At 31.6% G+C, this 144,179-nt stretch overlaps 8 protein-coding genes and 1 long non-coding RNA gene across 9 annotated transcripts in view; 8 read left to right on the top strand and 1 right to left on the bottom strand.

Annotated features, from left to right (window-relative positions):
- LOC134680895 (isochorismatase domain-containing protein 1-like) overlaps nt 1–2,491 on the bottom strand; it is an 8,364-nt gene extending 5,873 nt beyond the window's left edge. The window contains exons 1-3 of the mRNA XM_063540177.1: nt 2,345–2,491; nt 1,682–1,729; nt 212–373 (exon numbers count right to left, since the gene is read on the bottom strand). Coding sequence (XP_063396247.1) covers nt 212–373; nt 1,682–1,729; nt 2,345–2,470 — 336 coding nt within the window. The 5' untranslated portion in view covers nt 2,471–2,491. The remainder of the gene's footprint in view (nt 1–211; nt 374–1,681; nt 1,730–2,344) is intronic.
- Nucleotides 2,492–20,260: 17,769 nt separating this feature from the next.
- On the top strand, nt 20,261–26,457 carry LOC134681867 (protein N-terminal glutamine amidohydrolase-like). Its single transcript, XM_063541510.1, has 6 exons — nt 20,261–20,392; nt 21,640–21,739; nt 22,234–22,287; nt 23,127–23,275; nt 25,134–25,258; nt 26,133–26,457. Exons 1-6 carry the CDS (start codon nt 20,310–20,312, stop codon nt 26,234–26,236), a joined length of 615 nt encoding a protein of 204 aa, XP_063397580.1. The 5' UTR covers nt 20,261–20,309; the 3' UTR covers nt 26,237–26,457.
- A 4,390-nt stretch (nt 26,458–30,847) lies between these two features.
- Nucleotides 30,848–39,758, top strand: LOC134681866 (transforming growth factor-beta-induced protein ig-h3-like). Its single transcript, XM_063541508.1, has 6 exons — nt 30,848–31,136; nt 32,743–32,975; nt 34,530–34,719; nt 38,046–38,147; nt 38,686–38,796; nt 39,640–39,758. Exons 1-6 carry the CDS (start codon nt 30,935–30,937, stop codon nt 39,756–39,758), a joined length of 957 nt encoding a protein of 318 aa, XP_063397578.1. The 5' UTR covers nt 30,848–30,934.
- An 8,851-nt stretch (nt 39,759–48,609) lies between these two features.
- LOC134681865 (low-density lipoprotein receptor-like) lies at nt 48,610–55,113 on the top strand. Its single transcript, XM_063541507.1, has 5 exons — nt 48,610–48,715; nt 49,923–50,015; nt 50,832–50,949; nt 53,132–53,446; nt 55,009–55,113. Exons 2-5 carry the CDS (start codon nt 49,956–49,958, stop codon nt 55,098–55,100), a joined length of 585 nt encoding a protein of 194 aa, XP_063397577.1. The 5' UTR covers nt 48,610–48,715; nt 49,923–49,955; the 3' UTR covers nt 55,101–55,113.
- Nucleotides 55,114–78,824: 23,711 nt separating this feature from the next.
- On the top strand, nt 78,825–83,667 carry LOC134727605 (uncharacterized). Its single transcript, XM_063591986.1, has 3 exons — nt 78,825–78,882; nt 81,280–83,150; nt 83,599–83,667. Exons 1-3 carry the CDS (start codon nt 78,825–78,827, stop codon nt 83,665–83,667), a joined length of 1,998 nt encoding a protein of 665 aa, XP_063448056.1.
- Nucleotides 83,570–86,353, top strand: LOC134681864 (uncharacterized). The gene is made up of 4 exons (XM_063541506.1): nt 83,570–83,817; nt 84,341–84,431; nt 85,108–85,235; nt 86,008–86,353. The coding sequence occupies exons 1-4, from the start codon at nt 83,673–83,675 to the stop codon at nt 86,082–86,084; spliced, it is 441 nt and encodes a 146-aa protein (XP_063397576.1). The 5' UTR covers nt 83,570–83,672; the 3' UTR covers nt 86,085–86,353.
- A 5,113-nt stretch (nt 86,354–91,466) lies between these two features.
- On the top strand, nt 91,467–102,946 carry LOC134681862 (uncharacterized). The gene is made up of 7 exons (XM_063541505.1): nt 91,467–91,531; nt 91,768–91,839; nt 95,397–95,522; nt 96,314–97,549; nt 98,593–98,689; nt 100,767–100,894; nt 102,286–102,946. The coding sequence occupies exons 2-7, from the start codon at nt 91,788–91,790 to the stop codon at nt 102,348–102,350; spliced, it is 1,704 nt and encodes a 567-aa protein (XP_063397575.1). The 5' UTR covers nt 91,467–91,531; nt 91,768–91,787; the 3' UTR covers nt 102,351–102,946.
- Nucleotides 102,947–107,342: 4,396 nt separating this feature from the next.
- LOC134727604 (mucin-2-like) lies at nt 107,343–111,967 on the top strand. Its single transcript, XM_063591984.1, has 3 exons — nt 107,343–107,442; nt 108,254–108,364; nt 109,056–111,967. Exons 1-3 carry the CDS (start codon nt 107,379–107,381, stop codon nt 111,965–111,967), a joined length of 3,087 nt encoding a protein of 1,028 aa, XP_063448054.1. The 5' UTR covers nt 107,343–107,378.
- A 652-nt stretch (nt 111,968–112,619) lies between these two features.
- On the top strand, nt 112,620–115,494 carry LOC134681861 (uncharacterized). The gene is made up of 3 exons (XR_010100705.1): nt 112,620–112,710; nt 113,637–113,812; nt 114,571–115,494. It is a non-coding gene; the product is annotated as an uncharacterized LOC134681861 (long non-coding RNA).
- Nucleotides 115,495–144,179: the final 28,685 nt, after the last annotated feature.

Below are 144,179 nucleotides of genomic sequence, written 5' to 3'. Positions count from 1 at the left end.
TGGGGTTCTTGTTGCTTATTTTAGAGTTTTCTATGTTGTGTCATGTGTTCTACTGTTTGTCTGTTTGTCTTTTTCATTTTTAGCCAGGTGTTCAGTTTATTTTCGATTTATGAGCTTGACTGTCCCTCTGGTATCTTTCGTCCCTCTTTTATGAAGAAAGTTCATAGAATGTGATGAAAAGTAACTTATGGAAAGATTTAATAAAAGTTACCTCAATACCAAACAGTACAATATGTTGAACATCGTTAGAACATAAGCTCTGTAGTTGGGTCTCTACCTCTGGTAAAACCATACTAAACTTGGTTTTTGGAAATGTTCCTGCCGCATGTGAAATATCTAATTCTGTTACAGTGCTTCCTAGTCCTTTTGGATACTGAAATGTGCATTATATTTACAATTTTACAAATTTAAGTGATTCTTAAACAATAGGCTGCGTACAATGATTAATGCTCTTTAACACTGATCTAAGATTTTTGCTGATGAAATTCAAAATAACAGCTTTAATCTAAATTTAAATAATGTTTTCCCACTTTTGTTATTCAAAGAAACTGGATTATCGAAGGAGAACTATGATAACCAGGGGGAAAACTGGGAGTCATTCATAATCAAGATATTTAAATTGGAGTTGAAAACACACATGCTGTGAATAGACTCTGTTTAAGTTGAAATGCCTAGGAAATCTGTAAATCAACTTCTTTGACCAATAATAATTTTCTAAATAAAGTGTATAGATGCTCCACCAAATAACAAGAAAAACCTGTCAACTTAGTACGAAAAAATTACGTTTCATTTTCAACATTACTTGTGTAACTTTATTTTTTGTCTTAATTTTCTTGTTCTTTTTTTTTATTACCAGTACTCTTTATATTATAGTGTTAAATCAAACTTTTGCTATGTTCAAATATTATCACATAACATATTATATTTACATAATAGTTCTTGAATAACTGGTCATTTATATCATGATATACATGTATGGACTGCCCACAGGACAGTGGTCATGGTCATGATGGTGGTATTGACTAAGATAGTGATAATGACTGAGCCCAAGGTTCAAGAACTATTATAAATATTTCATTGACAGGCTATGTTTTTGTTTACACGCTGGATACAGGGCCACCTCAAAAGTTTTAGATTATGTCCCCTTTCCCCCGGAACTACCAGAAGTAGCTCTTCAATGTCACTGGCTTTCAAACTGTGAGGAGCCATGTTTTTGAAAATTCTCAAAAATTAAAAATTTCCAAAGCAATTCTAGAAGTTGTACGATTTCTATGGCAAAGAGTGAAGAACAATCGTTAAGTAACACTGCTATTCATTTTAGTTCAATTTTTTCAGTATTACTATATGAATACTAAATCAAGTTCTATATAATTTACCAAAACATATATGGCAAACAATTCAACAACTTAAATATACATTTGTAATATTAAGAACGGGGAAAAGTTTTATTGAAAGAATATATCTCCAAACAGAGAAACCACGCCCCAGCGGTCATTAACAGACTGAAAACACGCCCCATCGGTCATTATCATGGAGAAAGCCATTAACATTTTCCAGTCCATTATGTTCTGTTAATGACTGATGGAATTTATTACTGAGGAATAATGAATATCATGTGACCCCTATTTATCCAATAAGAGAAGCTAATTCTCAACTGATATGAAATAAATGTGTATTATACCTGTTCAGTCACTATCAAAGGAATATTTAGGAGCTTTGAAGCTTGTACCTGAAATAAATAGTAAAAAATAAGTTACAAGTGCCTACAACATATATAATAGATGCATAACTAAGGGAGAATGTACTGTACGTAACAACTGATTTAATCTTCAGATAATATCAGCAGTAATGGTTTTCTTGTGCATGCATGTTAATGAAATTAATGAGTTCATGTTGTTATACAGTTCGTAATTTGCATCTAACATGTCTAACATGTCTAATGTAGAAACTTCTTTGATTTCTTTGTCATATATTTTGTTAAATTTTGTTATTGGTAAGTTCTTTTTCAGCTGAATGATACCCAATTAAGGGAGTAAGTTTTGTAAGGGCCATATTTGGCACTGATTATTAAGTTCTATGTTTCAAGATATAAAATGTTTTAAATTGATAAAAAGACATGTGAACATGGTGAACATGTTGAATACCGGAAGATATATATATAATAAAAGAAGATGTGGTATGATTGCCAATGAGACAACTGTCCACTAGAGACCAAAATGACACAGAAATATATGTTGTCAATCAAGAAAGCAAGCATCTTGATCATGTCAGATTTAGAGAATTTTTTGTTTGAATCAGAGTGATCCTGGGTATATCTTGGTTTTTTTTTTTTAGAAACACTTACAAGCCTTGATGCTACTTCTGTTATTTCTGGAAAATATTTGATGGCATTACGAAATCGCTCTTGCATGTCACATAAGAAAAATACAGTTTTATCAGCACACAAATTCCCAAGGCGTCGGGTTGCCATTTTGTACGAATCAGTTGTCACATGACCATAATACATCTAAAATAATTTAGTAACTTTAAAACGGTTGATAACACAAAGGACGAAAATCTTTTTTTGAAAAACTTGACTTTCGCTTAAAATCAGAGAATATGATTACATATATCATGTATATATAAGAATATTTATTTACAAACACATGGTACTAAGAAAATTAAATGAAATACTCCCAAACGAATGGATAAATAATGATAATTGAACAAGCTACTGTAAACATAAAAAAAATTCTTTTGAAATAAAAAATAAATAAAAAAGCCTGAGAGGTCTTAGATTCATCTTTGAAGATTATTACGGATAGTTCATATGAAAAACTGCTAGAAAAATCAAAATTACCTTCTTTAAAAATAAGAAGAGTACCCACTATTGCAACAGTTACTTTTAATCTAGTTCAACTTGACAAAAAGTCCAAGCTAACTATGGCCTTCAACACGGAGCCTTGTTTCACACCGAACAACAAGCTATCATTGAAAGGGCCCCAAAATTACAAGACGGATAAAACCATTCAAACGGGAAAACCAACGTTCTAATTTGATTTAAGATGACAGCAAACAGCAGTACTACCGAAAGTCAGAACTACTAGGTACGGTTTAAATCGTTTCGCTATATAATACTGCACTGACAAAAATGATCTGGAATGAGCTGCCCAACCCGGCATTGTCGAACGGAAACATCTTTTGACCAATTCAAAAAATTGGTACACACATGGAATCCAAATAATAACTTATGAAAGTGCACTGCATGCATATAGTGTTTTATGCCTGTTTATGCTGATTTCATAAAGGAACTTCTCAGGAAGAAAGATAAGAAGTTATTAATATCCTTAAACTTTGCTTTCCGCTATATAGATAATGTTTTCTCACTATAAAATAATTAAAAATTTGATGACTATTTTGAACGCATCTATCCAATCGAACTAAAGATAAAGGATACAAAAACACAGTTAAGTCTGCCTCCTATCTTGACTTACATCTCGAAATTAACAAAAAGTTGAAAACAAAACATTAAGACAAAAGAGATAATTTCAGCATCCCAACTGTGACCTTTTCCGTTTCTATAAATGTATCACCATCCCAATAGCGCCTGTATGCGGAATATATATCTCCCAACTGATATGATATTCCCGGGCTTGGGTTTTCTATCACGATTTTATTGATAGGAAGCTATTAAACCAAGAGTTCCAAAATGGTGAAGTTGAGATCGTCCCTTTGTATATTTGACGGACATTACTAATTGGTTGACCGTTGTGGCATACCGTTTCACGAAGGGTTACAATTGGTCCTAAAAAGTAAAACCACATAAATACTGAACTCCGAGCAAAATTCAAAAAGGAAAGTCCAAATCAAAAAGCAAAATCAGAAGTCCAAACACATCAAACGAACGGATAACAACTGTCATATTCCTGACTTGGTACAGGCATTTTCTAATGTAGAAAATGGTGGATTGAACCTTGTTTTATAGCTAGCTAAACCTCTCACTTGTGTGATAGTCGCATCAAATTCTAAGTTTTGACCCATTGGGTATGTATTGTTTGAGTTGTAACGTCAGCTTTGGTCATTTCTTTTTAATAATTCTAACCATGTTTAAGCATAATTTACTTTTGAAGCCATCCTAGATACAGAAAGATTTAAGTACAGGGATTTAGTATCATCATTGGTAACTCGTGGTTACCGTGAGAACATTTTGGATCCTATGTTGCGGAAAATAGTTTTCTCGAGCTTATAGGTCCGAAAAATTCACAAAACCATCGTATTTTGATAAAATATATAAAAAATGTGATGATTTTGATTCTTATGAACAGATTACTTTTTACCAAAAAAGGAAATCTTTCAAAAAAGATCCATATATATGAAACAAATTCTGGCGATATAAAATTTTACGATAAAGCTGAACTTAAGGGCCCTACATATATGGCCTTTAAAGTGAACGTTGTCCTATATACATGTCCCCAATATTGGCGCTTTTCTATGAAAGTTACAAGAAAACAAAAATGGTCAACCCATTTTTTATTTTGTATTTTTTTGCAACTCGTGTAATATATATAGGGGGTTGAATCCGCGTTTCCGGAAATACTGTTCAGTCCGTATATGATTTTGATATATACATGTATGTAATCGTAACCACATGTACTGTCTCTTTTTCATTTTGCAAGTGCCATTAAAGGACGTAATTTTATTAGCTGTTAATGTTTTGCCTCTCGCACCCCCATTCAGGATCATTACATGGTGTAGGACCCATTGTTTTTCCCATAATTTTCACTGAAGTGAGAAAACCACGTGGGTGGTCAAATTTTTATAATGATTTTCTTCAAGTTGCCTTATGAATCGCAGTTTTCTGTACGTGAGATTTATCTCATTACAGGCGTATTATTTAACATGCACATTTAATTTTTGATCTGTACGTGAGATTTATCTCATTACAGTGTTGGTTTTTTTCTTCGTTGATGTCGGCGCCGAAATATAGCAATTTAAATGATATGAGCGATGGTGAGTCTACTTTAAGTTTACACTCATTAGTTGAAACGGACGACGAATTTACCGACGATTCACTTTTAAGTTCATATTTATTGGCACCGACTAGGCCTTCTCAAAACCAAGAATTAGATCAAAGTTTACATTTATTAGCCCCGACTAGGCCCTCTCAAACCAACATATTAGATCGTTCTATGCCAATTTTAACACCACAAATAAGTTTGGTTAACAGATTGCATCAAAATAATTTGACTTATAACACAAGTGCATGTTACACTACAAGTACGCCTAGATTAGAACATACAAGTATACCTAGAATAGTGCATACAGCTGTCATGGAAAAATTAGCTCCGTGTAGGAAATTCGGGGGATATCCCCATGAAAATGGACTTGTTTTCTTGCGCGAATTTGACTCTTTCGCTACACTACATAATATCATGCCTTATGAATACCAAAGGCGAATAGCAGCTTTTCACCTCCAGTTAACGGGCCCGGCCCTCACGTGGTTTAACTCGTTAACATTCAATGACAAAAGCTCCTGGGAAAAACTTATTGAACTGCTTAAGAGAAAATATGTAAATCTCGATTGGCAAAGTCCAACAATCATGCTAGAAAATGAGGTTTTTGAACACATATTTAAAGTTGTCACCGGGTCAAGCACTCGAAGATTTTTACTGCCAGCTTGTAGAAAAAGCTCAATTATTACACAAAGCTGATCATGAAATTCTCACCAAATTCATCAAGGGTCTTCCCGAAAAGTTAGCTTTCTTTGTAAGGGCCGGTAACCACAAAGACAGTAATGGTGCACTATCATCTGCCAAAATGGGCGAAGCATACGGGTACAGGTTACATGATGAGATATCTGTTTCTGCCATCAAACAACAAAATACACCCAAAGCTGTTGCCGAACAAAACCCGTCAGTCGTACATGAACTGAAATCTCAAATTCAAGATTTGACAAGTGCAATACAAAAACTTTCAGCTCAATCAGAACAGCCCAGACAGCAATCTTAAAATCGCAGGCAAAATTATCAAAATTTCCGTCAGTCTGATTACCCTAAAGAACAGCGGGATTACAATTTGAACAGGCGGTCCGAAGATCGTCCACCCTTTTATTGTCACGCTTGTAAAGGGCCACAACATTTTAAGCGCGATTGTATGTGGGATGGTGAAGGTCAGGCGAACCCAAGCTCACAATGTCAGCTCTGTAGTCAGTATGGGCATTCAGCATCACACTGTTTACGTTTTTCAAGACAACAGGGAAACTGTCCGAACCCGGGGGACACTGGGCACGTTCCCTCGGGCGACCACCGATAAGTGCCAGAAGGCGTAGTCGCTCTCCTAGTAGACAACATAACGTACATGTACAATCTTGTAATTATACTTGTGACAATTTATTAATCTGTGTACAGCGATGTTTTTCTTGAACTTATTGTCCGTGAGATTTATCTCATGACAATGCCCTTTGATGATGGTACAACGACTTTTTCTGGCGAACTTTTCATGTTTTTGTCCGTGGGATTTATCTCATGACAAATCGTTACTATGATGTCAGATGAAATTCAGTACAGAGCGGAGCCCTATTTCAATGTTATTCAATAAGAACTTTTTTTTTTAAATATACGGACATTAGTTTGTTTGCATATATAATATACATGTACATGGAAACTGATTATTAACTGCTTAAGATTTTTTTTGCATATGTTGATATTACTTATCTTTTTGAAATACTTGAACAATTCGTATTATATATGTTTAATTTGCTTGATTTTTTCTATTATTCTGAGGAAAATAATGAACGATTGTTGATATTGCGTATACATGACATTATGCTAAATACATTTTTATACATGTAGATTTTTATTTCAATTTCATTCACATGAGTATCAAGTTTGAATTATCTAGTCATTAATATTTGATTTATTTAATTTTGTAACATAATAGCAGAAAGTTGGTACTGCGTTTTCAGATTTGTAATTCAATAATTATTTTCTATGAGAAATGCCGATTTTTGTATGTTTATATTGAACATCGATCTTTACTATTTTTGAAATATGTTGATGAGATCGTATGAATATGGTTCATTTTGTATTTAGTGGATTTTTAAGGAAACACGATAGTGATATACAGTTTCATTAGCAAACACATTAAGGGAAATGTAGAGAGAATGTTTTTTTTGTTGTGTTTTTTTTTTTTTTTTTTTTTTGCATGGTATAAAGACGGAAATCTGTATTTGGAACTTTTATGAGGAGTGTATTATCTAGGGTCTATGTTAGTGATATCGAGATAATTTCATAAATAAACCCCGTGAATTGTATCTTTCTGATATGTTTTATCTGTTAGCAATTTTATATGTCTTATGAGAGTGTGTGTGCGTAAATGGGTTTGGTGCACCATGATTCTGTGAGAGATTGTTGATATATTTTTTTGAAACTTGCAACTTATGAAATGGGATCATTATAGGACATTTTCACAACATTGTAAGAGTTAGGGGCTCTGTTGAATTTATTACTCAATGATACATGTATCACGAAACAATTTCGGATCTGTAAAAATATATAACTACTAACTTTCAAAAGTTGAGATTTCGCAACGTCAGATAATTGTAATTTTTCATGCTGTGTTTTGAGATGGTATATGAGTTGGTGCATATATATTGTAAAGCGAATTCAACCCTGAGCAAAATTTACATTTTTCTTTTGTCGGGGGGATGTAATATATATAGGGGGTTGAATCCGCGTTTCCGGAAATACTGTTCAGTCCGTATATGATTTTGATATATACATGTATGTAATCGTAACCACATGTACTGTCTCTTTTTCATTTTGCAAGTGCCATTAAAGGACGTAATTTTATTAGCTGTTAATGTTTTGCCTCTCGAACCCCCATACAGGATCATTACACTCGATTTAAAAGTGCAATTGTGCAAAATATTTTAGACATCGGGAGATATATCATTCGGTATCGTATTACCTTTGCCATAAAATGTATTGTAAACTCCCGTATGACATTACATGAATCTGTCTTATTACTAGCCAATGGTATTTTGTTTTATAACATATCTGAACAATTTCCAAAGACAAGTTTTATTTTAATAATCTTCTAAAACCTTTTTGTATGAATAATAAGAGACAGTGATATACGTCATTTAGACAACAATCCAACGACATGAACATGATCAATAGCTATAAGACTCTGTTAAAACAAAAAACACTTAAAAATTCAAGTGATATAAACTCAAGAAAAAAGCTATTCAGAAATATCTTTAAAATGTTTTCTAGTTTAACCCCACCACAATATGTGTCTGCGTTCCCAAGTCAGGAGCCTATATTTATTCAGTGTTTGTCGTTTGTGCAGTGCTGTGTTACATATTTGTTTTGTTTTTTGTTCAATATTTTATGCATAAATTATACCATTTTTTTTCTCGTTTGAATTTTTTTCTCTTGTAATTTCGAGCCCTTTCATAGCTAACTATGTACTAGTATGGGTTTTTCTCGTTGTTGAAGGGCGTACGGTGACTTATAGTTGTAAACAAGATGGATGCAAATTGAAATCAAATCGTTTGATTTATCTCGCCAAAAGCTTTTGCAAATAATAAATTATAATCGCCATAATAATTTTCCCGCAACATGCGAAAATGCACCAACAAAACCCACCACTATCATCCACCCACTCTCATTCACCCACTTTCATTCCCACTGTCACCCTCCACCACACCTCTCATTCACCCCCTTCTTATTCACCCACTCTCATTCACACTTTCACATTTACCCTTTCACATTTATCCTTTCACATTCACCCACCCTCATCCACCTTCTCACCCTCCACCACGCCCTCTCAGCCACTCATCACTCACTCTCATTCCCACTCTCACCATCCACCACCCATCTCATTCACCGCACTCTCATTCACCCACTCTCATTCACCTACTCTCATTCACCTTCTCACCCTCCAACACGCCCTCTCATTCACTCATCACTCACTCTCATTCACCCTCTCACCCTCCACCACCCCTCTCATTCACCGCCACCACCAACTCTTATTCACCCTTCCACATTCACCCACTATGATATGCCATCTTACCATTCATGAGTATCCCAATATTTTCTCTTTTACCCAACCTCTTTCATTCATGCACTCTCACCCACTAGTCCACCCTCATTCACCCACCCACTCATTCTCATTCAACGACCCACTTTCAACCACCTACTCTCAATTATCCCCCCACTCATTCACCCACTACCCTCGTTCATCCACCACTTAATCATCCACCCATCCCCATTCAACCACCCACTCTCAATCATCTCCCCACTCACTGTCATTCGACCACTTATCTTGTTCAACCACCACTCAATCGTCTACCCATCCCCCACTCACACATCACCCCCCCCCCCCCCCCCCCCCAACCCCATTCCTCACCACACTCGTTCACTCACCACACTCGTTCACCACACTCGTTCACCCACAACTCTCATTCTCATTCACCGACTATTTTCGTTCTCGTTCACCTCTCTCTTTCACTCACCACCATCCCCTTCAATCACCATCCCTTTCACTCACCACTATCCCCTTTCACTCACCTGTCACTCACACCACCATCCCCTTTCATTCACCTTCCACTCACCACTCTCCCCTTTCACCGACCACCCAGTCCTATTCACACACCACCAAGTCCCATTTATCCACACAGTCCCATTCACCCACCCAGTCCCATTCACCCACCACCAAGTCCCATTTATCTACCCAGTCCCATTCACCCACAATCCCCGTCACCCACCACCCAGTCCCATTCAACTGGATGAAATAAAGGGTGGTAACTACGATCTCCTTCTATATACATATATGATATAACTCTACAACATAACAAAAATATAGCTTCTGGCATATTAATTTGGTATATAAACTGAGTTCACTTGTAATAAGTGAAGTGTTAAAATGTCAACATAAGGCATGCCGACATTTTATTTAACTGATAGAATTGGGATTTTTTTTCATGGATTTTACAAGGAAATAATTTAATCTTCCTTTTGAGATATCCCTCGGTTTACGGCAAGACTTAAAGTCCTAGACTTACAGGATTTTTTCTTATTCAGAATTGTTTTCTCGCGAATATTTTCATTTATTTTTTTAAACGCTATCAATCAAATTTTGTTTTCAATATTTAACACTATAAGGTGTGTGGAAAATCTGAAATCAGAATATTTTTTTGAGTTAGCTGCAGTTTTTCATCAAATTTGGAATCAGAATATTTTTTTTCGAAAAAAAAATACCCCCTTCCCCACACACACACTTGAAATTGTCGTTCTCTTATTCTCTATTATTTCTGTAAATGTTCTCTTTGCCATAACCATATGGCGTATCGTATCAGTACATAACATTAATCATTATGTAGATATGCACAAACTTTCGGAAACAGCGGAATGTTATCTTCTTTAATCTTTAAAGATACTAAAGGGGGTTGGGTGGCGGGTGGATAGGAGCGAAAGTGTTCAGATTGCTTCAGTCGACCATGCTTCATCTGTACATTGAACAATGGCTTGCTATTCCATATTCAGGGAGCAACCATTTGTCTTTTGGTTGAGGGCTTCTGTTTTTTGTTTGATGCATTTTATTTTTTTCACCGCTATCAATCAATTAAATTTTTTTTCAGGAAAAACAATATGGATTTAAAATTTATTTTTGCATCGCATTGGGGATCACAATATGATCCTTTTGGTAAAAACATAACACCCCCTGCTCCCCCTTGGAGTTAGATGGTCGTTCCTTAATCTATTGATATGATACCAGGAAGGTTTTAAGCCGTTTTACATTTATTTCCAAAGTTGATCCGATACCGTGACCTTCCTGGTTGGATGGTGTACTGCAACTTTCAGTGTAATCCTTCAAAATAATGACTTTATGTCATGATACTCCATACAAAGGTCTGAATGCGGGGGTCTTTCTGTTCTGCATTTATAATTTTGTAGATGGACCCAATATCTCTTCCTTATCTATATCCCGCTTCACCTCTAGGCTCTACATATTTTCGAAAAAATATCTTTTTTTTCATAATTTATAACCCTTTTATTATATTTGCCCGTTAATCTTTATTCTGTCAACCCAATCCAGATTATACTGAATATATAGGTCCTTTACTTGTAAGATTTATTAATTCAAATTTTTTAAGTTATTAAATTTTAGTTTTTGGAATTTTGATCAAAGTTTCAGACGGTTTCAGAATTTCAAACTTCCAATTTATAAAAGTTTAGAAATTTAGAAATTTTTACCAAATAATTGAAATTTTAAAATTCAAAATATCGTTTAATTTTAGATTTGATAGTTTAAATATTTTGGCCATACACTGACCAATGCTGCTCTTGAAAAAACAGTTAAATTTAAGTAAAGCAAAAGCCATTTTACCTAGACTTTGTAAATTTTGTTCCTTAAATAGTGTTGAATCTGAAAAACATTTTCTTTTGCAATGTTCCTTATATGATGACATTAGGTTTGAATTGTTGTTCGAATGTTCAAAATATATTGACAATTTCTCAATGTTAAATGATGATGTCAAACTTGTTGAAATAATGAAATGTTCTGATAGTCAAAAATGTTTAAGCAAATGTTTACATACGAGTTTTATGAGACGAAAATTATTTTCTTAATTATTACTTATAACATACTAGTTGTAAAAATCTATTTTATGATTTTAAAGTCACTGCGATTAATTTTTTATAAGATAATTAAATATGTAATCGTTAATCTTTAGATGAAATTATTTAAAAACTTAGAATAAATATTTTATTCTTTTTAACTTATTTCCATACTTTTTTAACAACATTCATTTCGGATTTTATTTTTTCCTCAAGTATATATGCTTTTAAACGCATAAACACGTTTTAACTTATTTGATGATAATTTTATGATTTTTACCGTTAAACTATATTAATAATGTATATAGCATGTGTTAAGTGTCTCATAAGTCAAATTTATGACTGGGTATTGATTGTTTTATTGTATACTGTGATTTGTAAATATTGTCAATCAATATGTGACACTATAATAAAATATATATTTATTATTATTATTATACAGAACGCTGAAAATTATCAAATATTTGAAAGTCAAGTAAATATAAGAAGAGGTGTTTGGTCAAAAGGAATTTGAAAGTTAAAATATCAAATTTCATCTAAGATATAAGAAGATGTGGTATAAGTGCTAATGAGACAACTGCCAATCCAAGTCAAAATTTGTAACAGTAAACTAGTATATATATGTCAAAGTACGGTCTTTAAACAACCCAGAGCTTTGCCTTGCACACCGAAAAGGGCTACTTATCCTGAAGAAGTTGGAACTTAAGTTTCTTTGTAAAACGACCTATATAATAATTGATTGTTGGTTGCCAGTGGCAAATATATCAGGGGGATATCTGAGCCAGATTTTTTTATTCAATTTTTAACACAATGAGGTAAGAAGAAAATATGAAGTTAGAATATTTCATTTGTCATGCATCTACGGGGCGCCGAATGGGACTCTTGTGGTTTTGTACTCAAAATTCAATTTGTACGGACAAAAGTGACTTTTGTTCAACAAAAATGAGTTCAATTTAACAAAATTTGTATCATACTACAAATTTAAAATTTTGTCATACAAAATTATCTGTCAGCGGACAAAATTCATTTTTGTCATGACAAAATTCATTTTTGTTACACAGACTTTACTTTTGTTACCTAATTTGAAAATTGGGCGACAAAAGTCAATTTTGTATTCAAATTAGTTGAGTTTGGTTTCTGTGAACTAATTTGCATACAAAATCGACTTTTGTTACACAAAATTGACTTTTGTGAGATAAAATTGACAAAATAGACTTTTGTCTCAACAAAATTGACAAAATTGACTTTTGTGAGACAAAATAGACTTTTGTCTCAACAAAATTGACAAAATTGACTTTTGTGAGACAAAATTGACCAATGTGAGACAAAATTGACAAAATTAAATCTTGTCTCAACAAAATTGAACAAAATTGACAAAATTGAATTTTGTCTCAACAAACAAAATTGAATATTTTGTCTCAACAAAATTGATTTTTGTCTCACGAAAGTCAGTTTTGTCTCACGAAAGTCAGATGTTACAAAATTGAATTTTGTCATCACAAAATTGACTTTTGTCTCAACAAAATTGACAAAATTGACAAAATTGACTTTTGTCTCAACAAAATTGACAAAATTGACTTTTGTCTCAACAAAATTAACAAAATTGATTTTTGTCTCAACAAAATTGACAAAATTGATTTTTGTCTCAACAAAATTGACAAAATTGATTTTTGTCTCAACAAAATTGACTTTTGTCTCAACAAAATTGACAAAATTGAACAAAATTAACAAAATTTACTTTTGTCTCGCAAAATATGTTTATATTTGCATACCTTTTAGACAAAATTGACTTTTGTCATGACAGATATAAATTTTGTCATGACAAAAATGAATTTTGTTTTACACAAATGAATTTTGTCTACACAAATGAATTTTGTCTACACAAATGAATTTTGTCTACACAAATGAATTTTGTCATCACAAAATTGAAGTTCTCACAAAACAAGTCTGTAGCACATAGTACGGGGCGCCGAATGGGACTCTTGTGGTTTTGTACTCAAAATTCAATTTTGTACGAACAAAAGTTAGTTCAGTTTAACAAAATTTGTATCATACTACAAATTTAAAATTTTGTCATACAAAATTATCTATCAGCGGACAAAAGTCACTTTTGTCATGACAAAATTCATTTTTGTTACACAAACTTGACTTTTGTTACCTAATTTGAAAATTAGACGACAAAAGTCAATTTTGTTTTCAGATTAGTTTAGTTTGGTTTCTGTGAACTAATTTACATACAAAATCGACTTTTGTTACACAAAATTGACTTTTGTTACACAAAATTGACTTTTGTTACACAAAATTGACTTTTGTTACACAAAATTGACTTTTGTTACACAAAATTGACTTTTGTGAGACAAAATTGACTTTTGTGAGACAAAATTGACTTTTGTCTCAACAAAATTGACAAAATTGACTTTTGTGAGACAAAATTGACCAATGTGATCAACAAAATAGACAAAATTGACTTTTGTGAGACAAAATTGAGACAAAATTGACCTTTGTCTCAACAAATTTGACAAAATTGAAATATGTCTCAACAAAATTGACAAAATTGACTTTTGTCTCAACAAAATTGACATTATTGAATTTTGTCTGAACAAAATTGATTTTTGTCTCACGAAAGTCAATTTTGTCTTTCGAAAGTCAATTTTGTCTCATAAAAGTCAATTTTGTTGTTACAAAATTGAATTTTGACGTCACAAAAATGAATTTTGTTGTCACAAAATTGACTTTTGTCTCAACAAAATTGACAAAATTGACATTTGTCTCAACAAAATTGACAAAATTGACTTTTGTCTCAACAAAATTGACTTTTGTCTCAACAAAATTGACTTTTGTCTCAACAAAATTGACAAAATTGACTTTTGTCTCAACAAAATTGACAAAATTGATTTTTGTCTCAACAAAATTGACAAAATTGACTTTTGTCTCAACAAAATTAACAAAATTGACTTTTGTCTCAACAAAATTGACAAATCTCACAAAAGTCAATTTTGTCTCACAAAAGTTAATTTTGTCTAACAAAAGTCAATTTTGTCTTACAAAATTGAATCTTACCTCACACAATTGACTTTTGTGATTTAATTTCCATATCAGGTAACAAAAGTCAATTTTGTATGCAAATATAAACCTTTTAGACAAAATTGACTTTTGTCATGACAAATATGAATTTTGTCTACACAAATGAATTTTGTCTACACAAATGAATTTTGTCATGACAAAAATGAATTTTGTCTACACAAATGAATTTTGTCATCACAAAACTGAAGTTCTCACAAAACAAGTCTGTAGCACATAGTTTTGTAAGACAAAAATGATTTTGTTATGACAGAATTGAATTTTGTACAAAACCATAAGAGTCCCATTCGGCGCCCCGTACATAGGTTTGTAAAGACAAAAATGATTTTGTTATGACAGAATTGAATTTTGTACAAAACCACAAGAGTCCCATTCGGCGCCCCGTAGCATCTGCCTCATCAGATTATCTTTTTCTAAATTTAATTGGGTATCAGAATATTCGTTTAGAAGTAAGACACACCTTTTTTATTGTCGTTCCCGTAACATGTTAGTATCTTACTACATCAATTACTGAATACTATAAGAAATAGCACAGTGACAATGTGTTCTGCATGAGGATTGAACAATTATAAATCTTTGTGGGCTAAGGTTTAAAAGTTGTTCTCGTCTGAGTTTCTCGTGTCGAGGCTATCATATTTGATGACGTATTATTGCTTTTAGTTCAACTTAGATGTCATACAATTGTAACGCACATTTTTTTGTTATTTACAATACATATTTCCGAATGAACAAAATTCGTTTTTCAAAATAGCTTTTACTTTCACATGTGAATTTTTATGCGTTATAATAAATAAATAATCCACCGAGAATGTTCTGGGGATGATAAATTTCCCAAAATACTCTCTTTATTATAAGCATCAAGGGAGGTTACTCCTTCCCAGGTTAAAAGCCATCATGATATTTATGCTTTTAACCCCAAAAAGGTCTAACATAAACTTAGCAAGTGTCTAGAGTGTCCATGAATCTGACACAATACAGTAGTCAACACTGAATAAACCTGTTAATGGTTTTATAGCTCTATTAAGAATTATTACTGTATGCCCGGCCACGTCCACTTTTATTTTTTGTCTATCTGATGAGTAAAGCCTTTTTCAACTGATTTTTATAGTTCGTTCTTATGTTGTACTGTTATACCACTGTCCCAGGTTAGGGGGAGGGTTGGGGTCCCGCTAACATGTTTAACCCCGCCACATTATTTATGTATGTGCCTGTCCCAAATCAGGAGCCTGTAATTCAGTGGTTGTCGTTTGTTTATGGATTACATATTTGTTTTTACATAAATAAGGCCGTTAGTTTTCTCGCTTGAATTGTTTTACATTGTCTTATCGGGACCTTTTATAGCTGACTAAATGCGGTATGGGCTTTGCTATATATATAGCAAATTGTTGAAGGCCGTACGGTGACCTAAAATTGTTAATGTTTGTGTCATTTTTGTCTTTTGTGGATAGTTGTCTCATTGGCAATCATATCACATCTTCTTTTTTTATTTATATATTTAGTTACCAGTTAAAGTGGAATTTCCGTTTTTCTAAAATCATTTGACAGAGTACTGCATCTTTTAATCTTGTGTTTCACATCTGAATTGTCTTACCCAGTTCATTTTCAGTTTGAAACTTATTTTATTAACCTGAATAAATAAGTTTATTTCTCCTAAGTCATACGATGTTGTTGAGATCAGTTTCGTTGCTTTTGTTTCTTTAGTAACCACTTGTTTCCCTTGTTATAATAATTTGAAAAAATATGTCTAGGATGTGCACTTGTAATTGGAAGCTAAGGTGCTGATAAGACATGCAACCTGAAATGAAACGTCACTCGATTTAAAACGCGTCCCTTTGTACACCTGAAATTTTACGTAAATTAATAAATTAATTGTGCTTTGGTCTATGACAAACCCTTTTAAAGATTGAGAGGTGAAACAGAAATAAAGAAAATTGCCGTTCAAGCAACTGGACGCTTTTCTGTTTTAAAAGTGTGGGTTTTTTATGTTCCTTACCTCGAATAAAGTTCCATAGAAATAAAGTTACAGCTTGACTTGTCGAAACCAGATAAATGCTAGAGAAAACCAAAAATGCCAAATCACCGAGTAAAGATCGGCAAAATGAAGTTTCTCTTCTGCATTTTCTGTTTTGGCAAAAAAGGGCATATAATTATTTAAAGCCAATAATTTCTTAATTACAGCCTCAAAGATTTGGAATGTCCACTGAAAGGATTTTATTGTTTATGTAACTAGATTAATTAAGACAGATTGATGTGTTCTATATCACGTACCTGTTCAGCCTATGTCAGTTTGAACTTTTATTACTTTAACTTCACTAGGATCAATGTTTAGAACTATTATTAGCAATTAAGCAGTATCAGTGTATGTAAAGTGCGGATCCTAAAATATCATTTTTACTGTATATGCCATAAATGTCTACTGTAGAATGATAAATAAACAGACGAACTTTTTTTAATTTTTGAAGAAAATCAAGAAAATAAGTTAAAATGTATATGTTCAGAAATACATAATACTAATAAAACAAAGTAAGAGATGCGAGCGGGGTTTTATCGCGCCTAAAGTCATCCAGCTGTGAAATATATACCAAAATAGGTGAATATTTAGGACATTTCACGAACAGATCGTGCAGGTGCTTTATAACTAACAGGTTAGATGTTGTTGCAGTAAAACATATTCATTTTAATACAATTATTAAAGTTGTATAACGTAGAATATGTTTTGTCATTCAGTTTCTTCATATTTAACTTAATTCCACTATGATGATTTCGTAATGCTAGTCATGTTGACTGTCGAATAATGATACTATTCTTTCATTTTCACTGTGGAGCGAATCATTATTATTGTATATGCGGTGCATTTTCACTGTATAATTTTATTTTATTTTATCTATTACAGCTCATTTCTTTAAGCATGTAGAGCAAGACTTTAGTTGATTTGCTTGGTTTTTTTTATTGGATAATCATTATGATAACACCCAATTTAATTCAAATATTAAAAATACAGGTTAAACTATGCCTATTCATATTGTTTAAAAATGTCAATCTTATTTACAAAGTTTGTATAAACAATTATACACACAAAGCAAGCCAACCAAAGTTTTGCTTTACATGCATTAGGAAATTAGCTGTAAAACCTTAATTTAGCCGACTTGCTCAAACAATAGATAAAGTAAGAGAAAGATTTGATAAAAATTAACTTACGGAGGAAAGTTTGGTTTTAAAACACTCTAATAAATTCAATAGAAATAACATTAATTTCAAATGTATTCCATTTAGTTTCTTATAAAGCGTATAGGGATCTTTATCCTTATTTTTTTTATCCATTTCCATGACACTTCACCACTAATTACGTACATCTTGATATAGATTGCACCTTTGTTTTCCCGTTTAAAAGATTTTACACTGGAGCCCTTTATAACTTGCTGTTCGGTGTGAGCCAAGACTCCATGTTGAAGACCGTATTTTGACGTATAATGGTCTACTTTTATAAATTGTGACTCGGATGGAGAGTTGTCTCATTGTCACATACGACATCTATATATGGCTCAAAAACGAAACGAGACGGGATAAAAAGGGATAAAAAAATCTACGCTACTTTTTTAATATATTTATAATGGGCTTAATATGAGTCAAAATAGAGTAAAATAGTGGGTCGCATTTGGGTATAAGCGTCACGCCGGATTGCCGAGTTTTTGCAAGCGAGACAGGTGAAAGTCAAATGATTGTGTAGTGAAAAACGGGAAATGAAGTCTAGCGGGACACGGATAAAAATTAGAACTGCATAGTATAAGCGGGATACGGGAATCTGACAAAACAATAAGCTGAATACGGAATCTGACAAAACAGTAAGCGGGATCCGGGATCAGAACCCCCCAATGAGACCCAAGAATAAGATATTTTTGTATATTCATCCTATTGTTGCAGTCATGCCTTCAAGAACAAATGTATCCGATGCATGCATTTTTTTTTTATATTTTTGGTCCCTTTTTCAATTTTGTGGGGTCCAAATTTATAGACAAAAGTCCTTTAATATAGATATTTGGAATTCGTTGACATGCTGAATCTAACCGTGTATCTAGTTTGGGGATTTTTTTGCCTAGTTGATGAAATAGCCCACATAGAGTTCCAAAGGGTGTAAGATCAACAAAAATTAACTGTAGCATGCATTTCGCGTACAATAAACCAAATGTGCATGGTTTTACCTCTGCGGTAGTATCCATTCGCGGATCTAGAATTTTTCATAAGTAGGGGCCCACTGACTGCCTAAGAGGGCCCGCTGCTGTCACCTTCCAGTGATTCCCTATATAAGTTAAAATCAAGGAGAACGTAACCAGAAGAATACAATATGACATTTTGAGAATCGCTTTTGTTACAAGTTTGAAAAGCTATAATATATATATTTGATGAAGAATGAATGATGAGTTTGTATTTCAATTTGAAAATACATGTTTCATAAATCCTAAAGTCATCAACTAAGTTTTTTTTTCATTTGTTGCAAGTGCATTTATCACATAATTCAACAATAAAAATTCCTCGCATCTTTGAAAATTCTACATTAATAATGACTGCACTAACAGTGATAATTCATCGCATCTATAGTTAAAATGGATCGCTTTCAATAATCGATATGCTATATTACGATGCTTTCATAACACTTATTTGAACTTTAATGCTATGTTTGTATCTTATAAAGACATATCACAATGAAAATATGTTAAAACTTAACTTAAAATCCTTTAACTTGATATTTTCAAAACGTAAACAAATACAGTTTTCCCATGATCCTTTATTCTACAATAAACATACCCGCATATAACAGTAAAAATGAACTAGCTGGATTCGCACTTTATATACACTGAGTATGATAAGCATAAAAAGATGGTTACATGGATATGTATTAATGTTATGATATTAGCATTTGAAGAGTAAAAATTAAATTGTTAAATAAGTTAAATTGAATGACAAAATTGGATACTGACAAAATACTTCAACCCTACAGTATATGTGCTGTTAGAAATAAATTGTAAATTTATCAGTCATGGGGGGGGGGGGGGGGGGTTATATGTATTAACTCTCCTAATGTGACCTTTTTACATATACTATTTATATATGTGACCTCGGCAACCTGCAACCTGCGACCCGCAATCTGCAACCTGCAAAACTACATGATAGCACTTCCAACAGGTTTTGTGTGAACAGTATGTTGGAAGGATTAAAAAAATCATTTGCGATAATGCACCAAGTCAATTAATGGAACTAAAAGAACTGTGATAGTTTTTACTTTAAAGTTTCAGTCTAAGTAATTATAAGAACTTTGAATTATAAGAAGATTGATGGTGACCATAGCGATCATTGGTTTAATAACACTATGTATTATGATTGTTTTATCATTAAAAAGTACATATTAATAGCAAAAGTGATTGCCTTATATAATGCAGAGTCTTTAGCAAAAAAAGTAATTCGAATTCTGCCGGGATCTCATAAAAAAAATTACGTTGTTGTTCTATCTTGTAGTCTATATATTTGGGGATTTTGGTAAAACCAAATATTTTCAATTTAACGCTTCTTTTCTAGATCATTTGAACGCTTTCTCTTTGGAAAGTGAAAGTAGAAAAGGAAATCGAAAGTATGACTGACAACGAACATGAATTAGTGAAAAACCCAGAATTACCATTATTGAAAGAAGAATGCGTATACACAAAGTGTTATTGGTACTTTACAACTATGTTTTATGCCAAGGGAAAATATGTTTACTTTCTGTTTTCCTTCTTATTTGCAAAATAGTGACAAGAAAAAGATTCTGCATGATGAAATAGGCAAATTATATTTTACATTTACAAAAGTTCATTCTTGCTAACCTATTTCTTCCTGATAAAAATAATTCAGCATATCCCAGTGCACGTGCATTATACAAAAAATACATTAAAAATGGCCTGTCTTCCTCACAAGCAATACACCTTAATATAGCTATTTAGAAATCTCCGATGGTTGACCTGTGAATCTGCTCAGCTTAAGCTTTTGACGTCGTTCCACAATCTCTTTTCCATTGTGGCGTCAGATATTTTATAGCGATAAGGTGTATGTTCTGTACATCAGCCAAAATAAAGATCCATTCCTGTACATAATGACTACTTAAACATGCTAAAAGAGATACCTAGGTGTGACATTTCAATCAGACCTATTATGTCATAGTCATATTGTAGTCTCAATGATTATGACGTCTTGGAGGCTAATTTAAATTTTTGCTTTGATGCCTTCCTGCGTTGATGTAAGGTGTCAAAGAAAAATAATACAATAGATGTCATAATTGTTTGGACTAAGTCATATAATGAGGAAAACAGCGCACTTAGTTTTCTTCGAAGTATAATTTTAATGACAGTTTTATCTCGCTCACCATGCTCAAAAAAAGGACAAGTATATCATCTTAAGTCAAATCAACACTAGAATATATAATAATAACTTGTCATCCTAAAAATATATAAATACAAATGATTGAACAGTCTACAACATGTATCCACTCACATTATTGTGACATACCAAATTTATACCATCCTTCAGCATGAACAAAAATAAATAAAAATTAGTACATACATAATAAGTGACATAAACTGCAATGTGTTGAAGGCAGTCAGTATAAAGTAGAAATAGATTGAAGAAAAAGGATAATAGTTGTATGAATTAAAATTTACGCTTATGGACTTTTATCATGTTTATATGAGGGTCTGGATGGAGAGGGGGCGGGGGTTTGTTGTTCTGTAAACAGTGTCACTTAATTTTCACTCCTTTTTTCTCTTATCTTCATTTTGTTAACCCCTTTTTTCTCTAATCTTCATTTGCAGCGAGATTAAACATTTTAGTTGTACCAAACCTTCTCCCTTTTCTGAAACAATAGTATAAAATCACAACATATAAAATATATATTGGAAGTCTTATTTATAATCAATTAATCTTTTTTTAGTGAAGAAAATGTTTGGAAGGTTTGTGAATATGTGAAGAATCACCATCCTGCTTTACTTGATAACTGTTACTGTGTATTCATATCAAACAAAGACAAAGTGGTAGGTACTAAAATTGATTTAATGGTTAAAGAAAAATAAATAATTTTTATGTAAATGATCATGATGATCCGAAATTTTCATAAGAGGGGCCCACTGACTGCCTAAGAGGGGGGCCTGCTTTATTCTTGCTTTAGTGATTCCCTATATAAACGACCAAATTTTTCCCACAAAAGGGGAGAGGGGCCCCCTTCAAAACTATCTAAATCTGCTTCTTACAATACAGTTTTATAGATTATCATTTTTATTGATCAAATTGTAAAGAAAACTAAATGAGGTAAAAACATGCTTTTAATACTGTTTAACTTTTCACAGAAAATTAAATTGCTTACACAACCAATGTTCATATATTGTAGAGAAAATTTAACACTTCAGATACTAATCTGTGTGAAGAACAGATCCAAATGAAAATTTATTAGTAATAATTATATAGCACTATATATAAGATATTGGAAGCTTACATTTTTTAATGCTACATTTTTATTATTATTTTACAGATACCATTATGGCAGCAGAAGTCAAGTCAAAGAGAAGATACTCTTGTGATATGGGTGAGGCAGATATCATTTCATACCACCATTTAAAAATTGTCATTTTTTTATTTTATTTCAATTTATATCACCTGGTAATGAGTTTTTTCTTGTCTAATAATACTGATTTTTGGAAAGGTCACATTAAGGTTTAAAGGTATCCACTGCTTCTGGGCTAAACGCAATATATTATTAGCATTTAAGGAAGAAAGAGCTATCTTAAGAATGGTCAGTTCTAAGTCAAAATAGCATTTCTAGGTATACAAAAGTTACATATCTTCCTGCGAACTGTACATTGTAAACAAGCATGTTAAAAATCTGGCTCAGCATGTTGGTTTTAAATATAAAGTACAGAGCAAGGTTAATTTTTCATATCACAAAATGGCACATAACCATGTTTTCATCCTGAATATGCCTTTAATCTGCCACTAGACATTAAGGTGGTACCTAACACTACAGGGAGATAACTGTGTAAAATCAGCTAAATGTTTTAATCACTTTGTATTGTTATGGAAATATTAAGCTTCTCAATGATCAAAATTAGTGTGTCAAACTGCTATATATCTAACCATTTTTTTCTGAGAAAGTGATTGGTTCAAGTTTTTTAATTTTTTTATATTTTTTTTAAAGGGTCAAAGTAAATATTTTGTCAAAGTTTTATGAAAATTTAACGAGCCAAATTAATTTTAGTCAAGATGTTGGGTACAACCTTAAACAGCCATCTAATTGTCATCCACCAATCACCTTATTAACAGTGAATCACTTAACACTAATCAGAATATTTGTCTGTTTTAAAATTGCATTACCTCCCTTTGGATATAAGATTGAATACTTTATTTAGAATGTCTTTATCATTGTAGGATTACCATGTGATATTTATATATAAGCAGTCTGAGAAAGAATCCTTAGTATATGACCTTGACACGTCCTTACCCTTCCCATGTGACTTCAAAACCTACTTTTTAGAGGGAATAAGATCCAATCAAACATTACAACCACAATATCATAGGTATGTACAATATAAGACAATAAGATAATTTCGTAATTTTAGGTTAGAACACTGCAGATACTGTATAGCAGGTTATTTTCACGGGGTGTAAATTTTTTGCTTTTTTTCGTGGATAGAACAAAATCGCCAAAATAATAACCGCCAAAATAATAACCGCCAAAATATTTTAAGTACTTTATTCAGGTTAAATCACCAAATTTTACACGTGCGAAAATAACCCTCTATACAGTAGAGTGGGGCGCCCATATTCGCCGGGGACACAATTTCGCCGTTTTATGATTTTGAGGTGTAAAAACTTCAAAGGATGGCTGAAATGGAAGACATATACTGGTAAATGGTATTATATAACAAATTTGATTATTTTTTAAAACTGAGACAAAATTGTGGCACCTACTGAAAATCATCTTAAAACAGACGATTTTCAGCCAATTTCCTGAAGAAAAAACGCAAATTCAAAAAAGTCTTTGTAAGTAATTCTTTGACTGAATGCCCTAGATTTCAATTCTTAACACCTTTGAAATGTCTGTTATTCATCTATAATGAAAATGATTTGATCAATGTCGTTTAAAGCTGCGGTTATTTGGTTTTAAATAGATGTGTAAAAACGGCGAATATGTGTCCCCCATTGACAAAAAATCAGGAAATTTCAAACACCCTTTAATCTAACTTTTCAGATGATTGTATTCAAATAAGTACGTTTTCAAGCTTAAGAATATTTTGCCTTTAAGTTATCGTCAGTATTCTTCAAAAACATTTAGACCTGAACATAAACTAGAAACACGAAAAGATGTGGCTAAAATGAGATCCCCACTCTATCAAAGATGTATATCTGTAGTTTTATGGATGAAAAGTTAATTCCAAGACTACAAAAAGAAAAAAAATGGACAGAAAAAATCAGAAAGAGAGAGCAAAATTACGTGATGGGGTTTCAACATAAACAAGTTGCATTGCACTGTCATACTAGGTATAGAACCACCATTATGGCCGTGTCAGAAAGAACATAACAAGAAAGTAGTACATATTTAAAAAAAAATAGTTTTACGTATTCATATTTAGCTGTATCAAATTTTTTTATATTGATTTGTATAAGGTACATTTCTAACTGATAGAGCTAATATGTAAGGACATGTTAGATAACCTTAGCCGTATTTGGCACCATTTTTTGGAATTTTGGATCCTCAATGCTCTTCAACTTTGTTCTTGTTTGGCTTTATAAATATTTTGATATAAGTGTTACTGATGAGTCTTATGTAGATGAAAAATGCGCATCTGGCGTACTAAATTATAATCCTGGTACCTTTGATAACTATTCACTGTATCATCATAAGATTGTTATTGAGTATTGTACAATATTTATAATTGACTTGTAAAGTGCATTTATGTGAAGTTTGATTTTAATTTTTTTTTGGGGCCAAAAAATATATCAAGTGCTATAATGCAAGCCACAAGAATAAAAAGCACTTTCCATTATATTATATTTATTGTGTAAACAAAAATGAAATCACACTGCAAGTGTGCAAGACTTTTTCAATGCAATAAAAGAATTGCGAAATTAACAGATGTGGATACTTAAATACTGTAAATTTAGAAACTATTGCTATGATTTTTGTTATTGCGAAAAATGCGACAGGATTATTATCGCAATAATTTAATAGGCATTTAAAATTTTTGTATATGAATTAATAGGATTTTTATCAATATCGCAAATATTTAAATCAAGTTTTAGTCTATGAGTCAAAATTGCAATTATAATAAATGCATGCAATAAATTCTGATTTTACAGTATTTTATTACTTCATCTCTACCTGATATTTCTTGTCAGAAAACTTAAGCAGAAGAAACATCTTTTTGATTTTAGATTTTTTCGAGTAATCTCAGCACCAATATTTCTGCAGAATTTTGCTTCAGATAGGAGTCACATGTTAAATGAAGATGGAAATTACCTACATCCCCCACCAACATATCAGTGTATTAAAACCAAAGGTACTGTGGATTTTACAATTAAAATTTGAATGACTGAAATTCAGCGTAAATAATTTAAACCACAGTTAATGATTTGCTAATATTATAGAATTAAATGCCTTTTTAAAGTGTATAAACTCCACCTGTTTACTCACGAACATATAAAAATCCTAAGGACTTTTATAATATGTTTATGAGTGACTTAGTCCAGTTAATATACTGATAAATTCCTTTAAAAAGGAGTTTAATCCTTATAATTCTTTAAAACTGGAGATAAGGGATATATTTGCCACACTTGTTACCCCTATCACACATAAATTGTATATTTATGTCATTGCATTGGCCTTGCGCATGAATATATTTGTTGGTTAATGCAAAAATATGTACTCAATGAAATTTGCTATCTGATAAAAAGTAAACTGCAAAATTATCATTCAAACTAATGTTTTTGTGTATTATTTTATTAATGAAAAAAGTGCAGTGAAAATAAATTTTGTTAATGTTGGTGTTTTTATCGCTGCTATCTTGTTTACATTGGTTAGGAAAAGAAGTTTGGTCAAGGTTGTCTATCGAGAAATAACTAACGTCAAGATCAACTACCGGAAGTCCTCTCGACCAATCATATCAAAGTATTCCTTAATATACAAATCATATAAGAATTATTGTTTAATAATTATATTAAAAATAAGGAATATATCTCCTTCATGTAAAGCACATTTTGCAATTGGTACAATGTGGGCCCTTTACTGTTAAATGTATCAGGTTTTGGAGTAACAAATATTTTGGCCTCAAGCATTACTGAAGAGACTTTTAAAATTGTTGATAAGTCTATCTGATACTTTTCATGTTTACACATAATTTGAATTATTTTTTTTGGTTATTTTTCTAATTTCAGAATGTGACAATAATATAAGTGATTTTATCAGTATGGACCCAGATGTTGGAGTTGGAACAGTAAAACCTTTAAATGACTTTGTTAGTTTCTTTCATCATTCATAAACTACATTTCTCCAAATCTGCCAATAGATTTCAGACTGTGTAACATGTTTGTAAAGGAAAACATAGTACTCACTTAATCTGAAGCAGCTACAATAACATTCAAGATGTCTTCTTTTATAAACTAGGTAATTTTTAGCTGAAATTAACAAGACCAGCAGACATACATGTTATGTTGTTTATGAATTGTATCAACCTGAACTGTGATATTATTTTTTTTACTATATTTTGTATATGATATTCGATTCTTTATGATTTTTTTTTATTAAAATTGAAACGTTTATATTCAATTTAATCAATAACATGCCAGAAATTCAACCATTATGATGTTTCACTCCCTAAAGGAAGGAGAATGTGTTTCCCCAGTATTTATGACTGGCCAATGATAAAGAAATGGCATAAATATTTCCCTGTCTATATATCTCTCAGTCAGTCTGTCTATTTAGTAAGTCCATCCTGTATGATAAAGTTTAAATTTACAGTAAGTACTATTTTGGTTTAATGTAGTTTGATGTCACAGATATGAAACTTATAATGATCGACTGTCTATGTTTGCATCCATCAGTTTATTCAGCCTTGTTGATTTTCTCATTGTACAATTCTTGTCAGATTTTTATCAAACTTGTATCAGAGATTTATGTCAGGAATTTCTCAGAGGAGTATAGAAATCAGTACCGGTCAAATATTTTAAAAGAGGTATGTCCCTTGGAAATATTGATTATGTTGAAAAGAGGCAAAAGATATTCAAACTCATAAGTCGAAAATAAACTGGCAATGCAATAGCTAAAAATGAAAAAGACCAACAGGCAAACAAATGTACACGAAACACAACATAGAAACTAAAGACTGGGTAAAAACAAACCTAACCAAAAACTGGGGTAATTTCTGGTGCTCCTGAAAGGTAAGCAGATCCTGCTCCATATGGAGAACCCTTTGTGTTTCTAATCTTAGTACAAACCATGTTATAAGTCTAATTCAGTCAGTACCATTCGGGGAAAAGGGAAAGGGATTGTATATGTAGCTCAAGGATTGTAGTTAAAACATTTGGAACATATCATTTTCCATCTGTGAAATGAATATTCCTTAGCGTTTAACAAAATTGTGATGGCATCTGCAAAATTGTTTTATTGTTAGTGCATTCAAGTGTACAATTTTTATCAGAGTTTTTCGAATCTTACTATTTTTAAAAGAGTTATATGCCTTGGAAATATTTATTATATGAAAATTTTATTGTAAGTACTTTTCAGCACAATACTTTTTAAAAATCTTTATGAAAGAAAAACAAAATGTGGTTTAGTAATTGCCCTTAGATATGTTAAATATGTGTTAAGTGTGAAAACTGTCGTAATCTCCAACAAAGAGTCACAGATTGGGATTCTTCTTCTTTTGTCAGTAATAGCATAATCAGTTTTGTTGTATAGAACCAAAGACACCGGATTACCGCTCAATTGACCTTGACCTCATTTTCATGGATTATTAGCCAATGTAAAGTTTTCGCAATTTGGTCTATTTGTTCAGATACTATAAGCAAAATGTCAACTGTATATGGTGTATTTAATGCAGGTGTTATATTGTGTTGGACAATTGAAACAAAAAAGAAGGTTACCGGTATCAATCGCCGACTGGTCTTACACTAAACAAAAGCTGTCATTCACGGGATGTCGTTTGTCGCTGTGATTTGGTTCATTGTTTAGTACATTAGTTAGGCTGTTAGTTTTCTCCTTTGAATTATTTTACATTTGTTATTCACTCGGGGCCTTTTATAGCTGACTATGCGGTATGAGCTTTGTTCTGTGATGAAGGTCATACGGTGACCTACAGTTGGTAATTTCTGTGTCCCTTTGTCATTTTTGAAGAGTTGTCTCATTGGCAATCATAATGCATCTTCTTGTTTTATATTGGTTACTGTAGCTCTTAAGACTATCTACTGTCTGTTCACCCCAAAACTCACAGACACTGTCGTGTAGCCTTAGTACCAATTATTGCGTGTTTGCCTATTGTGTTAAAAACTTTAATAGTGAAAGAGGAATGTAAAAGTAAAAATGATTGGGAAGACAACATCTACAAGTCAATGGCAAAAATCGCTTTTTTACCAAACTATAAATTATTCGAAATACAAAGGATTTTCTTAGCCGCGGTTTTGAGTCTATTGTAGACAAAACGCGCATCTGGCGTAATAAATTATAAGCCTGGTCACTTTGATAACTATTTACTGAGTGAATATTGCTGTTGTCGCCGGTCGACTCGGGGATTTATATGAATTTGGTATTTATCTTCAGTCTTATAGCATTTATGCACGTAAATGAAGATTTTTTGTTTTGGAATGACTCCCACTTTAATGCAAATTTTAATTGACCTTAGTTCATATCTGTTATAATTAAACTCATCATAGATACAAGGATTAGAATTTTATATTTATACACCAGACATGCGTTTTATCTACATAAGACTCATCAGTGACGCTCGAATCAAAAAACGTTTGAAAGGCATATTATGTTGTTTTTATTCACCATTATATTCAATTTGCAGTGTTAGGTGTTTTGTGTTTATGGCAATTAATGGAACATCAATTTATATATTAAACACAATAACATTAATTGAAAGAAGAAAATCATAAAGATAACTCCTTCTAAAATTTCAGAATGTGTATCAATTTTGAACATTTTCCATCTTTGTGTAATTTTGTACAATTTTGTTTTTGAATATTATCATGATTATGGAAATGACTTAAAAATGTTCATCTTCAGTGTCATATTTTTTTTTTTTAAATCGAACATGATCCTAAGATGTTTTAGATAGATTACGTACCTATGTTTTTACATAGAAGTACTCCCAAAAAACAATAAGTGAATTTAGGGAGGTAAGCGTATTATATCAACTGAAAAATACCAATTATATCTCGAATTAAAAAAAGAGTGATATAGCAGTTATTTCAAATTAGTTTGTTTCTATGTATGTTGCATTGTCGTTTTATTTTTTACACATCGATCAGTGTTGTGTTGTTTCGTTGTTTTCCTCTTATAGTTCATGTGTTTCCTTTGGGTTTAGTTTGTAACCTGGATTTGGTTTTTTTTCTCAATAAACAGCGGTATACTACTGTTGCTTTTACATGTCAATCTTTTTTTGTTGTTCGCCTTGATCCCTGGGAATATGACTTAAGATTACTCTAGGCACTCAACTCTTCCAGTCTTTTGCTTGGTGATTTCGATTCCTGTTATTGCTAGAAGTACTTTAGAAGAATTACACTTTTCCTCTGATAGTTTCATTAACTGAAAGGGGTAAATTTAAAAATGAAAAAAAGATCACTCTTGTAATTTTTTAGTGAAATAATATTCAAATTGATGACGTGTTACATTTTAATCCCTGTGATTTTAGATATAGAAACTTTCCTTATTGACAATGCATAAGTCACCTGTTTTAGATGAAAATATATTTGCTATTATAGACGTTCCTGACGGTGAATCATGAAAAGCGCTTCAGATGCGCCCAATCTAGTGTTATTATCATTTTTCTAAGCTTCAGAAAATTGATACATTTAGATAGATACCATGTCTTTCCGTTGAATGAAACACGCACTTTTGTGCATTTTGTCCTAACACCTGACATGTGAAACTGTTTCATTAATGCGAGATAATGGACACATTGGCGAACATGTTTTGTTCATGCTACATATGTGTGTGGTAATATGAATATGTAATGTATATACATGTGACGAAAGATTATGGTTTCCCTACAATACCTAAACTCTATAAATAGTGGGAATGAAAACTTCGCATTATTTCTACATAGAAGTTCAAGTTATATACTAGTCAACTTAAGAAACAATACACAAGATTGAACCTAAATTTATCATAATGAATACGACAAACTGTTCCAATGAAAAATTTCAAGGTCAAATTTGTTTTGATGAAAACGATGGCAGTCGTCTGCACGTTCTTTCGAATATGAGAATTAAGTATTCAAATATCTGCAACAAATGAATTCAAAATCTTAAGCAGACCATGTTAAAGATAAATGTTTTAGGTCTAATATTTTGATGAAAAAAAATATTTCTAAAAAAAACAAATTCGCGTATTTGCCTTAAATCAATGGTTTTGATAATAAAATAACACTCTGTAAATATTAGACCAATTGGGCAATTATTTACTTTTGCACACTGTATCCAATTTCATTATAATATGAAAATAAACTCATCATAGACATGATAGATACAAGGACTAAATTTAGTATTACGCCAGACGCGCGTTTCGTCTACAAAAGACTCATCAGTGACGCTCGAATCCAAAAATGCTAAAAAGGAGAAAAAAAAAGTACGCAGTTGAAGAAAATTGAGAACCAAAATTCCTAAAGTTTTGCCAAATACAGCTAAGGTAATCTATGCCTGAGGTAGAAAAGCCTTAGTATTTCAAAACATTCCAAAACTTGTAAGCAGTAAATTAATAAATACAACCATATCAATGACAATTCATGTCGGCAAATACATTGCCTTGCATGATTGTATCGTTTCTTTTGTTGACTAGTTTATTATAAGTCCCACTTCTGCTTTATCTCCACTCAATCTTAGTGACCTTGCTATGTACTCAATGACTTACTAGGAAGATTGGTCTCGTTGGTGATCATACCACATCTTATATAAATATTTCGTATGCTTATATAAATAATTCGTATGCTTATATAACATTAATATAATGAAGTACATCGATGTCTGGAAACATGGAATTTAAATGTCAATTATTTATAATTATTTTAGGTGTTCTGTACCTGAACAATGTTGATGCAGAAAGTCAAAATTTTAAGTCAGCAGGGAAAAGCAATTTGCTTGATGTTGCACATAATCTTGGAGCTACTACTTTTCTTTCACTTGTAATTAAAACTAATCTTACTGCAATGTTAAATCAAACAGGTAAGCTAATATAAATATAAGCATTTTCAAAATCTCAGCTACGGTTTTTCAAATGCATAGATTTATTAACACACGCGCTTGTTTTATTTTTTCTTCTTCATTTAATTCAATATGTTTTGTGAAGGTGCAAAGCAGGAGAGAGATATGCCTATCTTCCTCGTTTATAATTTGAAAATATGACTGGAAATTAATTTGTAAATAATTTCTTACACATGTATGTATTTATATTCAATGTGAAGGACGTAAAACTATTATGCAAAATGATGAACAGCCGTATTCAAATAGAGTACTGATAAATGCATGAACTTAAATTCGAATTAAAAAATGTAAATTAGAACAGAGATTTCACTTCATAATGATGTTAACTTCATGGAGCTGGACAGCTTTTGTTTCTAAACTCAAGTTAAGTGCACTATGTAACACTTTCCTTAGGTTTAGTATGTTTGGCGGTTATGCGGAGTTTTGGTAGATATTTTTTGTTCAATTAAACGAAATATAGGTGAAGAGACTTTTATCGAAAGGGTTCGTTGAAGTCAGTGTTAGAGATTGTGCCAGAAAAATATAGTTTCTCCAATGTTAAATAAAGTTAGCTATGAGAAGCATGATACAGTAAAAATTATAAATCTATATTAATTTTAAAACGGGGTTAAGAAGATGTTTAGTTCCTGTCGTATGTTTTTTTTTTATTAAATAAAGCTCAAATGAATTGTATTCAGTAAGTATGAATATTATTGCGTATTACGAGAATATATTTTGCGAAAATAAATAAATTCGTTCTACTCTACAACCGTATTTCTATTGTACAAAATGAGGATACCAGGGTCAATTTTGCTTGATATATATATAAAACAAGCTAGTTTTTAATAAAAATATAATTACAGCATTCATATTTTGTAAGCTTGTTGCTGTATTTGATTTTATCTGTAATTTGAATTAGAAATCACAAATATTTGTGTCATGAAACGATTTTCCCCCCAGTTTAGAATACAATCTTATTTAAAGGCCCCCGACCTCTCACATATCACAAGGCATGCTTAGTCGGGGAAACATTTTTGTCAATTTAATTTGGATTCTATCTGCATAACGAATATCAAAATACAGTCCCCAATTTCGGTAGAAAAAGCAATAATTGTTTTTTTTAAATCGGGAAAATTTCCCGAATTTTTCATTCTACTAATGAACTCAAAATAGTTAACTTTTTTTCAGATCTACTTCCTGTTCCGGTTTTCCCCGCATTTGCGCAGATATCTGTCTTGTTTGCATGAGACTTTGATTTTTTTTTTAGATTTATCAGTCTAGTAAAATATAAGATTAGATCTCAATACAAATTTAAATTTAATAATTGTATGATATGAAAAAACGTTACCTGATGAAAGCGTTTCTTTTGGTTACATCGAATATGACGTCATAACTTAAAGAACTTCACATCTAATTCCCTTACAACAGAACCAAAATCGGGAACTTAACGTACGGTATTTCGGTTTCTTTTATCAACTTGATTGAATTAAAAAAAATAATACATACAGACTTCGTCCCCATTCACAGGTTATGCCTGCCTCATATTATTGTAAAATTAAGTAATATATGATATTTGTTTTTGTTGCAGGACACGTGACAGTATTCATCCCATCTAATAAAGCCTTCATTGATCTACCAGATGAACAGAAAGAAAATCTCAAGGACTTGTCATACGCAAAGGAAATTTTGCTGTACCATTTAGTTGATGGGCGCCATGATAAGAAGAGTTTTAGAAACGAGGCTCTGTACAAATCAAAGTCAAAAATGGATGATGAAGATACATTTTTAAAAGTCCGTGTTAATATTTACCATGGAGGCGAGGTAAGAGAAATTTGGGATAAATTTGTATGTCTGTTTTGGATTTTTAAGATTTAATGCCAAGTCTATCATTTTGGAAATTGAATACTGGGGATTAATAATTATTCTTTGGACATAATTTTCGTGGATTTCGTTGGAATAGGTGAACTACGAAATTAAATGTTCAACGAATAACAATTTTTTCTATAGGCTTTTATACAGACAGCAAAACTACGAAATTTAAAATACACGAACATGTAAACTTTCCTTAATCCATGTAAATTGGTACTCAAGAAAATAAATAAATACACGATATAATATAAAGGTACCAATTTTTCTGTACCAAATGTCTCTTTAGTGATGCTCGAGGGCAAAATCTTTGGAAATCCAAAAAGTTTTCAAAACATTAAAAAAACCCATGATAAAGCCAAAAATCACCAAAGTTGTAGATAAATCCGTGACATGAAATCAAATCATTGCATGGGAATAATACCTTTAACTTTTATAGCAGATAGGTCCAAAGTTTCAGAAATAAGAAGATACTTAAAATGATAGAACTAGTTACTATACTAAGAAAGTCATCAAATACATTCTATAAATACCTATTGGGAACCGAGAAAAAAAAATTGATTTCTGGGGATTCGGATGAAATTGCTTTTTTTTTAATTCTGGAGGACACAACCTTCACCCTCTTCATGATGAGCAAGAACGGCCTATCTTCATAGTGAATATGAATCCTCTTTCGGGTTTTAAGGGTTCGTATGGACCGTTTTGTGTATTGATTTCTTAATTGATTGATTATCTTTATTTCTTCTGTATAAACCATATGAATCTTTACAATTTATATTATACGATCAGCTTCAAAAACATAACGCAAACATATTTGAATATTATAAACAACATTTAAGTATAACAAAAATCAAAAAAGGATCTACATAGTTTAAAATTATAGGAAATACAATCGAAAAAAGTTCTTTCATGTGTCGACTGGCATTCTTTGGCTGCAATTAAAATTGAACCCTTGTGATTGTCCTTAATTTTTCAATTAGAAGTTTTAATTTAATATGATTTAATTTTGGATTTCACGCGTCTTGTGATTGGCTGACGTTATTTTGTTATAAGCCCATAGACATAATTTAGTCATGTGACCGTGACGTCATCAACGTTTTTTCATGGGTTTCCACGGTTTAAAATGGAATTTATAAATAAATTATAAGACATGACTGTGATATTTTTTATGTCTATTCGAAATAACATAAAACATGTGGTGCACACTGTTAAATAACCCGCTACGCGCGTTATTCAGTGTGCACCAAATTTATATGTTATTTCTTCATAGACAGAAAAAATATTACAGTCATTCCTTAAATAATAAATCCATATTCATAGAGAAAGTAACATTTTGACTATACAATGTATCCCTAATTGTTTTAAGGGGACCAATACACACTGTAAAATGTGTTTATAACTTCATTGTTTATACTTGGAGATTAAAAGTTTTCTAAATTTACATATACATTAGAATATGGAAAAAAACATGTTACCACGTAGACAAATATTTTATACTTTTAAAAATAGATAGTAACTGCAGGAGGAAGTCCCATTGTGAGTTTTGATAATGAGGCATCTAATGGTATTGTGCACATTATGTCCCGTGTCATGTACTGGCCACCACGATATGGATCCGTAGCTCAGATCGTCAATATACCAATCACTACATTTATGGCTTATGGGTTGTTGGATGGTGGATTATCTGAGCAGTTGAACAGTAGGCAATTATATATGAATTTTCTTATTTTTCATTGAAGGAAAAGGTAGCCTCAAATGGATACACCTAGACTTTGGAATGTGCTTAAATATACCAGAGACGCATGATTTGACAGAGATATTCATTTCTTCAAATCCTCGAACAAATTTTATTAATAAGCTTCCGGATGGCGGCTTCTATGGAAAGCATCAGAATACTTTGATAGGCTGATAAAATAGAAATAAAAACATCTTTGTGATACAAGGGATAGAAGGCGAGTGACGCTTTTTTTTTTTTAAATGAACTGACGGAAATGGACATGACGATAAATGGCGTATTTATAAATTCCTTACATGAAACCTGTCGATGTCAAAATGTACATCGCATGACACAGTGTGGTTAAAGCAAACCAAATACTATAACAAGCTTGCCTGGTTTACAACGTTACTTTGTATTTTTATACAGACGGAAAAGTGCCAATCATGTTTTACATACGTAAAACATGCGTTTTGAAACGCATGTGAAACGTCTTTTTCCTACCATGCACGTATAATGCATGTTTTTTTTTAACATGCGTTATTCATGCGGTTAACTTATTTAAAAATACATGTGTTGTAAAACGCGTTAAAACATACGTTATTCGTGCGTTTTACACATAAAAAATATATGTAATGTTAAACACATGTTTCAAAACCATGCGTTAAACATGTGTTGTAAGAAACATGTGACTGTATAATATGCGTTTTACATGATGCGTATATATATATATTTTTATATGGCCTTCCAAATACCGTTTCGATCCCTAACATCACTGAAGAGACATTTATTGTCGAAATCCGGATATGGTGTACTAAAGAAATATTGACACCGAATGTTTGTGGCACAACATCCTGTCCACAAGTTAACAATTGTTTTTTTCTGTGACGTATTAAATTTATATTAAGATCCAGTTTGTTACATCTTGTGGTCATTTTTATTTGGCAATCGTCAATGGCAGTCAGCAGGGTTAAAGAACATCAGTTGTTCGACCTGTTATTCAAGTGCGTTTTGTTTAAATATACTTTTTCACTCTTTTGGTCTTTTGGAAAATGTTGTTTGTGCTGTTTTTAGACCCTTCTACAACGAAATTTGTTTGACATGCACACGTATAAAAATTGCGGTTTTTATCCAACGCAGTCATAGGTTTGAACGTAGTTTTCAATTTAGACTCGTTTATATTTTTTGTTTGGGCATGTATCATATTTTCCCTCCGGTTTATATGATCCGTTCATCCTATATATTGACTCTTAAAATTCAAGAGTCAATCTAAAAATGAGGGTACTTTCTCTAAAAAATGAGGGTACTTTTTATATGGCCTTCCAAATACCGTTTCGATCCCTAACATCACTGAAGAGACATTTATTGTCGAAATCCGGATATGGTGTACTAAAGAAATATTGACACCGAATGTTTGTGGCACAACATCCTGTCCACAAGTTAACATTTTTTTTTTCCTGTGACGTATTAAATTTATATTAAGATCCAGTTTGTTACATCTTGTGGTCAATTTTATTTGGCAATCGTCAATGGCAGTCAGCAGGGTTAAAGAACATCAGTTGTTCGACCTGTTAGTCAAATGCGTTTTGTTTAAATATACTTTTTCACTCTTTTGGTCTTTTGGAAAATGTTGTTTGTGCTGTTTTTAGACCCTTCTACAACGAAATTTGTTTGACATGCACACGTATAAAATTGCGGTTTTTATCCAACGCAGTCATAGGTTTGAACGTAGTTTTCAATTTAGACTCGTTTATATTTTTTGTTTGGGCATGTATCATATTTTCCCTCCGGTTTATATGATCCGTTCATCCTATATATTGACTCTTAAAATTCAAGAGTCAATCTAAAAATGAGGGTACTTTCTCTAAAAAATGAGGGTACTTTTTATATGGCCTTCCAAATACCGTTTCGATCCCTAACATCACTGAAGAGACATTTATTGTCGAAATCCGGATATGGTGTACTAAAGAAATATTGACACCGAATGTTTGTGGCACAACATACTGTCCACAAGTTAACAATTTTTTTTTCCTGTGACGAATTAAATTTATATTAAGATCCAGTTTGTTACATCTTGTGGTCAATTTTATTTGGCAATCGTCAATGGCAGTCAGCAGGGTTAAAGAACATCAGTTGTTCGACCTGTTAGTCAAATGCGTTTTGTTTAAATATACTTTTTCACTCTTTTGGTCTTTTGGAAAATGTTGTTTGTGCTGTTTTTAGACCCTTCTACAACGAAATTTGTTTGACATGCACACGTATAAAAATTGCGGTTTTTATCCAACGCAGTCATAGGTTTGAACGTAGTTTTCAATTTAGACTCGTTTATATATATATATATATATATATATACAACTCGTCTAAACATCAACCCAACAATGTTAGATCTGTAAATTTGCTTTCGCAAATTTTTGGTTCTTCCCTCGCCGGGATTCGAACCCATGCTACTGTGATATCGTGACACCAAATCGCCTGCACTGTAGCCGTCCCGCTAGACCACACGACCACCTGGGCTCTCAAAAAAAGAGCTCTCGGTGGCCATATGTTACCTTTCCACGTCAGTTTTAATCTAGCGGCGTACTACAGTACATGATATATAAGGCATGAAGATGTTATTGTTACAGATCAGCTAAATTATCTATAGTAAAGGATCCTTCAAATTAATGTAAGATACAGTCACAGAAAATAATTATATTCATAAGTACGTCTGAGTCAGTGACAACCCTACAACAGATGTATCCATCGGATCGCCATCAATGATGGTGATACATGGCTGTGTACATAATGTATATACAACTCGTCTAAACATCAACCCAACAATGTTAGATCTGTAAATTTGCTTTCGCAAATTTTTGGTTCTTCCCTCGCCGGGATTCGAACCCATGCTACTGTGATATCGTGACACCAAATCGCCTGCACTGCAGCCGTCCCGCTAGACCACACGACCACCTGGGCTCTCAAAAAAAGAGCTTTCGGTGGCCATATGTTACCTTTCCACGTCAGTTTTAATCTAGCGGCGTACTACAGTACATGATATATAAGGCATGAAGATGTTATTGTTACAGATCAGCTAAATTATCTATAGTAAAGGATCCTTCAAATTAATGTAAGATACAGTCACAGAAAATAATTATATTCATAAGTACGTCTGAGTCAGTGACAACCCTACAACAGATGTATCCATTGGATCGCCATCAATGATGGTGATACATGGCTGTGTATATATATATATATATATATAGTGTTGTTTATTGCATCATCTAGTATATAGGGTAGCCTTGTTTTAATTCCTTTCTTCTTTTTTTTTACAGAAAAAGAACCATATACATTATTTGCTCCAACGGACCTGCCGTGGGAAGCACTGCCAAACAAAACTATGAACAAACTTAGAGGGAACAAAACAGCAATTCGCCGTATGTATCAGACCTGATATAGTTAACCTTAGCTGTATTTGTCAAAACATTTAGGAATTCTTGGTCTTCAATACACTTCAACTATGTACTTTATTAGGCCTTCTTTTTTTATTTAATCGAGCGTCACTAATGAGTCTTTTGTAGTTGAAACGAGCGTCTGGGGCAAACACGGAGAGAAGTCGTATTTAAAAAACACATTTCAAATTATCAAATTTTTTTTTTTCAACTAAGATTGATTAATTATATGCTACATATGAAAAACAAATATGTAAAAAACGACAAAAATCATCCAATATAATAAAAATCAAAGTCAATGAGGAAGAGACGTTGGGACATAAATCTAAAATATTTCATTCAAAATCAAGTTTAAATTATTTAAGAAATTACCAATGATCTGTTCACCAAGACATGATACGATGTTTTAAATATTGTTATGGACCGTTGAAAATCATTTTTTTTTTAATTTTATTCGAAATGTATATTTGTTTTACTTTAAAACCGTGCAGCATAATTTCTAAAGTTTCAATTTTTTTGACAGGCGTCATGGAAAATCACATAGTCTCAGGAACATATTTTACTAATGGATTTAAAGCTAATGACACTCTTACAACAATGCTGGGAGAAGAATTGAGAGTGGACTCTATAATAGGTTCGTCAAACAATATTTAAATTAGTTGTTCATATACAAAAGGAAGTTGTGGTAAAAAAAGGCAACTGCATCGGTGTTCTATTATAGCATGTTTTTAAAATCAATATAAACATACAATAATTTGATATGTATACAAATATATAATTATCTTAAATCATAATGATTAATTCAAAGTTCGTGTAAAAAGAAAATAAAGTACATTTAAATGCATCATACTATGATCATGCCAGTCGCCATTGTCTTTCGTAGCACATTTAATTGTTCGCTGACCCAATTTGGAATAGGGCAAAAGGCATACATACACCAACCTGTCGTTTGGTTGTGATAACCATTTCACAAATTATCACTAGGTTATCTAAGATAATTCAAAGAACGGAAACCCGTATATAATCCATGTGAACGATTATTCGTAGTTATTGTAGTGAATATGTTACAATATTGGGTCAATGTCAGAAAAAACATAAAAACTGAGTCCTTCCCCAGTTTGGGCCAAATACAAAAAAGTTTATATTTCTGACATTGACCTAAAATATTTTTTTTTATATTGCAACTTAAATTCATGCATTGATAGCTATTTGAATTGTTAAACTAATTTCAAACTAATTTTCATTCTTTAAGGAACCCCTGATTGTGGAAATAGTGTTTCATGATGAAATTGACATAGTACAAGATATAGCTATATTTAGGAAATAAACACAACTGGTTGCAGTGAAAATTAAAGCACATGTCTTGCACATGCAATGTCTACTCATTATATCTAAATTTAAACAGGGTTTGGTATTCTGTCTTTTTTATTAAGACAGAAAGACCGAAAAATTCATTACTTATTTATTTGTTCTACAGGTATAAATGTGACTGTAAATGGATCCTTTCTAGGATTTCCGGATATTGCTGCCACAAACGGAGTTGTGCATATTACGACAAAGATTTTTTGGCCGACAGATTTTGACTGGGAACATTAATTAGTGCTGATGAAAAACTAGATGCAGTGTCTGTCGGAGTGAACACTTTTGGAAGAATTGAATATATTTTAATGTGTTTAGTACTAACAAATGATATTAACAGATGATTAATGTATGCTTATTATTTTTTTTTTTTACAAGACTGGTTAACTATTCTTTTGTTTTCTTCATTTGAACGTTTGTAATGTATGTATGCGATTGGTGTCAATTACATCATGGTCCGATATATAATGTTTAGTATCAAAGTTAATGATATACACCAAAATAAAAATTAAAAAAGGACGTATATATTTTTACCTTACCTACACGAATTGAAAGCTGTAGCGTATCAGTTTCTTATTATACTATAATACGTGATACTTTTTAAGGGAAAGTATTTTTATTTTATCGTCTTCCTTTTCACTTTTCTGCTATGAATCGCCCCGAAAAGTGTTGAATATATTTTGACGACACTATTAAAGAAATGACCATTAAAACTATTCCCAAAATGAATTAAAGAAGCGATTCACAGATATATGACAGAAGGAATACTGACTTGAATGGGTCCCTACTTTCATCGTCCTCTTGCGCTGGTTATTATCTACAATTTAAATCAATCTCTTGTGCCAGTATATTTTCTCTCTCCTTTTATGTAAACATTGGTTAAAGAGAGTGTTTATTCTATGTTTATTCAGTTTCAAGTTTTATTCTAGTTTTTCTTTTATATATGTCACAGTAAATAGGTGAAATTAGGTATTACATGTAATTACTAAAATTTAGGAATTACAGGTAATTCCCGATGCACTTAGTTAATACAAGTAATTCATGAAACGGCCCAGTTATTACCAGTAATTACTAATTTTAAAATGAATTTTTACACCTATTTACTGACTGCTAAAACAATGTTGTATTATGGTCAGATGATCAAAAGTTATCGTATTACTCACTAGAAGATCAGTTAGTACTCTTAAAATATTGAATGATTGATTTGTATTCAAAATATCTTGAATAAATATGGACTTTCAAATATTTGGTTAAATCAGAGTAACTTTAGTTTTAATCCAAAATGGTTAAAATTGAGCATTATTCAGATAATTTTTGACCAATTTCAGCAGACATGGAAATCAGAAATGGAAAATTCTCCCAAAGCATTATGTTTTAACTTTATTCCAAAAAACTTTGAGTTTGAAGAATATTTAGACTTATTACCTTATAAAGGAAGATCAGATAACGTTGTGAAGGTTAAGAACTGGAATGAACTGTTATGTGCATTAGCTTCGAAATATAAAAAAAAAATGAAATATATGTTTTTTTGTTTGTTAAATCATTAATAAAAATCATACAGTGAAATTGTAATTCACTGTTAGAAGCCAATCAGGTTCTATTTTGTTAAATAAGCTGAGAAACAAGGTTGATGAGTTGTGCACTTGCGAGTGAATATTTGGACCTCATTGAATACGTATTCATGTTACCTTCAATTTAACCCCCTGCTGAAGATGGGTTATCAATGTATTAAGCTATTAAAATTGTAAGGATTTTGCAGAACAAATAGTCTCGCCTACTTTTGCTGTTAATCGCAGGCTCAACAAAAATGAGGAAAAAATATTAAAATTTTCCTCTAGATATTATCTTTTGACTAGTACTATAAGAAGCTTCTGTCAAAAGTGGGTAAACATCCAGGATGGTTTATAAAAGCTAATGTTTTAAAATCTTTAACTGCAGTAATGTTAACTGGGGAAAAAACTAGTTTAACCCCGCCACATTATGTATGTATGTGTCTGTCCCAAGTCAGGAGCCTGTAATTCAATGGTTGTCGTTTGTTTATATGATACATATTTGTCTTTTGTTAATTTTTTTTTACATAAGTAAGGCTGTTAGTTTTCTCGTTTGAATTGTTTTACATTGTCTTATTGGGGCCTTTTATAGCTGACTATGCGGTATGTGCTTTGCTCATTGTTGAAGGCCGTACGGTGACCTATAGTTGTTAATGTTTGTGTTATTTTTGTCTTTTGTGGATAGTTGTCTCATTGGCAATCATACCACAACTTCTTTTTTATATAGTCCATTTATCATGTTTATAAGTAATATAGGGAAAAAATTTTTTTTACAATCTTTACTTTTGGATATTATCTTATGATCATAAATGTTAGCTTCTGTCCAAGTTTGATAGAAATCCAAGATATTTGGAGAAAGTTATTTTAAAGTTTTAAACCACAGTACATGATTGAGATTTTAGTTTAACAAAATTATGATAATCAAGTTTGGATTGATATCATTGTCTTGCATGCATATATTTACGGAGTTTTAAGACCTATAAAACAACCATTTTCCAGTTTCAATTCACAAACACTAAAGAGTATGCACTTTTGATGTGCCTTACATTCCTACATCCTCAAGTAAGCTCCCCTAAAATCCCTACCTCTTTACTTTCTTATTTGGTATCTTGAGTTATGTTTTTAATTTTACAACAAAAACATCAAGTTAGTAAATAGCTGTAAAAATGACCAAAAAAATCAGTAATTACCAGTAATCACTGAAACAACTAGTAAATACATGTAATTACTAAATTGGCTAGTAATTACAGGTATTTACTGAAATGTTTAGTAATTACGAGTAATTCCTAATTTCACCTATTTACTGTAACATATACAGTTCTTTACAGTACATATGCTTATTCCTTTACATATTGATCCCATATCCTGTTAAATATCTTTTTTTCTCCTTCTGTTTCAGAAAATATGTTTCTCAAAAAGTTAATGGTTTTAAAATAAAGACTGATATGGAAGTCAATGGGACGTGATTATACAGTTTATCAATCAAACATGGGATTTGGCTTATTGTTAAGCAGCTACAAAAAATGACTCTTATTTCTTTTTATAATGATCTTAAATTATCATCTTTTTAATTTTTACGGCAATGGCTTGCATTATTATCCCTGTCCTTTTCAGGAATGAAAGTTGAGCGATGGAAATCGCTTGATCTTTAACGTTAGTCGCTCTTTTAAACTCTTTGTGATTAGTAATATATAATTAATGTACTGTTATCAATCCGTTGATAAGAATACAATAAAAAGTATATATGTAAGCCTCAAATCTATGTCCGGCCTCAAATCTATGTCCTTTCCCCAAATCTATGTCCTTTTTATATTGCGTCATAGATGTTCCAAATCTATGTCATGTATTGTCTCAAATCTATGTCCTTTATTTACTCAAATCTATGGCCATTTTTTGCTCCAATCTGAGTCCTTTTGTTCGACGTCAAACATAACAAAACGTCATCAAGTATATGACGTCATAGCAAAAAGGAATGATGGCGGAGCAGGACACTATTCCAAATGAAGGATACACTATATCAAACAAGCGCAAAAAAGGTATTTCAAAAGATCCACATCCAGAATCGTTTTGGGCGGATATGCAGTACATTGTACAGATTGCAAATGCCAAAGAAGAACATCAAAATTGGGGAGCAAAAAAAATGTTGACGAATTGAGAGTGCCGTTTTCGGACAGAATGGTAAAAAAGTTTTTATCGCTTTACTTTTATGATCAAGAATCTAAATGTATCTACAAAAAATCTCAAGACTTAAATTGCAATCATAGAAAATGTTTAGACAAAGAGCAATTAATTCACCTGATTTACAAAAACCACTCGAAAGACCATAGAAAATATGAGGCAATTTATGACTGTTTAAGAAGTACAGTTTTTCCTGTTGTTAGAGAAAGCATCAAGGTACTATCTAAATTAAACGTAAACTGCCAGGGCTGTAACAATGCAGTAGAAATTCCCAAAACAACAGTTTTAAGGCGCCCAATTCCTGCAACTTATGCTAACAGTCGTTGGCAAATAGACTTGAAGAAAATGCCACCAGTCAGAGGTTACAACTACATTTGCAACATAGTAGATTGCTTTTCTCGCTTGGCATTTGGTGGCCCATTAAAAGGAAAATTTGCAAAAGATGTAGCGGATCTAACTTTAAGAATATTACAGAGTGACAACGGCAAAGAATTTACAAATGTAAATTTGGCTGAAGTTTAAAATTTTAAGACCAGGCAAATACATGGACGTCCCTATCATCCACAAAGCCAAGGACGCGTAGAACGCTTTAATAGAACACTTACTGAATATTTTAGAAAAGAGATGTCGTTAGAAAAAGACTGGCCTTCAAAATTTCCAGAATTTTATTACAACTACAACAACAGGGTACATAAATGTACAAAGCTTTCTACACCATATCAACTTTACTTTAAAAGACCTAAATTTGCACCACCTATTGATGAACAGGTAACTATAAACTTAGCTTAATGCTTTATTTAAAGATATATGGCGAATAAAACAGCTGAAATGTATAAAAAAAAACCAACAACAACATAACACAAACAAACAAAGTAACAAACACACACACACACACCCACACATCTTGTGAAACTATATGAAAGTTTAACGCTAAATTCATTCTATTCTATTCATAAATTATTCTAAAATATTATAAAATGCCAAAGTAATACATGTACTGTATTAAAATATAACGTATTTATCTATTGTAGTAAAGGTGAAAATATTACGTGCAATAAAGCCGTTTCTATTTTTATAGCTTCCATTTGTGCTCCTAACTGAAGATGAAAGAAAGATCCTAGCACAGGCACACTTAGATGGAGAGAATGAAGAAGAAGAGATTGGTGAAATATTATCTGAAAGTAACATAAATGAAGATGAAAATGGAAATTTGGAGATGTTAAGAAACATAAATGACAGAGATGTAACGTTTGAAGGTAATAATATAAGTCTTTATTTACTCTAATAGTAATCTGAAAGGTTTTACTTTTTAAGGCTCTGATGTTAGTTAAACAAAGTTATTTTTAAAATACAATTTTATGAGCAAAATAAATGTAAATAGATATAGGAAGATGTGGTGTGAGTGCCAATGAGGCAACTCTCCCTCCAAATAACAATTAAAAAAAAAAGTAAACCATTATAGGTCAATGTACGGCCTTCAACACGGAGCATTGCCTCACACTGAACAACAAGCTATAATGGGCCCCTAAATAACTAGTGTAAAACTATTCAAACGGGAAAACCAACGGTCTTATCTATATAAAAAAAAGCATATTTTAAATTTACTGTGTTATCATGTTAATATTCTATATGTTTGCGTTAAATTTGCCACTGGACGTAACACAACCATCGACTGTACTATTTAAATTGTTTGTTTAAACTTATTTCTATTAAAGAAGCCATGGATAGTGTGTCGGAACCTAATGAAGAACACCAAGAAGTTCAGGAGACAAACAAAGGGAGGCAGTTGGAAAATGATCATATAGTTACAGAAACCAGGGATACATTCTTTACTACGGAAACAAATGATATTGCACCTTTAGAAGTCGTAAGTAATGTTTTAGTATGATAGAATATTTCTGTTACTATGCACATGTGTACATAGTCTATGTGTGTTTTGAAAAAAAAGTTATGCGCTAATTTAAAAAAAAAACCATTAGGTTGACCCGTCTTTCATGTTTTCACCTTTAAATGAATTAAAACAAATCGAAATGAAAAAAATCATGTAAAATTAATGATGTTCTTTTTAAATTAAATTTTTTCTCCACATATTTTACTTAATATACTTTCAGATGCAAAATAATCTCGATCCCATGGAAGGTGCTAATCCGTATTACAAGGAACTTTACAAAAGGCGTTTTGTAAATGATAGCAACGATAAAGAAAATGCTATTCCCGTAAGTCATACATGTAGATATGTAAATAGAAATATCAAATGTTCATTTAAATAATGTTTTTCTTCTTATCCTTTTACTTTTTATGTATCTATTCATTATCAGTGTCAATGTGGTTTATACGAAAAAAGTTAATGTCGATATTTTATTTATTAATACAAATGGTTTAAAATTGCTTTATGATTTGTTTATTTAGACTGGAGGAAAATCTGTTATAAATAGTGGGCTGATGGACTATTTTCAAAAACGTCAACTAGAGATATATCCTCTTAATAGTTATCAAAGGTACCAGGATTATAAACTGTTTTCTGACAATTATCAGGATATCTTCACTCCTACTATTGGGAAGTATTTGCAATTCAAAACAAATCCAGCTATGAACAAAGGGACGGCAGTGTTTACATCCGGTTTCTGGAGAGAAGGAATATGCCAAAACATAAAGAATGATCCTTCTCGGGGAAAGATTTTTGTGATTAAAGACATAATTACAAGTTTCACATTTGAACTTAAATATATATCAGCTAAGACCAAACAATTGATATATGCCCTATTGTGATTCACGCATAATTTTAACCACAAACATGGAAAAATTACTTTATAAAACAAAAATCATACAAAACCGTACTTAAATAAAAAAAATCACACCACATCTTCTTTTTTATATTAAAAAACAATATTTTAAATCAGGGACTTTTTTAGACCCTCTTTAAATACAAGCAAAATAATCTATCTAGTATAAAAAAAAAAGAAGATGTGGTATTATTGCCAATGAGACAACTGTCCACAAAAGACCAAAATGACACAAACATTAACAACTACAGGTAACCGTACAGCCTTCAACAATAAGCAAAGCCCATACCGCAAAATCAGATATAAAAGGCCCGATAAGACAATGTAAAACAACTCAAACGAGAAAACTAACGGCCTCATTTATGTAAAATAAATGAACAAAACTGTAACACATGAACAAACAACAACCACTGAATTACAGGCTCCTAACTTGGGACATGCACATACATAAATAATGTGGCGGTGTTAAACATGTTAGCGGGATCCCAACCCTCCCCCTAACCTGGGACAGTGGTATAGCAACATAAGAATGAAAGATTAACTGATACTTAAGCTCTTGTACACACATGGAAAACAAATAGATCTACCACCAAATTAATATTGAACTATGGGAATGACAAAAACCTATAAGGCCGAAATTATAAGACGGGCATAAATTTGCGCATGGCTAAAAAAGAATTAAACATTACACAGTTTTAAAGCCTTTTCTTTTATAACGGACATAGAATTGAGAAAAACGTCACAATTAAAAATCGGCCACAGATTTGAGGCCGAATTATTTTTTTAAGGACATAGATTTGCGAATGACGTCATGATTAAAAATCGGCCACAGATTTGAGGTCGAACAATTTTGTATGGACATAGATTAGCGATTGACGTCACGATTGGGCATAGATTTGATAAACGGACACATATTTGAGGTCGTACATAGATCTGAGGTTTACATATAGTTTCATTCAAGAAAAAACTATGTACGCCTATGGTCATAGTACATGAAGTATGCAAAAACTTAAACAAAATTGGAATACATGTAGAGAGCATTGCACGTAACAAATTGATCGATTTAAGGTTATCGCAAATGCTGTTTCGGATTGCATTGCCTGATAAAAAAAATGGTTAAAAGAAGTGATGCAAATAATGGAAACTAAAGCGATATCCAAATATATCAAGTATGAACTTTTACGTCAAATGTTTTATTTGCAAAATGATTTTGACTGAACATGTACATGCTTAATATGAATTACTTCTTAAATAGTTATCAAAACACCAGGATTGTAATTAAGTACGCCAGACGCACGTTTCGTCTACATACGACTCATTAGTGACGCTCAAATTAGAATATTTAAAAAGCCAAACAGCAACAAAGTGGAAGAGCATTGACGATCTAAAATTCGAAAAGTTTTATCAGATACGGCTAAGGTAATATATGCCTGGGATAAGAAAATCCTTAGTTTTTCGAAAAATTCAAAGTTTTGTAAACAGGTTTTCTTTGAAATGACCACATACTTGATATTCATCTCAGCACAGAAGTGTTGACAATTGGGCTGGTGATACCCTCGGGGACAAAACGTCCACCAGCAGTGGCATCGAACCAATGATGTTAATATTTATCAAAGCACCAGGATTATAATTTAGTACGCCAGAGGCGCGTTTCTTGTACATAAGACAGCAGTGACGCTCAAATCAAAATATTTAAAAAGCCAAACAATTATAAAGTGGAAGAGCATTCAAGATCCAAAATTTCAAAAGTTTTACCAAATACGGCTAAGGAAATCTATGCCTGGGATAAGAACATTCTTAGGCTTTTCAAAAAGAGAGAGTTATTTTAAGATGACAAACAACGTCAGCAGGCCACTCATAAAAAGGCCAATGAGCAATATCAAGAGGTTCTGATCTATGCATGATTTATTACAGTAATGTTGTAAATTACGAAATAAAAGATAAACCCTCAACAAAAAGAAACATTTCCAATGCACTTGATTTAAACAATTTATTAAAATATGGTATCTGACAGAATTGGCATGTACGTCTAGATAGTTAATCGGTTATCATAATTATTATTTAAACGGAAGTTTCATTTATCTACTTACATTGTGGATAAATGAAAAATAAATCAATAAATTGCATACATTATACTTATGATTCTAAAATTGTTTTAAATGCTATCTGAGAGGATTTATGCCGTGAAATTGTTTGTCTTCCATTATTTTGTATCTGAATTAGACCATCCCACCCTCTATTTTCGATATCTGCTTGACATTTCATACCATCGTCGGATATATTTGACATTGAAAATCAAAGATCTAACCAGATGATTGATATTTAAGTAAATCCTGGGTTTCAAAATCGTCGTTTTACTTATTTATGCTTAACATTGTACCAAATATGAGGATTTACCTGTTTAAGTTGTGCAAAATGTCTTGTACCGTGTGACCGGTATTTTAAAAGATCAATCAGTAAAAGCACAAAAGATATAAAGATATTTTTGTTAAACAAAAATTACCTGTAAACTATGTTTATTTACGGCGGATTTTCCATACCTATTTATAATTTTCTATTAACAACAATGATGCCCCATGCAAATTATATCATAGTGTGCGTAACGTGATAACTGTACAGTAGTCAAGTGTGCCAATATATTGTTGTGCTACATAAGGAAGTACCAACGGATCATAACACTCAGGTAAAGCATATGACATTGTCATTATCTTTGTTTGCCTAATTTAATGTTTTTTTTGTGATCAAGTTATGTTTTAATAGTAATCCGCATATGTTGTAACGTATTCTTGAAACGATACTGATTACTTAAGGTTCCTCTAAAGTCAAAATATAGGACACTACTGAAACATCTTAACTCTGCCTGTATTTCAAAACTTAAAATGAATAAAGTCCTAAACTATGGGAACTTGCAATTTGGGTGTTGTGGCCAAATCGGTTTTAGCCGAAAAATATGGAAGCCTGCTACATGTGTTAAAAGACTTTTAAAATTTGTTCAAAATTGATGTGGACGAATCCTGTTACATGTAATGCAGTACACGCTAATGTATATTTGTCACATAAATATGTTTCAATAACATGTTTTGTCCAATTTCTGAATTGTACCTTAAATATTCGTTCTCTTGGATACATAAATAAACTGAAATTCGAAAATAAATACATTTTCTTAAAAATCAACATTTGCTTGCACTTCATTACATGTAACAAATTTAAACAAATAAAGTCATCTCACAGGCCTGTCGATTTTTTGGAAAATTAAGTTTTAACCCCTAAAACCGGTTTGGCCATAACATAACAATGTACACAGTACATATATGTTAAGTATGTTTAAACGAACCAATGTTCCCATAGTTCAGGACTTTATTCATTTTAGGTTGAAAAATACAGGCAAAGTTTTGATGTTCGTGCAGTGTACTATATTTTAGTTTTAGTGGAACCTTAAGTATGCTACATGCACATTAAGTTTGGTGTAATAGTTCTTTAGTTTAAATATGTTAGGGATGATCAATATTGTTATTTTATGAAAACATTTCGTAAATATCAGCTTGAAATCTTATGAGCTGCATCGGATAGAAATCGACCTAATGCAAATGGATTACAATTACAACTGTTTCACAAATCTATACGGAAAGTATGTAAACTGAAAATTAAGTTTTGATAAGAACCATAACAGACAGACTATCATTCTTTTAATATTAATTTTTTGATAGTTCAAAACAAATCAAAGTATTATACGTGTACATGTATACCATGTTTACGTGCAATTGCATAATGTCGATTTCAATACGACGAAATAGAGGACTATTTCAATCCTGGTATCTATGATAAGTTTGTTTACACAATCTTATATAACATGCGTGATAATATAAACTCGTTTTTTAATTTTTAAATAGATTAAAGCTTTTGTTATCACATGTGAGAAGACAATGGAGCGATTACAAAGAAACCTTATGACAAGCTTTATATTTACAACATTGTATCTAGTTGTAAGTATTACTTATATGTTGTTGATAGAATTCTGGAATAGTCAAAGGTAGCCAGAAATTAACTTGGAATATTAAGAAATTTCAATTACAGTAATGAGAGGTTTAGCGCTATAAACCAAGGTTCAATCCACTATTTTCTACATTCGAAAATGCCTGTCCCAAGTGAGGAATATGACAGTTAGTGTTCATTCGCTTGATGTGATTTATCCTTTGATTTTGCCATTTGATATGGAATTTTCCGTTTTGAATTTTTACTCGGACTTCAGTTTTTATGTGATTTTACTTCTTACAGTAGAATAAACTAGACATAAAAAAAATATTTGCACTAGACTGAACCAACACCCATCTTTACAGTAAGGGTAACACATTTTGTTCCATTTCAATTCAAAAACGTTTTTGGCCTTTGAATAATTTAAATGAGTCTATCATACATCTGTAAATGTTAAACCATGTACAATATGTTTTAGGTTATTTTCATCCATAGTGGGTTTTTTTCTTTCATATTATGACTAAAATTGCAAGTTGTCTTATTATAACTCATACCACGTCTTCTTATTTTTACGTAAACCATTGTGTTGGAATAGAAAACATATCAATGTACTACATTGTACAACTCATAACATATTTGAGATATGTTTAGTTTTATTCTTTGTGATAATTCTTAAAATAAGGCAAACAAGGACAATTATTTCCTTATCTAATCACTTATCGAATGAATTCATATTGAAATGAATCTGAAACATTCTTCAACAAACAATGAGAATATTTATTTGTAAATAAATGCATTAACCTGTTTGTTTTTCAATGTTTAATCAGACAACAGAGGCATGTAACGCAAGTGAGTTTCAGTGTATAAGTGGGCAATGCATTCCAATTGCATTACAATGTGAGGGCAGCAGTTTTGATTGTGACGACCGTTCAGACGAGGTGAATTGTAAGTAAATGTCAATGATAAGATATGTGATAATTATCCCATGATGACGTGGTGTGTCAGTGTCAGATCAACCCAATGACCGGAGGCCAGAGGTTGATCTGACACTGACACACCAAGTCCGAATGGGATAACTGTTCTACATCCCGGCTCTTTTAGATTAGAAGACAAAAACATTTACAATTCATAAAATCTAGTTAAGAACGGCACACAACCATTGAAATATACTTTGTATATTACTATGTAATATATACCCTTTATGACCACCGAACACGATGTTTAGATATGAAAACATGTCAACTCGCCCCACTGATCAATCGACTCAAACTAAATCGATACTTTCCAAAAAATTGCCCAACTTATGAAAAGGGTGAACTGAAATTGAACAATCAGTCTGACAACTCGCTTTATTTATGAAAAAGGTTAACATCCAACTAAATAAAGTGTCTACCCCTCCCATTTAATATCTTGCTTCCTTTAAATATGTTAGATTACTAAGAATTTGGATTCCGTCTTCCTGGTATAGGGATATGTGTCGTTGGCTGATATGTTAAAGGTCTTGAGTTTAAATCTAAGTGTAGACAGTGGACTTTTCTACTTAGATTTTGAAAGTGTGTCTTTTCTCAATAAATATTTCTAAGTTTTATTGTCGATTAAGCATTCTCGCTAAAATGTTACAAAAAAAGGAAAGCATGCAAAACAAAGACATTCAAGATATGGTAGGAATGATCCGGCTCATATCACCCCTGTTAAAACAAAGGAGCTGGGATCTAACATGGAGGTTTATTTGACCATTCATTTGATTGCACACATTGTTTTGATGAAAACAAATTTAGTTCAAATAAAAAAAATGCAACAGTAGTATAACGTGTTAAAAAGTCATAAATCGATCATAAAACAACTCCGGTCTATAAACCATTTTTTTGGGAAAGATCACTGTGATAGTTATATGTCTCTCGTGAATGCATTATTTGTATTCGTTCATACTTGATATTTAGGTCTGTTATAGTAAACTATACTTCAGTGTTTATGTTTTTTTGTTTAGGTTCTACTTTATGAATTTCACTGATTCTGTTTATAACTTCCCTTTCAAGTTGTAAATGACAAGATGTGTAATTGTACGTAATTCATAAAATACAAAATTCATCGAAAACTAAAGAGTCATCTTATTACCACACTACAAAAAGATGCTATAAATATATTGAGTAACGACTATAATACGGAAAACCAGAAGGATGATAACGAATAATCCACTACAAAAGACCTGGTTGCAGTCATGATGTGAAATCAGATACTTTAGATATAGGAAGATGTGGTGTGAGTGCCAATGAGATAACAATTTAAAAATTAAACCATTATAGGTTAAAGTACGGCCTTCAACACGGAGCCTTGGCTCACACCGAACAACAAGCTATAACGGGCCCCAAAATTACTAGTGTAAAACCATTCAAACGGGAAAACCAACGGTCTAATCTATATAAACAAAACGAGAAACGAGAAACACGTATATATTACATTAACAAACGGCAACTACTGTACATCAGATTCATGACTTAGGACAGGTACAAACATTTGCAGCGGGATTAAACGTTTTAATGGATCCAAACCTTCTCCCTTTTTCTGAAACAATAGCATAACATCACTACATAGAAAAACATACGATAAAATATCAATTGGCAGACTTTGTTCATTAAGATATTAGTCAGTTGACAAACTTGAAATCGTCTAGACATTATGTCTTGCTTAAACTTATAACTAGTCATAGGTAGACACAATAGTTCATCTACGGTGTCATGGGTTTAATATTGATATGTTTAGTTGACTTTTTATTGTCTGTCCGTCTACCATATTTCCTTATTAATCGTAATAATTTTCTTTCTTTTGGATGGGCTCTTCTTTTTTTATAAAAAAATTGTTCTTTTTTTTTTATAATTTCTACTTCATTATTTTCTATATTTAATCAAAAGGCCAAGGAGAGACGACATAGGTGCGACACCGGAGCATGTGTCACAATCAGAAATGAATGACCTTCACTAACGACAATGATGGAGTTATCGACGGCCATTGTAAACTCATCAATTCAAAGTATATAAGAGACAACACTAATACACACATTTCAGAAACAATCGTATACATCATCTAAATTTGCTACTGCAATGCTTTCTATATATAATCTTAATTTTAGGCACAGTTGGTGTTCAACCTTGTCCTGAGGGAAGACATAGGTGCGACAATGGAGAATGCGTTACAAATAGAAACGAATGTCCAGTACAAACAACTTTAACAGAATTATCCACATCCATTGTAGAAACATCAACTCAAAATATGAAAGAAACAACGCCAACAAACACATTTCAGAAACAATCGTTTACATCATCTAAGTATGACATTCAACCAACGGCAACACGTTCCATACTTGATAGTTCAACGCCATTAGTTAAAAACGTTACAACTCCAGCTGATGGCCACGATCCTGATAGCAAAAATAACAGTCTTTATTGTAAGTACAATTTAGTAAAATTACCGTTAATAAATCCAACTGTTTTATTACAAATTCAGCTATTGAACATAGAGCGGGCAATAATAGACAAATAAGCGAACTAAATATCATGGAAATTTGTGAGGGAAAAGATTTTAAATATTTTTAACTGCATGTTTTGTTATACACAATGTACTTGAACAGATAGAGGTGTTCTGTGAATATTTTTAATCAGATACACACTTTCATAATCACACTAGCAAGTATAATAAAAAAAATTGTCTGTACAAGATGTTTATATATTTGTTCAACCAGACAGTGCAGACATCTGTTTTTTCCAGAGCCTATATAATATGGTTTTTCGCCTGACAACTATTGTTATAGTTTTGTGTGATAGCGTAAATGAAACTAGTTTGAAATCTATTTTTTTTTGTAAACGGTTTTAATAACTGTTAAAACTGCTAGCGAATCAGAATTTTATCTTGAAAAAAAACCCATAAAAAACGTGAATATCCTGCTTTCATTTACCAATATTATACAATATAGCCTTTGCATGAGGTCGATACAAGGATATATTGACCTGAAAGAAGTATATTGACTGAGGACGAAGTCCGGGGTCGATATACCTCTTTGGGTCGATATATCCTGTATTGACCTCATACAAAGGCTATATTTGTTATATTATTAATTTCCGACCATATTTGTATCAAAATCGTCATTTAGGTTTGTTGGAATTTTAAGGATATTACATTGTCTCCTGGACAATAACAACATATTAGTTGTTATTTTATTTACTTTTTATTTTTAACACACTATTAAGATTGTTTTTCGTCAAATAATTGATCACAGATATCATGTGTTTCAAAACATTAAACAATATCCTGAAATTCATAGCATGACGTCACAAAGTATATCGGTTTTTAGATATTCTAAAAATAACCGTGCGATATGCTTTTTGCCGGTCAATATGCATTTTGCTATCCGCCGTTTTCTCTCTACCTTCGAAAATATAGTTTAACATGTGACTATCCCTAAACGAATCAAATTTGTTAAAATATACGAATTAATAATGTAAGTTTGATATACATGATATAAAAAGTAAATAGTTTAAGTCATGAATATAACAGTTATTGTCCATTTGTTTGATATGTTGTAGTTTTTTTTCCACTTTGATTTTTTAATTTTATCTATTTTACTTTTAATGATACGATTGTATGGTGCATAACACGTATCCCTGAATCAACCTTAAATTGTTGACATATGCATATGAAAATAACCCAGTACACAAAACAGATAATTGTTAATCATGATTACTCTTTGTCAAATATGGAAAATTGTTTACAACTGTACAGGTTTTTGTGAAAATGAAAGGCTAACAGTTGTGAAAATAGTTGCACAGATACCTCATTGAAGCAAATGCATTCTGGTGAATGACTGATTTCAATGGGCACAGATATCGGCAAATTTACGACAATCGTTGACATAGGAATATCGTCATTGATATGAACACAATACAAACGTAGCATGTAGTATTCTATGTCTTTATGTTCTGGATAATACATCCTTGATTTCATTGTTTTCAGACTGGCTATTTCTACTGTTGCTGATACCGATATGTGGTTTTGGATGCTATCGATGGAAGCGGCAAAGAACAAAACAAAATGAAATTGTATAGACATGAATATAGGTAATAACTTAACGTAGTTATTCTCTTTATTATGCAATCACACATCAATTAAAAAACACAAACGAACAAAAGAATATATTTGCCATTGATACAACCTTTCACCAGAGACCAAATGACGTGGTTATAGGCAAATTAATGTCACCGTTTGGCCTTCAACAAAATCACTATCTACTCTATAGATATAATAAGCTCTAAGACTTGTGATACAAAGGTATTCGATTCAAAAGATAAAACCAGCAAAATAAAAGAACAATTAGTTTGACACCACGTCATGACTAACACTGAACTTCATGCGCATGACTATAAAGTTTGCATGATCAGACATGTTTTAGAGCGGTCAAACCTTCCGTCATCTGGGACAGGTGTGTAATTACAAAGTTGATCGCCACTAAGCAGAAAAAACTTAACAAAAAGACAAAAGGCCCAAGGTATTGATCTAAGTTCATTCGTAGTTTCTACGAGCTTCTTTGAAACCAATTAAAAAACCTTACAAGATAAAATAATAGTTACTGCATAACTTATGGAATAAATGGAAGGACGTTAACCTCAAATGCATCTAAATATTTTAAACTATCTTGATCACATGCTAAAAAAAACCTGACATCTCAATTTTGCATTTATCTGCTTGTTTAAGGTGGCTCATGGGTACAAAAATTTTAGCAAAAAATTAAACCTTTATTTTTTCATTACAAATTTATTTTTTATACACTATTAGTTGTTACTTTATAATATGGTACAAAAAACAAACCCAAAAAATTGATTTGGTTTGGCCCCAGATGACTTTAACAATTGAAAAAGCTCCAAATTATCTCCCTTTGGTGCAAAAATGCCATTTGTTTGCCTTAAATTTGAAATATCTCTTTTAAGTCATCGGTGACCTATATTTTTTATTATTGTTTTCAAATAAGCTGTACATAAACTAAATAATTGTAAAATTTAAGCGATTTCTTATATTAGGTTCTTTTTTTATTTCGATATTTCCTCTTTTTCTCCTATTAGTTCAACAGAAAAAAAGGACATTAACAAAAATGTATGCTTCTTCCAGAGGCAGATTTTAGCTTAACTGAACGGTGACCCCATTTTTTTATTTCATTTTTCTTTTAATATAGTAAAGTTCATTTATGAACAAATATAGGGAAATCCTATATTAGGAAAAAAAATCATTTATACCCAGGAGCCCCCTTAACTTGTTTTTATTTGGTCAGGTAAGATGTTGGAATGAGATTTTGGTTTTTACTGTTTTATTCTGTTTCGGTAAATGATATTCATACACTTATTTTTAAAACTAATTACGAATATAAAAAAGCGTATTACATAAAACAATTAAAAAACATCACTTAATAAGCGCCATGCCTTCAAATCACTTTTAAGAATTTACCTTCTTTGACTTCATCGAAAACTCTCAAACATGAATATTTGAATACGATGGATTTATTAATATTCGTTGGATACCAAATGTCGTGGTTTCCTTTGGTACAGTTAAAACACGAGTTATAATGATCAACGATTACATATTTTCTATAGGATGTGTATGTAAAATTAAGTAAAACCACGAAACCCAATACCCTAGAAAATACACATTACCATTGATGTAAAACAACCAAAAACAGTTCATGTGTATGTATATATGACCAAACAGAACAACAACAAACAAAAACTCGTTGTAAATACATCTACTTTCAAATTTGTCTAAGGGAGTTGATACCCTAGTGCCGATTGACATTTGATGTGCGTCTACAAAATTTTGATAGAGATTAAAACATTGTTGCACTTGACGGAAAACAAAACCGGAAATGCTACTGTTTCCAGGATATTAACAACAAATTATCAAACACTTGATTAAGAAACATACAAAAAGGTGGACAAATGTGCTTTTTTGATATTTATTCATATTTTATTTTCTTTTTAAAACAAATTTGCTCATTATTTAAAGTGACAATCCCTTCAAAAAGAAATTATCTTCTAACCGGAACATACAATATTGATAATTTTGTTAAAATATTGCATAGGTTATATATTACTATAAGTAGAGTGCTTTAAACTTGTATCTGATGCATGACCGATAACCTCGAATTTAAATATATGTCATTTTGTATTTAAATGCGTACATGGAGGTCACTGTTAGCAAATATGTTAATTCAATTAAAATTAAAAAAGAATAGTCAACATTTTTATAAGTAATTTTTTTTATATATAAAAATGCCTACACGGAAGTTACATTTTTTAAGTGAATATGTTTATTTAATTGTATTTTCAATTACACATTTTACGTGTACCACTTTCAAATAATCTTCAATTACACGAATAAGCATAGCTCATTTGTTTTAACTGAAAGGATGTGTTTTGAAATTATCTCCAACCACACGAATAAACATTGTACAATTTTTCAAATCTTTTTTGTTTTCGATTCTTATTGGAAATGAAATAGTTCATTTTGTTATATCTAATGTACTTTTTCTGATTGAAATGAGACATGCATGTATTTTTATGCGTTAAATTGCATTATGTAATTATGTACTAACGGGTCGTATTATTTGTGCGATGATATTCATAAATACAAGAAAATGAGGGGAGACCAAAATAAAAACACAAACAAAATTAATCAAATCCATATAAAAAATTTTTATTTGAGTTGTAACCTTAGCTGAGCGCCAATAAATTATAATAAAGATTATAACATTGTTGACGAATAATTCATAAGCTTATAAAACGCATTTCTTGCATAATTGTGACTCGACGTATGAGACCACATACTTACAAACTTATGGTAATGAGGATACGAAAACAGGTTACTGCTGAAATAATCTTTGGGATAATAGGTTTCGTACACAAATAAGTTAATAATTTTTTCAAATGTTAACATTCTTTCCTGAATCAATTTTTCTAAAACGATATTAACATGACCATATAAATAGTAAAAACCGAACAGGCTACTGTAACACATTCACCCCTAATTTTCGAACACTTTAGTTTCTGATCGATTTAAAAAGTAACAGGAATGTGGACAAATATGCGTGTATTTGTATACATTCATATTTTATATTACCTTTTAAAAGAAATTTGCTAATTCAGTGAAGTGACAATCCCTTCAAATATCTTCAAACCGGAACTTGAAGATATTTGTTAAGGCAATGAATAGATTATATTTTATTATAGGTCTGGAACACTTTAAATTAATTAGTATCTGATTCATGTCTGATAACATTGTAATGAAGCATTTGTCAATTAATTTTTAAATGCTTTCAAGGAAGACACTTAATGAATATGTGAATCCAATTTTAATTCATGACTACTAACTACCTGAGTTTTTGTCATTTTGTCATTTCGTGTAAAAAAAATCACAAGAAAGATACATTTTTTAGTGAATATATTGATTAAATCTAAATTCTTCCTTTAGACAGTCATGTATCACTTTCAAAAAATCTTCAATTACAAGAAGAAGCATATCTCAATTTTTTTTAAATCATTGTGTAAATATAAATATATATACATTCACCCCTAATTTACGAACACTTTAGTTTCTGATCGATTTAAAAAGTAACAGGAATGTGGACAAATATGCGTATATTTCAAATTATCTTCAAAAGGATCCATGATATTCAATTTTGAGTGAGAAAACTACCAGTCCTGTCTTTTAAACACATATACCCAATTGAACCATATAATTTGGTAAGACCAATTTTGTTTTAGTTCGGTTTTCTACTTATATACGTACTGTTTTGATAACCGTATTGTTTAATCTTTATTGCGAAAACAACTGCAAGAAATCTTCCCGTGATTCTTATGGACTGTGTATCATTACCACAAGATATATGTAAACTTGACCTGGTTCTTTGTTCATTGTCTAAGAAAAACAACATTTCTGTATGTACCAATAAAATAAAGTTATAATACACATTGTTATTGAAATTTAATGTTAAACTTTTTTCATTTAAAAAGTTCCATATTGATATTTGTGCAAAACCGTTTTTCAGGGAAAATACTTCTTTAGGGTCATCATCAATAATAAAAAATACCCAAGAAATATTTTATGGGACTTGATTTTATATTAATGTTAACACTGGTTTGCCCTTTATGCTGAATACTCTACATGGAGGAATATATAGAGATGCAAACAATGTACAAAATTGATCAACTCAATATACATTCATGCCCCCATTACTTTCTTCTTTTCTATAAGAACCAAGACGGGAATACGATTGTATATATCGAAGTGCTAATACTGAGGGAACCATTTGTAGTTCCCTTAATTTAACACACTCTTTATATTAGGTTATAACTTGATGTATTTATTTTTATCAACAATTGTATATTTGAAGTGTCAACATTCCTTGTCTGAATGAAGGGAGTGTTAAATTCAGAATCAAATTATTTTCTTAATTATGGATCACACATCAATGAAACAAACAAATGAATAAATAACAATGAGATGCTATATAATTTCCAATGTTACATTCTGTCATCAGATACTAGATAATCTGGATGTAAGCAACTGATAGTCACCATCCTGCCCCCACACAATTGAAAACAACACGTTTAATAATTGATAATAATTTCTTGCGTCCGAAGAGCTTTTCTGGATTTACCTTCATCGGGGACACTCAAAGCCAAACATTTGAAACCCGAGGATGTATAAGAACCGAAACCGTTTTAGCACAATCCATTCGGTACAAATGAAAAGTTATGAGATTCGTGACAAAATTTAATCAATTCAAAGGATAAAACCAGCGGCGTGGTTTATGTTGGCTTAAATAAACGATCAATAAATAAGACATACTCCAAAGCGACAATGACATAACTACAGGCATATGACTATTCGTGATATTGCGATATCAAACATGTTTGAGAGCGGGCAAAACATTTCTACACTTGTGACAGGTGTTTATTTACAAACTTGATCGCTACGTAGCAGAAAAATCTTAACAACACGCCCACGGTAATTAATGATGATAGTGCACTCGTAGTTTCTACTACAGTAGCTACTTTAAAGCCAATAGATATATTTACTAAAAAAAAATATTATTTCTTCATATCTTATGGAATACGTGTAAGGATGTTATCTTTATTTAAGTTCATTAAAATATTTTCAAAATATCATGTTTTTTTTTCGAAAACAAACATTTGAAATGAATTTATCAGCTACTACTATTTTTCCATTTTTTTAGGGATGGAAATACAAGGAATACAAGGAAGTGAACGAATCCATCCTATGTCACCCTATTGCGAACTCAGGAAATGATTTATATATTCACACAGCATATTTCTAAGTTTGGTGCTAATGTTGATTGAATATATCACCTTGAACTTGAATTATGATCAGGAATTTTTATACAAGATTTCATTCTTCATTTGTAATTTGCGATATCAACGAATATCACAAAACGTACAAAACGTTTAGATACAATCAGCGACATTCTGTGTTACAGTTGATAATGAACTACAACTAACTTTTATGGATCACCTTATTGCATTCATTAGTTTTATTGTGTGTTGCCTTTGCTACAATTTTGTGAATTGTATAACAAATAATTATTTTAACACTGCCTAGTTTATCTGCCATCTTAAGATAAAGTGGGCATTCTTATGTCTGTTTGCTTTTGTTTAATTTGTTTTCATTTGGTCAGGTAAGATGTTTGTATCTTTATTTGGTTCTTAATGTTTTATTCTATTTTGGTTTATGTATTTTATTCTTATTTTAATGTAACTAATATCGAGTTAAAACATGCATATACATAAAAAAATGAAACATCAATTTATAAACGCCATGCGTTGAATTCACTTTAATACCTTCATTGCCATCCGGCATCGTCGTAATCGCTCAAAAAGGAATATTTGAAAGCCGATCATGTACTACAACCGAAACAGTTGAACGGATATATATAGTCGTGACCATAAAAGAACAATAACAAAACCAGCCAAATTAATTTGTATTTCAATTTAGATAAGGCAGTTGAAACCTTATTAGAGCGTCGACAAATTTTAAAATAAATAACAACTTTGTTAATGAATAGGTGACAAATATGCGTAGTTCGCTAGAACTGTTTTTATTTATGCTGAGCTCTGTTGTTTTACGTGGGTTTTTTATTCTGAAGTTCACCACTTCGATGTTGATACTACATCTTCGTATATCTATATAATTGATATACGAAGATGAAGTATGAGTGCCAATAAGACAACTCTCCATCCAAGGAACAATTTATAAATGTAAACGATAATAGGTCAATGTATAGCCTACAACACGGAGCTGTGGCTCACACAAAACATCAAGCTATATAGGGCCCTAACAATTACTAGTGTAAAACCATGTTTTAAAGGTATGGCCCCTTTCCTGAAACAATACTATAAAATCACAACAAAGAAAGACAAACTATGAAAAATCATTTGGAAGGCGTAACTCAATAAGAAAAAAAATACGTATCATTTTTATGAATGTACTGTTTGCAAAAGTATGATTATTCTAAATTCTAAGGATTTCGTTACCTAAGCAGATAACCTCAGAAGTTTTTGACACAACTTTTTAGAATTTCGGGTCATATGCGATCTTCATCTTCTTTCGTGTTTTTTTAACTATTTTAACCTGAGCGTCACTGAAAAAGTCGTATGTAGACAAAACACGTGTGTGGCGTATTAAATTATAAGCCTGGTACCTATGATAACTATTAACATGTAATGTTTTATTGTACTATTTATTTGACGTGTATTTGTCTGTCCTTTAAGTTCTTCCATTTATTTGTACAGTAGTTCTGTCATGTAATGTTGTCATTTTAGTGTTATGTTTAACAATACCAGATTCAACCAATCATTTGTTCTTAAAATGTCCTGTACTTAGTCAGGAGAACGGCAATCGTTTTGTTATAGTTCGTTTCTGTGTGTGTTGCATTGTCGTTTGTTTTTTGTTGCACTTTAGTGTTTCTGCTGTTTCGTTATTTTCCTCTTATATTTGATTTCTTTCTCTCAGTTTTAGTTTGTAACCCGGATTTGCGTTTTCTCAATCGATTTATAAATTTCCAACAGCGTATACTACTGTTGCCTTTATTCATTTAATCTAAAATGCATGTATTGCACAATTACGACTCAACAAATCAAACCATATACAAACGAACGTATTGTAATGAGGGTAAAGAGACATGGGATTGCTGAAATTATCTTTGCGAATAATCGATGGCATAAAAAAAAATATTTCTTTAAAAAATACTTTCATGAATCATTTTTTTCTGGTACAATTTTTACATGCACAAAAATAGTAAAACTGAACACGCACGCTACTGTTACACAGCTTTTATTTGTATTCATTCATATTTTATTTCAATCCCTTTAAAAAGAAAATTATCTTTTAACCGGAACATAAAATAACCTTTGTTGAAATATTGCATAGGTTATATTTTAGTATCAGTATAGTTCTTTAAATAAGTATCTGCTTTATGACCGATTTACTGGTATCAAAGTATTTTTCTTTTTTTTTCAAATTCAGACAAGGAAGTAACTTTTATCGAATCTGTTATTTCAATTTAAATTCATAAAGGATAGTATTTGTCATTGTATGTAAAATTGCCTACACGGAAGTTACATTTTCCTTATCGTATAAGTTAATCTAATTGTATTCTTCAATAAAACAGTTCACATGTATCACTTTCAAATAATCCTCAATTTTACGAATAAAGTTATCTCATTTTTTAAACTCAAAAGAAGTGTTTTGAAATAATCTAAAATTACACGTATAAACATAAGATAACTTTTTTTCTATTCTTATATAATAATACATTATGTTTGAAATGTGACAAATTGTTATGTGCTGTACGGAATAATGTAATTATGTTATTATGGGTCATATCATTTGTGCAATGATTATTTATAAATATAAGAAGATGAGGGGAGACCAAAATAAAAACACAAACAAAATTAGCCAAATTCATCTTTTATCCATTTTAAATGCGTTGAAACCGTAGCTTAGCGGCGACAAATTATAGTTAAGATTAAAACATTGTTGACGAATACTTCAAAAGCTTAAAAACGCATATCTTGCATAATTGCGACTCGACATATCAGTCCACATACTTGTGAACTTATGCGCATAAGGGTAAAGAGACAGGCAATTTGCTGAAATAATCTTTGAGATAATCGACTGGATAAATAAAAGATACAAAGTCCTTCAAATTTTGAATAACTTTTTCTGGTACAGTATTTGCATGCCAATAAATAGTAAAATTGAAAACGCTAATGTAACACATTTACGGCTAATTTTCAACACTTCAGTTTTTGATCGATTTAAAAAGTTACAGGAATGTGGACAAATATGCCTGTATTTGTGTTCATTCATATTTTATTTTCCGTTTACAAGTAATTTTCTAATTTAGTTAAGTGACAACCCCTATAAAAAGAACATTATCTTCTAACCGGAACATAAAGGTATTTTGTTAAGATATTGCATAGGTTATATTTTATAATAGTTAGAGTACTTTAAATTTGTATCTGATTTATAACTGATAACATGGTATTAAAATATTTGTCATCTTGCTCTTCAATGCTGTCAAGGAAGTCATTTAGTTTAAAATATGTTAATTCAATTTAAATTCATGATGACTACCTGGTACATAAGTTTTTGTCTATTTGTGTAAAAGTGTTAACAAGGAAGATACATTTTCAGGGAATTTATTAATTGAATTTTATTTCTTCCATTCAACAATTTACATGTACCACTTTCAAATTATCTTCAATTACACGAATAGGCAGAGTCAATTTTTTTTTATTAAAAGCAAGCGTTTTCAAATAATCTCCAACTAAACGGAAAAACATTATACATTTTTCATTTTGTTTTTTTAGATTCTTATTGGTAATGAAATAGTACATATTAATTTATTTGATGTGAGTTTCTGATTGAAATATGACATGTTGTTATCATGGGCTGAATTGAATTATTTAATACATAATTATACTTACAAGTCGTTTTATCATTTTTGCAAAGATTATTTATAAAAGAAAGAAAGTGAGGGGAGATAGAATATAGCTCATGAACAACATTATACAGTAGGCTATATACATGATATACTTACACATTTATTACAGGAAAAAGATATACATACTTTTGGATCGAAGTGTTCTATGCGAAGGGAATGATTTGTTGTTCTTAAAGGCTTCAAAGAGGGACGAAAGATACCAGGGGGACAGCCAAACTCATAAATCGAAAATAAACTGACAACGCCTTGGCTAAAAATTAAAAGGACAAACAGACAAACAATAGTACACATGACACAGCATATAAAAATAAAGAATTAACAACACGAACACCAAAAACTACATGTAGGGGTGATCGCAGGTGCTCCGGAAGGGTAAGCAGATCCTTATTCACATGTGGCACCCGTCGTGTTGCTTATGAAATAACAAATCCGATAAATAGTCTAATTCAGTAGGTCACATTTTTGAAAGGTAAGGGGATTGTAGTTACGACGTTAAGAAAGACGCTTGTTTTTTTAATAGTTTACTGTATAATAGATTAGTCATGGACGTTATGATTGGATCAGAAATAATTATGTTTTCTTGTATGTAAATATGTCTGACCATACGTCATACCACATATTGAAGTGCAAAATACAACATCATAATCTAAAACATTTGACGTCAATAGGTTTTAAAAAAGTAATTGATGCTTGACGTCAGGATGTTATTTAAAAACGTCAGTAGTACATTTGAAGATCTGCGTTATAAAAGTTTAACATAACATTGGCGGTAGCGGTCATACAGTTCCGAAGGGAATAAATAACAATTGACAAAACAAGGATAAATATTGAATAAAACACCTTTCATTGTAGAGTATTGATTGATTCACTGTTGCAATATTCCTTTACATGATATGGGGACGAAGTCCCCTATTACAGTAAAAAAAATCAATAAAAAAAAATTAAATCGGGAAAATTTCCAGAATTTTTCATTGTACTACATTTCAATTTCAAATTTGCTTTGTTGCGTTTTTAAATTTCCGGATCTGCGCATAAATCTACTTCCGTTTCCGCTCTTGTTTACATGAGACTTTGAATAAAATGTATATCCATCGGTCTAAAGAAAGGAACTCAATAATAATTCATTTCTAAAAATTGTTTGTTATGAAAAAGACTTTACATTGAATATGATGTCATAACTCTAATAACGTCACAACTAAATCCCTAACAACAGAAACAGATACGGAAACGTTTCCGGTATTTCTGTTTCTCTTTTTAACATGTTTGAATTAAAACAAATCCATACAGGTTTCGACCCCATTCACAGGCAATGCCTGCCTCATATTAATGTCTAAAAGATTTATTTTATTGTTTAGGGTACCTATTTTTTTTTAAAGTAATGTCTCGATCTATTATTAAACAAGAGTACTGTTACACCAGTATTTGTATGTAATATACACGAATATTGACACCGCTATTATCAATTTTTGATATAATTCAATGTTATATTGTCATTAAAACAAAGAAATAAATTTGAACAATTTATACATTTCTTTCTTTCCATAACAGTTAGTGAACGTATCAATTTACTTATTGTGGAAATCCCCATACTTGATGTGCAATGATCTGTATCCATGTAATGCGTATAACAGGTTGGTTGTGAGATTTTTTATATATTGATATACAAAACATTATATAAAGTAAGTAAATATTTAAGTGATCATATTATTATGACAGAATTTTCAAAGGTTCAAAAACATTTAAAGAATTGTTATTTCATTTATTAATGTGTCTATTTTTTTATTTACTGTCTTTTATTTTTAATATAAATTGCTTATTAGTTTATCCCTAACCATGCATTCAACAGTTGAAATCCTTGTTTTTTTTATTGAAGGTAGATAGTTTTGTACTACTAATGACACCACACCTCCTTTTTCTGTAAATACCACATTGAAAAACGAATAAAGCAAATAATGTACATTTGTACGTGCACTTTAGTTTATCACTATAATACACAGAAAATGACAAGGAGTCAATGTAGATCATTGACAATAAACAATGACAAACTATTCCACCGTCTACATAGTCATGTTGAAAATTAAATTTCATTGACTATACACAATTTTGTCAGAAAGACCAACGTTTGAAATCATTTATATACACATACACAGTTATGTCATTTAACAATCATTTTTCATGCCCCACCTACGATAGTAGAGGGGCATTATGTTCTCTGGTCTGTGCCTCCGTTCGTCTGTTCGTCCGTTTGTCCGTCCTGCTTCAGGTTAAAGCTTTTGGTCAAGGTAGTTTTTGATGAGGTTGAAGTCCAATCAACTTGAAACTTAGTACACATGTTTCCTATGATATGATATTTCTAATTTTAAATACAAATTAAACTTTTGACCTCAATGTCAAGGTCCACTGAACATAGAGAATGAAAGTGCGAGTTTCAGGTTAAAGTTTTTGATGAAGTTGAAGTCCAATCAACTTGAAACTTAGTACAAATGTTCCCTATGATATGATCTTTCTAATATTAATGGTTTATTATATCATGTTTATTTTTTATCCATTTTCACGGTCCATTGAACATGGAAAATGATAGTGCGAGTGGGGGCATCTGTGTACTTTGGACACATTCTTGTTTTTTTTTTTTAAATAAGAAGAAAACATCTGTATACCCACATCCACTTAAATGTTTGTCTATCTAGTGAGTTAAGCCTTTTTCAACCGATTTTTATAGGGGAGGGTTGGGATTCCGCTGACATGTTTTACCCCACCTCATTATGTATGTATGTACCTGTCTCAAGTCAGGAGCCTGTAAATCAGGTGTTGTCGTTTGTTTATGTGTTTTTCATTCATTTATTTGTACGAAAATAAGGCCCTTTGTTTTCTTGTTTGAATTTTTTTTACCTTGTCATTTCAGGGCCTTTTATAGCTGACTATGCGGTGTGAGCTGTGTTCATTGTTGAAGGTTGTACCGTGACATATAGTTGTTAATTTCTGTGTAATTGTGGTCTCTTGTGGAGATTGACAACCATACCAAATCTTCTGTTTTTCTACCTAAAGTCCCTAATTACAATATATCACCGGATACTATCAGATGTTTTATACCAGGAACCCGATGTTCAGTGATTGTCGATTGTTGATGTGGTTCATATATGTTTCTCGGTTCTTTGTTTTACAGTCTACGCCGTTTGTTTTCATGTTTAAATAGTTTAACACTAGTCATTATGGGTCCCTTTATAGCTTGCACCATTGCCTTTCGGCGTGAGCAGAGTCCCCGCGGTGAAGATCAAACTTTCACATAAAGGATGGAGAGTTTCTAACTAGCACTCGTATAACATTTTTGTTTTGAAATTTTAATAACAAAATGACACTGGTGTTTCAATTGATATAACAATGTTTAAGAGATTAATTACTTTTTTCTAGTTTGACTGTAGTTTTTAAAACCAGTCAGCAGCTATGACTATACACATACTGTCCTTGATCGTATTCAGTATAGAAATTTCAACAGGTATGTAAACAATAGTTTAAAGAGATATTTATTTAGTCCTTCAGATCGGTGAAAAAAAGTTCTGGGTTTGATGAATAGAACCAATTTGACATGGAATTACCTCTTGGTGTTTCCAACAATACCATCTATATGTATGAACCTATACTTGAAAGAGGTAGGGCCAATTTGCCGGGATTTTTTTTCATTTGATAAGATAGTTAAACTAGGTTTTAAATAGCCCATTAGATGCTTATCATAGTATATGAAATTACGTCACATCATCTATTTTCATGCTTTGAACAGGTATCTTACAAAAACAAGACCAAGACTATTGATGTTTTTATATTGATTTAATTTTATCATTGACATCCTTTATGCAAGGTACCATACCATATAAGGTTACCAAGGCGCCAAATAATATCGAATAAGTTCAAATCGGGTTTTTCTCATTCTGAATATATGTATATCTGTATATGTCCTGGTCTTTTCTTATCAACATCAGTTGGTCATAGATCACCCTGTGTTACTGAAATATGTTAGATTGCCTTTTCTGGCATTTTAACAATTCGGACATTCGTTGAACAGATGCAGCAGCTTCTTGATCTTTTACTTACAATCACGATTTGTATAGTAATTGATTTTTTCGGTTGTGTTGTTTTATTATCTGATGACTTAGGTACCGGTGTAGAGACGGTGGTAAAAATTTCAGGATACTACTACACAATTTGTGAAATAAGGACAAAATTGCTGTTGAATGCATTTGTTTCATATAATATCATGTTCAAAAATGTTTCGAGAAAGTGTTTATGTTGTTTTGGAACTCGTATACAATGGCCTTATTTAAAGTTATGTGTATATTACACCTGCATCATTTGGGGTTCATTGCTTTAAAATCAATCATCGTGTTATTGGTTATGTATATGTTCCGGACCATATGAGTATTTGGACCATACGCGTATGGTCATGACCATATGCGTATACTCATATGGTCCAACCATACGCGTATGGTCCGACCGTACGCGTATGGTCGGACCATATGAGTATAATACTCGTTTGGTTATTAACGGGCCGGACCATATGAGTATTTGGACCATATAGGTATAAATATTTTTTTCAAATTACATTATAAACGTTTCAATAATACAAAAACTTTATCTAAAAAAACAGTGATGGTTTAAAACATGACAATTTTTGTAATTTTATAATAAAAAAAATACGTAAAATTTAATATTGATGCCATAGTTAGTTTTCATAGCTAGTTACATTCCTGCATTTAGGTTTGGATGACATTCACTTCCACACGGTATCATAGCTTTTTTGCATTTGCAAGAAATTTGTGCACGATCTTTTTCATTTACACATTTTGTTAGCGAGTGAAAAACAAGCCTTTTTTGCAGCTGCGTTCAGTGATACCGAGGTCTTTGGCAATTCTGATGTCTACGGTGTTTTTAAGAAGCTCTAGATCTCAAATATCGTAAAATGACTGCAATACACCATCTTCACAACACAACTTAAATAAATTAATAGTATGCTACTTTCCAGTGACTTCTTATGTAACAGTTCATTAAGAAATTTTTGGAATTTAATTTTTAAGTCGACATATTGCCATTACTCGTAATAACAAATCGGTAATGACCATCGGTATAAAATGTGTTTACTTTAAATTTGACAATTAAGTAAAATTAAGTAACTATGTGAAACTTTTTATTATTATTTAGCTTTATCTTTTTATTATAATATAATGATAAAATTACCTTTATGATAGCGTATTTTGAATGAACGGTCATAACATATGAAGAGTTTAGAAGTATGAAAAGTAAACTGTAACACAGTGTTAATTACCCCGACCATACGCGTATGGTCCGACCATACGCGTATGGTCGGACCATATGAGTATATACCCATATGGTCATGACCATACGCGTATGGTCCAAATACTCATATGGTCCGGAACATATACATGTTGTAGGTACCTACATCAGTTTTGCGGCAGTTGCTCCTAAAAAAATGTAATAAATATAATCTGATACATTCCCCATTTCCATTCTCAATTTTAAACACATGAATTGAAAGTAAGTCAAGAGTATTAACTGTCATAGTAATGCACACAATAAGCGATACATAATGTTTTTCTTTAATACATGTAAAATGATATACTAGTAAATTATTTAGTCAAAATGAATCAAAATGACTCTATGAATAAAGCAAACATCCGAAAAAAATGATAGAAATATTTAAATTTAATATACAACACCAAAAAGCAATTATTTTGAGCGAGATTACAAGTCTTTCTTAAAACCATGAATCATTATTTATTATGTGTTCTACTGATGGGGCCACGGCGATGCTTATCCATATCTAGAATACTAAAATTACGAGGTCCAATTTGTCAGCCGTCATCACGAAATAACGACGAATCAAAGAATTCAACTTCATATATAACTAATATATTACAACGGTGTATATTAAAAATTACACCACTCCAGGTCCTTTTGTTTTCCACGTAATTAATATTGCCAATAATTAAGAAGTTCCGGGTCGAGTCCGATACCTGTTACAGTTACCTATTACCTTATCTGTACGTTCCGCATCTGATAGGCGCACCACTAACCGGTGTATTCAGGATTAATATGCTATATACGCGGGTCATAATCACAGGGTTGACACTACTTAATTGTCAAATTGTTACCTATTGTAGTATTTTAATCAGTAAGACTTTCTAAGATAACAATACGAATACTAAAAATCTGGACTAAAAATAAGGCGTATAGGTAGTTTTCAGTTTGTTAGCGGGCATGACGTAAAACAGCGAATCAAAGAATTCAACTTTATTCATAACTAATATAGGACAATGCTGTTGATAAAAAAAATACTCCATTCCAGGACCTTTTGTTTTCCAAATAATTAATATTACCAATAATTGATAAGTTCCAGTTCGACGAGTTCAAACAAAGATTTAAAAGCAGAGAAAACTGTGTATCTTATAATCGGCATGACTTTATCAGATGACAATACTTATACTAAAATAAGGCTTGCGCATAGTTATATACTTTAATTCAGTCACGGACCCGCAATATCACGGGTGTGTTCTAGTATTACTAATTAAGGAGCTATATCGGAACAATTTAGCGATGTTACAATTTGTTCTTTAAATAGTAGATTTTTATGTAATAAGGACACACAAAACCTATTTCATTTTTGAGGGAAAAAGTAGTATGAATTACAACAGTCATAAAAAAAAATTGTTTTTGTTTGAAATGTCTTACTGGGGGAAATTCCCTGTTTTTCCCACCTAAAAACCACCCGAAATCCCGCATATTGAACTTGATCCTTTTGGAAGGTTAAATTTTTATTTTTTGTTTTAATTGTAAATTTTATTTTTTGGTACTTTTCGAAATTAGTCCTTCTGTAAAAAAAATTCCCGGCAATTTTTTTTTTAAAACGGCGGCCATGAAATATCAATTACAAAATATATCACTTATATAAGGTAAAATTTGGCACGGCAGTAGAGGTGGTTTATCAGACAAAAATGAGCTATAAATCATTGAACATTTACAATGTAAATCGTATTGCACATTGCACACAAAGGTATCATCATTTACATGAGCAAATACATTGTGGTTGACAGATATGAAACAATTATCTTGGAAGATGAAAATACGCGAGGACAATGATGTTATGTTCGGTATTATAACACATTTATTTTTCTAAAAGAAAATACAAAGTATTACATAATCGATTCTATAAATGCCATGCGTGTTTTTGATTAAAATTCAGCAACTAAAATAAAGAATGATTTGTCTTTAATAATTATTTGAATTATTGTGTTACAGCCATTGTTTATCAAATGAATGACTTAAAATATGAATGAGAGATAACCATAAAATATGTTGAAACATTATTTTCAGTTATGAAAGGTGACAAACACGTATACATGCAATGCATATACAATCACTTGTCTGATGTATAAGATAATCACGTAATACAGTAACCTTATGCATTTTCAAAACACAGTCTTCCACATTCAGATCTGTACCATCCAAACATGCTGTTTCTTCTGATGTTTAATTTGATATTGGTGTACCTAATGTTAAAAGGTGTATATGTCAATTGTTTATTTAAAAAGGCGGCTTTCTTCATTTATTAGTTTATTAAAATACAGTTCACTCTCGTTGTCTCGAACTCGGTTGACTCGAAATTTCGGATAAGTCAAAGTTTTCACCTCGTCCCGAACTTTGTTCCATATTAATGTATGTAATTCGACTCCTGTTGAGTCGAAATTGGATGAGTCGAAATTTCGGTTGAGTCTCGAAAAATACAAATATGTCAAAACATGACCTCCGGCATGTAAATAGATTGAAGAGTTAATCTGGAAATACATGTGTTATTGAATTTCCAGTCACTGATCACTGTTCACATGCTATTTAAAAGAATGTTTATCTAAGAATATCTTTTATAGAATTCGTATAAATGATTAGTGATACATTGTTAATATTCATGAAAAAGTATTCAACATGTTTACAAAACAATTAATTGTGATTCACACTAATGAGCTTGGGTGTGTATAAAGTAAGGATTATGACTTCCGTTGATGGTCACCTAAAAATTACTCAGCAGCGTCTTTTATCTTGTATTTTCTTTTGAAAAGAAAGAAGGAGATAAAACAAAATGAAGAGAAATTTAAATTTTCTAAAATCTCTTGTATCCGAGATTAAACAATTTTGTCAACTATAAACGACCAGTATGAAAAAGTTACTTTGGGTTTCAAAGTTTCTGAAGGAATTATAGATTTAAAGTTACTTCATTTTGAATAAAAGATATTTTCTTAATTTTTACTCTTTAAGACATGTATTGAATATTTTCCACTGGATTTTTCAATTATCTTTCTACTTCAGGTAACACCAGGTTCAAATTGTTTAAGTTTAAAATATAAAAATGTAAAGGCATATTGTATAACAAATATTTTTCTTTAGTTCGGTTCTAAATATGTAAGGATGCCGGAATTTCTCGATACATTGAAGACCTGTTCGTGACCTTCTGCTGTTGTTTTTTCTATGGTTGGGTTGTTGTCTCTTTGACACATTCCCCATTTCCATTCTCTATTTTATGACATATTTGCCACAGGACAGTTTATACTTAGATAAAATAAAAATAAAACCCGTTAACGGATTAAAATCATTCAGATATTATTTTTTTCTACTCAGAATTTTCGATTACTAGTATTCCGATCTATAGCTGAAGTCCCCGGGTTCGTCCAGTTTTCCTGATTTAATGAATAAAGAAGTTATGTGCAGTTTTTATGGTGTTATTTTTGTCAATTTGGTCATGGCCTTGTCAGTATTTACTCTTCTTATCGTATGTATCCTCCCAGCCTCAACGATTGGTGTCGTTTTACTTTATTCCATTTAAACTTGAAGGGATTGTAGTATTTTGTTTAGTTTTGATTTTGATAAGAATGCTTGACAAAACCTTTAAACAGACTTATTTTAAGAAGGAATATAGTTACGATATTGTTGTCAGGTCATTACAGATTGCATATTTTGGCTTTAACATTGATTCACGTATAGGGTTTTTGCATCGGAATTAAACACAAACCAGTTGTCGGCATGACCCGGGTTATGTTTTTCTCATATATGTCATGATAGTATGATACTTAACCCCTCACAGGAGGGATTGTGTCTGATATTCATATGATGAAGACATAATCTTTTATCAGTGTAATTGAGGTCTGGAGCAGTCATGTCAGTTACTGTTAGTCAGTGTTAGTAGTCTGTTGTTATTTATGTTTTATTGTCCATTTGTTTATTTTCTTTTGATTCATATTCTGACATCGGACTCGGACTCGGACTCAGACTATTAAACTGAGTTTAACTGTGCGTATTGTTGCGCGTTTGTTTTTTTCTACATTGATAAGTGTTATATGGGGAAGGTTTGAGATTTCAATAAACAATGTTTAACCCCGCCGTAATTTTGCGCCTGTAACAAGTCAGGAGCCTCTAGCCTTTGTTAGTCTTTTTTTTATAATTTTAGTTTCTTGTGTAAAATTCGGATTTTAGTATGACATCCATTTTCACTGAACTAGTTTATATTTTTGTTTAGGGGTCAACTGAAGGACTCCTCGTAGTGCGGGAGTTTCTCGCTACATTGAAAATCCATAGGTGACCTTCGGCTGTTGTCTGCTCTATGGTTGGGTTGTTGTTTCGTTGATCCATTTTAATTAATTTCACACAAAATTGGAGGTTTAAAACTAAAACTAAAAATATTTTAATCGATATCCCGTCATATTTCATCATCGAGTACGCCACAACATTGTATCTGAACAATACTTTTAATCATCATATCCCCACTTGGGCAATAGGTGCCTTTTCGTAGTTTGATGTCAATTTTTTTTTATTGAAAACCTTCATCAATCTATCATGGAAAGTACAAGGACAATGTATATCAAACTTGACAATTACCAGTCCTAGTGTGTCAAAATTCTGTCGGCCATCCACATTAACTGATCGCTATACAACAGATCGGTTGACTAAAATGCATATATATGTTAATGTAAGTAATTATATCCCCGCTTTAAAAAAGGGGGGGGGGGGGTATACTGATTTACCTCTGTCTGTCATTCCGTCAGTCAGTCCGTCTGTCCCATGAATATTTTTCGTCGCATTTTTCTCAGGAACTACAATACAAGTCAAAGTCAGCTATACCGTGTGATGCGTTTTCAGATTGATCACTTGACAACTTCCTGTTAACCGAACACTTGTATGATTTTACATATGATAGCCAAGTTGAAAATTTTCGTCACATTTTTCTCAGGAACTACAATACAAGGACTTATGAAATTTGGTTTTAGGATTTATATAGGTCAGCTATACCTTGTGATGCGTTTTCTGATTCATCACTCGAAAGTTCCTGTTTACCGAATACTTGCATATTTTTACACTATTAATATAATCCACTTGCGGCGGGGGTATCATCAGTGAGCAGTAGGTCGCAGTTTCACTTGTTATTTTTAAGTTAAAATTAAAATTGAATAACTCAGATAATTGTGTGATGATTTGTGAAATGTACTTGATACTATTAGATTTTTAATCGACAGTCGATTATCAATCCCAGGTTTGTGAATGGAAAAAAACTCTATCACAGAACATAAATCGCTGCCTTAAAATAAATAAAAAATTAGACAATAATAATTTAAGAACACCTGTATTAGATTACTAAGATAGATAACAATCAATAAGGTTATTATTAAGACTCTTATGATCAAAACACTCTCACAGACAAAATTGACCATAGAGGAATATTCATATGTCATTTTTATTCATATAGCTTTTAACATGTTTAGGTCTTATACATCCCCTGCTTTCTAATTTTGATTACAAGCGTTCCTAATGAAGTTGATTTTGAATTTTCGTTGTTCCAAACATCCTTCGGGTGTATATATGAAAATTCATATCAGAAACGGACCATTGGACCCAGACAGCTGTTGTTTAAAAAACATAGTAAAAATATTTAACTATGTAAAATAAAGTATGAAAAACATTTTTAGGAAGTCAAAAGACAGATTTTGGAAATGATAAAAGCTCAATGATTTGAAAGTCAGTACTAAATAATTATATATGTTGCTAGATACGAAAATTGTACCTTACTTGTAATTTAAAATTAGTTAAAAGCACACGATACCGTTTTCATAACATGATGAAATTTCGATGACAATTTGCTTTTAGGTTTACCGGATTAAATAAAATATGTAATTGAAATATACCTACATGTGCTACTTTTTTTAGTAGAACGAGATCAAAATTTTAAATCTTTGCTTAAAATTCAGATTTGTGGACGTATTTTTCCTTTCGACTAGAATACATGTCTTTTTTGTCTTAAAAGGTAAACGCAATGTTTTCTTTTTGGTTAAATTCTTTGTAATATCTGCTTTGCATAAGTATCCTATACATTTATGTATTTTGTTTTTGGAAATAACAGCATTATCAAATGTTCGTGATCCTAGAAGAAAAAAATCCTTTTAAAAAAATGGTATTTTGACAATTTTATAGAATTTCGGACACATAATCTCCATGCATTATTAAACCAAATGTCATTTGAAAAAGGGTCCATTAACTCGATCGTTTATGTTAAATCATTATGAGTGATAAAAATCAGTCGAGCGAATTTAATTGCGATATATCACATTTTGACAGCGCTATAATAACATTTTACGTTAGCAATGTTATTAACTCTCTGGTAACTGTATCATCATGATCATATGCCCTAATGCGATTTTGTACAGTTGATATACGTAAAAGGTAGTTATTGTTTGCTTATACCAAACAACAATACATCAATATTAACAGATTACTTTGCCTGTGTTAACTACTTTAATTTATAGTTTTTTATTGTGTTTTTCTAAGCATTGCCTTATTTGTTTTACATTTATAAGTACGTCTTATATAAACTTTTTTCCCATTAAACGAATTACCTGTTTTTCATCATTGCCGTTGAATATGCCTCAAATTCGCTTCTATGCTATTTATAAATCCCACGGTACTATGATAGTCTCTACTTAAAATTAATTTTAAACATGTTTATGGATTACAGCTTACGGGTAAAAACATTCTGTGTAATTTAACAAATATATTATATTATTGAGGGGTATTTTCGACAAACACCAGTCTTGGAACCATATTTCCGTTGCCTAGCGGCTCGGGAAATTTAACCGTCAATTGACAAAAACTGTACGCGAATACCCCTCTATAACATGATATGTGTGTTGAAAATGTAAGCCCAAATAATCTTAATATTAATATTTCAGCTTTAGTTTATAGTATTTTGAATACGGGGATGACCATCAAATAATATGAATTCAAATTTGTCTGCTAAAGAGTCAAAATTATTGTTATCAAATTATAGAAGTTGTTCTTGTGTTTATTCGTACATTTTCTTTATACTATCAGGTTTATCGTGCAGTATTACCGAGTTTGAATGTGACAATGGAAACTGTATTGGAAAAGAATTAAGATGTGACCTTAGTTTTGATTGCTTTGTCGATCCAGAACCCGCAGACAGATCAGACGAAAATTGTAAGTAAAAATAATTGATGAAGCAAGTACTGCTTACCCACTCATTCAAAAGATAGTTTGATGGGTTCTTTTGGTTACTTTTCTAAAGAACACATATTTAAGTAAAGTCCTATTTTTCTTCTTTTAGAGTTTTTATAGTCATATCCAATGTATTGATTTACGTCAATTACACTTTTATATTCATTACTTTGTTTCAATATTTGTCAAATCCATGTGTGTGGACAAAGTACGGATCACAAGTTGATCATTTTCAATGTCATCATCGAAGATTTCTTTTTGCAGACTTTTTGTAGACTAGAAGATTAAAGGAAAAACTGTGTTTGTTCAAGTTTCTAAATCACAAGATAATTTATTGGAATGTTATATAAACGAGTCTTCATTGAAAACTACGTTCAAACCTTTGATTGCGTTGGATGAAAACCGCAATTTTTATACGTGTACATGTAAAACAAATTTCGTTGTAGAAGGGGGTAAATACCTCACAAACAACATTTTCCAAATGACCAAAAAAGTGAAAAAGTATATTTTAACAAAACGCATTTGACTAACAGGTCGAACAACTGATGTTCTTTAACCCTGCTGACTGCCATTGGCGATTGTCAAATAAATTGATCACAAGATGTAACAAAATGGATCTTAATATAAATTTAATACTTAACAGAAAACAATTAACGTGTGGCCACGATGTAATGCCACAAACATTAGGTGTCAATAATTTTTGTACACCAGATCTGGATTTCGACAATAAATGTCTCTTCGGTGATGTTAGGAATCGAAAAGGAATTTGGAAAGCACTATGAAAAGTACCCTCATTTAAAAAAAAAGTACCCTCATTCTTAGATAGACTCTTGAATTTCAAGAGTCAATATACTTAGTAGGATGAACGGATCATATGAACCGGGAGGAAAATATGATACAAGCCCAAACGACAAAATATAAACGAGTCTAAATTGAAAACTACGTTCAAACCTTTGATTGCGTTTGATGAAAACCGCAATTTTTATACGTGTGCATGTAAAACAAATTTCGTTGTTGAAGGGTCTTAATACAGCACAAACAACATTTTCCAAATGACCAAAAAAGTGAAAAAGTATATTTCAACAAAAAGCATTTGAATAACAGGTCGAACAACTGATGTTCTTGAACCCTCCTGACTGCCATTGGCGATTGTCAAATAAAATTCATCGCAAGATGCAACAAAATGGATCTTAATATAAATTTAATACTAAACAGAAAACAATTAACGTGTGGCCCCGATGTTATGCCACAAACATAAGATGTCAATATTTGTTTTGTACACCAGATCCGGATTTCGACAATAAATGTCTCTTCAGTGATGTTAGGGATCGAAACGGTATTTGGAAGGCCATATAAAAAGTACCCTCATTTTTAGAAAAAAAGTACCCTCATTTTTAGAAAAAAGTACCCTAATTTTTAGAAAAAAAGTACCCTCATTTTTAGAAAGACTCTTGAATTTTAAGAGTCAATATAGAATGAACGAATCATATAAACCGGAGGGAAATGATACAAGCCCAATCGAAAAATATAAACAAGTATTAATAGATTACGAAGTTCAAACCTATGATTGCGTTGGATGAAAAACCGCAATTTTTATACGTGTGCATGTAAAACAAATTTCATTGTAGAAGGATCTAAATACCTCACAAACAACATTTTCCAAATGACCAAAAAAGTGAAAAATTATATTTAAAACAAAACGCATTTGACTAACAGGTCGAAGAACTGATGTTCTTTAACCCTGCTGACATCCATTGGCGATTGCCAAATAAAATTGATCACAAAATGTTACAAAATGGATCTTAATATAAATATAATATTTAACAGAAAACAATTAACTTGTGGCCACGATGTTATACCACAAACATAAGGTGTCAATATTTCTTTTTGTTCACCAGATCCGGATTTCGGCTTTAAATGTCTCTTCAAATTCAACACTGTAATTGGATTGTTGAATATTGTTTTTAATGGTATTGATATTGGTTTTGTTATCAGTAAATTAAAAGAAAACTTAATATTATTGTTTTATATATATATATATATATATGAACTCTGCACCGGAGATATATATATATCTAACATTGTTGGGTTGATGTTTAGACGAGTTGTATATATATATATATATATATGTATATATATCTCCGGTGCAGAGTTCATATCCGTTCCATACATGTTCCGCAATAATGCACTTAAGATAATAATGAGTGTAGAGTTACAAATTTTTGAACGGAACGAAAATGATCTCTTCGCCAGAGGTTGTATGTATATATTTTACAATTTGTAGAATCAGGGATAATGTAAAATTAAGAATTTTTCAGGGGTTATGTAGAATCACTAATTCATTAGATATTATCTATAATCCCTAAAAATTCCATTGATTTTATATACTCACTGAACATTTTATTAACTATTCTACAAAATCCCCATGTTTTAAGGGATTTTCAATGATTCAAAGATTCTCAGTTTGATAAAAGTTAAATACAGACAAATTATCATTTGCTTTTTTCTTATTCCTTGAAAATTGAATTGAATAGTTAGTCAGGATTTAAGATGTTTAAAGGCTCCTACCATATCTTATATTTCATACAGATTACACTCTACACATCGTGATACAATAAAATAGGATGGGGGCTATTGGGCATGGATCTAAAAATAAATAAATATCTGACGTAAAACGAATTTTGTAAATTTCCAAAAAAAAAAATTAGATATATAGAAATAAAAGTATTTAGTTATCATATACATATTTTTGCAATAAGCGTCTCATTAGTATAGTAATGCGTTGATCATATTTGAGACTTGTTGGTAAACATTTTGTACGTTAGCCATTGCGTTGTTACCTTATTTCAGATTTTTCTATTTTGAATGTCCATCATTCACTCCTCTTTAACATTTGTTTAAGCAAAAAAGCTTTCTTTCTAGTTTCCAGGCAATAATTTGTGAAACAGTGTATGGATCTCTCTTAAGTTGTACTAAAATATTCCATACCACAAAGAAAAGACTGGAATTGAGTTAGGTGGTTAATATTCCAACGGGGGATTCAAAAAGTTTGAAAAGAAAGTCCCAATGTTTTTTAAAGGGGTTCAAATTTGTTTTTTCAAGATTTTTCAAATTTCAAATTTTTTAGTTGATATGCAATCTTCCTAATTTTAAGTCCATCATTGTTCATCAAGATCACTGGACAAAAATGTTCTAAGTGTAAATCAACAGTATATGTTATTGGAAAAACGACACTGTATTTCGGGGGCCTCTAGCTTTAGTGCCTCAGATGATTGTTTGAAAAGTTTTATTTTATCTCTAGACCTGTAGAAAAATCTGATTTAATATACGAAGAAATAAAATGTTTCAAAATGTGGATGTTGTGGTACAGGCAAATTTAGTTTGTAAAAATAGATGATTGTTTTTGATATATTGTTCTTAACATTTAAATATTGTGCTTAATATTAAAGTTTATTGTTCCTAACATGGTAATATGTTATGCCTTAAATTTTTAGGCATTGATGTTATTATTTTATTACATTGTGCTGAACATTTTACAATTCATGTTTAATATGATTGTGTCAGAATTAAATATTTAACTTTTATTCATTACTTATAAAATAAAACATACTTATCATTTCAGTTATTATGTATGATATCTGACATTTGTTCTATTGATTATACTTAATCCCTTACAATTTAAGTGATTACATACCAGTATAATCCATAAACTGACCAGTCATTCTACATAATGCCTGAAAATTTTAACGATTCTACATTATCACGGATTATATCAATTCACTGTACCATACATGTATACACATTTATGGATCCACAATCTGTCGATACTTGTATCTTGGCATTGCACAAGGTCATATTTTCTCTTTCTGTTTATGACGTCCTTACACCAAATCAATTAGATGTTGGATGTGTACTAATTGATACTTTAGTCTTAGATACATGATTTTTTTAATAGTATTTTTTTTAAGTACCCGGCCACTTCTAATTTGTGTAGAAAATATGTCATTTCAATTTGGCACAGAAACATAGCAAATGAAAACAAAGTTTTAAACTTAATTCAAGTAAAATGAAAAAAAGCCAGATTCATTGTGAAATGTTATTCAACTCTCTTATACATTGCACATATTTCATTTCTTTACTTAAATTTCGTGTTTACTTATAAATACGTATACGTATCTCAAACTATCGAATAGTTGTAGCGAACAATTAGGGGGTAACACTAAATTACAGGTTATAGCATCAGACATGCACAACGTTTTTTACCAAAGACGCGAAAAATTACAAAGACATGTGTAAAGTCTGAAGCCTGTAGGTCCGTGGTTATTTTTTGTTGAGGGTATAAAGAGAGAATTAGGCATGTACAATGTAATTTGCTAAGTTAGTGTATTTCGGATAATATGACAATGTGGTTTTTCGCGTGTTTACTACCAAAATTGTAGATGCGTTTTTATATGATAAAATTAGAAGACCCGCCTTCGCCCCGTCTACTCGGAACTAAACGTAGAAAAATAAACGGACGTTTCCTTTTACGTCTACAGACATTTGGTGTTAAGGCCGAGTTAACGTGTGGTTTACAAGAAATGCACTCAACGTTTACTGCTTGTTTACATTTATTTTTGGTCAGCACCTTACTGTTTTTAATTTTTTCATTGAAGGTACATCAGTCGAACCTCCTTGTCCAGAAGGAGGATTTAGGTGTTTTCCCGGACACTGTGCAAACACTGAGGCAAATTGTCCTCGGAACACGTCATCATTAGAAGTATTTACCGATGTACCCTCATCAACGTCAATTTTTACAGAATCGATAACATCAACAATAGTTACACAATCTATAATACCATCATTAGTAAGCGAATCAACAGAAACGGTACTATTTTTCACATTCACAGCAGCAGCAACTTTGTCACAATATTTCTTCGAAACAGATGTACTATTATCTACAAATAAAACAGATTCATTATCAAATACACTGTCAGTTGTATCACTTTCTACAGCACAAACTTTTTCAAATATACTCACTCAATCAACAATGGTAAATTCAATCACAATTGAACCAACATCATCATATATCTCAACTAAGTTAGCGGTTCCTTTTTCATCCGAATCATCAGGTACATCGATGTATAGCGTTCTTGAAGTTTCTGGTATTGATTCAACATCGTCAACAGTTAGAACAGAATCGACAGCAGTAATAATGTCTTCCGATTCACGACTTCCCTTTGAAACAACATTTTTATCTTTATTCTCAATGGATCAGACATTTGCATTGTCGTCACTGTCTATCGAATCAATATATACATCTTCATTGTCAGTTGAACCGACAACATCAATAGTTTTTACTAAAAAAGTAGTTCCAACACCATCTACTGAATCATCGTTCTCATCCTCGATTGAAACCACACAAACAATATTACCACTTTCTATAGACTCAACAGCTCAATTATCGTCGAATGAACAAACCCTTCAATTATCATCATCTGATTCAATAGTTCATTTATTATCAACTGTTCAATTAACATTGTCTGAATCAACAGTTCAGTTATCTTCGACTGAATCGACATTTCAATTATTATCAGCTGCATCAACAGTGCATTCATCATTAAGTGAATCGACAGTTGTGTTATCAGCGACTGAATTAACAGTTCATTTATCATCAACTGAATCCACAGTTCAGTTATTATCGACTGAATCGACAGTCCAATTATCATCGACTGAAACAACAGATCAGTTATCATTGACTGAATCATCATATGAATTTTCATCAACTGAATCAGCAGTTCAATTATTATCGACTGAAACGGCAGTTGAATTATCATCGATTAAATCAACCATTCAAGTGTCATCAACTGAATTGACAGTTCAATCATTATCAGCCACTGAATCGATAGCTCAATTATTGTCAACTGAATCTACAGCTCAGTTATCATCTACTGAATCAACAGTTCCAGTATCATCAAGTGAATCAGCAGTTCAATTATTATCAACTGAATCAATAGTTATTTCTTCAGTGCCTATAGAAAACAATATATCATTACTTTCTACAGAAATATTATCACCGACTGGCACAATAGAACAATTATTATCGACAGAATCAACAGTGTTATCTTTACTGCCATCACTTTATGCAGAGTCAACAGTTCAGTTCTCGTCGATGGAATCAAAATTTCAATTATTATCGACAGAATCAACAAATTTATTGTCAATTTCAATCGAACAAACAATTTCATCACTTTATCCAGAATCATCAGTTCAATTGTGGACGGCTGAATCAGCAAGTCAATTATTATCGACTGAACTAACGGTATTACCATCAATGTCAAATGAACAAACAGTGTCATTTCTTTCTACAGAATTACCAGTTACCTTTAAATCGACTGAATTAACAACTCAGTTACTATCGACTGAATCAACAGCTCAGTTATTATCGACTGAATCAACAGGGCAGTTATTATCGACTAAAACAACAGCTCACTTATTATCGACTGAATCAACAGATAGGTTTCAATCGACTGAATCAACAGGGCAGGTATTATCGACTGTATCAACAGGACAGTTATTATCGACTGAATCAACAGCTCAGTTATTATCGACTGAATCAAAAGCTAAGTTATTATCGACTGTATCAACAACTCATTTATTTTCGATTGAATCAACATATCAGTTTTTAACGACTGAATCAACAACTCAGTTATTATCGACTGAATCAAAAACTCAGTTATCATCGACTGAATCAACAGGGCAGTTAATATCGACTAAATCAACAGCTCAGTTATTATCGACTGAATCAACAACTCAGTTATTATCGACTGAATCAACAGGGCAGTTATTATCGACTAAATCAACAGCTCAGTTATTATCGACTGAATCAACAACTAATTTATTATCGACTGAATTAGTAGTTCATCTTTTATCGACTGAGTCAACAGTGGTATCTTCAATGATATTTGAACAAATATTATCATCCTTTTCAACAGAATTATCAGTTGCCTTTTCGTCGTTTGAACCAACAGTTCAGTTATTATCGACTGAATCAGTTAAGCTAAATTCAATGGCATTTGAGCAACCACTATCATCACTTTCTTTAAAATCAACAGTTGTCTTTTCACATACTGAAACAACTGTTTTGTCCTCGGCGGTATTAACAACAACACCCCCAGTTGATGGTTCACAACCAGATGATAAAAATGATCCAGGTATAAAGCAATTTTTTGTTGAAATAACATGTGGCATAATTGTCAGTGAACAAACTGTGTTTACATTGTTTTAACATATTCAAATTGTCCATTTAAAAAGCATTTATCATAAAGAACATTTTGTTTCTAAATCTGTACACAGTAATGCACTGTATCATCTTAAGAAATGAAGGGAAAGTAAAACTGCAACTCAATGATGTACAATTATATTTTAGTCAGTTCATGTATTTCTTAAAGGTATTTGTAGATGTGTAACCATTACTGGCCTGAAGTACTTTTGATTTACTCACCTGTGGAATACAAATGTATACGTACCCACAAAGGTTTACCCGAAGATACACATTTTTAGCATCAAATATATCTGTGCATGCTAGTTAAGTTCGCTGAGTCCTAGCAAAGCAATAATTAATTTCACTATTTTCCTCAGAGTAAAAAAAAATCATTTAAGAGATTGTAATTCGAACAAGCATATTTTAATAATTCATCAATTGGGGAAAAAAACACATTCGTTTATATTTTACAGATTTGATTTTTCTATATGCTGCTATTCCTATAGTGTGTGCAATATTAATTCTCTTGGTTGCCACAGTGTTATTTAGAAGTGCAAAAATGAGGTAAGAGTCTGATTTGTGTTAATTTAAAAATAAGGGTCTAAATATCTATTGAGATTTACATACTTTGATTGGAAATATGATGACAATACTCATGCATTATTATCAAAAATACATATTGGAAGATGCACACCATTCAAACATTAAATGTGAATATTTTTTAATTTATTTCTGGATGGTCACAAGCTAGTTCATTAGATTTTTTATTTGGATATCGGTAGGTCCTTTTTTTGAATCATTTTCAAAAGGTTTGTGATAAATAGTGAATCCATAACATAGAACATTTTGATTTGTTTAATTGTAAAACAAATCCTTGTAATTTAGCAAGTAAGCAAAAGCCGCACATTTTACGCGTTGGCCCTTTTACTACATTCAAACGTAAGATTTGAACAATTTTATCTGAATTTTGAACACAATCAAAAAGTGTTTTAGCGTTGATTTTGAATTTGAAATTGAATTCACGCCACACATTCTAATTTGAAAATTCTTAACAATAAAACTAGTTTACACAAAACTTATGTAAGAGGGTTGAAACAGGTGCAAATGTTATATACATATAAAGTTTCCACCTAACACAGATTTCATCTAATCCCTCATAGATGACATAACTCTTGTGTGTGGCGTATTTCTAGTGCTATCACATTAGCTAGATTTGAAAGAGGTTCTTTTTGTTATTCAGGACAAGGTACACACGATTTGAGGGAAAATCATTGTCACATGATGGCCATTCTACTGGCACAAGAGCTACTTTTGTTACAGATAAAGAACCAAATGTTTTTCATATGGTTACAGCCTATCCGGCAAATAGTAAGTCTGATTAATAGAAAAGAGTGAATTACGATAAGATATGATACAATTATAATCGTTTGAGTTGCACTTACTCGTTGGTTAAAATTCGGTATATGGATTATGTTAATTCAAACAAAAGCTATTCGTGTGTGGATTTTTATCATAATTCAGGATTGTAACTTAGGTCTTGAGGACTGTTAATCTGTTACAATTTAATACTTCGCTGATTGATATATGATACTTAATGTTATGTCTTTTCTATTTTCAAATTGTGTGCGTAGTTGTTTTGATTGATGTTTTTTTAGTAAATTAAAGTCTAATGAAAAATATTATCCTGATCATCAGTATATACAAAAAGTATTTATAAATGCATATGAATATGCATTTATACTTTCTGGATTCACTTACCTAACAGTTTTAACATGTAAGATTGCAGGGCAACGTGTAGCGTGAAGACATATGACCCTATCTAGTCATATAATTATGATTTCATGACAACTAATATTCGTTCTTTGTTCTTCAATTCCGCTTCAATATCACAGACACAAATACACATATTTTAAAGTATTTAGTTTTTGATTGACACCAGATCGAAGCATACACCAGTACAACATTAGACTAAAAAAAGTTATAATTCGTTACAAATGGCGTTAATCATGTAACATACCTTAAGCAATTACCATTTCAGATGGTTAAGCTGATGTTATGGTAAAATATGTTCTGTTTGGATAATTTCTTTAAATCACAATATTCTTAAAATTAATTCAATGATCAATCTTGTATTTTTTAGTAAATTTTACCGGCGACCCATTCCACAGTTACATGCCATCTGACGATTATTGGTCTCGAAAGGTGACAAGTACCTGATTCGGCCATTGAGAGCGAATGGAACAAGCCGCATTTACTAATCGTTCACGTATTCGATTCGATTTGAAAGTATGTCGAAAAAAGTATTCTGACTTATAAATGAAGATCATCAGCTAAGCCACACTGTCTCAGGTGTGTGAAGAACAATGAATACATGGCATGGTGCCTAACGCTTGTGATTGCAGACTATATATTATAATAGACAATGTATCAAAGTCTCAACGTACTTTAATATTTATAGCATAATTGTACTCCAAAACATATGTTTTTAACATCAAAAGAGAAAAAAAAAATATCCTTTGAAATTCTCAAAAATACTATTAATCTTTTTTTTTATCGTCGGTCTTCAGTGTAGACCAATAAGTAATCTATTTGTGTCCATCTTCTTTTGCAGTTGGTGCGATTCCCTCGTGGTTTGAATTTAACTTTGATTTGTATAATCTTTTTGGATTTCTGCTAATCTTTTGATTGCTTCAATTTAAATGTAACAATGCACGTCTTACCTTGAGAAAGAAAGACTTAAAGGTTGATGAGTGTGTATGTGTCGAGTAGTGAATAAGTTCTGACAATCAAAAACATACAAAATATAATATAGAGTGTTGGCTGCTAGTCATACTAGCATCAATTAATACAGGAATAACACATGGAAAAATCTTAAATTCTAAGCACAACGTCTTTGTTATTAATTGTGTTGTAAGTAATAGATATTATCCATAGATGTTTTTACACTTATATGCAAATTTGTATGCCATTACGTAAAATCATACCGGTTCCCGAAACTTTACATCACAATTCAAAACATTTGACGTCACTATTAAAAACAAATTGTTGCTTAACGCCAAAAGTTTATTCTGTGGTAATCTATGATTATGCGGAGGTAACATAAGCGAAATACCAAAAGTGTAAATACGTGTATTCTGCTGAGGTGTTCATACTTGTATGTCATGGATGGTTTATAAATTTACTCTCAGGTACCCTTAATTCAAATATTTAAGTTGATATAGAAAAAATATATATATATATATATAAAAAATGCTTGCTGATAATATCAGTACCTAATTTGAAGTAATTCCAACTTCACCTTTACAAAAGACATATGTATAGATAAGATAGAATATTTTGTGTTGACTTTACAATATGAAAATGAGTGACTAGGTCTTTCGTAAAATAGAAGATATCCCTTATATTGTAAAGTCAAAATATAATATTCTATTCTATTAATACAAATGTCTTTGGTAAAGGTGAAGTTGGAATTTCTTCAAATTAAGTATCATTTAGCAGAAAGACTTTAAATGTATTATTGCAGAAACACATAATTAGTTATTTCATCTTTTTTGTGTCGTGAGAGAAAACTTATGTCAGATTCATCGCAAAACAAATGAACACATGTACGCAAACGCTAAACACCAAAGTGTTTCAAAAATTAAAACTCGGCCAACAGCAACACATATGGAGGGTTAATTAGTGTACATGCACATAATAGTTTGTTGCTTAAACATTCTGGTAGAATTTGAAAAAAAATCGGAATGTAAACAATTTTATCGTTTATTTGCAACTGGATTAAATGACATTAACAACTTGTCCACGGGTGTCATTCGGTTTATCGAGAGAAATGATCGTGAAAGAATATCTAACGGATGTCAAGTATTGAGAGACGATCGTGAAAGTTCTGGTAACGGATCATGAAAGACATTTAATTGAGAAGACATATGAAAGGTCAATACATATTCTAATTTAATAATTACACAGACAAATTAACGACAAAATAAAACTGTTTGTCAAAATGGTTCAGTATTATGATCAGTATGTGAGAATATCCAGTTTTAAAAGTACATAATTATTACAAAACAACAATAGGCAGATTGCTTCTCGACATTTCAGTGACATAAATAATGTAAACAAACATGATTTGTTCACAAATTCAACTAGAAAAACTACTTTAATACGAACTAGGGCATTTTGTTTGAATTAATCAAATGGTTCTCATAGTTATTTTGTATAAACATAATCTGAAACTTGGTAAATAAAGAACTATTTACACAAAAATTGATTTTTCCGATCGTGAAAGATCACATACCGCATTTTTGAAGATCGTGAAAATGATCGTGTAAGTTCTGATGCTACGAAGACGTTCAAATTATTCTTCAATTATATCATAATTAATATTTGTTATTTATACTTCAAAAAAGCTATATAGTTCAACATCCTCAATAGGTTTAAGCTTTTCAAAGTATTGATATTTTCAGAAAATAAAATGTAAATAGTTGGATGATTGTAGGATGAAGCTTTTCATTGTCATGTGAAGTCCTCACTTATTACGAGTTATAGGATACCCAAATTTTGTATATTGGATCCTATAAACTACATGTCCGTCAGACAGAATTCACCTGACCCCGAATTTGCCTTATTTCATGGATTAAGATTCATTTTTGTGGTCAAGTCCGTATCGCAGATTCGTTAAGCTTTAGGATAACTGTCTGTTGTTATGATTGGAGGTGTACATTTTCGACTTCTGCAAGGTTTCAAATAACATCGAACTCATTATTTTGCATAATTCGGCAATGCTCGTTTTATGTTGTCTAGCTTTTGGATATATACCTGTAAGCTATAGCGCCATGTTATTCCGTGTATGGTGTACATGTCTGTCTACATGTTTCATATATGAACATGCTGATGTCAATTGTAGTTGATATATTGAATAATAGCAAGATGTATATGTCTAGCTGTCGGTCAGGATTCATATACTTTTGACCTTACGTTTCGAATTAATTTGCCAAGCATAACTTTTGTCAGTTTCTAAGGCACTGTAACAATCGGAACACATTTATTTGGTCTACGGGATATTTATAGAGATCTGTATTTCATGGATCATCTGACCTTGTACTCTTTTTATGAACCATTGACAATCATAATTTAAAAAAAAGAAGATGTGATACGATTGCCAAAGAGACAACTACCAAAATGACACAGACATTAACAATTATAGTTCAACGTATAGCCTTCAACAATTAGCAAAGCCCATACCGCATAGTCAGCTATAAAAGGCTCCGATATGACAATGTAAAACAATTAAACCGAGAAAACTAACGGTCTTATTTGTATAAAATAAAATAAACGAAAAACAAATATATAACACATAAACAAACGACAACCACTGAATTACAGGCTCCTGACTTTGGACAGACACATTGATAAATAATGTGACGGGGTTGGACATGTAAGGGGGCTCCCAACATTTCCCCTAACCCGAGACAGCGGTATAACAGTACAACATAAAAACGAACTTTCAAAATCAATTGAAAAGGCGTAACTCATCAGATGGACAAAAATACATTAAACGCATTTGACACTTTTAGTAAAACCCTTGATATTATAGACGTTCCAAAAATTAACAATCATAAGTAAAGCAGACGAGACATTACAGCATTTGCGCTCTTGTATTCTATAGTCTGTAGTATATAGTTAAATCAAGTCCACATCTGCGTTGATTATACAGAACTTAAGAAAGTGTTATTGCATAAAATGTTGGTTATCGTTCAATCTCAAATTACTCATGAAAGATACTGTTTTGCTGTAATTTTTTGTCTGATGGATATCATTTTGGTTTAAACGTTGCGTATCCATATTATTGGCTAAATAGTATTTGTCTGCCCGAATCGCACATGACCGATTCTCAGAGCAAAATCACTTCAAACTTATTTAGAGACATTTTTAGTTTTTTGTTTTTTTTTAACTTTCGAGGTAAAGTGTTGAATAAAAAGCTTTAATGTTCATAATTATCAAAATAGTTACAGGATTCAACCAGTTGCAGTTTTATCAAATGGTAAAAGAAATACAGATTTCTGATTACTAGTAATTAGTCTGGTCACGCACTATCTTTCACGATCAAAATAATGCGTTGCCTGAGCTTTCACGATCAAGTTTGATGGATATTTAACAAATTCAAGGTTTTCGTATACAAATTAATGCTTTTAAGAGAAGAACATACCTTAATTTTACTGTACTATCAGATACACCAAAGTTTAAATTTCAAATATATCCCGATAAACTAAAATATGACGATTATAGGTACAAAAAGCGTGTTATTTGTAATTAACTTCATAGACACGCATTGCACCTTTTGTGTTTTTTCAAAAAGTACTTCATATTTTCTTTATCTTCTTTCACAGTTATGATGAGGAAGTTAAACCATTCTGACAGACATATTTTTTTGTTCGGATTTGTTCCGCGTTTTGGAAATTAGGCGATTTTTTTCAAAGATTTTGAACTAGAATGTACATTAAATGTCTTTCACGATCCGTTACCAGAACTTTCACGATCGTCTCTCAATACTTGACCACCGTTAGATATTCTTTCACGATCATTTCTCCAGATAAACCGAATGACACCCGTGTTGTCTCTTAAAACAATTATCGGTTCGAAACAAATGATTGAAATAGGATTAAACCTTCAAATAGATATAGGAAGATGTGGTGTGAGTGCCAATCAGACAACTCTCCATCCAAATTACAATTTAAAAAAGTAAACCATTATAGGTCAATGTACGGCCTTCAACACGGAGCCTTGGCTCACACCGAACAACAAGCTATAAAAGGCCCCAAAATTACTAGTCTAAAACCATTCAAACGTGAAAACTAACGGTCTAATCTATATCAAAAAGACTTGATCTCATAAATGTAATAATGTGACCATTTCACATCTACACCTCAGCCATACGTATGTTCTCGTTGATAAGGCTAAACTTCGTAGTTCATATCAGTACACCACGGTGATTAGTTTTACTGTTTTCTTACAATGAACTTATTTAAAACAATTAATCCTCAACTTTAAAAAAATAAAGATGTGATTGTGCTTACGTAACATGCTTATTATTTCCATTGTATGGCAAATATGGGAGTAAACGGGACTAACACAATTAAATTATAAAAAAATGCTTATATTCAAGTTATTTTTTTCTTCATTCAGTCTTACTGTGAATTTATATTGAATTTAATTGTTTCTATGATTGCAAATATTTAGTTTATGAATTTGTGAAAAGAAAACAAGGTTATGTTATAAATGTAAAGAAAGCTTTCCTTAGCATACATAAACTATAATTTATTAATGTGAAAAAATAAAAAGACTAGCCTGTACATCAAAACTGCAGAGTTTTATTTAGCACACTAAAAACCAGATCCTAAACTATTGATCATTATTTGTACTCACTAGTGATTATTTATAAATGATAATATATGCACTGTTATGTGTATATAGATTATGACTCAATTTACTAAATATTCATCGTCAATAACAAAAGATAGAACTTTAAATCCATTAAAAATGTCTTTTTTTAGAAACAGGTAGTTGAGGAAATTCCATTATGTGATATTTATTGATCTGTGTCTAGACCAAAAGATGTGTAAAATTATATTTCATATATTGATATAGGTACATATAGGTGATAAACAGTAAGTAAACTATCGAATTGGTCAGGTATAAATAAAATTTTCAACACATATTTTCATTGAAGCTTTACATTTAGTAAAATTTTATGGATAACTATTTTACGTATTACAATATAAGAGAAAAGAAAAGTATGACATGATTGACTAGGTGACTTGCAGTTGGACAGCAAAATACTACAAAATGGCACTGCAGGTATGTCAATTAATTTTTTTTTAGAGGTCAATACTTTTTTTTCTAGTTTGACAGTAGTCAGCAGCTATGATAATACACATCCTGTCTTTAATCGTATTCAGTAGAGAAATATCAAAAGGTACGTACACATAACTCACATAAATGTGTTTTGGTTATTTTTGAATGGCAAGCTGAATTCCGCCTGTGGATGCAGGATTTTTTCACTGTTAAAGACGCTTTTGTGAACTTGAGGTGTTGTTGTCACTTAAACACACTCCCCATTTTTACTTTCAATTCTATTTATGGAATACATGTATATGCATTACTTGGAAAAATATTTGAATATTAAATACATTGTGACTTGGATGGAGAGTTGTCTCATTTGTACAAAAACCACATTTGCTTATTTATATATTATAATCATTTATGTTTAATATGAAAGGCCGATATAAATTGGAATCAACTATTATAAATTTCATGTGTTTTCTTGATTACAATTCAGCAGCAACACTCCAAGCACATTCTTTAATGAATTTTGGTAGAAATAATGAGGCTAGCTTATGATTGCTTAAAAAATAAGATTGCAAAGCAATATAACATAGATAGGTGCTAATACGTAATTGTGTGTATATCAATTCGTAACAAATTTTATGACTAATCTCACAAATGTAGGTACATCTTTGAAAAACAGCCAACTTTCATGCTTTCAAATTTCGTCTGTTTTCTATACGAATATTTCTTTACATACCGCACTCAAACCACATCTTCCTATATTTATTAACTGCAGGGTTTGTTGCTCGTGCTGTTTGGATGCAGCAAAGTTATTTTCATTAACCTGTGTATAATATTACGTGATTATTGTCAAAGTTAATATTTTCTGAAATGGTTTAACATTTCACAGTGGAATGATACTTTTACTTTATCAACTTTCTATTTAAATTGTATATATGATAGATCAAATTCAATTTGTTCATTGTGTGGTAGTTTGTGTTACTACGTTTTTTTATTAAATAAAGCCATTCCAATTGATATTTTATAATATGTCTTTCTATGTTGTGTGTGATGTTACAATTTTGTTTCAGATATAGGATAAGGTTTGATCTATTTAAACGTTTAATCCCGCTGCAATTGTTTGGAATCTAATGTACATAAGATGTGGTTTATTTATGTGGTTCATGAATGTTGCTCGATTTTCGTTTTTTATATAGATTAGACCGTTGGTTTTCCCGTTTGAATTGTTTTACAATAGTAATTTTTGGAGCCCTTTATATTTTGCTGTTCGGTGTGAGCCAAAGCTCGGTGTTGAAGACTGTACCAAGACTTTTAATGGTTTACTTTTATAAATTGTTACTTGGATGAAGATCTGTCTCATTGGCACTCATACCACATCTTGCTATACCTATATATTTTGCAGCCTTAAAAATGTCAATATAATATATATTAACGAGGTCCCTTACTATACTGTAAGTTATATAACCATTTAAGGGGGTAGGCCTTGGTGACAACAAAAATTCCTATCGTTTAATTTTTCTTATATTCACATCATTGAAAAGGTAGGGGTCAATGCATCGTCTGCCAAAGTCTTAAGGAAATTGACCGTTCCATTTTATGTTTAGGGTATATTGAATATGACCAGTTTTGTGGTACCCTAAGAAACGGTCGAAAACACTTGTATGTTTTTGCACATGTTGTCATTAGAAATACCCCTAACTTTTAAAAAGCATAGAAGAGACATATCTTAAAATAAATCTGAAACATCATGGTTATATATATAGCCAAAACGTAAAACAACGATTTTTAATAATTTATACGGCAAAAGTCTGGCCAGATCATGTACCACATTTTTTTCAAATTTGGCCAGAAAAAGTTTTGTCGTTTGATTCCTGCAAAACATTGTTTAAACATGTATTGTTTATTAATCTTTAAAATCACAAAGGGGTAGCTTCAGTAAGACTCTTTTTTGGCCCCAAAATTTAGCAGATATTTTTATAACCACAGTTTTACAAAATTGTGAAAATGTAATCATTTAGCTATTATTGCAAAGTAGATGCTTCTGCTACATAAATATACGCTGTTTTTGACAATTTTTGACAAAACAGCGCACATATATCGTGTACTAGCATCATAAAGTCATGCTAAATTACTGAAATCTTCGCTATTATGGCTTTTTGGTTAAATTGTAGGCGGTTTCCGTCTGAGTGAAAGTGGTCGCATTCGTGTTCATTCATTATATTGAAATGTAAGTTTTATTTGATGATAATATATAACATATAGAAAGGTTGAGGATAAACACGGATGCGGCCACTTTCATTTATTTTAAAAACCATCTGAAAAGTGACGTTTTTGGCATATTTGAAATATTTTTCCTACTCAAGCTTGAATTGGAGCGTTTTTTTTATGAAAGCATCACATTTAAATCTTTCACCGAAACTGATCGAATCAATTGAAATTTCCCAAAACTTACAGTTTATTGGTGCTTTTTAAAGCATTTCATGTATGAATGGTAATTTTCCACCTTTTAAACAACATCATTAAAAACAGATTTTCTTCAGATTAATGTTTGGTAGTGTCAAACATGTGCAGCTGACTGGGTATGTCTGCCTCCTTTTAAAAGCCACATTGTAAACAACATAAATTCTTGATCACTCTAAAATTTACTGCTATGTTAAAACGCACTGATGACTATCAATACATGTACATATATAAGAGTTGTCTCCAATATACCAGGTCTACCACCTTAAATCGAATCATTTATTGATTGAGTGTTAGTTGCATAACGCCTAGTAGCAAATATGTTATGCATGTTCTGCATGTTCTGGGAGTGAGAAAATTCACAATAAATAAAATGTAAACATTGTATTCTGTAAGTGCTGTCCGAATTTATGTCTTGGATATTTGGACAAGAAATAGAAAATGAGGTTAAATTTGATAAAAGCAGAATTTTACCTTACAGGCCACACCCTAAGTAACTTCTCTTCATTATTAAATAGTAATTTCTGCAAAAAACACTTCTAAAACTCAGAGAAAATCTATTATTAAATCGTTTACGTTAAATAACTATAAATTGAGAAATGTTGAGAGAGTGTTAACGTCTTATACATCCTTGGCTTCAAATCTTTGGTTTTATGCATTATTTATCAATGTTAATCTCGACTTTTCTTTGCTTCAGACACATTTCGTTTGTTAATATCAGATGTTGCAAATAGCCTTAGATATAGTGTGTTGTACTATGTATACTATAATATTAGAAATGATTACGTTTTTATATTTCGATAGCATTATGAAGATATCAATGACAGTTCATTTGTTTCTCAATCCGATGCTTGTAGATTACTTTAAATCCATTTTTTTCTGGGTTTTTCTAGGTATTTGTAAGAAGATAGTAAGACCACAGAAATTCAATATTTTACAGATTTGTTTACTAGTTCCAATCACTAAAGTAGGAGATTTTTATTATTATTGTCTAAATTCAAATTATCATTGTCTTCATACTTTTCAAAATGTTAGTGAAAATCACAAAATACCATATTAAAAATTCCACATTCTACAGCTTTTATGTTCTTTAATGTACGTGAACGACCATCAAATTTTTTCGGATATTTCAATTTGTCTTGAATGTAATAGTCAAAATGTTTCTCCTCAAATGTTAAAATTCGAAAGTGTGTGATAATGTGGACATTTTATTTATACTATCAGGTTTATCGTGCAAAACAACCGAATTTGAATGCGACAATGGAAACTGTATTAGAAAAGAATTAAGATGTGACGATGGATTTGATTGTGACGTCTTTCCATTCGAGGACACATCAGACGAAAAAAATTGTAAGTTGAAATGTTTCATGATACAGATACTAGCTTAACTACATATTCAATAAAGAATAGTTGATATATGTTTTGAGTTCTATTAATCCTTAAATACGGATTTCAGTATCATTTTTAAAGTACACTCAATTAAGAAAAGTGTATCTTTTTAGAGTTGGTATGGTTCAAAATATGACGACAGAAAAACGAAATATTGGCTCTTTTCATTGTTAACACCCCTCTATAAAGTTCTCGTTTTGAATTGGTTTACATACCATGAAAATGTAGATGCACTTTACACTTTATAACCTCTATAACATCATTTGAATGATGATGCTTTGTTACCTAGACAAAGAAACAAATTTGCAGATAAATTTACATAATGGAAAAAAAAAACATGACAGTTAATCTTTTAGATAGGATTCATATCATGCTTTGCATACGTGATTCGATATATTTATCGAAAAGCGGCAATTTAGCATTTTACGTAGCTAGTCATATGATATGATTAGTCAGTGTATCCAGGATACCATTGCAAATGCGTGAACGCGCGTCGAATATAAAAGGTAAACTTCCGTTTAATTCTAACAAAACAAGAAGATGCATCTGCTTCACATTAACGTGAAGACGTACAGAATAAAAGAATATTCATTTTATTTGTCTATCGAAATTTCGGAGGTAACGCCGAGTTAACATTGAATTTATATGAAGTGCACGTGAACATGGTGAATGAACGCCGCGTTAATGTTTTCTGTCTGTTTATAATATGTAATGTTTAGTCTTCACCCAACTGTATTTATTCACCATTGAAGGTACAATCATCGATCCGCCTTGTCCAGAAGGAGGATTTAAGTGTCCTTCTGGAGACTGTGCAGGCACCGAGGCTGAATGCCCTCAGAGTTCGTCAATGTTATCAGCGTCGACAACGTCGGCAATATATACTGAATCCACAATCCAATCATTAGTGAACGTATTTTCCGTATCCACAGCAGCATTATTAATTGAATCATCTTACTCACAATATGTCCTCGAATCCGCTGTATCATTATCTACAGAAGAAACTGTGTTGGTTTCATTGTCAAATTCACAGTCAATTGTGGCAGTTTTTATTACACAAAGTGTTTCAAGTTCACCTCTTGAATCAAACATATCTATCGAACCAGCATCGTCATTTCATTCTACTGAATCAGTAGTTCCTTTGTTATCCGAATCGTCAGGGTTATCAATGTATACCGACTTAACAGGTTCTTTTCACGATTCTACAGAGTTAACAGTTATGACCGAATCTACAGCAGAAATATTGTCTAGCGATTCACAGCTTCCCGTTGAAACAACAGTTCAATCTTTTTTCTCATTGGCAGAAACATTGGTATTGTCATTACTTTCTATCAAATCAACAAATTCATCCATATTGTTTTTTGAACCAACAACATCAATAGTTTCATCGGAACAAATAGTTCCAGTATCAACCACTGATTTGTCACTTTTTACTTCGATAATAACTAAACAAACAATATTACCATTTTCTATAGAACAAACAGTTCAATTGTCGTCGAATATTCAAACAGTTCAACTATCATCAACTGAACCAACATTTCAATTATCAACGTCTGAATCAAGTATTCAATTAACATCGACTGAATCAAGTATTCAATTAACATCGCCTGTATCAACAGTTAAATTGTCATCAACGGAATCAACATTTCAGATATCATCAACTGAATCAACATTTCAGTTACCATCGACTGAATTTACAGTTCCATTATCATCAACGGAATCAACAGTGGTATCTTCAGTGCCAATTGAACAAACAATGTTATTACTTACAGAATCATTAGTTTTCGCATCATCGCCTGAATCAACAGTTCAGTTATTATCGACTGAATCAGCGGTGCTGTCTTCAATGTCAATTAAACAATCAACATCATCACTTGCTTCAGAATCAACAGTTCTTTTTTCATCGACAGCATCAACTATGTTGTCCACACCAACACTAACCACAACACCACCAATTGACGGTAAACAACCAGACGATACAAATGATCCAGGTATAAAGTCTTAGTTTTGTACAAATAATGTGTGGTATGATTATCAATGAGACAACTATCCATTAGGGATTTAATATTGTTTTTTTATTTTATCAAAACAAGAAAATCTTAATTGAGTTGTTAATTTACAGAGCATATATCGTAAACAACGTTTTTTTCTAAGTTCGTATACTGTAATATACTGCTTAATCTTTACACTTGCACGAAACGTAACACTGCAAAGCCTCAAGGTAAAATATCTGTCCTGGTCGTTATGTAGGGAATTTGTAATTGTTAAGCTTTCATTGTGCTCACGATCTTGTGCGTTTTAAAAAAAAATGCAATCCTGGAAGGTGAAACCGAACACATTGCACTAAATTTGGTTTCTAGGTATCAACAATTTAAATGGGCAGAAACTATTGCTTATAACATGCAATTAAATCATTAGAAATTAGTCCTATAATATAAAATAAAATAAAATTGAACATTTATTTACAATTTTAAATGTCCAATAATTAAATTGCACTTCAACATCAATTTTTGGTGACTTGATTGACAATCTAGGCTATTGTATTCTATCATTTTACAATCTAAGGTTGTGAAAAATTCCTTTATCCCCTTAATCATCATTTGCTTGAAACTACACAAGCAAAATTTGCTCACGTGAATTTCACATGAATCTCACATGAAATTCACATAAAAATTTCGGATGAGATTCACCTCAAACGTGAAAATTTTCATGTCCATTTCACGTTAATTGAGATTCAAATGAATTTGGCTATGTAGTATGTATGCTAGTTATGGTTCAATGAGAAGCGATTCTTACAAGAGTAGAAATAAAACACACAAGGCATGCATTCCGTTTTCATACTTGTGTGATTTGTAGAGTAAACCATTCCTTAAAAAACATAGGCGCAGATAAACAAAATGCATGTGTCGTTAATGATGCTTATTTTCGATGACATTTTAATTCACACTGTTCAAAACAAGGTGTTGAAAATAAAAAAAGAGGGCCAAATTGATACATGCTCTGATATGACAAAATCTTTATTGATATTTTACAGAGTTTTCTTCGCTTTCTGTTGTCATTGTTATAGCTATAGTGTGTACCCTTTTAATTCTATTGGTTGTTACAGTGCTAATAAGAAGTTCAAATATGAGGTAAGAATCTCGTATAACAATAAGAATACAATTTATTGCTGTTTAAGGAGTTTAAGTCAATGCACACATTTTTTGTTTCTTTTTTAAATATTTCTGTATCTTTTAGCTATAATATCGAGAGAGAGAGAAAATAATGCAAACACGTTTAAGATATAGTTCTAAGTCGAAACTTTTTGAATTTCGAGTTTAATATATCGTTAGTTTCTTTTGTTTTATTCTTGTCATATGGTGAATGATAAATATTGAGTTATTCTGAATTTTGAGCCAGTAGCAGTTTTCTAATGTGCCGTTGACTGAGAATTGTTAAACTGGGGAACAAAACCAGAATCATTAGATATATGTTTTTGCTTTTTATATGTATTACTTAATGTAACTTATTTGCTAGCCTTCCGTTTCATTTTGTGATAGAATGTTTCTTCTGAAAAATATCTTATTTTATTGATGGTTCAGATTTGTAACATTTAAGACATTCCGTTATAGTATGATGAGACTAGTAGAAGATTGCTTCAATCTGAACACAACTGAGGTTCATGCCAAAGATATTCCATCTAGGCAATTAAAGTTCAATTGTGTTAGTTCGGAAAGTTTTATTTGCAAACTGGTCCTGATAATTGCTCAAACAACAATCCCGTCACCTTTTAATGGTTGTGTTACTACTGAATGCGACCAATTATCGTATTGTTACTTGCAATGAATAACCACAATGGACCAATAGCGGAACAAGAACTGTTACCCTTCTCGGGCACATGCATGGGTTCTGTTTCAGTATATCGATTTGTTTATCTGTGTGATGATTGGCTAAAGTTGTTTTTTCTTTCAGTGGTCTTTCATTTTGACTCTGATGTTTTGAGTTTTCTTAGATTCATTATGTTATGAACATCTTGGTGTTTTCTTTTTATTGGACCGAGACATCAACATTATTTTCAATAGAATTATGAAAATAAATATTATATTTTAAGCTAATTGATATTGAAATGTCATTTAACGTTTAGCTCTCTGTATTAAGTGACATCCTTCAAGGTAATTTTTGATGAAGTTAAAGTCGAATTAACTTGAAACTTGGTACACCTGTTCCGTATGATAAGGTCTTCCTTATTTTGATGCAAAATAACAGATTTGGTCCCAATCTTCAGAAGTTCTTTTGAACAAAGAAAATAACAGTTTAAGTTTTTTTAGTAGAAGTTAACGGCCGACGATGGTGGGCGACGAACCACTTACGCCAGAAAACGAAGTGATGAGAAAAATGACACCTAATACTAAACGCATCTATCCCACTAGAGATAAAGGAAACAACAGATACAGTTCAGTCTGCCTCATATCTTGACTAACATCTAAAAATTGGCAATGAAGGTCGGTCGAAAACAAAAGTTCACGATAAAAGATATAATTTCAGCTTTCCAATTGAGGAGTTTCCATTTCGATGTAGCAACATTCCAGCAGAGCTTGAAAACGGAGTATATATCTCCAAATTGATACGATATTCTATGTTGGTTTCTATTTATTATTGTTTTTCTGTTTGTCTTTTGTTTTTAGGCATGACGTTTTCAGTTCATTTTTAAATTTTGAGTTTGAATATCTATCTGGTATCAATAGCCACTCTTTTTTTTTGCGGGCACCAGAAACGCAATTTGTTGTTAAACCAAAACTTTTTATTCATATCAAACCTTATGAGAAAATATACATTATGATGGCAATTCTCTGTTACTGGTAAAAGAAATACGTTAACATGTACATGACTTCGATTAAAAAACTGACTCAACACGAAATAAATCTGAAATACACTGTTTTAAAATATATGTCATATAAGCAGATCCCTTTTCATCTATAAGCATCGTAGCTAAAATGAAAAATGAAAACGAGACTACACTTCTACATCCAAAGCGCTTTCCTGGATTGACTTTAGTTAAGAGCGATCAATGCAAAATTTCTAAAGCATAACAACTGAAACAATCGAAGAACTATTTTACCAAACTTTGACATAAACATAAAAGACATATATCTTGTATATGACGTTCTCATAGATATGAAGCATTGGCAATGATTGAAAACAGTTTTAATTTTGTATTTTGTATTTTAGGAACATTAACTCAAAATTTAATAGAAACTCATTGTACCATAGCGCTGATTCTAAACACACAGTCACCACTACGATGACATTTGAAAATCCAAATTTCTTTCAAATGGCTACAGCTTACAATGCAAAAAGTAAGTGTGATTTAGACTTAGAATTACGTAAGACATAATTCAATTTTAATTAGTTATCATAGGTACCAGGCTGGTAATGTGATACGACAAACGAACGTTTCGTCTACATAAGACTCATCAGTGACGCTCAGATCAAAATATATAACCAAACAAGAAGAAAATTGAAGAGCATTGAGGACCCAATATTCCAAAACTTTATGAGTTGCCTGGGTAAAGAAAATTCGTAGTATTTCGAATGTGCTTATTTTTGCAATCAGTTAAATTCTACAAATTGGCTAAATTTGTAGCTGTGAACTGTTTATATGATTGCAATTGAAGTCTTCATGTATTTTTATTCTACTTAAGGTCAAGGATTAGCTAATTTTGCTATGTCACATATTTTTGTAAAATTTTGAATACAACTTTGACTCTTTCCGTTCGAATGCTGTAAAATAATCACGGGTTCAATGACTTCGTTTGTGTTGAATTTTTCAATCTGTTATCTAATTGGTAGGACAAAACGTCAACATTCGACGTTTTAGACCTTTAACGCAATAACGATATGCTTACTATGTCGGTGTGAAGTCCAATACTTTCAATATAAAAAACTGTTAAAACAAAGCCGGTGATCCAATGATTATGTTACATCATTTAGACAGAAACTCATGTATACACAACATATAGCGTTTTAAGAAAAATATAAGGGGTAGAAATCTAAGATTTTATGATAAGGTCCTGGTATCTATGATGAGTTTTTTTTACAACCACTGGGTCGATGCCACTGCTTGTGGAGATTTATTTCCCCGAGGGTATCACAAGCCCAGTAGTCAGCACTTTGTGTGCTGACATGAAATGTCATTGATATGGTTATATTTATAAATTTACTGTTTACACATTTTTTTATTTTTTGAAATACTAAGGCTTTTCTAACTCAGGCATAGATTACCTTAGCTGTATTTGACAAAACTTTTAGGAATTTTTGTTCTAAATGCTCTTCAACTTCGTAATTTATTTTTCAACCTTTTTGGATTCGAGTGTCACTGATGAGTCTTTTGTAGAAGAAACGCGCGTCTGGAAAATATACTAAATTTATTCCTGGTATCTATGATGAGTTTATTTAAGAGAGTTTTTTGCCTTTTTTAATGTGCTTTCTATTCAAATATTCAACTATTTCAAAAGAAGTCTTATTTCAGAAATTAATAAGGATAAATGGATAGAGGAGAACACAAATGCAACACACGACAAAACTGCTTATACGTTATTTATGACAGTAAATATTTTGAGTACTTTACCTGTACACCATGATTAATTATCTCATCAATGTATTGGTTACAAACTGATGTATACATATTTTTTGAAATGGCATTATTTTCAAATAAACATAATTACATGTTAACACTTGTATTTTCAAGTAAATTATCCCGGTGACCCATGCCGAGGCTATACACCAACTGACGATTTTTGGTATAAAAGGTGACCAGGACAAGATTAAGCGATTGATAACGAGAGCAGAGAGCCGCATCTTTTAATCATTCAAGTTTTCGTTTTCAAAGTATAACGCTTATGATGCATAACAAAAGACAACACAAAACCAGTGATTTACCAATCGAAACTGATTTCTGATTTCTTAATTAAGATCCATCAGCTAGTTAAACATCAAGGAGTATAGTTTAATGACAAAAGCATGATGCGTAACGCATGTTATATCTGAGTGTTTAAATTTATAAGCAATGTATCTAAAACTCAACGTTTAATACTACATTTTTGAAGGTTAAACATATTTTCGTTTTAAAGCATATTTTGTTTTCATCATTTTAATGGGGAAAATATTGACAAAAATGCCGTTTTGACATCAATAATGCCTTCGGATCGATGACCAATGTTACTCGGCTGCAAAATTAATACTACTGTTTTGTTAAGTCTAAGGTCAACTTTAACAAATTAACAATGAATTGATTTCTAAATTTAATATACATTGGTAAAACTATTGTGTCGTTTATTTTAAATGTATGTACTTGTTTTTTTATTTATCTATCGCCTCACCATCTGTTATACTTTTGTGCGACTAATCAAACGTTGTTTGAGCAATGCAAGAAACAATAAGTGTTTCTTTGGCATTTTTTTTTGTTTGTTCCATTTTAGTGCATAATAAACGATTATCAAAGACATTGTGCTTATCACTTAATAATATCCTTCAGTTGCCAATCGACCAGTTTGTCTACATAAGCTCATATTCAAACTTCAACATGATATTTGAAAATAGTGAAAATGAGGCTTAGGCTAGCTTACGTTGGGTAGAACAACTATTCAAAAAATATTCAATAGTTAGAGAAAATGAAAAAACCTTCACGGTATGAATACATCTATCACGGCAAAGATGTTTAAAGATGAATTTCTATATTTCGATGATCAGTTTGATTATATTCTGTGTTTACTACTTTGTTTCTAACATGTTTATAACAATGTGCCATCGTCAAAAAAATACCCTACGATAAAAATCTTCTAATTACCGCCCCAAATTAAGTCAATACATTTGTAAGTATTTTGCCACACAAATTAATGTGTTAATATAAGTAAGACAGAGCAATGCAAAATACAAATAGAAAATACGCATTCAACGAAGGACGCTCATCTCAATTGAAATATGCAAGAATGCTTCGATGCAATAACTAATTCAAGGTCTTTTTTTAAACAGTATGAAATCTAAACGAAAGACAACAGTGATATACCGCCATTGCGAGAAAACAAATCCGGATTACAAAAATATAGAAACGGACTATTTAATAGCAACTGCCATGTTTCTGACTTAGTAAAGGACATTCAAAAATATTGTGGGTTGAACCTGGTTGCATGGCTAGACAAAACTTCTACTTAAATAACAATGTTTGAGCATATCGCTAAAATAACTACACTACGTGACAGTAATAAAGTATAAACAAACACATGAACACTTATCACAAGGAAACGCATAAAAACATAACACAATAGATCATTTCATCATGTAATCTTCATCTAAATCTATCCACCTTAAAGTGTTCAGTACCTTAAGTTTCTAACCAAATACTTTGAAAACACAACGGGTTCATGCACGAATGTTGTCCTCGCTTTAATAGTTTAATGCCTTTAATAGTAGTGTGTAGTCCTTATATTAATGTATAGCTAAATATAAAGGTGTTATGGAAATAGGTGTGCACACTTTTTACACTATACTTTATGATTTGAAAAGAAAAAGTGTTATAATTACATGCAAGCAGTATGCAATGGTATCCTATGTTTGAATTGATATGTAACCTTCATATAACGTGTGTAAATTTCATGTAAGGTGTGGCATGTTGTTGTGGTATGTTATTGTTATGTGTTGTTATTGTATGTTGTTGTTATGTGTTTTATATGTATTTTGTTTGAGTATGTTGTTAATATGTCTGTTTAGTTCACGCATCATTGTAAATATAACGGAATTTAATGAGACTGTCATCAAAGTGAGAGGTTAAGCGCTATAAAACCAGGTTTAATCTACAATTTTCTACATTTGAAAATGCCTGTACCAAGTCAGGAATACGACAGTTCTTGTCCATTCGTTTTTTATGTGTTTTGTCATTTGATTTTGTCATGTGATTATGGACTTTCTGGTTAGATTTTCCTCTGAGTTCAGTATTTTTGGGATTTTACTTTTTTATATTGTCATGTCTTGTATTTAACCATAAATTCTGTTATGTTTTGGTACACTATAACCACGTATGAGTTGATTAGAGTTTACGTTGATAAAATGACATTTTAATAGACGTCCAAATATAATGCGACTTTGAAAAGAACAAGAACACTCTTAAAAAAATATCCGACGTATTTAAATTGAGTATATGTTTTAAACTATCATTTCGATAACCTTCAGAAGCAAAATGACTTAATGATACAAAACCTCTTTAATAAATTCTCCATCTGAATGTAACTTCAAGAAATTCTTTACTACGTCTGTTTATATAAAGGCAATGATATATAAGAAAATAGTGATGACACCTAAAATTTTATTTGTCAAAATATCCAGTGCAAATAACAAGAAACAAATATACATTTTCTACGGTTTACATTTAACTTAATTCATGGTTAACAAAGCTAGAAACTATTGATAGTATAAGTAGTATCTTTCTGTTTTCATTCACCAAAAATCTCACATGCGTAGTTGCGTTCTAAAAGTCATGTACGTTCGTATTACAAAGTTTACATTAAAAATTATATATTTGTCCCGAATAAACAGCTGTCATGGATGCAAAGAGCTATTGGAGACACAATTATTTTAATAAAAATATAAATCTTTGTAAGATCTAGTTCAAATATTTATAGCTTTTCACTTGCTTTCCATCACGATATAATGTTCGAGACGTTTTTTCAAACACAACCAAATCACCCATCATAACAGCATTTTGTCCAATCACATAAAGGATTTTCGAGCATGCGTATTCTGTTGCCATAGTTAAGCGTCGTTAAGTTCAAAGGGTACAAACCGAAATTATACCGACTATGTCGGAAAAAGATAAAGATTAAAACACAACATCACTAAAAATCAGTAGCATGCGTAAACATTCATCTATTGAAGGTTGTCTACAGAAAATCGGGATTAGAAAAGGTAATGAATGATTATTATTTACACTGTAATTTTCGAACGATCTAGGATGGATAGAAATTCATTTTAGGTTTTAATGATAACAATGTACAGTCTTACTTCTATAATTCTCGTTCTGAACTTTAAGCTAAACCACAACTTTGTTCAAATAACCTTGAAGTTAATTACAATGTAATTGCATATTACCTTGTTGGGCCTCACCAAGAATGGTCATAATGATAATGCATCAAGTCATTTATCCATATAGCCGTATAATTCAAAAATAAAATTGGGAAAACGTTTACTTGCAATATACCTTCCATTCGTATCAATTGTAAAGAAGTTATTTAAGAAAAGATCAGGTGTCAGATTGACATTTAAATAAGATGGACTACTACGCATTTAAAGGTTCATAAAACAGGTTTGTCGTTATTTCTATTTATTGTTAGTTTATTTTTACACACATATTTCATAAAAAAAAAATACACGAATCAAAACAATTAATTGTACTTCTGGAAACGTCGGTATCCAATTGAACATCCATATTTTGAATTAAAATATAAAAGTGATTTACTTTCATTTTGATAATCATAACAGTGGTACGATTAACTAACATTGAATTATCTTCTGTGTTTGTTCGTGATTTTACGACATTTATATTCGCCTTTCTTTATAAAAACAGTAAAAAAACATATAAAAGTGTTAGCCATCCGTGTTGATTCATGGTTAGTATGTGTCATTAAGTTTTCTAAAAAGACGTAGTTAGATCATAAATCTTAATGTAAGTCAACAACAACTGCATTGTGTCGTTTTGAACTCACCTTTTTAACGTAAATAAAAGTCATCCTCATATTTCATTTCGATTAATTTTTAATGGTACTTCATGATTAGGGACAGGAACATTTTTTTCTAACTATGAATGATCCTACGAAACGCAAAATCGATCGTTTTGTCAAAACTTAAAAACTGTACAACATGTCATGTAAGATATCATGTAGATTTCCGTTGACCGAAGCTTCTTATTATGCTCCTGTCGTGAGTTAGGATCCTGTTGTTAAGTGGAAGTCTTTTGTTGGTGTAATTCATAGGTGTTTTTCGTATCTTGCAATATACATCTTGTACAATGTCCATATGCCTACAAAATATGCCGAACTCCATATTACCCTAAGATATAGCCTTATCGATTGAACCTATACATAAGTTCACTGTATGATGGATCGGTCTAAAAAAATCATTTTGAAATTGTAATTTCAATCTGAAAGTGCACTTCAATACAAGCGGTAAACACTTAAATTCTACAAAATAGATTTTCAACTTAGTTCAATTTTTTCACTTGTTAATGAAGAGTGATGCTGGTCAGTGATTCGCATACGATAGGTCACGAATTGATATATTGTATGTCTTTTATCTTATTCTGCGACATCATCAAATAAACAATTAAAAAAAAATGCAACATCAATATTTCTCCCCTTCACATGTGGATTACTAATGAATTGTCCACCAAAATATTAAAATGAATATAATTATATCATTTTTGTTAACACCATACTAGATACTCAGTTTACCTGAGGAGAAATTCAAAATATAATAAGTTTGTGCCGGGTTGGTAAACTACATCATCTTTATTTACATATTCAGTTATTCAGCATTTAACGTTATATGTTATAACGCAATTATTAATAAAGATTATGTTCTTTTTATGCATTTTATTATTTTAGATAAGAGAGCATTTTATTATTTTAGATAAGAGAGCATTTTATTATTTTAGATAAGAGAGCATTTTATTATTTTAGATAAGAGAGCATTTTATTATTTTAGATAAGAGAGCATTTTGTTATTTTAGATAAGAGAGCATTTTATTATTTTAGATAAGAGAATGAGATTAAGAGAAAAAATATCTCTGCAGTTATGATGAAGACGAACATGTTTTTTATCGTCAGTGTACTACTATTAGTACTGGAATGCATAGCAGGTAATTATAAAAATAACTTTATGTATATTCAATTCAAAAATATTTTAATTATATGACTACATGGACTAGTTATATTCAAATAGCATATGCAAACATATTGTGGTCGGGTCGGGTCTATGGTCGGGTGGATGTCGCTTTGACATATTCACCATTTCCTTTCTCAATTTTATAGAAAAAGAGAAGTTTATATGATACAATGTATGATACGACTGCAACAAATGCAACTGTTAGAAAGTGTCCCGCAACTAGCTTACAAACCTGATACAAGACAAATTGAAAGCAATTACTTTTTAAAATTCCAAAAGTGAACACATTTGTTCTAAATGGATCAATGAATACAACACTTAATCGAATCAACGTACAAACTAGGCCTGTAGGTGTGAATTCGTATATTGTTTACTATTTTCCTATTTGCTAGTTATACGTAGTTCTGCGAATTCTACTGAATTGTTGACCTCTGTCTCACCAAGTCTCGTGACTTGCGTATGCAGTATGAATAAATAATTGTTCCCAACTTCATCTATTTCTGTCACAATAGAGAGTGAAACGAAATTCATTCCTTTATACATTTTTAGATAATGAGGTACTATTATTTGTAGATGTACCAAACCCGAGTTGTAGATTATATTCACATTGTGTTAATTGTATAATACCTCTAAGTGTAGCAAATGTGCAAACTTTGAATGCAATAAGTGATGTTCTTAGAACAAATAAAGTTTATTTTGTAAACAAAAGTTTTCATGGCTGTTTTTGTATGACAATTATAACGACAATCCTTACCTAAATTTCATGTATCTATTTATGTTGCAAGCTGAAAACTGCACTCAAGATCAGTTTCAATGTAGGAATGGACCCTGTATTGTCAGAAACTTTCTATGTGACAACGACCCGGATTGTAGCGATAGGTCTGATGAAGAAAATTGTGAGTATTAAAACTATATAAGTATTAATGTATCAATTTGAAAATCTTCAACACAAAATCACTTTCCGCTCACGAAGGCAAATAATGACGTGTTACTATTTATGCTTCTCTATTAAATTTCCTTTTCAACGGTCATGAAAACCATTACAATTTGTGTGTTTTTGCAAGAACAACAGGATGGGTGGGTGTCATGTGTGAAATTGTTTATCCATCCGGAACACATATGTTGCAGACTGCAGCAGTTGCCACATCGTCAGAAATTAGTCGTTACCATCCACCGCTTACTTACATACCATGAGATAGTATATTGAAAGTAATGTTGTTTTAAGACATGAAAGGCTATAGTGATAGGTGAACGTAGAAAACCAGGATCCAAATCAAATACCTATGAGTTATTAAGAGTAGTATAAATAGTGTGATTTCCCTTTAAAGGTTGAGAAATTGAAATGAGCTTTCAGTTGATTAAGCAATAAAAAAAAATGTTTTATTACCCTCCCCCTCCCCTATTTTGTCATGTTAAAATATTTAAAACATAACTATACTCCGTTTCTTTTGTTTCTATGTAATTAACAAACGATGACCTACTATTATTTAAATCTACCTCCGTATGTATGTTTCAGAATGTCTTCTCATTGGAAGTGATATCCAATCTTTCTTTTAAAATACAATGACAATACTTTTTTCATTTAAGGTACATCTATTTTCCCGTGTAATGAAGGTTACAATTATCGATGTGACAATGGAGAATGCTCGAATAGATGCAATGGATTTCCTGACTGTGCAGATGGTACTGATGAAGCAAATTGTAACACACAGTCGTTTACAATATCGTCATCATCATCGGTAAATAATACATTGTCCTCAATACTAACACAAACAACATCACTACCAAGAGACACTACAAAGCAGTCACTAAACACATCGACAGTGTCTTCGTTTCAATCCGACAAAATAGAATTAACAACCAAAGAATTGACATCTGCACCAATAACATCTGAAGTGAAAACAGAACTAAGAACACTGGAATTGACATCCTTATTAACAACATCTGAGATGTTCACAGTACCAACAACATCTGAGATTACTACAGAACCAACAACATCTGATATGACTACAGTACCAACAACATCTGAGATTACTACAGAACCAACAACATCTGAGATGACAACAGTACCAACAACATCTGAGATAACTACGGTACCAACAACATCTGAGATAACTACAGTACCAACAACATCTGAGATGACTTCAGAACCAACAACATCTGAGATGACTACAGTACCAACAACATCTGAGATGACTACAGAACCAACAACATCGGAGCTGACTACAAAATCAACAACATTTGAGATGACAACAGTACCAACAACATCGGAGCTGACTACAAAACCAACAACATTTGAGATTACTACAGTATCACAAACACCTGAAATTACTACAGAACCAACAATATCTGATATGACGACAGAACAAACGACATCTGAGATGACTACAGAACCAACAACATTTGAGACTACTACAGTACCTACAACATCTGAGAGTACTACAGTACCAACAACATCTGTGATGACTACAGTACAAACAACATATGAGATGACTACAGTACCGACATCATCTGAGATAACAACAGTACCAACAACATCTGAGATGACTACAGTACAAACAACATATGAGATGACTACAGAACCAATAACATCTGAGACTACTACAGTACCTACAACATCTGAGAGTACAACAGTACCAACAACATCTGAGATGACTACAGTACAAGAAACACATGATTTGACTACAGAAACAACAACATCTGAGATTACTACAGTACCAACAACATCTGAGATGACTACAGTACAAACAACATCTGAGATGACTACAGAACAAACAACATCTGAGATGACTACAGAACCTACAACATCTGAGACTACTAGAGTACAAACAACATCTGAGATGACTACAGAACAAACAACATCTGAGATGACTACAGAACCTACAACATCTGAGATAACTACAGTACAAACAATATCTGAGATGACAACAGTACCAACAATATCTGAGACTACTACAGTACCAACAACATTTGAGACTACTACAGAACAAACAACATCTGTAATGACTACAGTACCAACAACACCTGAGATGACTACAGAACCAACAACATCTGAGATGACTACAGAACCAACAACATCTGAGATGACTACAGTACCAACAACATCTGAGAGGACTACAGAACCAACGACATCTGAGATGACTACAGAACCGACAACGTATAAGGTGACTACAGAACAAACCACATCTGAGACCACTACAGAACCAGTAACATCTGAGACTACTACAGAACCAATTACATCTGAGATTACTACAAAACCAACAATATCTGTGATGACAACAAAACCAACAACATTTGAGATAACTACAGTACCAACAACACCTGACGTTACTACAGTACCGACTTTTGATATGACAACAGTACAAACAACAACTGATTTGACGACAGAACCCAAAACATCTGAGATGACAACAGCACCAACAACATATGATATGACAACAGAACCGACAACATCTAAGATGACTACAGAACCAACAACATCTGAGATGACAACAGCACCAACAACATCTGATATGAGTACAGAACCGACAACGTCTAAGATGACTACAGAATCAACAACATCTGAAATGACAACAGTTCCAACAACATCTGCTATGACTACAGAACCGACAACGTCTAAGATGACTACAGAATCAACAACATCTGAAATGACAACAGTACCAACAACATCTGATATGACTAAAGAACCGACAACGTCTAAGATGACTACAGAACCAACAACATCTGATATGACAACAGTACCAACAACATCTGATATGACTATAGAACCGACAACGTCTAAGATGACTACAGAACCAACAACACCTGATATGACTACAGTACCAACAACATTTGAAATGACAACAGTACCAACAACATCTGATATGACTAAAGTACCAACAATATCTCAGATGACTACAGAACCAACACCATATGTGATGACAACAGAACCAGCAACACCTGAGATGAATACAGTACCAACAGTATCTGAAATGACATCAGTACCAACAACATCTGAGATGACTACAGAACCGACAACATCGGAGCTGACTAAAGTACCAACAATATCTCAGATGACTACAGAACCAACACCATCTGTGATGACAACCGAACCAACAACACCTGAAGTGACTACTGTACCAACAACATCTGAATTGACGACAGAATCAAAAAGACCTCAGATGACAACAGGATCGACAACTCCCGTATTCACAGAAGTCTCAAGAGCATCTTCAGTACTAACAGGGTCAAAAATGCAAACTGATATATCAGTATCTAAATCAGCTTCAAAGTCCACCACAGACATGACTGTAAAATTAACCGAGACTACAACATCGACGTCATCAACAGAGAAAACATTATCAATTTCACCTACACAAGAAATAGTATCGACATCTTCTATAGAGACAACAGTTATAACCACCACATCTGAAGACGGAATCCTTCCCGATGACAGAAGTAACCCAGGTAAAGCTTATATATATTTTGTTTATACGAAAAGCCCGAAAACACTCTTGTGAAAGAAATATTGAATTAAACGTATATACTGTATTCTCTATCCATTCCATTATTAACTAGATATTTTGCTTGTATATCTGCTGAAAAACTTTACGCTATTTATTTTAACAATGAATTTTCGAATCTTTCCCTTAATTGTTTTAGCTTTCGAAAAATTATATTATCAACTAAATAACCTTTACACGTGAATTGATATTGAGCTCAATAATTGTGAATCAAAAACAATATTGTTAATAACAATTCAAGATACAGTAATACATGTCATTGGATACATTAACATAGATTTTTTTGTTAAATATAAGAGTATTGTATTATTGTTATGAAAGACGCGTTTTCAAAGCACAACGTATGTTCAAATCATCAAATATGTTTTAAAATTAATAAATTCCTTGGTGATGTATCTGACTAGGAATTACATCTATAAATCACAAAATAGGTCAAATATATTACATTCTTAAAACAAATTGATTGAATCTGCTTTTCCTATCTTACATGTACATCTGTACACAGTTTAAACCCAAACATCAGAACACACTCTGACTACGTTATGATCTTCATGACAAAAAAGTACAAAATTACCTGAAAATTTATATTTTGATACTATTCTTTTTAATATTATCCCTGTGTACCTATAATTTTTATTATATACTTTTGCAGATGCCATATTCTTGTTTATTTCTATTCCAATACTGTGTGTGTTGTTTATATTGCTATTGTTTGCTTTGAAACAGAAGACTAAAATGAGGTAAACTTATCAAAAACAATGTTCATAGTGTAAGAATTGAATGGTTGGAATTCCTACGATCGAAATTGATGCCAACTCTTTTGCTTTCATTTATCTTGGTAGGCTTATATCAAGATGCATTTGGAATATTAAAACATTTGTAAATTATTGTTTTCTATAAATTAAGATTAGATTGATTTGGTTTTGATTTATAAGACTGTCAGAACAAAAATATAAGTAAAAAGGTTGATTTTTAGAAAGGAACTCCGTGACAAGTCTTAGCATGCGTTCACATCCTTCAAACAACTACTCTTAAAAAGTTTCATTAGTACTACCAACAAGAAATATTTCTTATTTTATGAGCAGCTGAAAAGCGACGAATTGAAAAGTGTTATAACTTTTAAATAAGTTTCTATTTGACAATGCTTTGCTTTATGAATGATGTATGCCCATCACGACAACGCGTACTTTAGATTCTTTATTGCAATTGTCAAACGTTGAGAATTATGATATTCGATAAAGACGATTGTATATTTCATTTTGGACGTTTCTTAACATACGATGAAGGCCCGCTTCGGGGCCAGCTAAAGGACGCCTCCGGGTGCGGGAATTTCTCGCTACATTGAAGAACTGTTGGTGACCTTCTGCTGTTGTTTTTTTGTTTGGTCGGGTTGTTGTCTCTTTGACACATTCCCCATTTCCATTCTTAATTTTAGTGATGTTATTTCAACTGACTTACGCCGTCCTATACCAAAACATCGAATAACATGTCAATGAACTTCAGGGTGAGTATCGATAGCAAGTCATACATTTTGATCACCTATGCATCAGAAAATTAAAAAAAATATATAGTTTTATTTACATACACCTTTGTAAAACATCATTGACTGCATCTATATATATATATGTTAATCTTGACGTGTCTTTAATTTACATCCATATTGCAGAAAAAATAAAAGCTTTTATTCTATGGAAAGAAATGGACTTAGTACAATGTCAATCAGAACCAATGAATCAGTTGAAGCATTCCCTGCAGAGAATGTCCTTATGACTAGTGATCTTCCACACCACGAAACACTTTCCTTTCAGAAATTTGTCACATTTTATAATCCTCAATTTGAATGTAAGTAATCAATTATTATTAATAATGCAATACATTCGTCTAATTCTAAAACAAATGGAATACATTGACTCGATCAAAAACAGATATCACACATGACAAAAATATGTCGTGCCATATCATGTCAACAATAACGTGGTTGAGTATCATCAGTCAGAATTATAAATTCAAACATTTCTTAAAATACAAGAATATCCCAATCCGAGTTCAAATACAAGTCCACACTCATACGTAAGCTTGTGAGACATCATTAACCAACTATTTCAATATACTGCGATAGTTTTGTAGTAAAGGTCATATCAATGAACATAATGTACTTAATTTTTATTCGATTATAATTTTGTATTCTAAACACAGTAACCATGCTCGATATCATTACAGTTTTAATTTAGATGCCTGCGTCTTCTGAAACGGTATCGGCTCAATATTTCTTTACATAACCAGTTTACGGATACGGATGCGAAGTTTTAATTTAAAGCTCGTTTTAGTTTCCCATTTATTTTACATCCTTAGATATTATACCATTGAGATATTTTTATTGTAATCAATTATAAATCGAAAACAGTGTTGTATGAAACTATTAGAAATGATATACAGTGGAAGTTACATGGCAACAAAACGCTTTTTATACTTTACCGCATAAATCATTGTCTTCAGAAATGTTCAGTTTTCAATTGTACCAATAGTCTGTCATTGGTATTCTTACAAGCTTAATTGAAGAAGATATATTCAAATGTGTGTGCATATGTTTTATCTTTCAGAAGAACGTCATGATGATGCATACTAGTGATTTTGGCAATGGTTTACAACAGTGATGACGAACATAACCGATATTTCGGACATACCATCTGAGATGAATGTCTTGATCAAGCATACGACTGACAGTGATATGTGTGTGTAGTTTTAAGTTTGCAAACCAAATGACATACTTGGCTATTGTTTTCAGTTAAACAGCTTTGGTTTGTATTCATATATGATTTTAACATATCTATGTGCAGGGATCGGACAGAACAAAATAAAAACAAAATTATAATGATCGTTCTCATGTTAGGTACAATCCATTGAAGAAGAAACATTTGATGTTACAATGTATGTTAGTGCTTAAAATGTTATGATAACATTTATTAGTCGTTCCATAAAAAGGTATTTTTGAATGTAAACTCATGAGTGGGTACCTATATTTTATCCAACCACTGTTTGAATGTCTGAACCTCAACACACAGGTGGTCTTATATAAAGATTTGAAGAATATATGTTGAATATTGTGACCATGATTTTGTTCAATTATACATGTGTTTACTTATAGTCAATAATTCAGATCTTTTCTATCAATTTTCATCCTCGGAGGACAGTATTTGTGTGATAATTGCTGATAAAAACAACAAGGAATGTAGACATACTTAGAAACTTAAGTGCTAAAAGATAATTGCAACTTAATGGTTAAAAGATAATTGGAACTTAATGGTTAAAAGATCTTTTATTCACGCTAAGTGTATGGAAATGCGGTTTCAAATTTGTCATATCGGAGCCGTTTATAGCTGACTATGTGGTATAAGTGTTGCTTATTATGGAAGTCCGTACGACGATTTAGGGTTGTTTTCTTTTTTATTCATAATAGTGGATCAAATATATTATTATATTGTTTAATGTTGCTCTTGTTGCACACATTGTGTATTAATATTAAACTAAACTAGTGAACACTAGATGGTTTTTACACGATTTAATTTATAATTGCAATGTTATTCCATAAGTTCATGAACATATAAAAAACGTAGAATCCTATAAAACATATTATATTTTCGTTTGCTTGCTTTTTTAAGTGAGAACTATGAATTCAAAGATAAAACAGTTATAAAGCCAGATCCGGGCAGATGCTAACAATGTATATCCATGCCTTTATATGATGAATGGTTGTCTTATTGACAATCATAACACATTTTATTAGCATGTGTATATTACAGACATCTTGTTTTATATAACAAAATCTTACTTTGATGTTAACACCTTATTTCATTTTCATTTAAAGATAGCTAATCATTTAATATTACCAATTCTCGTTCTTAAAGTTATCAAATAAATACTTAAAAGCAGACTTTTTACAAAAGGTCTAGAAGTTACAATGTATATACATCAGAAGATGTCTTTTAATGATTATTTACAGCTTGTTTACACACAAACTGTAAAATGACCAGATTAACATCTGATGGAAACCTGGATAAGCTATCAATTACGAGACTTTAACCTCCTTGAGTGATTAATTGATGGATCATACAGTGTTAAACACAAATTTTAGCAGTATTAAGACATTTACTTGTCGGTAAGATTTTAGTTGTCGAGGAGACCTGAGTGTCTTGAGAAAACAGTCGATCTTAGGTAGGAAAAAACTCTAAATCTTATGCATTTGGAAACTCGAATGCTTAAGTTTCAACTACAACTTTTTTTCTTTAGATTGATTTATTGGTATCTAAGCATCACTTTCAAAACTGTCTGTCTATTTCGTTGCAGTCAGTTTTACTGGTGGAGAAAGCCAGAGTGCTTGAAGAGAACAACCAACCTTTCTTAGGAAAACTGACAATAATAATCAATTTAGATTTTAGTCGAGTTCACCTGCTCCGTGCAAGATTATACAGGGTTGAATTGCTAGTGAAACAGTTAAAATAGACTACCTCAGCCACTGTTTAACCGAGACGCCTATGTATCATAAAAGAGGGACGAAAGATACCAAAGGGACAATCAAACTCATAAATCGAAAAAAAAACTGACAACGAAATGGCTAATAATGAAAAAGATAAACAGACAAACAATAGTACACATGACACATGAATGAAATATTTAAAACATGGGGTATAGAGCAAAATAAGAAACAGTAACATCCCAACCGAGTCCAATTAATGATGTTCAACGGGCTGCCCGCGATAAATAACAAATTATTCTTTTATTATTTTGTGTTTGCTTCAACAAACAAACAAACAAATTATTTTACTCGAAATAACATTGACATATATATATGCTTAAATTATTTTGGAATTCAATTTTCGTAATTTTTTAATTGATGTCATCCTTTTATTTCGAATCGTTTACGTCATATATCTCAACCTTTTTTTATAATAAGATTCATTTGTCACGTTTTAGTAATGCACATTACAATGATACAAAGTCACAACTTATGTTAAAATGATCATAAATCATGATTGTATTTTGTATTGCTGGTTAAATATAAGTTCCTATAAAAAAAATGTTTTGTAAATACATCATCTGTTACGGTAAAATGTTTGTTTTACCTTCATGACTTCTTATTTTGTGTTTCTGTATGATAAATCTTTGGAGAATATGATGGAATTTAACATTCATTGACTATAACATAGAATTAATGGTGAATTATCTACTGACTTGCAATACATCCATAAGCCTTGGAGAGAATGTGTGCGACTACATTTGAGTTGGTGGTAGGGTAAACAACACTGATATTTTGATTTACCATGTCAGATGTGATAAATACTCAAACAGTCTTCATTAATTTTGGCGACATTCGCACCACTGAAATGTACGAATGTACATCAATTTCAGAGTTAGCTCTCTGCATTCTATTTTTTTTTCAACAAACGAAAAAACTATCAAGTACCGTTACTGGTTCTTACATTGAAAATAATTCCGTGAGTTTAATACTAGTTAATGTGTTATTTATTGCTGGTATGGGGTTAATGATTATAAAATGATATGCTATATTGTCAGGATTCTAGTGCATTAGATTACATGGCTTGCTGTTTTTTCGTTTATGTCTCTATATGTCGGGTATCTTGGGTATGTACTAGTATTCATTCAGTGAGTAGATTGTAGGGAATGTAAAAGTCGACTAAAGAAACTCAGACGACTTCTTACATTTCTAGGATAACGTTTGCCTCTTTCTTTTGTCAAAGCCAGTGTGATATTAGATCAGTTACAAGTCCCACATATTGCGCCGAAGCATGGTGGAAATGTTTGTTTTCTGCGTCATATTTGTCAAATATGATATTATTCCCAAGTTTCGTCCTTCTGTCTTTTTTCATCGTTAAATCGATCTCGTTATTTTAATTCTATTTGTTTCGAGACACACAAAAAAAAGGCAAGGACTAGGAAAACACAGTTTTTCAAACTAGTACATGTCGTATACATATGTCTGGCTATTATCTCCGGTTTTGTCGTTGCAACAGTTTATCTCACCACAAGAAACGTGTGTAACAATTTAAGGACGGAAACCGAGCTTGGCGTAGGTAAATATTCCATAAATTCAATTATAACATGCTTTACAAAGTTATATAGATACATGCATGTAGACTTTTAAGCCGATGGTTGTAGCTTATTTATGTATATGTTATCAAACAGACATGTTCATTACAAAAATCATTCTACTAACTTGATGTTCCTATAAACTTAAGACAAAAGAAGTTACAAATCGATGTGGAAATCTCGTACATTTATCAAAACGAGACAAGTCAATTGCAAAATATAAAAAAAACTGAGGAATCTCTGATCTCCAAAAGGATGAAACCAGCTGCGTTATTGTGTAACAGTTTATAGATATCAATACATGTTGATTCTGCATTTTTTAAACAAGAGACATAACGTATGAAAAATTCGAAATCATTCATTATATTGTAATCCTTCACAAGCCCATTAGTCAGCACTTTTTTGTGCTGACATGAGTTGTCATTGATATGGTCATATTCATACATTTACTGTAAATAAAATTTAGGATTTTTTTGGAAATATTAAGGCTTTACTACCTCAGGCATAGATTACCTTAGCTGTATTTGGCATTTTAGGAATTTTGGTTTTAAATGCTCTTCCAACTATGTACTTTATTTGACCTTTTTAACTTTTTGGATTCGAGCGTCACTGATGAGTCTTTTGTAGACGAAACGTGCGTCTTGCTTGTATACTAAATTTAGTCCCGGTATCTATGATGAGTTTATTTATATGGTTGAATGTTAGCAGATTTTAAGTTGATTTTCAAACTTATTAAATCTGGAAAAGGTTGATTTTTCGAGGTGCGCGGAAAGTGGTACAGTAATTTTCCTTTTCGAAACTTAAGGCGAATACATCAAATTGTTATATGATTTTATCTGCATGGGTCAGTGTATGTAGTTAAAAAAATACATCACTAGATGTCTTTTATGTTCGACATGATTTTTCTATTCACTTAACGAGGAACGGTCAAATCTGAACTTCAAAAGCCAGGTTGTATTCTACGGGAGCGTATTTGAATAATCATTTTTACTTATTTGTCGACTTAGGCGTTAAAATTATTTAAATCTTGGAATTTTCAACTTTAATCATGGAATTTCCAACTTAAATCTTGGAATTCCAACTTTAATCTAGAAATTTGTAACTTTAATCTAAGAATTTTTAACTTTAATCTTGGAATTTTTAACTTAAATATTAGTAGTATCAACAAAAATCTTGGAATTATCAACTTTAGTTTTTAAATTGTCAACATGAATAGTGGAATTATCAACTTTAATCTTGGAACAATCAACTTCAACCTTGGAATAATAAACTTTAATCTTAGAATTATCAACTTTAACCTTTGAATTATCAACTTGAACCTTGGAATTATCAACTTTAATCTAAGAAATTAATGATTATTTACTTTTAGCTTTTACTGTATTGTATCTCGCAATATAAACGTAATCTACTTATAATTTGCGGCTAATTGTTCTTAAAATGTAAACAGGGATGTATCTAAAGTCCTGTATAGATTCACGTATATAAAATCCCTGACTCATTGCATTTCAAAACTAATCAAATGTATAAAACTAAAAGCCATATAATAATATATTCTTTTTGGGAGAAAATATTAGTAAACTTTATAAAAAAATGTGCACATTTTTTACGCACAAATGGCATGTTCTTACCATAACATTTTTAACGGTATCCCTCTCACCCACACCATGCTGCTACTGTCATTATTCTATTTTGGGGAGACCTCTATATTTGAACTACAACTTAATCTTGTTGCTGCCGAAATTTAGCGGTACATTAAATAGTAAGCTAAAAGGAGCCCCGATATCACATTGTATAAAACAGCAAACAGTCATCGCCAATCCTGACTTGAGAGAGGATAATTTATAATTTGGCAAGAATAAACATGTACATAGAAGCTTAAACATCTTGCAAACTCATATCACTGGTATAACAAAGTAAAAGAATAACCGTTTTTGCTATGTTTAGTGGGCCTCTATAGTTTAAATGTGTTTAATTTGACTATATTCGAGAGTGTACCTTTGTCAATATAACGTCACCACCATAAGGTCCAGAAGGAGTTATCTGCCCTTGATGTGACATGTAGTGTTTTCGCAAGCTCCGGTAAAATTAATCAAAAACATCTTTAAACCTTTTGCTTGTTGTACTTTTTTCCGGATATATAACCTTAATTCATTGCAGAGGTCTTTTCCGTCCAATAGTAAGAGAAAATGAAGTAAACAAACTGTCAAAACTGATTTCTAAGTGAACACATCTCGGTATGTTTATAAAATGGCGAAAGAACTAGACACAGTTCACCACAATAATCAACAAATACAAAGATACAAGTCTGTACACTTTTGTTCAAAGATTATCAATGGGATCACACATACAGATATTCTAAACGAACTGGAAAAATACATAAACAGAGAAAAGGTCAAAGCTATACAATTGACTGAAAGAGAATGTGTTGTAACTGTTGATGATCAGGCAACGAAAATATTATTACTAATAAAGGGTATCGAACTTTAAAACTATCATTACAAATTTGTTGATGTTGAAAAAGAGGTGACACATGTTACGATTAAGGATGCAACTGTCGAGTTGGGTGATCTTGAAATTTGTACATTTATGAGACAATACGGTGAAGTAGTCCAAGACTCAATTAAAAGGGGGACAATAAGAGGTACTAGCATTGAAACCGGTACGCGGTATATTCAGCTAATAAATTGCGTCCCAACCATCCCCAATATCACCAAACTCGGAAGATTTGAAATTCGACTTTTTGCTGACAACAATAGAACCCAATGTCGATTCTGTAGTCGAACGGACCACCCTTCATACCGTTGTGACATGAAACCACAAAGATAAGAACGACAGCGATACTGTTTTCGTTGCAGTAGCCACGACCATATTATTCGAGACTGTCCGCACACAGAAAACGTATGTTTTGAATGCGGTCAAGAAGGTCATATCAAACGAAACTGCAATCGAAATAAACAAACCATAAGAAAAGACGAGCAAAATGAGAACATAACTGAAGATAATGAATACGGGGACTATGTTCATGAAATTAGGGAGGAACGAGAAACTACGGAACAAGATCAGATCGAGGAATTAAATGTCTACATTGACCACGATACCACTAAACATTCGGCTGATATACAATCTGTTCCTGAAAACGAAGACAATTGTTTACCATTACCCCCTTATACAATCATTTTAGGTGCATCAAACTGTTGCCGTCTCAAGATATCTGACAACAGAATACACAATGCATCTGTTTCTGGTATAACAGCAGAAGTCATAGACAAACTTTAATTTAGTCACACTGGACAAAAGTGTTGATAAAAATTATGTGTCGAAGGTCATCTTTGGTTTGGGTACAAACGACGTCACATGAAACATGACAGATAAAGACATAATTTGTATTAACAGGACAAATGCTTTAAATAATGTTAAAGCAGAGTTTCCAAATGCGGATATATGCATATTCAGTATACTGCAAAAAAGGGCAAATATCAAACTTTAATAAAATGTAATCTAACATCACATTCTGTTAATTTGTTTATGGAAAAGGTACGTTCAAAAAATGAAAGGCTATCTTTTGTCGATCTTTGGAATGATTTCTGTCGACCAGGCATGGGTGTCAACCCCATTAAAACATTGTTTGATAAAAATGACCCATCCGAGGTACATATCAATCCAGAAGGAGCAAAACAACTTGTTTCTCTAGTCAAGAACTTTATGAGCATATACAGATTGGGCGAATACCAAACACCCAGTGGTAAAAAGAGAACTCGAAGTTCAGCTTCAACACCAGGATCAGCTGAGAAACAGCAATCAACAAGACAAAACTCTTCTTTGGAAGAAACTGTTTCTAAGTAAATTATCCCGGCACATTTCTTAAATGAGCTTATGGAGAACTTTGTGTAAAAATGTATATAATATATTAATATAACTTTTTATTATATAATGAAAAACTTTAAAAAAATTTCCATGCTATTATTGTGTAAGTAAATTCTTGCATTTGTTGTAAATATTTTGAAAAATTATTGAACTGTTTTATGTTAGTGATACAACTATGTGCATTTGTTGGTGAAATAAGTAGGCAAATAATAATTATATATCCTGAAATATATGGCATGGGAGATAACTCTAAAGAAAAATGCATTGTAAGTGTACATGCAAGTTCATTTGTTGTAAATATATTGAATATAGGTTGGAATTTTATTATGTTGTATTACATAAATGAAATCGGTGAACTGTATAGCAAACTAAATATCCAGAATTTTGAAGACACTAATATACATATTTATTTTTTCTCATAAAGTATGTCTATTCGTTTAGTTTCATTAAACGCAAACGGTATGGGAGATAAGTCAAAACGAAATGCATTATTTCAATGGTGTCATAAAAGACTTTTGATTTTATATGTTTGCAGGAAACTCATTGTACAAAATATGTAGAAAATGAATGGACAAAAGAATGAGGAGGGTAAAGTTTTTGGTGTAACGGGAATTCCGTTTCCAAAGGGGTAGCAATTTTAGAAACCAAATTTAGATATAAACATTACTGAAAAATATAAAGATGCAGAGGGAAGGAAATTAATAGTGGAATTGAAACTAGACTCAAACGAAACTATTAGAATTTTTTAATATCTACGCCCCTAATAATGGCATAGAAAGAAAACATTTCTTTAATAAGTTAAAAATAGATAAAGAAATTATATTGTGAATTACGTTATGGGAGATTTCAATTGTTGTCCAAATATGAAATTAGATAGAAAACATATGCCCAAATGTGAAGATGCGGGAAATTATTAACTAAAAAATTTAATTGAAAAAAATGAACTGACGGACATTTGGCGTCTCAGATATCCAAACAAAATATAATACGCATTACAAGGGGTCAATCATACTCGAGAATAGATTATATATTCACTAGTGAGAATATCGATTGTAGAATAAACAATGCAAAAATTGTTTATTTTCCCTTCAGCGATCACGACAGCGGAACAATTACTATGAACATCGTCGAACCAGAAAGAGGCCCGGGTTATTGGAAAATGAACAATAGTATAATTAAAACCAACCTATTCAAAGTTACTTTTGAAACATTCTGGAAATCTTGGAATCTTAACTTAAATAAGTTTAAAGATAAAAAGGAGTTCTGGGATTTAACAAAAACTAAAATAAAGGACATAACAATAACTGTTTCAAAGAAACTTAGGTTAAATAAAAATAAAATTAAAAAATTGGAAGATAAATTAGAAAATCTGTAAGAAAATGATGGAACACAACAAAATCTAAATGAGGTAGAAAAACTAAAAATGATATATATAGATATTACGAACAAAAAGCAAAACAGCACGCAAATGATCAAAAATAAATTGGTATGAAAAAGGTGAAATCCACAAATTATTTTTTCAGATTAGAACAAAAACGAGGAAAAGAAAAACTATGGTCAAAAATAAAAGCCGAAAATGGCACATACATAAAATAATATCAATGAAATCTCATGCGAACAATTAAAATATTATGAGAATTTACCTCGAAGGGTTGTAACAAAGAGGCTGGGGAAAATTACTATATAATGTAAATAAAACTCTATCTGAAGCAGAAAAACGTTTATGTGATAGAGAAATTACAAAAGATGAAATTTTCAAAGCAATTTAATCAATCACTAGGGAAAGATGGCATAACTGCAGAATTTTATCAGGGATATTGGTTTTTGATACAGGATTAGCTTACGCAAATATTAAAAGAAACCTTTTTGGATAAAACACTTTCCGAATCGCAGAGACTTGGAATGATTAGCTTATTATATAAAAGTGGGAAGAGGGAGGATATTAAAAACTGGCGACCTATAACATAATTAAATGTAGACTAAAAAAAATTGCTCAAATATTCTGGCTGAACGTTTGAAAATAGTTCTACCATAAATTATAGAAACAGATCAAAAAGGGTTTGTTAAGGGCAGGAATATTTTTGATTCTAATGGAATGCTGCAGGATATTTTCGATTTTATAGATATGGAAGACGAGGAAGGATCAATCCTTTTTCTTGACTAAACAAAAGCTTTTGACTATGCAGAATGGGAATGGTTAGATGCATGTTTAGAAAAATTTCAATTTGGGGAAAATTTTCGGGAATGGGTTAAAATGTTACTAAAAATGCTAAAACTTGTTAAAACAATCAAGATACGTCCAAATTTCTAGATCAATCCGTCAGAATTTATCTTCCCATCAAGGCTGTCCAATATTGCCGATGCTATACATTTTACAAGCAGAGCCGATGGCAGCCACAATTAGGTCTAATCCAAAAATTCAAGGAATAAATTTACTCCACCCTGACATAGAAAATGAAAAGAAAGAAGTTGGATTAACATGTTTGCAGACGATACACAATTTTGTAATAGAAAAGAGGAATCAATCGAGGAAACATTCAAGGTTTAAGAAATATATGCGAAAGCATCGGGAGCTTAGAAAAGTTATGAAAAGACTGCAGGGGTATATTTGGGTCGTTGGAAAAATAAAACAACAAAATATCAAAAACATTAGATGGTCAAGCGAACCAATTAAAGCATTGGGAGTCATGCATGGATACAGTGTTGATATAATATAGAAGCTGGTTAGAAAGAAGAAGCTATATGATAAGAAAGAAGATTAAGGCGTGTCTTGAGGTTTGGAAATCTCGTGACCTAAAATTGAAGGGCAGAGTCTTAATATTAAAATCATTGATTATATCTAAAATAGGGTTCGAAATCGAAATGCGAGGTATACCTGAAAAATATAAAAAAAAAAAAAAAGAAATAAACAATGTCATGTGGAATTTTATATGGAAGGGAAAAGTAAATTTAGTTAAAAGGAACGCGTGTTGCTTACCGGTAGATGAAGGGGGAATTGGTATGATCAATATAGACTCGTTCATTAACTCCAAACAAATCAAAAGTATGCAAAAGATTTTAAGATCAAAAACCGATAACTGGAACACGATAGCCAAATGGTGGCTACAGAAGTTTGATATCAAATATAATTGTAATAATTTTTTAGCAAAGTGTTCTGACTTCCTAGGATTACAAATGGAAAATTTTCCAAAATACTATCTTGAGTTAATTAGAACGTGGTCAAAATTTTTAAGTATACAAAGTCTAATAAATAAAAACGATATCCTAAGCCAACAACTTTTTGGACACATAAAAATTGAATACAACAAAACCTATGTTTTCGATAACTTCGGAAATAGTGGAATTCATACATTAAAAGATATTTGGGATGAAGAAACGAAAAACATCAAAAGCGACAACTTTATATACAATACTCTTATAAAGATAAAAGAAACTAGATCTCGGAATGGGCAAGGCTGAAATTAGCTATTCCGAAATTGTTGAAGGACAGACTAAAAAACGTCCACGTTGATCAATAACCCCCCAAACATGGTTATTACATTAAAAATACATTTGAATTCTACGATAAACAGAAGAAAGTAGTTATCCTAAGTGAGATATCTTTGAAGTAATCCAATATTCGTTAAATTTAGATATAGTACCAAACTGTCAAATAAAATGGAATATTCAGTATAATTCGGAATAACCGTGGAAAAAGATCTGGATAGGTTTAAATAAAAGTATGTCCTCTAGGAAAGCAAATCAAATTAGCTGGAAAATTGTTCATAACATTATCTATACGGACCAAAAACTATTTAGAATCGGCAAATCAAATAATGGCAAATGCCATTTTTGTAAAACAGAAAACGAAACTCTCACACACCTTTTTAACAGCTGTAACATTATAATGGTTGTTTGGGAACACATTTTTGATGCGCTAAAAAAATATATTGTACAATAATAACACAGTATATATTCCATTGAGCGAAGAACTTATCATACTAGGAATGTACAATGTACGATTACAACAAAAAGTACAATGTCATAACTAATACGACTATGAATACAGTTAAATGGATTATTTTGAAATGTAGGAATAGAATCAAATATCAGTCTAAAAGTTTTACTTCCAGTCAATTGATATCATATATGCAAAACGGGAACTGGGCGATTTAATTGATTCTATGGACAAAAAAAAATCATAATCTTCCAAAAAAGAAAATTTTGCAGCTGAAATAAAACTTATAATGAATAGTAAGTGACTTAATAATTTGTACTTACTTTCTTTTCCTTTTTAGAACATAATACATCCAACGATAAAAAAATAAACTACCCGCATTTACAAGGTCGAGCATGTGACCTATAAAATCACTGACCGACACATAACAATGTAATCCAGGTGTTACATGTAAAAGTACCCCACAAAAAATGTCAATTATAAGTATAGGTAATTTATTGTGAAGATTGTAGTGTGTTTTGGGGGACTTTTGGTGTATTTTATTTACTGTAGAATATCATGAATAATTCATACGCAAACTCAGTCTGTGTTTAGTTTAGTTTAAACATATTTATTTAGAGTGGATTGGGAAACAAGTTTTGCAACTTATATCAATATCTTTCCGCTTTGCGGGTGCGAGTGCTGCCTTGTAGCGGCATTAGCCTACTCTTTTTCGAAATCTACAAGGGTGTCTTTAACGTGCAAGAGATATGGCTCTCTCTTAACACGGGTCAGCCATTTATCATCCCCTTCCGACGGACTATCATCGGTTCCTTGAGACCATACTCGCAAATGGTGTCAAGAGAGAGCCGAAAGTTGAGTTCCTGAAATTTCATCCCAACGGGAATCGAACCAGGAACCTTTGTGCTAGCAGTCCGATGCACTAACCACTACACCATGGCTCTCGATCTGTGTGATTAATATGAATGTATAACTTATGTATGGAAAAAATATAAAATAGATTGTTTTTATAATAGAGTCCACCGTTTATCCCTGGACGTTGGATCATTGTTAACACAGGGCCCCTTGTGTATACTTCCCTGGGTTATACAAGGTAAATTATATTCAGGTGAATTCAATAAATGTATTTCAAGTCTTAAAAAAAAAAACGTCATCAGCATTCACCTAAAAAAGAGACTTACAAATACTAAATCCCAAAGAATCAATCTTTGAGTAGGCGTAGTGACTGAATCTAGTTAAAAGTCAAGTGCAACATATAAGAAAACTATATTTCCAAGACTTCAATTACTCATTACACATACAACTTATTCAGTTAATTAAAGACCCACAAACCCTTCGGAAACGGTCTGGAAAAAACAACATAACCTAGTTCAAAGAAATAATCCATAAGTAATTAATTTGTCTTAGATGTAAAAATTAACTTGTATGGTATATCCCCAGGACACAGAAAAGGGGGTTTATTCGAAATAAAATAATGTTGACACATTTATATAGAATTTCTTGTGTTGAACATGTTGAAATGAAAACTTTTAATCTAGAAAAGGACAATTATTGTAATCGAAATAAGATCTGATTGAAGAAAGTTCTGTTTAATAAATGTGTGCAGTATAACTTCAAAATGTATCATCAGGTACCAATCAAATTCAATTAATTTGAATTTAGAAAAGCTGAGGTTTTATTATGCCCTTAATTTTGAATATCACACTACCAACTGTGTATATTTTATTAAACTCGATGCCAAGTGTTCATTGTTTTTTTAATAAATGGAAAACCCTATAGATGTAGTAACACAAACAGCAGCTTAAACGACAAAAGAAAAAAATAATTTCCAGAGATATTGAAAGAACGATTGTTCTTGAGACATCCAAAAACTAATAAGAAGGACGATGAGCAAAAAGAAATAAGAAAAGTTGATTTAACAAAATTGCAAAAAATTATCCATGTAACCATTTACACATTTTTCGTAATATACAAAGTCATAAAATACTATCAGTTTTGAACAAAGAGAGTTTTTGATGATTTTTGTAACATTAGACAAACATAAATCTGTCCAATGATTAATACATTAAGGTGGTATCTAACACTATAGGGAGACAACTCCGTAAAGTCAGCTAAACGTTTTAATTACGTTGTGTTGTAAAAAGAATATTAAGCTTCTCAATGATCAAAATTGGTGTTTGTCAAATTGCTATGTAACCAGTGTAATTTTCCTACTAAAACGGTTGGTTCAAATGTTTTAAATTTTTTATCTATTTGTTAATTTACTTTGACAAAATTTCCTGAAAATTAAACGAGCCAAATCAATTTCAGTGAAAGTTTTGGGTACCATCTTAAGCAGGGTATTCATACCCTTACGAGATTATCTGAGTTCATAGACGGATTTAAGAGGGTTAATCTTGTTGGTCATTTAGTTGTCTTTGTTGTGTTTTCTTTGTTGTGAATTTTCATAGTTTTGTTCGTCTTTTTTTGTCTTTTCCTTTTCGCCATTGCGTTTCCAGTTTATTTTCAGCTCCAGTTTTATTGTTCATTTGTTATCGTTCGCCTCTCTAATTTAATGTTTTTGTTTCTAAAATTTCAAACTAAAAGGGTGTTGAACAATTTTATTTAAAAAGTACATAAATTATACATTATAAACATTGAATGACAGTATATCCAACAATATACATGTATAAACAAGAGAATATTTCCAATGTACAGACACATCTTAAAATATAAAACTACTTATAAATGGTAGTGAATGCAATTGAAATTATTGTTAACAGTACAATTAAACTATTTGGGGATATAAAAAACTCTAGTACAATATGCACACGTTACATACATTAGTCTTCGTTAATTGTTTTCTTTATTTTTAAATTCTTCGCATAATGTTCCGAATCAGTGTTAAGTATAAAATACAGATTTTATTTTGAATATGATTTCATTTTTAAATTCTTCATTCATTTGCAAATACCTTATTTGAGAAATGCATCCGTATGATTTTGTTAGATGTAAAAAAAATCCAGTCGCGATTCGTCAGAAATGATACGCTCAATACGATACCTCTCTCTACGCATGTTTAAACCCATGACAACAACATTTTGGGGTAACCCAAAAGGGATCTACATCGAGGTAAAACGTCAACATCCTTCTCATTTGCAATATGACAGATAACATTCATTGGATGATGTGTTTGAGCTTTCGATTTCGTCATTTGATTAGGGAATTTCCTTTTTTGAATTTTCATCAGAGTTCAGTATTGTTATGATTTTACTTTTTACCGATGACAATCCAAATTTAATTGGCAAAAAGACAAACAACAGTACATCAAACACTACAAAGCACACTGATGACTGAAAAATGCAAACCTCTACAAACATCTGGGAAGATCTCATGTACTTTGGAACTTTCTCCAGAAGAGAATATATAATAAGAAACATTAAACACATGAAATCGGTTACCACGTGTATAATAAAACTACCAAAAACAAGACCATTCTGATATTCATAACAAAACTCGTCTGTTGGACTTCGGTGTTTGCTTATGCAATTTCGTCTTATATGTTTGCATTAAAGATTTGCAGTCCTTTAATCTAGAAAAAAGCTGGATAAACTGCCAAAACTAGTCTCATGTTTAATCGTGTCATTACTCGATGACCATTAGCCTCACTCAAAAAGATATATTGTTTTGCTATTTGATTCAGTTTACACAGCTGACAAACTGTGTAAATTATCTTTTTGGTAGGATTGTTGCGCATACACGTTCCAATGAATATTTTTCCTAATAAGTATTTGGCAGTATCTTCGGATTTTGGAACCTCAATGCACATCAACTTAATTCTTTTGTCATTCAATTTTACTTTGTAACTTTGTTGTATAACTTTTACAGACAAGACGCGCGTCTGGTGTTCAAAGTTTAAATCGTGGTATATTTGTGGAGTTTATGGACACACAGAAATTCACAAAACACAGAAGAAAACAATAAGAGTTGTGCAACAGGGATACCAGACCATGAAAAGACTTTAAACAAAATCAGTTAATGTCAACCATTCATATTCTTGCAGTGACACCCTGGTTTTGATTGTTTTGAATACCAAAAACGATTTGATGATTAGTCAAACTGAGTAAAATCATTTAGAAACACTCAACTTAGTTGAGCTTGTCGTTGATGTGCTTCCACCTCTAATCATTCGTATTTTGTTACATACAACTCTGGTAGTGAGATTAGCCACGACAATGAACAGACCTTGTAGACTACAAGTGATGACACATATATTTTTGAAAACTTCTGACTCAAAAATTCTACCCAGAAGTCCCATGACCCACAGAGTACCAGTAATAAGTGCAAGTCGAGTGTAGATATGTACCTGTTTGAATGACTGTGTTTTCCGTAGTGAACTAGCATTTTTCTTTTGTTTAGAAACAAATATTATGATTGAAATAATTGTAAAGAAATTGAAGATAATGCTAAATAGAATAGGACCAGTGAAAAAGATCAAATTTGCTCGAAAGGATGTAGGAAAACACGAGATTCCACCATATTTTGGAGCAAAATTTGGAACTTGAAAATAATTTAATAAAATGCAAGGTACGACAATGCAGAGTGGAATAAATAATCCAAAACATGTAAACTGTCTTCTTGTTTTCTTTTCTTCATGATCTCTCCCTACATTATTCACCATTTGTCTCAATTTGTATCCTACATAACCGATAGCTATTGAAATAAACGAAAAATTAGCTAGCCATGCAAAATGTATAGCAATCCCCAAGAAAAAACATACGTTTTCGTACTTATTAGTCCCAATACCAATTAGAACTAAGGTACTCGATAAGAGAATACTTAGAGAAAAATTTTCTGTGTTAGACCCTGCAACAGAATTTGATAATCCCATTCGTTTGTTCACAACAATCAAACAAATTAGGGAAACAATTGAAATAGAAGTGCAGATGTACGTAAACAGGATTTGAAGTTCTCCCCAATAAGGAGAACTATTCATCTCTATTATACATTTGACATGTATAAGTGAGAGTTCAGTTATATTATATACTCCTGCAACTTCAATGTTGTCACACAAGTATTCTTTGTTATCTATCAATGCTTTTGGTGCATGCATTTCTTTGAAATATGCTTTTATGTCACTTTCATTCATGAAATTGTTCGGCCAAAAAGGGTTTGTTATATTTGACTGATAATGATCATACTCGTACTTGAAAATTTTAATTAAATTCCCTGTAACCAGATTTGTTATAGTTAATGACCACTTAAATGTGTGTAATTGTTGGTTATAATTTACCAATTTTTGTAAAGACAAAACTTCTTTAAATCTAATAACTAAAGACAACTGACAAATAACATTAACCTCCCCTAAAGAACCGTTGTTGTACATCGGACTAAACGTAACTACAGAAACAACATCGATTTTGTTTTGCACAAAAAGAGACCATACTAAGGCCAAACTGCTGTGATATAAAACTTTATCATCGATCAAAGCAACTGATGCCAAGGTCAAGTTGACTGCAGTTGTGTACTCTTCGTATGTTTCTGTTGCCATAGTATCACAGGTCAAATAGGTCTGAAAACAAAATAGTATATATCATAACTCATATACTCATAAGAAAGCACTGTTTGTGTATTGACAATGAAAATATCAGTTATTTTCAATATTTAAAAAACAGTCTACTGATTGACAAAAGCAATCTGATATCATTAAATGTGCCGTTCGAATGAACTGAAACACAGTCTGAATGTGTTATTAATAACATAGTTTAGCTAGCTATAAAACCAAGAATGATCCACCATTTTCTATATAAGAAAATGCATGTAGCATGTCAGGAATCTGACAGGTGTTGTCCATTCGCTTTATGTGTTTGCGCTTTTGATTTTTCCATTTGATATGGGGCTTTCCGTTATGAATTTTTTCTTGATATTCAGCAATTGTGATTTTACTTTTTACTGAGCTTTTGCAGTATTTGAGAAAAGCATTTAAACTGTGTCTCATATTTGATGCCCTCATTCGATTAGTATATTTTGATCTTTGACGGAGTAGATCTCCTATTTTTAAATTCACCATGTAATTATGCAAATACAAAATTTCCAGAACTGTACAAATATCAGTTGATTTTATATCAAAACTGGATGCTGCAAAGTTGTGACCATTATTCTTCATTTTTGGAGGAGTAATACATTGAGGTGTACATTGAAGGCTTACCACAAACTAAAGAAATAAGAATTCTCTTACAATTGTCATGCCGAAACTGTTAGAATGCAATTAATAAAACTGTTTTTGAATCAACAACAATATGTTCAAAAGAACATGTCAATTGTGATAAATTAAATACGAGGAAATTTAACAATCATTTCAATAGTTATCATACATTTTAAAGCATTAAAATAATATATATCTCCAATCACCATAGAAGTGTGTCTAACAATTTCTAATTATTTAGAATTAAAGTGTTTTTGAACTTACCGAATCACTGCACGACGTGTACTCTTCTTGATTGTCATAATTAAACGTTACTTTCGTTGTATTAAAATCGTTAGAAGGTTCGAACGCATATGTATCCAGTTCTTGTCCAAAACAATTAAAGTCTGTAAGTACTGGTGGGACACAAAATGTATTTCTGTAAACTTCAAACTGTGTAGATAATATAATCGGATTAAAACTGTAGTTTGTACATTCATTTGCAGTTTTTCCATTTGATTTGAATTCAGGGATATTTAAGCAATATCGGAGTTGAATACCTTCCGTGTCAGAGACTAACAAGTATTTACCCAACGCCAAAAGTTTATAAAGCCTGTCCTTTTGTGTAGTTTTGCTTAAGTCGTTTATTGGGGAACTCCCATTTGGTTTAATTTCAAGAGAAAAGTATTTAAAAGTCTGAACACCATTGCATACAGCACAAAATTTATTTCTATATATCATTGAATTACCGCCAATCACAAACGGGCCTCCTGTGACAATATCATCAATTAAACAACGAAAATGAACTTCTGTATTGTTGAATACCGACGGACAATGTGATAGCACCAACGCCCCAAGACGAACAGATTTATCGTTTGTGAATGGATGACATTCAGTGAAGAGGTTTTGCTCGGTTAGGTTTTGTTTGGCATCCACACAGCAATTATTGAACAATTGGCATTTGTCATCACAGTTGCAGTACTTAAATTTCTTTGTTGATACATACTGGCATGTTCCGTATGTGTAACAAACATCTTCTGTAGTTATGTTCCACTGCTGATAAAATGTTTCTGTTGAAGTATATTTTTCTTCCCTTGTAGACAGCACATTTTGGTTCCCCTCAATTTCAGATTTGTTAAGTAAGGATTCGTTGGTCATCAAATTAGATAAAATACTATCATATGAACTGTGGTTATCCGTTTGCTCAGTATTGAATGGTCTGTTTTGCGGTAAAGTACTACCAGAAAACCCTGATTCTAGCATAAGGGTGTCTTCGTTTAAACTTATCTGAGTGCTGGTTTCATTGGCTGTTATACTCATTGTGGATTCGCTGACATCATTTTGGTGAACTACCTGCTTTATTCGAGATGTTGATAATTCGATAAAGATTGTTTTGTTTTCCGTATCGTTTCTGATTACATTTTCTTTTGTAGAAGATACAATACTAGCACTGCCACTCCTGTTTTCCATGGAAGTCGTATGTTCTGTATGTTCTAATGTTATATCATGCTGTCCAGGTATCACAACGTTTTCAGCTTTAGTGTCGTGTTTTATAGACAATATTAGAAGAATATAAACTGTCCTCAATTGAAAGAAACACAACATTTTGGAAATGTATTGTCTTCAGTACGTATACGGTCTAGTACGAATTGCTGATTCACATTACAATGTTCATTTAGGATTGTCTGTTTTGGAGTGATTTATTGTGTTAATTATAGTATCAGAACTTAGCACGTGGTCATCTTGTCTTAAGTATTGATTGGTTACAGTGATGGAGAGTTGACTTCCTTTCGTTAATATAAGGACAGGTGCGTGTCTACGTTTTATGTTTTAACAGATGTACTACTTTTCCGTCGTAAACGCAATATAAATTAAAATAAAAGAAAATAGTCTAGTTTAAACTATATAGTTTGATAAAGCTGAATTGCAATCAATAGAATAAAACAGCAAAAGGTTATTTGTCATCTTTTTATCTTTCATAAGTTTGTTCATTTAAACAAACATTAAAGTCGATCAAAAAGAAAAATCGGCCTTCCCATTGTAACATTGCAACAAATCGCGGAAATACTATTTTATAACATCTGTTTCAAAATGTGAGAGTTGCTGCGTACAATGAAGATATTGTTAATTAAGAGAGTTTCAGTTATATTTGATAAGGATGAAGACATCGATTCAATGGTTTCAATCACGTTATTCTTAGTCTTGAGTTTTGAATTTTGTTTATGGACTGGTTTGTGTTTCCGTAGCTTTTATTACTTGATAATTATCCGTCTTCCAATGGCATTGTATAATACTACTCGGTTGTTTTGTTTGCCGGCCGAAATTGCATGTAGAAAAGTATGACTTTCACGGTCTTAAAATACCACGAATAGTAATTGAGCTTACATATACATGTACTTCTTTGGTGAGATGAACTGACAAAGACGTTTGTGATCCGGAACCGTATGCATAAAGCTACTTGAGTTAAGATTTGTTCCGAACGTACGAACTTTTATACATGTCCTACGATAAATTAGTTCTACGATTGCAAATCTTGTCAACGTATATTTGTTCCGCCTAACTGAAGATCCAATGGAAACTTTGTTATAATCATGGTCATAATATCTATTCCTATTGGAACAAATATTCTATAATATTTATTCCGTTAGGAACATATACTGTAATATTTATTCCTGTTGAAATAATATTCCAGAATATTTTTTTCCTTTTGGAACTTATAACCTAATGGAACTTCTATTCCGTGACAAATTACCTTAAATTGTTATATGCATATTGTAATATACGTCAATTTGACTGCAACGATATTGAACATAAAAAGAACGTCATCAAAAAAAGAACTCAAACAATTGAAAGCTAAAGCATTTCTTGCTCCACATGTAGCCATGTACCCATCATATGGTCAAGTAAGTAACACATATAAGAAATAAAAATAATTTCAAGATCACTTCTAAGTTCTTCTCCAAACAATTCTTTCAAATAACTGATCTGGTGTATAAATTTGTGGAATAGTTCCAAAGTAAAACAGTCTTAAACAAGGTAGTATTATTTATCTTTCTTTTTTTTTGGGTGGGGGGAAAGGGGGGGGGGGGTGTCAGAATTAGGTTAAAAAGTAGAACAGACATAATCGACATCCATTGGAGCAGTTCTATTATTATCAGTATCAATGAAGACCTATACAAATTTCTCTTCGATAATTTAGGGTAGAACAGTTTTAATTGTGATTATTGTGTCAGCTGTATAATGAGTTCTGGTTACAGAAGAAGACAGAAGCGGTTCCCTGTAAGCTACATTTTAGACTAACATAAAAAAAATATTACCTAGCGACGAAGTTGTCGGTGTCATATAGTTTTACACTTATTTTTCCTTCATTCCGCAACAAACCATTATACGGAGTTTTTATCGAAACCCCTTCAGATATTGGGCTGATTTTTGGTATGTGTGTTAACCATGATGAGTTACAGTTTTGCTGTAATTTAGGGCTTTTGACTTTGATAAAAAAAAAAATTCCAGTTATACGGACCTTTTTTCTTAATTCTTTCTAAAACCTTTTTCCGTCATTCCGTCATTCCACAACAAACCATTATACGGAGTTTTTTTCTAAACTCCTTCAGATATTGGGCTGATTTTTGGTATGTGGGTAAATTTAAGTTTTGTTCCGCTCCGCTAATTTTGGCCATAAATTACGGACTATGGACTTTAATAAATTGTTGATAATCACTGTTATAAGGACTTTTTTCTAAATGCTTTCAGATATTGGGCTGATTTTTTATATGCAAGTTACGCATGATGAGTAACAGATCAAGTTTAAGTTTCGATCCGCTCCGATAATTTTAGCTGAAATTTAGGGCTTTTGACTTTGATAATTTTATGAAAATCGCAGTTATATGGATCTTTTTTCTAAATGCTTTCAGATATTGGGCTGAATTTTGGTATGTGAGCTAATCATGATGAGTTACAGATCAAGGGTGGTGTTCTCGAAAGTATCCTAAGATTCGTCCTAAGTCATAGATAAGACCAATTTTAGGATGGACTTAGGATCGACTTAGGACACTATTAGGTTGTGTCTCGAAGCTCTCTCAGGCGAATCTTATGTTAGGATGTTCTAAACATATCATAAGTCGAAATTTTAAATCGTTAAAGTAATTCTTTTGTAAAACATTTATTAATTATTTAATAAAATTGTTTACGAATTTTATAATAACATTTATTTCATATTGGCTGAGAATAAGATTCTCTTATTGGATAAAAAGGGGTCACATGACATTCATTAATCTTCAGTAATAAATTCCATCGGTCATTAACAGAACAATACGGACCAGAAAACCGGTCGTTAATGAACTTTTACATGATATGGACCGGTGGGGCGTGGTTTACGTCTGATAATGACCGTTGGGGCGTGGTTTCCGTTTGATAATGACTGTTGGGGCGTGGTTTCTCTGTTTAGAAAACTGTACCTTTTATAAAACATGTTCCTGTTTTTGATATTACATTTAAGTTGTTGAATTGTTTATAATATTTTTTCGTTAATTGTAAAATTAAAGAGAACTTAATTAAGAGTTTATATACTGAAAAGTTGCACTAAAATGAATGGCAATATTACTACGACTGGTCTTCACTCTTTGCTATAGAAATCGTACAACTACTCGAGTTCGCTTTAGGCGTTTTGAATTTATGAAAATTTTCCAAAACATGGTTTTTCAATGAAATAAACATAATAGTTCTTAAAAAAACTGGTCATTATCGTGATACATGGATTGCCCGTAGGACAAAGGTATTGACTGTGACAGCGATAATGACCTCGCCTTCGGCTCAGTCATTATCACTATCTTAGTCAATACCACTGTCCTGTGGGCAGTCCATATATCACGATAATGACCAGTTTTTCAAGAACTATTATATAAGTATAGAATGAAAGGCATAATTACCAATGTAATTATATCAAAAAGGATTGTGATTTAAACTAGAAAACAATTTGTGTTTTGAAATGAGAATTAAATTTGTAGTGTTATCGTATCGTGAAACACGAAGTTCAAAGTTTAAAATCATGCACAATTTCTTTAAATACGAGTTAATAACCGATGGTGCGTTTCATTTCATGTTCATTTTCAAACTTTATTATGCTAGGATGAAGATAGGATGATCTTAAGACACCTTATTAAGTGTCCTAAAGTTAGGAAGAAAAATGAGATAAACCATAAATTAAGAGAGCTCAAAGAACACGACTTATGACAAAGACTTGTCATAAGATAGACTTAGGACACGTCCTAATCCTAAGATAGCTTCGAGAACACCACCCCAAGTTTAATTTTCATTCTGGGCCAATTTTGAAAGTTGTTGAAAATCAGTTAAACATACTTTTTTTATATACGCCTCCAGATTTTGAGCTGATTTTTTATATGTGAGACTTCCATAATGTTTGTGTCCACATGTGTTATTGAAATTGCTCATTTTAAACATTTTGAGACGGGGCCATTCGTGTCGCTTTGACCCATCTAGTTTAAGTCTTGAATGTATGCTAGTCTTTAAATTATTTGTATATACGTTATATGTTTGAACAACAGGAAACATAAATGTCTAAAATTATCTTATATATATATATATAATTTTTAATCAAAATTAGATAAACATAATAAAGGGGTAATAACCTTATACAGTTAAAGCTTTTAAAGACAAATACTAATATATATGTTGAATTTGAATTGATTTAGCTCATTTCATTTCTTGCGGGGGGGAAACAATAACACCTGATCAAAACAACAAAAATAAAAAAGAGAGCTAGAAACCAATGTCATCCTGATCTAAATTTCAGTAATAAATTATTATTGTATAATAATATATAGTCATTGCATCCTAAAGCAAACTATAAGATAATGTAAATAATAGTAACCGCTTATAAGAATTGATACAATAGAAATATATACGTAATAAAATTAAACAAAAGGCAACTCATGATGATAATAGTTATTAATTTTCCTGCTTGTCATCCAGATAAATTTTCTACAAAGATGATAAAGCTGGCTTCTCAGTTTCAAAGTAATTAATTTTTCAAAACACTATCATATATGGATAGAAGATAATTAAAGATATCAAATGAGCAAAAAAAATATAGGTCACCGTGCTTGTTTTCGAGATATGAGCCATTGAAATTTTGGCCGGAAAATGTTCTCTCTTGACTTTTCATAGCTTTATCACTGACAAGTTTAAGTCTTCAAAAACTATTAAAAAATAATTAAAATTTTATAAGATCTTAACAGACATCTTATCATTATACATGTAAATGAATTATAAAAAGAAAAATAAGGTATCACCGGGCAAAATTTGTTAAGGCATTCAAATGAATAAAACCAGAGGATTCCACAAATCTGACCAAAATTCCAAAACATAACAAGCGAGCTTCCTTAATAAAAAAAAACACAATTGCCTGCCAATGAACCGTCTTTCATAAGACACCACCGGACGATGGTGTTACCATCAGTCTCGGTATAGGTGATTCTATCAGGATCTAGATTAAACATGTGTGACGTTCTGCGCTGAGTTTTTTACACACATATGTGTGCATACATTTCCTCTTATTTACCTGTAATCTCCGTCGTTTGAAATAAGCTCCATCTAGGACAGGGGTGACTGTCACTGTGGTATTCCGCCGTTTTAATATTATGTTGTTATAATATATGCAAGTTTATTACTATAAACAAGTGTAATTTCTGCTTTGCTTTTCATTTAAAATTGTTGATTGTAGATGTTACCTTCCAAATTTTATTCTGGTAGAAGGCATAATTACAAGTTTTTATTTATATAATTATACGTAGGCGGGTACAAAAATCAAAAAGAAGATTTAGAGATTGTCATAAACATGATACAATAAGACGTATATATATATAAACCTTTATTTAAACGATGGGTAATGCTCTGCTCCAACAGAGTTATGAGGAGAAAAGATTAAACATAACAATCAAGAAAAAGATTAAACATAACAATCAAGAACTTTTATGAACACCATCACGAATAGGTTGTTCTATATAAACTCATCATAGATACCAAGATTGAATTTTATATGATGTGTCTGTGTCTAAACTGACTAACGATGGGTTTATTAGATTGTGATGTTTTTGTATGACTAGTATTGTGAGTTTTTTTCATTAATGTTTTTCTCTGAGCTTAGTGTTCTTGTGTTTGTTTGTACTGTATTAAAATTATATCAATGCTTTTTAGCATTGCCATATAAGCGAGACATTTGCTCGACGTAACAACCGGTTCAACCCACCTTGTTTCTTAAAATATCCTTTATCTAGCCAGGACTATTGCAGCTGTTTTCATATAGTATGTTTCTTTGTATGTTTACGACTGTTTTGTGTTGCACATCAGCCTTTCTATTGTTCCATTGTTTTCTTTTATAGTTGAAGAGTTTCCCTCGGATTTTTTTTTTAGTACGGATATGTTTTCTCGAACACAAATTATGACTTTAGAACAGCGGAATACTACTGTTGACTTTATTTGGTACCATTTTGAAATACAATAACTCGAGGTTAATTCCTCCATGATCATATTTTGTCGTTGATTAGCATCTTGATTTTATAAACTCTTGACAGACCAATAAATTTGAATGATGACAACAAAAGATGGTCAACAAATGAACAAAACGCTCTCCTATTCAATGGCATCACATGTATGTAAACTAAATCTAATATTTTATTAATAATTTAAACTATTTAAAAGACCAAAGTTAACATGGGATGCAAAAATGTAATGCTTACCAATTTCATAACCTTGATTTACCAATGATTAAACAGTACACGAGAACAAAATATGTCAAAAGACATTTAAATCATTCATACCGGAAATTATTCATATGCTGCAACAGAATGAAATCTTATATAGTAAAAACAAGTAATAAACAACTTGAAATGCTGTCTACATATTGGTAGGCTATAAAGCGTTTTTGGTACGTGGGAAAATTTTCAACGACAATAACAAATCATGAATGAACTGACCAATTTTTATTGTATGGTCTTATCAATTGATTTATATACATTGTTTGTTTTGCTTGTGAAAAGGCGAAATGTTTCTAAAGCGGATGTCTGAGAGAATTGGGCCCTTCGCCAACAATCTTGCACCAAATGTCACACAGTGCAAATTAAGAAAACAATAACAGATTGACGCATAGACTGTGTATATTAAAAAAGGGACGAAAGATACCAAAGGGACAGTCAAACTCATAAATGTTCCTCTGGACGAGCTGCTTATTTTATACATGTCCGGCTATCCGTGCAAAATTTACGAAAAAAATTCTTAAAAGCAGTATATTTTGGGTATTTATTTTTAAATATTAACAGATATCAACCTTCTATAAATTACACAATTAATAAGTAGTTCAATACCTTCAGTTTAAGGTAACTGTCTATGTAATGATCAAATTAACCTTGACCTTCTAAGTGTACTACGAGCTTTATCTTGTGACATTTGAAAGGTCAAAGTAATCCTGAGTTGAATTGCGGAAGTCCTATGTCTGTACAATTATCAAAGGTACCAGTATTATAATTTAGTAACCTCCTGCTTGTATGACAATGTTTAATATAACATTAAAATTACATCATTACATGACAAGACTACAATACAAATAAATGGGAGATCAAACAGGACAGAGAAACACGAATAATAGCTTATAAAAGGTACCAGGTTAAAGTGAAATTTAAAGTTCAATAAAACATGACACAATCAAATGTTAAACTATATCAGCAAAACTTTTGTGGGTTCAACCTGTCTTTAAAGAAGTATAAGCATACACTATATATGAAGAAATCACATAGGAGACAAACATAATGAGATAACCTTGTTAAAAGGAAATTTAAAAAAAAGGTTGGTTTTCTTTTCCAGACTTTTGTATTTATCAAGTTGTTTCTTCGTTGCATCTTTCTTGAATATATTATTTACATGAGATAAAATGGCCTTCATTTTCCTTAAGTGAAATATCAGTATAAGCATGCATATCCATAATTGTGTTAATGTTGTTTTCTTTTTGTTTTGGTTTGTTTTGAATTGTTTCATTTTGATCATATCGCCTATTTAACATTGTTGTCCGGATTGGACGTTCAAGTCCACAATTTTTTGTACAGAGTTTGTCGACCTGGATAATATTGCGTAACTGCAGCCTCAATATTGACAAAAAAACAATGTTGGTAAATATATCTACCCATCACAGATGTACTAAGCCCCATAATAAGACCTGATGTGATGTGATTATACCTCCAGTGTTATGCTATGTTTTCATAGAATTACACTTTAACTTCAACTTATCCAAGGTAAGTATCGTTAAATTTGGTAATTTTATTACGTCAAAACACTTCTTCAAATAGATGAGACTTGAAAGCTACAACAGCATTTCAAGGTGTGCTTTTGAATATATTATTTCTCACTTTGTTGGCAATGAATTCCTGTGATGCAAATGATCATAGTATATACTTAAAAACATTTGCACGCGCTTCTGGTGTAAATGCAAAATGTAATCCTGGTATCTATGATGAGTTTATTTGCAACCACTAGATGCATGCCAGTAATATGCATTACTGTTATTATTAAATTCTTTGCGAATGTTTTATTTTTATTTTATAGAGTTGATTTTCAAATAATCAAATGATCGGTATAGAACATTTTCGTTAGATAAGAAACATTTTGTGCAATATGAAAAAATCAATTGTTGTTTATTGTATTATTGTTAAATATTTGATTTAAATATTAGAAAAAAAATCATCCTTTAAAAAGGCCTCACATCTGGCGGAGAAATATAATACTTTCTGAAATGTACATTACCTGTTAAAACAAATCGATGGTGAACGAATTCGTTTGAGTATGGACTTCCACACCTTGAATCACACGGTAACGAAAATCTTTGTTTTGTTCACACAATATCAATTTGTAACTCAATCTAAACATAAAATTGTTGTTTTAAGACATGCTTTTGGTCGTACATGTAGGTAGATTAGAGACGTCTCATTATTTTCCTTAAACAAGAACAATTACTAAAAACATGTGCAAACACTTAAATGGAGTACCCACAATATCGATTGTAATGAATAGGTTACATGTCAAAGAAGTTGGCTCTCGTCTATCTATATTTATTGTAACTCTTTTTGTTGATAGAAGGCCACTGTGCGTGTGATACATATCAACAACAACCATAAAACATAATGATTTCTATGTTTTTAAACGTGAAATATGTTTTTCCAACATTTGTCAAATAAATAAGCTTGAGCCCGGTTCCACGCTTCGTTGTAAAACGCTATAAAACCAATCCACCATATTCTACATTTGAAAATGCCTGTACCACGTACCACGTCAGTAATATGATAGTTGTTATCCATTCGTTAGATGTGTTTTGCCATTTGACTTTGCCATTTGATTAGGGACTTTCTGTTTTAAATTTTCGTCCGAGTTCAGTATTATTGTTTTCAAGAATATTTAAATATAATTCCGGCTCTACTATTCAAATATTCTTGAAGAAAAGAGATATTGGGTCAGTGACTGTATATGACATAGAAATATTCAGTCAACGCATACTGATTGCTCAAATAGAACGAGGGCAGTATAACAAAAAAATAACATTTGTTATCATTATAACATTAAGAATCCGGTCAGACTTTATTTTACCAAAAACAAATTATGTGTCTTTATTTTAACAACGTTTTACTGAAAACATAACATGTATGTAGTAATGTGAGATCATGATTTAATAGGAGAAAGTACATCAGGCTAATGTTGATGATAAACTCTTCAATCTTAAATGCAATACTCTTTTTTTCTACTTTATGTCTGGTGTTTTTACTTTTTCGCGCCATTTTCAGCAAAGACGATATATTTTCACACTCTAGCTGTACATTCCACAAAATTGATGCAATTAGTTATCAAAGGTACCAGGCTTATAATTTTATAGGCCAGATGCGCGTTTCGTTTACAAAGGGCTCATCAGTCACGCTCAGATAAAAATTGTTAAAATACCAAACAAGTGTTAACTTGAAGAGCATTGAGGACCCAACGTTCCTAAAAGTTGTTCCAAAAAACGTTTTTACTAACATCTAGACAGATATTCAAATCCTGCATACATGTACTTTAAATCAAACAGTAAATATTCAACCCTGAATATAAGTCTGAAAAAATGGCATATCATATTTTGCACCGACCCAAGCATAGACTAGAACACCGGAAACGACGTAAATTATGGTTGTAATAGGAAACTAGTATGAGTTTTCAGCGTTTTAAATAAGAACCCGTAACATGATTCACTTATAATAGTATATATAAACAAATAACTTACTTATTAATTATTCAACGTATCAATAATAGAATATAATGTATAGTTTTACAGTCGTAATTAAAAAAACAATGATATGAAATTACTTGTTTTGATATGGTTCCTAATCAACCAAATTGTCTGAGTTACAAATATGATATAAATGCAAAATATATTTTGTCAAATATATACCAACTTAAGATGAAAATGATATAACCACAGAAACATCAATCCTGGTAGGTTAATGAAGTATCGTTACAATTCAATCGAAATCGACTATAGATGTGAAATGCAACCCATGCCATATCTTATCAGGTTTATACATTTTGTAAATAAGGTAAATGACCCCTTCTGTTGGCAGTGTGTATTACCAAGTGTTCAAAGTACACAAAAATTTATTAAAAAATAATGAATAATGCAGATTGGCCATTTTGTACATATATCAAATGCAAATTTCTTTCAAAGCATTTTTATTTCATTTAATCGAAAATGGGGATTTTGTGGCAAATAAAGCGACAATTTTTTTGCAGAAAATCCACAGACTTAAATACAGAGAATTTGGTTAGAAGATTTTAAACAGATTACTTACTTGTTTGTCCATGATAATAACAAATAACAACGCAGATATTCATACACTTGACAATTTATTAATACATGTTGTTCATCTTTTATTAAAAGATTTTCATTAAAAGTGTTTTTATAATTAATTCTTTTTTTAACTAAAAAACCATCGTACCTTCTAGTCTCAATTATCAAATGAGCAGTACCACTTCCAAATTTAGCAAAGCCTCTCCTGTATTGTCCAGGTATGTTTTTAAATAAATGTTTTTGTCACCAAAATCATTTATAAAAACAT

This window comes from Mytilus trossulus, chromosome 8, assembly GCF_036588685.1.
Source record: "Mytilus trossulus isolate FHL-02 chromosome 8, PNRI_Mtr1.1.1.hap1, whole genome shotgun sequence".
Taxonomy (NCBI): domain Eukaryota; kingdom Metazoa; phylum Mollusca; class Bivalvia; order Mytilida; family Mytilidae; genus Mytilus; species Mytilus trossulus.
This window is presented reverse-complemented; position numbering and strand designations above follow the sequence as displayed.

Bases quoted from the DNA above. Each gene is read 5' to 3' on its own strand.
- LOC134681867 (XM_063541510.1), top strand. From the start codon at position 20,310: ATGACTGACAACGAACATGAATTAGTGAAAAACCCAGAATTACCATTA. The intron at 20,393-21,639 runs GTACTTTACAAC...ATCTTTTTTTAG, and splicing joins GTATACACAAAGTGTTATTG to TGAAGAAAATGTTTGGAAGG. The intron at 23,276-25,133 runs GTATGTACAATA...TTTTGATTTTAG, and splicing joins TTACAACCACAATATCATAG to ATTTTTTCGAGTAATCTCAG.
- LOC134681866 (XM_063541508.1), top strand. From the start codon at position 30,935: ATGTCTGGAAACATGGAATTTAAATGTCAATTATTTATAATTATTTTA. The intron at 31,137-32,742 runs GTAAGCTAATAT...TTTTTGTTGCAG, and splicing joins TGCAATGTTAAATCAAACAG to GACACGTGACAGTATTCATC. The intron at 34,720-38,045 runs GTAGGCAATTAT...TTTTTTTTACAG, and splicing joins ATTATCTGAGCAGTTGAACA to AAAAAGAACCATATACATTA.
- LOC134681865 (XM_063541507.1), top strand. From the start codon at position 49,956: ATGGAGCGATTACAAAGAAACCTTATGACAAGCTTTATATTTACAACA. The intron at 50,016-50,831 runs GTAAGTATTACT...ATGTTTAATCAG, and splicing joins TTACAACATTGTATCTAGTT to ACAACAGAGGCATGTAACGC. The intron at 50,950-53,131 runs GTAAGTAAATGT...TCTTAATTTTAG, and splicing joins CCGTTCAGACGAGGTGAATT to GCACAGTTGGTGTTCAACCT.
- LOC134727605 (XM_063591986.1), top strand. From the start codon at position 78,825: ATGAGTGTAGAGTTACAAATTTTTGAACGGAACGAAAATGATCTCTTC. The intron at 78,883-81,279 runs GTATGTATATAT...TTTTCATTGAAG, and splicing joins TGATCTCTTCGCCAGAGGTT to GTACATCAGTCGAACCTCCT. The intron at 83,151-83,598 runs GTATTATCGACT...CCTTTTCAACAG, and splicing joins CGACTGAATCAACAGGGCAG to AATTATCAGTTGCCTTTTCG.
- LOC134681864 (XM_063541506.1), top strand. From the start codon at position 83,673: ATGGCATTTGAGCAACCACTATCATCACTTTCTTTAAAATCAACAGTT. The intron at 83,818-84,340 runs GTATAAAGCAAT...TATATTTTACAG, and splicing joins AGATGATAAAAATGATCCAG to ATTTGATTTTTCTATATGCT. The intron at 84,432-85,107 runs GTAAGAGTCTGA...TTTGTTATTCAG, and splicing joins TTTAGAAGTGCAAAAATGAG to GACAAGGTACACACGATTTG.
- LOC134681862 (XM_063541505.1), top strand. From the start codon at position 91,788: ATGATAATACACATCCTGTCTTTAATCGTATTCAGTAGAGAAATATCA. The intron at 95,523-96,313 runs GTAAGTTGAAAT...TCACCATTGAAG, and splicing joins CACATCAGACGAAAAAAATT to GTACAATCATCGATCCGCCT. The intron at 97,550-98,592 runs GTATAAAGTCTT...GATATTTTACAG, and splicing joins AGACGATACAAATGATCCAG to AGTTTTCTTCGCTTTCTGTT.
- LOC134727604 (XM_063591984.1), top strand. From the start codon at position 107,379: ATGATGAAGACGAACATGTTTTTTATCGTCAGTGTACTACTATTAGTA. The intron at 107,443-108,253 runs GTAATTATAAAA...TTATGTTGCAAG, and splicing joins AGTACTGGAATGCATAGCAG to CTGAAAACTGCACTCAAGAT. The intron at 108,365-109,055 runs GTGAGTATTAAA...TTTTCATTTAAG, and splicing joins TAGGTCTGATGAAGAAAATT to GTACATCTATTTTCCCGTGT.